Below are 143742 nucleotides of genomic sequence, written 5' to 3'. Positions count from 1 at the left end.
TCTTGAAAAGGTTGGAATATGAATACTAAAAAACTAAGAACTTAATAAAGAAAAAATAAACCTAAAACAATACTTTCTACCAATGAAATTCTGTTTTTCACAACCATGTTGATTTTATTTTATAAGATTACATACTTGGACACTGATCATTCTATTCATCAGATACGAATACTGATCTCTAATAATCCAAGAATCTAAATTCTTTCATTAACATAACAACTTTCTAAATACCAAAGACACACCCAAGTTTAATTCAATTAAGGACAGAGAAGTAATTTTCAAAGGCGATAGGGATAAGAAAGCAGAGAAGAAAAGGGAGTTATCAAAATCAAGGGTAGCAAAACAAACAAACAAACAAACAAAAACCTATCTACTGTTTTAATAAACATATTTGAAAGTTTGACTAAATTATCTTGGCCAGGCAGCATTTGTAAAAGCTGTGATTCTCAACCTGTTTATAAGGGGCTTTCTTGAGTTGGGGGAGGGGTGCAGATGAGATTTTTGTGCTTATCAAGAGAAATTGCGGGATGATTAAGTTATGAGACACTGCAATGGAGAACAGAAAGGAAATATCGCACAAAGCTCCTGTCCTTAGTCTCATGAGGGCTCTTGAGTTACATCCAGAACCATATAAGCCTGTGTACCATTACCTACCAGGAGTAAGTAGGTCAGACAACCCACCCTAACAACTGCAGAGAAGTTCCATGACTGTGGACAAATCACCCTGTGGTAACTTGAATCAATTCCTTCATAAGGATTTCAGAAGCCTGTTGTCATTAAAAGAAATTGGTTTCATTTCTCTAATCTTCTTAGTTCTTTTCATTTACTACACACTTCCTTTAAGGGATTTAAGTTGGGTTGATCTCAACGTGAGGGAGGCAAAAACAAGGTTTCAGCTGTCATAGGGAAAAGGGAAGTCACAAGGGTAGGTCCAACATGTTTATTTTTGAAAGTAAAATGAATCCAAAATGTCTGCTTCACCCCAAAATAATTAAGACTCATTCTTCCCATGAAGCCCCATGACATTATTATCAATAGTAGTCATTTAGAACCAAGTATACTGCTTTTTGGTCTACCATTTTGACCAAATCTTAAGCCTCTTTAAGGAACCAGAATTTCCCTGGAGAACAATGCAAATGATGAAATGTCCCCTTTTTTGCCCACAACACCCAAATGGGAGTAAAGCAACAGAGAGTAATGGGTGATCTAGGTACCCTGGCCTTTCACCAAGCTCTCATCTCTCATAATGAGTCTACCTCATATAAGAGATACTCTGCACACTTCCTTTGAGCAAAGATCTCTACTATGCATGAGCAGGAGTTACACGTAAAATTTCTCAAAAAAGTCATTTAAAGACTTTGTAAGTATTCCATTTGGAAAGCTTCTTACTTTCTATTACTTTTGACTGAAAATAAGAGTCTGATCTATAATGTTTATTTCTATGACTCTCTATTTCTGATAAAATAGTACCAAATGTAGGAAATAACCTATAAGATTTTTTTCCTCCTTAAATATCAACAGTCTCACAATCCAAGGATCTAAATTCTTCAGTTTCTAACAGTCCAAGGATCTCAATTCTTCACCCTTCAGTTCCAGGTTTACTATGTCATCTCCAATGTTTTCAGAAATCTTCATCATAAAGAAATTGGATGAAATTAGCCACTTGATTAAAGCTGTACATTTTAAAAATTGAGTATAGTATGCTAAGCAATGAGAAGGAGAGCCATGGATGTATTACTTGGTTCAAATGGCATCTAGCTAACATCTAACACATAGCTAGATCTAAAACACATTCAGCCCATAGGATAAATATCAAATACAACAATAAGGTACATGGGGAATTCCCGTCATGGCTCAGTGGTTAATGAATCTGACTAGGAACTATGAGGTTGTGGGTTCGATCCCTGGCCTTGCTCAGTGGGTTAAGGATCTGGCATTGCCAGTGAGCTGTGGTGTAGGTTGCAGATGCAGCTCGGATTCCACATTGCTGTGGCTCTGGCGTAGGCTGGCGGGTACAGCTCCGATTTGACCCCTAGCCTGGGAACCTCCATATGCCGGAGGAGCAGCCCAAGAAATGGCAAAAAGACAAAAAAAAAAAAAAAAAAAAAAAAAAGAATACAATACATGGGAGTTCCTGATGTGGCACAGTGGATTAAGAATCCAACTGCAGCAGAAACCGGCACAACAGCGTAAATTAACTATACTTTAATAAAAAATGATTAATTTTAAAAAAGAAAGAATCCAACTGTAGCAGCTCAGGTCCCTGCAGAGGCATGAGTTCAATCCCCAGCCTGGCACAGCGGGTTAAAGGATCCCGTGTTGCCTCAGCGGCAGCATAGGCCACAGCTGTGGCTTGGATTCAATCCCTGGCCTGGGAATTGAACTTCCACATGCTGCGGGTGGAGCCATTAAAATAAATAAATAAGGTACATGTATTCCATATTAGCAACTACATGGTTGGAAATTTGGTAGCAGAGAATTGCAGAATTGCACATTAGGAACAAATTAATGCTCTGTTCTGGATCACCAGTAATATATTACTTCACTTACCATTTGTCTTTTAAAGTCCAAAACTGATTTAGTTTAAGAGTTAAAATAAATAAATAAAATAAAATAAAAGGAGTTCCCATCGTGGCTCAGCGGTAATGAACCTGACTGGTATCCCGACTAGGTTTCGGGTTTGATTCCTGGCTTTGCTCAGTGGGTTAAGGATTAGGTGTTGCTGTGGGCTGTGGTATAGGTCGAAGATGTGTCTCGGATCCCACAGCCTTGCTGTGGCTGTGGCATACGGTGGTGGCTGTAGCTCCAATTAGACCCCTAGCCTGGGAACCTCCATATGCCGTGAGTATGGCTCTGAAAAGCAAAAATAAAAAATAAAAATAAAAATAAAACAAAATACCAATAAAAAGAGTTAAGTAGTTGAAGTCCTAGGGGCCAGATCTCTTTCTGCCACTGGCGTTGAGGGCTGGAAAGACTACTGTAGAAGTAGAGTGGACTGATTCAACCAATCATTGGACAAATAAAACTGAGACTATTGGGGATACCAATGGAGATACTGGGGTTCAGGGAGAATAAAGGCAGGCCAGTGCAGGCTTCAGAGTTAGGGATACCCAAGTATGCCTCCCACTCAGTCACTCACTTTGTGATCTCTAGCAATTAACATCTGTGAACTTCCATTTCCTCATCTGTAAAAAGCAGAGAAAGAACTACCAAAGAGGGACGTTGAAAGGGTTGATTGTGTGGACATACATAAAATGTGTTGGTCAATAGTCAATGCTTAGAAACTATTTATTCCTTTCCCTTCCTCTACAAGAACAGACATTAGGATCTTTACTTCTCACTTTTGAAAGCTACTTAATTCAGCATACAAAGTACTACACCACCACTGAGAAAAATCAGTGCCTATTATGGCACTGCATTTTCAAAATGATAACTATTTTAACTTTGTCATACTCACAAATGTATATCTTGTCATAAGGTGAATAATTATACAAATATTGAGTAGTACATGGAGTAGTGGTTGACTTACTGTAACTTCAAGCCATTCGATAATTTCAGGGAATATCTTTATGGCCAGCTTCAGAGAAACTCTGAAATGATCAAGCCACAATCCCCACCCCATAGAAATGGCCAGTGTCCAGGGAGAGAGATCAGTGTTGGTACCTCTGGTGTGTGCCTGGCATCTTCTCACAGTTATCTATAAGCCAAACTCCCTCCAAACACAAGATGCTATGGTATTGCGTTTGAACGGCATAGACAGTTTTATCACGCCATAAATGACTTTTTAGATATCCAGACACAGTTTGATTCAATCGGATTGATTTTTGTCATAGAACGAACAAATCACCCTCAGTCTCTGTTCTCGAAATGTGAATATGCATCTATTTATTGCAAAAGATGGAAGGAGATAAGATCTATTTTTCTTAGATACACGTAACATTTAAGTCTAGATTTTCCCTTTTATGTTTCTCCACCACTTCCACATTTTGAAGAGGAAAAAAAAATGCACACTTACTGCCTGACCACAAGATCAATCAGTACTGCCTGCTAGACTTAAAAAAAAAAAAAAAAAAAGATGGTACTGAGGGTGCAGCCATCTTCCTGCCACTGGCCCTGAGTGAGCCCAGAAAAGCTAATTAACACCTCTGTCCTCCCTCCTCATCCCCCCTGCTCTCCACGCCTCCACCATCTGGCAGACCTCCCCTTTCCTCGGAACACCAGCTTTTTTCTGTATCCTCTGCCTTGGGGAGGTTGGAGACATTTGCCTGTCCTAAGAGATGAGAATGGGCTTCGGCAGCATCCTGGGCCATGAATTTCTAAAATTTGAAAGGAAATTACGCAAATAACCTCCCCCACCCTCACCAACAATGCTCTCTTTCACAAAGGAAATCTTAAACATCTTTTCTCCTCTGTCCAAGGAAATGGCTAGATCTATAATCCAACCTACTGTGTAGTTGACAGTTGTCTGATAGGCCAGGACCTAATTCCCACAACGAGTCTCTCTCATCAATTTCATTAGAATTTTAGGGGTGGAAATGGGATATAAAATCACTAAGTAAATATAGAATATTTCACCACAAAGCCACAGGAAATGATGAGAGGGTGCATTTAATGTGAAACAGCAGTGACAGCTCAAGTGTTATTACTCATTGAAAAGATGTCGGATAAATAGGACATCAGTGTAGCAGACTAAGATTTTGAGACTTTGAAGAATAAATAGAGTGAATCTTCTGACTAGTGAACAAATACAGACTAGCTATTAATACATAAGAAATATGATTGTGTTTACCTGAGAAAAAAATGCCATCTGGATAAACTGATATTTCATTAACAAAAATCCTTGTTAACCTTGGATTTGATTACAAAAATTATGGTATTTCTTTTCATGTACTTCCCTCTTGTTCTGACTTACTTTTTCTCTTTTTCTACCTTGTGACACAAACTATCTCATTTTTTTTTAAGAAAATCTAAATGAACCAGTTTAAAAGAAGAAAAGCAAGAGAAAACAAATTAGGAAATTATAAAACTATAAATATTGGGTCAGAATAAGGATCTGATTAGACTCTTGCAGATAAGCTATAGTTAAGCTTACTATGAAAAGACTTGCTCCATGGTTGTATTTCAACACAACAATGTAACCTTGAAAAAGGCAAAAAAATACGGGGAGGTTTTAATGTCAGAATTCTTACTCTACTAAAAGAACGTACTGAAAGAAATTGCCCAAGTGTCTCTTTTTATTTTAATAACAGAAGGAAAGGGAGGCCAAGAACCAGTTTAGAGTATTTTTCAAAGTCGGATAAAATTAAGCGGTGACTCAGATCTGTACAGAACACCAGATGCTTCCTACCTGTAGGGGATATCTGTAACTTTTTTAGGTTCTCACTCTGAACTGTTTTCCTATGTTTGGGGAATTCCTCACCATTTGAGTCTTAGCAAGAGACGGGCTCCACTTCCCACTCTAGATGCTAAAAAAGCCAGCCAGCCAGCCAGCCATTTCTTTCGCAGACCCAGGTTTAGCCAATCAGATGCAGCAGGTCCAGCATCTGACCCAAAGCAATGAAAGACTGGCAAATCCGTTCTGGTAGCAGCATCCAATTTCCAAAGGCACTGGAGACAGAGCAACATCCCACATGCAGGGTTTGTGGGGACAGCAGCTGCAGAATCTACCTTTCCTTGGAACAAAAAAGATCTTCTCAGACAAGTTCTGGGCCCACTGATATACAGCCTCCTTTGACCTCGGACCTCTTGCCTTCCTACCATTCCGTAATCTATGCAATATATTTTCAATACTTCGCTTTTCTGCTTAAGTCAGAATTAGCTTCTGTTGCTTACAGCCAAGAACTCTAAGGGACACAGAGCCGCTGGAATAGTAACTTGGAATTTTTTTTTTTTCTGCTATTTCTTTTTTTTTTTTTTTTTTTTGTCTTTTTTGTTGTTGTTGTTGTTGTTGCTATCTCTTGGGCCGCTCCCACGGCATATGGAGGTTCCCAGGCTAGGGGTCGAATCGGAGCTATAGCCACCAGCCTACGCCAGAGCCACAGCAACTCGGGATCCGAGCCGCGTCTGCGACCTACACCACAGCTCACGGCAACGCCGGATCGTTAACCCACTGAGCAAGGGCAGGGATCGAACCCACAACCTCATGGTTCCTAGTCAGATTCGTTAACCACTGCGCCACGACGGGAACTCCCAGTAACTTGGAATTTAAAAGAGAGGAACCAGGGAATGGATTTTCATTTCTCTTGTAAGCTATCTACTGCCCATGAAAGAGTTGAAGATAAGCCCATCAGTGAAGAGATGTGTATAAGTTTTCCCTTATTTTAAGTCAGGGATGTGTGTCCAGGATACATGGGGAAAAGACAGTTTCAGCGGTAGTCTGGAAGCAAGGATGGGAAACCTTACCCCTTTACCTAGGTCCAAGCCCTAGATAACTTAAAAATGCACAAGTACAAAACTGTACACATTTCACAGAAACATCAAACAAAATCCTAAAATAATGTACCTTAAACACATGAAAATGCTTGCCGATGGGAGTTGGAAATAGGAGTGGGAAATGGAGATAAAAGGGAATGGCTGAAGAAACTCACGCAAAATGCAGGGTTTCTATCTGAGGGCTTCTGGCCCACAAGCCTGGTGCCATTTCTGCTGCCCTTGCGATCTCCAGAAGAGAAAGGAACTCCAGCTATGCATCCTTTGGGCTGGGAGAGGAGCAGAGAGGAAGGAGCCTGCAGGTATTGATAGGATTCACCTGGAAGCTATTGCTCTCCGCTCAGGTACAAACAGGCAGCAGTTGTGAGAACACCTGGGGTGGGGAACCACAGCAGAGGATGAAGATATTAAGCACTCTTTTTTTAAACAAAACTCTTTTAGTCTAGAGCCGATTATAGCATTGCAATGTTGTGAGCAGTTTTTTGTTTAAGGTGATGAGAAAAAGACTGAAAATCAGAGTTCCTGTTGTGGCTCAGTGGTTAACGAATCTGACTAGGAACCATGAGGTTGCGGGTTCGGTCCCTGCCCTTGCTCAGTGGGTCAAGGATCCGGCGTTGCCGTGAGCTGTGGTGTAGGTCGCAGACGCAGCTCAGATCCCGAGTTGCTGTGGCTCTGGCATAGGCCGGTGGCTACAGCTCCGATTAGACCCCTAGCCTGGGAACCTCCATATGCCGAAGGAGCGGCTCAAGAAATGGCAAAAAGACAAAAAAAGAAAAAAAAAAAAAAAGACTGGAAAGAGATTATGGTGGTGGTTGCACAGCATCATGAATGTACTTGATGGCACTGACTTGTACACTTAAAATGATGATGACAAATTTTGTTATATCTACTTTAACACAACCTGAAAATATTGATAATGTAGTATACCAAAAACCTTTGAACTATACACTAGAAATGGGTGAATTATTCTAAGTGTTTAGGGATCTTCACTTTTAAACATTTGGCACTTGGTGCTGAACACTGCAACCTTTGGCGAATTGGAAAATTATTTCTCCTGCCTAATGGGTAACTAGTCACTTCCCCTTCACTGCACGATAGATGCCTACTCTCTCAGGGACAAGAGCAACACAAACATCCCCAGGCTTGGAATACATCAGAGGTTTATCCCTGAAAAGAAATAAGTGTAACAAGTGACAAGAATCTAGCAGAGATGGACATGTTCATGGCAGCACTGCCAGAGGGAAGTTGAGAATATTCAAGTGAAAATGAAAACCACACTTGGCGGTATTTCGCGCCTTTTTTTTTTTTTTTTTTTAATCTGTGAGGTTTAAAGGAGAAGCTGCTGGCTCCAGGCCCACGAAATAAAAGATGCCTGAAAGCTTCCAGCACTGGATCAACCACAGCTGGAAGGGCGTGGGCTGTGACAGGAGCCCAGGCCTGCCAAACATTACAGCTGCAGAGTAGTTTCTGCATTTCTAGACCCGTTCCTGGATCTGCCCAGGACATTCCTATGTCTGTGTCATCAGTCGTGTGCTGTTCCCTATACCTAGAATGTCCCTTCCACTTATCAACAGATGTCTTAATCATACTAATCACTCAAGGTTCATTCTCTTCCTTTCCTAGCACCCAGCTGGAGGTTTACCTTTGAGACAAACCAGACTGATTTTATTTACTTTTTTTTTTTTCCTTCTTTTTAAGGCTGCACCTGAAGCATATGGAAGTTCCTGGGCTAGGGGTCAAATTGGAGCTGCGGCTTCAGGCCTATGCCACAGCTCATGGCAATGCTGGATCCTTAACCAACTGAGCAGGGCCAGGGATTGAACCTGGATCCTCATGAATACTAGTCAGGTTTGTTACCGCTGAGCCACAAAGGGAACTCCTGATTTTATTTTTATTTTTTTTTTTAGTATTTTTTGTCATTTTAGGGCCACACCCATGGCATATAGACATTTCCAGGCTAAGGGTCAAGTCAGAGCTGCAGCCGCTGGCCTAAGCTAGAGCCACAGCAATGTGGAATCCTAGCTGCGTCTGTGACCTACATCACAGCTCATGGCAATGCCGGATCCTTAACCCGTGAGCGAGGCCAGGGATCAAACCCACATCCTCTTGGATACCAGTCAGGTTCCTTTCCGCTGAGCCACAGCAGCAACTCCTGATTTTATTTATTTACTGGCCGTGCCTACTGCATGTGGAAGATCTTGGGCCAGGGATCAAAGCCACACCACATCAGGGACTTAAGCCACTGTAGCGACAACACCAGATCCTTAACCTGCTGCACTACAGGAGGACTCCCAGACTGATTTCAAAGGGATGCCTGGAGACACCAGAGAGGGGGTGAGGGATGGAGATCAGAAGTGTGACATGATCCTCATTGCTGGCAGGGGAAAGACCAACAAAATCACATTGATTAAGGAAAAAAATACCATCCCTGCTGCTCCCCACCATTCTGCAAGTTCAGACTTCCTAGATGATCTAATGAGCTTATTTCAATATCGAAGAAGGCATTTTCTTTTTACTATTATTATTATTATTTTTTTTTTTTTTTGCTTTTTCAGGGTCGCACCCTTGGCATATGGAGGTTCCCAGGCTGGGGTCAAATCGGAGCTGTAGCCTCTGGCCACAGCCACAGCCACAGCGACACCAAATCTGAGCTGGGCCTGCAACCTATACCCCAGCTCACGGCAACACCAGATCCTGAGAGCATTTGAATTCCAAAATAACTTATTCCCTTTTTTGGTTTATATATATATTTGTATAGCACGCTGGAGTGAAAAGATGAGGCTGCTCCTTAGAAGAAAACAGGCCCCGGGGCTCCCGCAGCCTCATCCCTGAAGACTTCTTCAGGGCAGAAGCATCTGTCCCTCTGCCCTGGAACTCCTTTCTTTTTTTCTTTTTTCTTTTGCTGTTTTAGGGCCGCACGTGCGGCATTTGGAAGTTCCCAGGCTAGGGGTCTAATCGGAGCTACAGCTGCTGGCTTACGCCACAGCCACAGCAACTGAGGATCCAAGCAGCATCTGTGACCTACACCACAGCTCACGGCAACGCCTGATCCTTAACCCACTGAGTGAGGCCAAGGATCGAACCCTCATCCTCATGGATACTAGTTGGGTTCATTACTGCTGAGCCACGACGGGAACTCCTATGACCCCTTCCAAGGCATTTCTCTGGGCGCCAGCACAGATGAGGAAGGGCCAGCACGGGACACCTCCCCCTCTATCTCCCACCGTCTTCTTAAAAAACTAAGTCTCAGAAATATGTGGAAGAGGAAAAACTGCTACATTTCTCAGGGTGGCATTTACTGTAGCTGCATCCTCAGAGGTGTGAAGGTGCCAACAGGACCCAACACAGGTACCGTGAGCAGCCACCAGCACTTCCAGTGTTCCTTCCCAAGGCCACTGACGCTACTGCCTCATGCCTGGACCAAATTTTATTTCCAGCTCCGGGAAGAAGCAAATACTAAGGACAGTCAGAGCCTTCCAGCAGAGCTTCTGAGGGGCAGTTGCAATCGAGGCCTGCTTGAGTACAAACTGCAATTTCTTTGGAGGCTCTCCTGGAAGATACTGCAAGAACAAAGGGCAGAAATGAGGCCTGCGGGAGAAATTAACCTTGCTTCCTCTGGAAACCTGGGAGTGTTAACATGTAGAGCTAAAGACTTGGCTCTAGGGAGAAAGCAGATATCGATGAGAGCACAGGTCCCTCTCTTTGGCTTTGTTATCCCTGGTTTCTGGGATTTTCGTCTTGCAGTTGACATACAAACATGTAAACTTTGGAAAAATCTGATCATGGAATTTGCTTTGAGAGTTTTTGGTTTTTTTTTTTTTTTTTTTTTTTTCATCTCTATTGGGTGTTTTGTTTTCCTTTGGAGGTGTAAATTGAGTGACTAATGTGTTTTCACAATCTGCGGGTTGAGGTTGTCAGAGGGAGTAAAATAGGCTGTTTCTATTACTAAATAATGGAAAGAATGGGAAAAAAATCCAAAGTTCATTTTTGTAAAGAACGAATAGAAGAAATCCCCACTGATGGGATGATAAGGAGATAAATAGTTCAAGAGATGACATCTTCACTTATTCATATGAAATATAAGTATTTATTCCAGTCTGGGGTGAGGATTCCCAGGACTTCCATATAAATTAAGTTCTGGGAGAAGGAGAAACATTTGCTTATATGGGTTTCTAGAAACACAGGCAATTTATTAACCAGGTGGGAAGATAATCCGTGCATATGGGGCCTGGAGTTCACGGTTTCTCCCACCACCGGGAACTGAGGACAGAGAGAGGCTGACACAATCCCCTTCCTAGTAACGAAGTGTTCAAATCTGGGGTCATTGCAGGCACGCTGAGTCATTCTCTAGATTTCCAGGAAAGCGTTTGGGCCGTCCTTTCCTTTCCTCTCCTCCGGACATGCATTAGATTTATCATGTCCAGTGTATCATACAGCTGTGGGAAATAGATTGAGAACATTTGCATGCAGCAAAAAAATGGGACCTCAAACAAGAACAGGCTACCAAATGAGTGACTCCAACAGCTATATTTATTATGTACATATATAGGCATTGTTAATTATGGCTTTCCACCTGCATATTTAGAAAGACTATAGATAGTATAATTTTCGGATGTGATGAAGGTCAATGATATCGAAATATATGGGCGTGGGTCTATACACATACACACATTCAGGACTAGAAGCCAACTGATGTCCAGGGCATAGAACAGTAATGATTTATTTTTGGATCTTGAAAAAATTTTTTAATTCTATTTTAAAAGCTAATAAATAAGAGACCTGTCTTCATATGTTTAGAGTAATTGCACGTTGTTGCCTCTCACATATCTCCCACTGCATATCAAGATGCCAGACTCATCCTATATTTTCCTTTGGTCTGACTCACATGGCTGCACCAAGCCTTAATTAATTTTTAAAATGTCTTAAAAGTAGAATATTAGGAACAAACACATCATTGAATGTGCTCATCACTCTGGTATGGAAAACAAAGCTTGCCTGTAACTGTAATATGTGGTTATAGTATTACAATAGTCAGTGAGTGCTGGGAAGTGGACTGCCCCCCTTCTCCTTAAGAACACCCCAAACAGGGTTCTCCCAGGTCTTGCTTCCGGTGTGTGGTTCTGTCTTACCAGCATGACTAACCAGTCCAGAGCAGAACCCTGAGCAAAGAAGACAACCAGTTTCTCTCTCCCAGGAAGTGGACATTTTAACCAAGAAGTGTTTGAAGCAGCAAGCCCTGTAAGGAGAGAGTCTGTGTTTGCACCCACGGAGGTGCCCAGAGATGCCCAAGCTCTGTCCCTCTAAGGGCTGGCACCCACTCTCCCCTGCAGTCAAGACCATACTCTAATATCCTCCCACAAGTGCCCCTACCCCTCAGCATTTTGTTTTTGCTTTTAAGTTCTTTTTACTTCTGTTCACTTGTAAGTGGAGGAAACTCAATTTAGCAAAACACACGTTTAATATGACATTATTTCAGTGCTAATATGGAATTTATGGTTATAGTAGAATGAAGATCACAGAGTCATCATCCATCTAACACTGGGGAGCTTTTGAACCTAAGCATTTTTTTTTTTTCTTAGCAAAAAAAATATCTGTTAGACCCCCTTTCAGAATCCCAGTATCACACAGGAAACTATTTGAGAACTATCACTTAAAGCCATTCAATTTCTTATAACCAAAAGAGAGTCTTTGTTTTGGGCTTGAGCACCAGACATCAATGTCCTTGCTGACCCACTCAGCATGCAAAAGTCCTACGTCATTACATGGTAGTGAGGTTTCAAAAAAATTTAGATGGCAGGAAATAGAGCAGAACTCTTAGCAGCGTGTGCAGACTCTAGCAGCAGCCACAGAACATGTAGTATCCTGTTCTGCCACATTCACTGGGCTGGATTATATTTTCTCATAGACCCAGTTAACTCTGGAAGAACTTAATAGGCGCATAATGTTTCGTATGTGGGTGGGCCGTGTAATTAAACCTTTAATTCTTCTCAAGTTCAGAGGAAAGCAACCACTTTGGTTTGTCTAACACTCAGGGTGTGTTTCCAATTAAACTAAAATCAGAGCAAACACCTCTGGTTTCTTCTTAAGAATCTCTTTCATGAAAACTGATTGTGCGGTTCTGCTCCTCCCAGGCCCAGGCCTTTCTTCTGGAAGCAGGAGTCTCTTGCTGTATGTACCTGAGCATCTCTATCCTGGGCACAGGTAGGCATCGTAGAATTTATCTGATCTCTTTTTGGCCCAAAAAGAAATGGCCTAAAACTGGGGGCAGAGTCAGGTGAGTCACATGGTGACTTGGGTTAGAGTTCCAACCTGTCCCTAACTAGAACAACCTTTTATTGACCTCTTTCCCCTCCCAGCAATTAAGAGTCTTCGGGGTATGTTTCTTGGTTTTTTGCTTTTTAGGGCCACACCTGTGGCATATAGAAGTTCCCAGGCTAGGGGTCGAACTGGAACTGTAGCCACCAGGCTACGCCACAGCCATAGCAATGTGGGATCTGAGCCGCGTCTGCAACCTACACCACAACTCACAGAAACATCGGATCCTTAACCCACTGATTGAGGCCAGAGATTGAACCCGCATCCTCATGGATACTGTTGGGGTCCTTACCACTGAGCCATAAGGAGAACACCCCGATTACTTAAGATTCTTTATTTCTCAAATAATTGTTTATAAGAGAAAATATTAAAAGAATTCTCAGGCCTACCTTTGTATGAAGATGTCTTATAAGACTTTACCTTCCCCGGTCTAATTGAGACATTCAAATATGTCCCATAGGTCACTTGCTGAAGTTCAAAAATGAGTCTTGGAGTTCCTGTCATGGCCCAGTGGTTAACGAATCTGACTAGGAACCATGAGGTTGTGGGTTCGGTCCCTGGCCTTGCTCAGTGGGTTGAGGATCTGGCGTTGCCGTGAGCTGTGGTGTAGGTCGCAGACGTGGCTTGGATCCTGCGTTGCTGTGGCTCTGGCATAGGCTGGCGGGTACAGCTCCGATTCAACCCCTAGCCTGGGAACCTCCATACGCCATGGGAGCAGCCCAAGAAATAGCAAAAAGACAAAAAAAAAAAAAAAAAAAAAAGAGTCTTATTGTCAGTCCAAAATGCCACCTCTCACCACTCAGTGAACGAGTCCTTGTGTACCAGAACTTTGTCCAATTTGTCTTTGCTTTCCTAGATTAGGAAGCTCAATAAATATTTGTTAAATAAGCATATCTTATCTTTCCTACTAGAATTTAGTTCTCAAAGGGAGTAAGAACCATGTGGACTTAAACTTTAGATTCCATACAGGTTAGACAAATTTCATGCACAGAGAAAGAACTTAAGACATTTTGTAATACACATTTATCAAATTAAAGAAAAAGTAGTAAGTTTGGCGAAGAGATTTCAAATACAGCATCTTCATTCAATCAATACAGCATCTTCATTCAATCAAACTGTAAATCCGAACACGGTATACAAAGATAGCTCAAAAACTTGGGGTTCTGAACTTGGAACCAGATGAGCAGCCCCCAGAGCAAGCTTCAGAAGGGGAAAACTGTAGGCGACTGGGGATGTGAGGAAAGCCTCAAGGGACCCACTGGGACGGCAATGACTGGAGAAGAGTCAAATGCTCCACGAAGCCGACCACTCGCACCCAACAGAGGTTCCTAAAGAGTCACCACCCCTACAGTTGGAGGAGTCAAACCAAAACTGTCATCAAAGCTGCTAGGCTTTTTCCCTGTTCTTTTTGCACTTAAGGCATAACAGGGAAAATAAAAAGACAACAAAACCTTCACAATGAAATAGTGCGCTTGAAGGAGTGACTTATTTATGGTCTTTGGCAAGTGTCCCCTGAAGGGTTTAACTCAGCACCTCTCCCACCCCGGAGTTTGTGTGGGAGGAGGGGTCGGTCACAGGCAGAAGGATCTCATTCCTTCTCTACACAAGCGTTCACTCAGCTACCTCTGAAAGTAACTCTTTATCTGGAGGTTAAGTGGGACCAGATCCAACGGACTCTCACATGTGAAATTTTTATTTTTTAAATAAGAAAACAAGAAACAAAAATCTAGTACAGCAAATGCGCAATGCATTGCACACTATACAATGGTTAATAGCTAAGTTTGTTATGTGAATTTTACCTCAATATAAAAGAGTAAAAAGGGAGTTCCCTGGTGGCTCAGTGGGTTAAGGATCTGGTATGGTCACTTGTCACTGCTGCCAATTACTGCTGTGGCAAGAGTTGGATCTGAGGCCTGGGAATTTCCATGTGCTGTGGGTGCAGAAAGAAAAAAAAAAAAAAAAAAAAGCAACTTGTATTTGCTATTAAAATCTTTCCAAGGTGGAGTTCCCGTTTTGGCATAGCGGAAACAAATCTGAGGAAACATGAGGTTGCGGGATCAATCTCTGGCCTTCCTCATTGATGTTGCTGTGAGCTGTGGTGTAGGTCGAGGATGAAGCTTGGATCTGGCGATGTGTAGCTCTGGTATAGGCTGGCAGCTGCAGCTCTGATTAGACCCCTAGCAGGGGAACCTCTATATGCAGTGGATGCTGCCCTAAAAAGACCAAAAAAAAAAAAAAAAAATCTTTCCAAGGCCATGAAATCTGTCCATCCTGCTTTGTGTTTGTAAAGGGCTGGACCAGACCAAAAGGAGGTTAGCACCTTGGACTCGGAATCTGAGTTATATTTCATCTTGGGGAATCCTACATCTTTTTTCAAAAAATAAAATTCCAGGAGTTCCTGTTGTGGCTCAGTGGTTCGCAAACCCAACTAGTAACCATGAGGTTGCGGGTTCGATCCCTGGCCATGCTCGGTGGGTTAAGGAGCCAGCGTTGCTGTGAGCTGTGGTGTAGGTCACAGACACAGCTTGGATCTGGCGATGCTGTAACTCTGACAGAGGCTGACAGCTGCAGCTCCGTTTAGACTCCTAGCCTGGGAACCTCCACATGCCACGAGTGCGACCCTAAAAAAAAGACAAAAAATAAAATAAAATAAAATTCCAGAAATGGAGTATCTGGTCACCTAGGTCTCTTCCAAAAGTAAATTGTTTGATTTAAAAGCAAGAAGCATTTACATCTTTATTGTTATCTTTCAAAAGAGCTGCTTTCACATTTCCTCATTCAGTGAGTCTGGAGCCCAGTGACATGACAGAAGCACTGAACCCCAAGCCACTAGATTTTCCTGGATCTCTCCTTACCTGAACACTATTCTTTGAAAAAAACAACAAACTAGAGTTCCCAGTTGTGGCTCAGCAGTAATGAACTGGACTAGTATCCATGAGAATGCAGTTTGATCTCTGGCCTCGCTCAGTGGGTTAAGGATCCAGTGTTGCCCTGAGCTGTGGTGTAGGTTGCAGATGTGGCTCAAATCTGGCATGGCTGTGTCTCTGGCTCTGGCTCTGGCTCTGATTTGACCCCTAGCCTGAGAACTTCAAATGCTTCACGTCAGGCCACCCCCCCAAAAAAAGAAAAACAAAAAAACAAATGGAAAAAGCAACAAATCAACACACTTCAAGACACAGAAATAAATGAAGTGAGCCGTATCCTCATCATTATGTAACCATTTACAAAAGGACAAATCACAGCACTGGCAAGGAAGCAATCAAGGGATCCCCTCGGAGCAGTGAAAGTGGGGGAAGGTGGTGGATCCCGCACGCGTCCAGCAGGAGGGCCGCCCGCTGAGATCTCCTGCGCAGGCTGGGCAGGTGAATTTTCTTCCCACCTGGCCTGAGAGGGGCTCGAGGCTTGGCCGTTGAGACACCTAATTCCTCACAATGTTCTTAATTACACAGAGAAAATTACTTTACAGCGCAGAAAACTGGCAAATAGCTTCTTATCCAGGGATCGTAGTTAAAATCACTGGATAGGGAACAAATGGACATCATGTGTTTCCCCATGCAGTGCCCTGAGAAATCTGTGGAATTTCTGTCAGAAATACCTAATCTCTGGAGTTCCCGTCTCGGAAACGAATCCGACTAGGAACCATGAGGTTGCCAGTTTGATCCCTGGCCTCCCTCAGTGGGTTAAGGATCTGGCGTTACCATGAGCCGTGGTGTGGGTTGCAGACACAGCTCGGATCTGGATCTGGCGTTGCTGTGGTTTTGGCGTAGTCGGCAGTGTAACTCCGATTTGACTCCTAGCCTGGGAACCTCCACAGTCCCTGGGTATGCCCCTAGAAAAGACAAAAAAAAAGAAAAGAAAAAAGAAAAAGAAAACGTCTCAGAATCTTGATGCCATTGGTGCTTTGTAAGACCCTGGTAAATTTTTTAAAAATAAAATAAATTCAGAGATCAAAACAATTTTAAGTTAGGGTTTTTTGTTTGTTTGTTTTCAATGACTTCATCTGCGGCACACAGAGGTTCCCAGGCCAGAGATTAAATCCAGTGTGAATCCTTTAAGCCACTGCTCCCATTCAGGGCTGGAATCGAACCTCTGTAGTGACCAGAGCCGCTGCAGTTGGATTCTTAACCCACTGCACCACAGCAGGAACTCCAAGTTAGTTTTATCTACATATACTAACTATCTTTTGGAATAGCCTTTAGCTCTTTTTGACACAATAAAAGGTATTTTAAAGAAATCTATGTTTGTTATTTTTGTGTTTAGCAGCATGATTTTTTTTTTAGCTTTACTCTTTTAAAAGCTACGGCCTGAGTTATTCACTCACAGAGTCTGAAATCATTCATTAGAAACTGCCAAGCAAAGGTGGACCATCCGAAAGATCTGTGAAGAGCTGGCCCGCTGAAACTACTGGCTAGTCTTCTGGTCCTGCTAGTATTCAGGGTCAATTTGGGGACAAGCACTATTCACCCCTAGCTACCGTGTATGGATCCAATCCACCCGAGAGAGCACTATCCAGGGAGGTGTGTCTAAAATGAATTGTCAGAGTGAGCAGGAGGCCCAAGACAGGTGTTGGGAGAGGTGCAGAGAAGATAAGAACAAGGAATGTGTCCAGTCTGGCAGAGGAAAGAGAGATTTCTAGAGAAATTTCAGAAGATTTAGTAATTGCCTAAAGTGGAGCTTTACATTCTACTAATGGAATGTTGCTTGGTCAGGCTGAGTGCTTTGGAATGTTCCAGAATAGAACACATAGGAAGAAAAGGAAAGTTTAAGAGAAGTTTGAGGTCAATCTTACAAAACATTAGATAGAGAGGAGCAGAGGCATGTGGCTTTGACAAACCCAAAAAGAATTAATTCAACTACTTTAGAGGGCTGATTGAGTAGGTAACATCTAATATATTTTGAGCAATAGTGTTTATGTAGGTTTAAAACTCTAGAACTTGTCTTTTTGCCGTTTCTGGGGCTGTTCCCACAGCATATGGTTCCCAGGCTAGGGGCTGAATTGGAGCTGTAGCCCCCGGCCTATGCCAGAGCCACAGCAATGTGGGATCTGAGCCACATCTGTGACCTACACCACAGCTCATGGCAACACCAGATCCTTAACCCACTGAGCAAGGGCAGGGATCGAACCCGCAACCTCATGGTTCCTAGTCAGAGTCGTTAACCACTGAGCCACGACAGGAACTCCTAAAACTCTAGAACTTGGCTTGACAGCTAGTATACAGGATTAAAGGAGCAAGGGTATGGGATGTTTGTATATAAAGTATAATTTTTTTCCTTAAAAATCTTTTAAGAAGTAGTCTTGTGGCTTAGCAGGTTAAGGATCCAGCATTATCACTGCAGTAGCTTAGGTTGCTGCTGTGGTGCTGGTCCATTCTCTGGCCTGGGAACTTGCTATGTGATTTTCCTAAGGTTTTACAAAATAATTGACTTCTCTTTTGTAATAATACATATCTATAAAAAATGCTCTGTAAGAAGAGGTGTTGTTTTTGTTTTCATGGTTTACATTCCCAAAGCTTTCCATGTCAAAGGCAGTGCCTGCTACGTTGTTCAGAAGACACCCATGATCGGTTAGTAAGTGTACAATGAGAGAAGGCAGAGAGCAATTTTAGGGTATGCCAAAACCTCCCTGGTATGTGTCAGAACCTTTATTTTGGCAAATTAGAACTTGTATATTTCCATAATAAGTAATGTGATTCTTTTTATTACTTAAAGAAAGGCGGTGAAATTGTCTCCTCCCTAAAGTCAAAATGCAGTCTGCAGCAACAGATCTATAGGATTATCTTCTGAGTATTTTAACAAAAGATAAATGTCATCAGAACTGTATCAATCTGGTTGTGTTGGTGTGGCATTTAGAGAAAACCACTCAAACAGAGCCACTTATATAATCTGCTTGAGTTAAGAAACTGGACCAACTATGCAAAAATTGAGGGTCTACTATATGGACAATTACAGTTATGATACCCAGTGAGAGCTCTAGAAGAATATTGGATAGGTTTCATTTCTAAATATTTGGAATCTTTTAGTTACTTAATTCACTTAGAATCAAAACCTTAGAGTACTTATGGAAATTACCCAAAGGAAACAACGAAAACAGACTATTCAAGGTGTTGATTTAGTGGCAGTATCAATTCATCGAAAAAAAATTTTTGTGTGTGCCTTTTTAGGGCTGCACTCGTGGCATATGGAGGTTCCCAGGCTGGGGGTCAAATCAGAGTTGTAGCTGTTGGCCTACACCACAGCCACAGCAATGCTAGATCTGAGCTGTGTATGTGACCTACACCAAAGCTCAAGGCAACGCCAGATCCTTAACCCACCGAGCAAGGCCAGGGACCGAACCTTCGTCCTCATGGATACTAGTCAGATTCATTTCCGCTGAGCCACAATGGGAACTCCCCTCGTTAAAAGTTTTTAAAAACAGATGAGTGATTCAAACATGAAATATATTCTTTTCTATTCTGTGAATGTTCAAAATGCCCAGAAAGGATTAGCAAACTACAGCTGGAATATACAAAAATTGCAGATATGGATTTTTTCAAAGAGTTCATTTTTTTTTTTTTTTGGTCTTTTTGTCCTTTGTTGTTGTTGTTGTTGCTATTTCTTGGGCCGCTCCCGCGGCATATGGAGGTTCCCAGGCTAGGGGTCTAATCAGAGCTGTAGCCACCGGCCTACACCAGAGCCACAGCAACGCGGGATCCGAGCCGCGTCTGCAACATACACCACAGTTCACGGCAACGCCAGATCGTTAACCCACTGAGCAAGGGCAGGGACCGAACCCGCAACCTCATGGTTCCTAGTCGGATTCGTTAACCACTGCGCCACGACGGGAACTCCAAGAGTTCATTTTTTAAAGTAAGTACTTTCTAGACTCAAGTAGCCAAAGGACACTTATATTTGAAAGTTAAATAAATTTGCTTCTAGGAAACAGACCAATGAATCTGCAAGGAGATTTAATTTTTTTTTTTCTCAATAAGGGCAATTTTCAAAAATTCCAGAAACCCAGAGAAAACCACAACTTGTGAAAGGCATCTTTCCAGCACTCCAGTGGGACTGCATAGGTCTCCCTGAGCTTTCTTCTCACTAGAATTTATATCCCATTAGGGATGATATCTCAGCGGAGAGAGTGCTTAGCACCACTCAGGCTTGGAATCTCACCAGCCATAAACATTTCAAAAATACACATCTAAGCCAGCCTCGGCGGGGAGCCAAGACAATACAGTAATCCACTTGGACAGCTGCAAGGGTGAAGCTGGGTCAGAGATAAGCAGCATCGGCTGCATTTTCACAGTTTACCTCCCACCTGATGAGCCCAGACACCCTGCTGTGCAGCACAGATGTCCTGGCTGTGCTTGCCTAAGGCTTCAAGACTTCATGATCCAGAGTTCCGGTTGTGGGTCAGCAGGTTATGAACCTAACTAGTATTCATGAAGATGCCAGTTTGATCCATGGCTTCACACAGTGGGTTAGGGATCCAGCATTGCTGTGAGCTGTGGTTTAGATCACAGATGAGGCTTGGATCTGGCATTGCTGTGGCTGTGGTGTAGGCTGGCAGCTGCAGCTCCGATTCCACCCCTAGCCTAGGGATTTCCATATGCTGCAGGTGCAGCCCTTAAAAAAAGAAAAGAAAAAGGCAAACAGAAAGACTCCATGATCCAACCTCTGTTACTGTAACCACACTCACCCCAGACACTTCACATTTGCCAAAGGGAATACATTTCCCTAATTCATGCACAGATACTGAATTTAGCTGCTGAAATAAAACTCTCAGTGTTTTTCATTTTTAACTGTAACTTTAAGCTTCTCCCAGGTTCTCTTTCATGTATTCAATAAATATCTATTGAATGTTTCCTATGTGTCAGGGTTTTCTTTATGGTTAAGCCAAATAGAAGAAAGAGAGCTGCCAAGGTCTGCCCTGTTCAGTTTTCTTCCAAGTGAACAAACTCCCAAAGGAGTCCACAGTGTAGACTTGATGATTTCTGTGGCAGCTGCCAGCTGTGGAGAAACAAAGTGTCATCGCTGACTGATGACAGATGGAAGTAATGGCTTGGGTTAAAAAAAAATTACACGTTAATGGACCAACAACATACAAAAAGCAAATTATTTTAGCTGCAGAATGCTTACGGTACGAAGTAGTATAAAAGCATAATTTAGATAAGCCCTTTGGTGTTGCCAAAATACTAGAAGATATGAAAATTAAAGTACTCTGATTATGAAATAGGTTAACACCCTCTATACAAACCCTACCTCTAATACACTAAGCAGCATGCTTTCCTTTGCAAGTGGCAGAAACCCAACTCAAAATGGTCTGAGCATAAGAGAGTTTACTGGCTTGTATTATAACTGGTAAATTCAAGGTATGGCTGGTTTCAGGGTGACAGATCCGGGGTCTCAGATGAGCTTGTCAGTTCTCTCAAGTTTGTTTTATCTCTGTTCTGGACCTATTCTCTTCTATGCAGGTGGGCTTTTTCCACATGACAGGGAAATTATCAGATAACACCCCCCAGTTAACATCTGTGCACCCTACCCCACCCCTGATGAAAAAGCAAAGGGATTTTTCCTCCAACCCTAAGTGTAAAATCCCGGGAGGGATTTTCACTGCCCTGATTTGGGTCCCATGCCCTTGCCTGCTAAAGCCAGGTAAATGGGATATTAGGAGTCCCTGGAATGTCCTGTACCCGCTGTGGAATAGGGTCCTGGTTTAGAAGCCCCACCAAAGTCACATGATTGCGCTGCTCTGGGAGAGAACCAGTTCCCCAAAGGAAAAGCCATGCAAACAAAGCCCAAACACACCCCCGAAGTTTCCAACTTCAAATCTGCCCTTACCTTTTGGTTGAGCCGTGTTCCACTGAATGTTTGACTAACCAGGTTATATTTCTGGCTCATGGGTTCTTAAACTTCAATATGCATCAGAAATATTTGGAGGGGTGTTAAAGCACAGATCTCTGGGAATCACTCCAGTGTTTCTGATTCACCGGGTCTCTTTCTCAGTGATGGGGGTGCTCCTGGTCTGAGGACCACACTTTGAGAACCACTGATTTGGAATTTATTTCTTAAATTGTCAAAGAGCATCTTATCCAAATAAATACCATTCCTGGAAAATATCTCGCAGGTAAAATCTTTCTGGTCTTCAAAGAATATGTCACTCGGATGCTGATGACCACTAGGGCCTTGGGCAAGTCACTTCACCACTCTCCCATTTTTATCCTGCATAAATAGAAATAACTTCCTTCATATGTCTGTTGCAGAGATTAAATTAATTAATATATGCAGTATGTAAGTATTTGCAAGTATTGAAACTGCTCAGAGAATAGAGGGAAATCATCCAAAGTGTTTTATAATAGAATCAAAATATCAATATTAAAACCTGAAAAGGATGATGTATTGCAATCTCACCTATGAATTAACTATGAAAACCCTAAACAAAATATTACCAAATAGAACCCAGCTGTATATTAAAAGAATGCAATGTCACAACCAAGCAAGTTTGATTTCAGGATTAGGAAGATTGTTCAACTAAATCTATTAATATAGCTTCAGGAATAGGTCTGAAGCAAAAAAAATCACATGGTCATTTCAATTTCTGGTAAGGAAATCAATATTGACTCCCACAGAAATTTTTTGAAGTCAGAATAGATGAGTAGTAGATATTTGTCATTTTTATTTTTAGCTATCCAGCATCAGCTTCCTATTCTGGGATATGGAATTTGGGTGAATCTTGGTAGAAAATGGGGGCCCCATAGAAAATCCAGGTGCTTGCGTTATGTGACCCTGGGAACAATAGTGAAAGTGCCACCCCAAATCTGGTCAGCCAGAGATTCTCCCCTGGGACTCTGAGTCAGGACTGGATAGAAGACAGAAGTAGAGGTGAATAGAACTGTCTGATGGCAGCAAGAGGGGCAGTCTTCAGGATGTGCAAGGCAGCCAAAGCATCGCAACCTGACTCCTCTTAGGGCATAATTTTGTCTGAAGTCTGGCTTTCCAGCACTTTTTTTCTTTTAGATCATCAAACAAAATTTGATTTTATGTTGAAAAGATCAGTACTATTGTGTGTGTCTCTCTCTCTCTTTTTTTTTTTTTTTTTTGCTTTTTAGGGCTGCACCTGCAGCATATGGAAATTCCTAGGCTAGGGGTTGAATTGGAGCTGTAGCACTAGCCTACTCCACAGCCACAGCATTGCAGGATCCGAGCCAGATCTGCAACCTATGCCATAGCTCATGGCAACACCGGATCCTTAACCCATTGAGCCAGGCCAGGGGTCAAACCCACATCCTCACAGACACAGTGTCAAATCCTTAACCCTCTGAGCCACAACAGGAACTCCAGCATCATGTTTTTGAAGGTAGAAAAAAGCATTCCAGGTAGAGAGACCAGAATGCAATAGGTTTGTTCTGATGACCCAAGGGATTAAACTAGTAAGAATGGGTAAATGCTGCAAGAAGTCAAAGAAAATTGGCAAGACTATTACTGGCATTTAGACAGATGCTGATTGGTGTCCACTTGGTAGGAAAGTTGCAGTGAAAGTTCAAATACCAGGTGGACCAGATGAATTAATACTTGTAAAATGGAGATTTATTACTGGGGGCTTCTCAGTCCAGAAATAAGCAAAACTTCAAAAGAACTCCCAATTTTATGATTCCCAGTCTTTGTTGTTCTTTGGGGCTAGTTTGTATCTTAAGCCTCCAAGATTCTGTTTGGGATTTTGAAAGCAAGAATTTTGACCAGGGTGTTCCCTTTGTGGCTCAGTGGTAAAGAACCCAACTAGTATCCATGGGGATGCAGGTTCAACCCCTGGCCTCACTCAGTAGGTTAAGGATCTGGCATTCCCATGACCTGTGGTGTAGGTTGCAGGTGACACTCTGATCTGGAGTTGCTGTGTCTGTGGTGTAGGCTGGCAGCTTCAGCTCCTATTCAACCCCTAGCCTGGGAACATCCATTTGCCGCAGGTGCAGCCCCAAAAATACAAAAAAAACCCACTTTTTTTGACTAGTACAAAATGAATATCTTCTTGACCTAAGGTTCTTAAAAATGTATATCTCAAACCAAAAGCCAGCATTCTATTTAACAGTGAAACAACGGGAAACATTCTAATGTCAGCAATAAGGCAAGGTGAGCTCTCTGAGCATCACAAGAATCTCTAGATGGTTTTAGGGAGAGGGTGTCAGGGAACAGCCTTGTGAATGGGGTGTGAGCAAGGCAAGCTGAGGGGCCAGGAGAAGGCCTGAAGCAAGTCAAGGAGAGAGTCCACGGACCAGGCCACAGGGGCTGGAGCAGGTGACTTTGATACCATGTCTTAGCAGATCTTATTCTGGCTTAACAAACATTCATATCCTCGCCTCAGCAGTTTAATTCTGGGGATTTGGCCTAAGAAAATATGCAGGGCTAAGAACAAAGGCTTGTGTGTGTAAAGGGAAGAAAATTTGCAGCCAGTCCCAGTGGACAACCAGCAGTCTGCCTTTTAAGCAGGACTCGACTTTCTTTTTCTTCTCCTTCTTCCCCTGCTCCTCTTATCTTCACCTTCCTACCCCTTCACCTCTTATTCTTCCTTTTCCTCTCCCTCTTCTTTTTCCCCATCCCTCCCATCCTCCCTCCCCCTCCCTCCTCTCCTTTCTTTTTCCTTCCTTCCTTCCTCTCTCTCCCTTTCTAAGTTTATCAGACCTTACTAAGACTTGTAGTCCTAAGACTGAAGGTTCTGGGCTAGTCTGAATGTGACAGACTGAAAAAAAGTACGCACAGTGCTTCTGAATGTCAAATGGGAATTTTTAGGTTTGACCTTGAAGCTCCAAGGGGTGATGCTCTTGAACTAAGAACCAGAGGAAAATGTGGAGAAGAACTCCCAGGATGGGGAAATGGACCCCAGCATCCTGGAAGCAACTAGGAGCTTTGAGCAAGAGAGGAAAAGCAGGGAAGTTCTCTGTGGCTAGAATGATTAGTGAACTGGAGGCCCAGCAATGTCTGATAAGCTCAAATTTGATTCTTTTTCTGCAAGTAATTAAACTCTTACTTCCTTAGAATATGAGTTAAAATCTATAGAACATAAAAACCTAAGATGGTTGTGTACTGAGCTTTTGTTCGTGGGGAAGCAAACAGAAGCCCGCAGGGACGATCCAGAAGTGATCTGAGACTATAGGCCATGAGGAGCTGGGACTGAGCTGACAGGACACCTCCAGAGTGATTTAACTTTTTTTTTTTTTTTTTTTTTTTGGTCTTTTTGCCATTTCTTGGGCCGCTCTCGAGGCATGTGGAGGTTCCCAGGCTAGGGGTCGAATCGGAGCTGCAGCCACCGGCCTACGCCACAGCCACAGCAACGCAGGATCCAAGCCGCATCTGTGACCTATACCACAGCTCACGGCAACGCCGGATCCTTAACCCACTGAGCAAGGCCAGGGATCGAACCCTCAACCTCATGGTTCCTGGTCAGATTCATTAACCACTGCGCCACGACGGGAACTCCCAGAATAATTTAAACACCAGCTCCCATCCAGGAGTTCTCACAACTACTAGCAGGCACCAGGCATTCTGAAGTTACGTGGAATCAAGAGACTGTTACTTTGTTTGCATAGTGAAGAAAACCATAATCCAGAGGGCAAGGGAATTTGGAGACATTAAAGTTACATGTGTGCAAGAGTATTAGGGCATCATTATTTACACCCAGACATAGTTACATTCAGAAGGACCTGAAATTCCAGATATCAATTCAGACTCCTCAAATGTGGAGTTCCCGTGGTGGCACAGCAGAAACGAATCCGACTAGGAACCATGAGCTTGCGGGTTCCATCCCTGGCCTTGCTCAGTGGGTTAAGGATCTGGCGTTGCCGTGAGCTGTGGTGTAGGTCAGAGACATGGCTCGGATCCTGTGTTGCTGTGGCTCTGGTGTAGGCCGGCAGCAACAGCTCTGATTAGACCCCTGGCCTGGGAAACTCCATGTGCCGCGGGTGCAACCCTAAAAAGACAAAAAAAAAAAAAAAAAATCTCAAATGTACAGTCTACTCTACCCCAGTTCAGAGAAACAGGAAGACCTGATCCAGCCCCATCTCTGGGCCCCTCATGACCCATGTACTTTCTCTTCCCACTCCTATCCATGTACCAGCCAGAACATCTCATCCTCACGTCCAAGCTCTATCCACATGCTTTTCCACCCCTTGGAGGTAAGAACAAGCATGCTTGCTAGTGGTGTGGCCCGTTCTTGGGAAAATGGAGTAGGGACCAGTCAGCCAGGTTTTACACACACACAAGCCAAGCTTTGAAAATGAGCTTCTCAAGGCGATTTGGGCAGGGAACCCCAGGGTATGCAGGGCACACTCGAAGGGGGAATTGGGACAGGGAGGGACCCAGCAAGAGCGATCTGGTTCAAGTACTGGGTCAAATTCAAACAGGCTTTTTGAAGATGATCTAAAGTTTTGTTTCCCCATGAGTCCAGCAGTCTTGTTGTAGGTACAAGGATATTTGAGCACAGGTAAACAGAAGATAAGCCTAAGGAAAAAGTACATTCCTAAAGATGTTCATAAGAAAAAGAAGATAACTAGGTCATGTAGAAGATGACCCCTCAATTACTAATACAGGTTTTTAGCAGACAGCCTTCTGTTAGGAATTCCCAGGCTGGACCTGGGAATCTCAGGATTCTCAGCAGAGCAAATCTTCTCCAGAGGCATCTGTTTTATAGCTAGAGTTTACTGAATTCTGTTTTCTGTTTTCTTTTTACGACTGCACCTACAGCATATGGAAGTTTCCAGGCTGGGGGTCAAATCGGAGTTGCAGCTGCCAGCCTGTACCACAGCTGCAGCAACAGATCTGAGCCACATCTGCAACCTACATGGTAGCTTGTGGCAACGCTGGATCCTTAACCCACTGGGTGAGGCCAGGGATCAAGGACACTGTGTCAGGTTTTTAACCTGCTAAGCCGTAATAGGAACTCCAAGTTCTATTTTCTAAACCTTTTTTTTTTTTTTAAAAATATGGATCACGGAGTTCCCAACATGGTTCAGTGGTTAACGAACCTGACTAGTATCCATGAGGACTCGGGTTCAATCCCTGACCTTGCTCAGTGGGTTAAGGATCTGGCATTGTCATGAGCTGTGTTGTAGGTCATAGACATGTCTCAGATCCTGCATTTCTGTGGCTGTGACATAGGCCGGAGGCTACAGCTCCGATTCGACCCCTATCGGGGAACCTCCATATCCTCCAGGTGCAGCTCTGAAAAGACAAAAAAAAAGGGAGGGATCATTTCATTTAAATTTCACAACTGCTAATAATTTCACAACTTAGAATCTCTAATACAAGGATGAGGAAGCAGAGGCTTTAAGAAGTAATGCGACTTGAATGTATACCCAGGAAGACCAGCCCCAGAACCCTCCACCCTAACCAGTAAGCAGCAATTTCCCTGTTGGCTAATAAATCCAGGATAACATATCATTTGGGTCAAAGAGGCTTCCATTCTCCAAACTTGGTTCAATAACATGATATATAAATCCTTCCTCTGTTTTTTTTTTTTTGTTTGTTTGTTTTGGTAATTTTGCCATTTCTTGGGCCGCTCCCTCGGCATATGGAGATTCCCAGGCTAGGGGTCAAATCGGAGCTGTAGCCGCCAGCCTACACCAGAGCCATAGCAACTTGGGATCCAAGCTGCGTCTGCAACCTACACCATAGCTCACGGCAACGCCGGATCCTTCACCCACTGAGCAAGGCCAGGGATCAAACCCGCAAACTCACGGTTCCCAGTCGGATTCGTTAACCACTGAGCCACGCCAGGAACTCCTAGAAATCCTTGCTCTTTTTGCCAGCACTCTTTGTGGGAATGCATTTAATCTTTCCACATTTCCTGATTAGGTCTCTCTCCTGACAGCCCAACGCAGTGTAAGGTGATTACTACGCTTAGGGACAAATACACTAGAACTTAGCTTGCACCTGGGCACTGGCTGTGTGATTAGAATCTAAAAGTCTGTTCAGTTGGGAGTTCAGACCCTATGACTGTACACTATCAGTACTGCTCCTCCTTGTTCTTTGAAACATCTTGCAGAGCTGCCGAAAGTGTGAGAAGGATCTGTATTCGTGAGCCGCATTTTCAGCCGTGTTGCTCTGGCTAAGACAAGCAACAGCATGTGACCGCAACAGATGTGAGCAGAGATCGTTTGGATTACCCGAGTTTCAGCTCGGACCCCAAGCCACATCCCTCTGGGCACAGCAATAGCAGCATGGAGCTTCCTTCTGCTCTAGAGCAACTGCCTTCAGCGGTGGATGTCTCCAGGGCACAAGTGACCGAGTGGAGGATGGGCATCTATGTTTGGGCTCCAACCTTGAGAAACGAGCAAGGAGAACTGCCCCTTGAAATGAGGGAGCACTGAAGAGTCCATTTCACCTGCCTTCACTAGTCAAGGTCGTTTTCTTTTTTTTTCTTTTTTTTTCTTTTTTTGATCTTTTTTAGGGCCACGTCCACGGCATATGGAGGTTCCCAGGCTAGGGGTCTAATCAGCTGTAGCTGCCAGCCTACACCAGAGCCACAGCAACTCGGGATCCAAGCTGCGTCTGCAACCTACACCATAGCTCACGGCAACGCCGGATCCTTCACCCACTGAGCAAGGGCAGGGATCGAACCACAACCTCATGGTTCCTAGTTGGATTCCTTAACCACTGAGCCATGGTGGGAACTCCTCAAGGTCATTTTAAGACTTGCAAGTCCTCCAAGCACCATGTAGCCTCAAGAGGTTTGCCTGCGTTGTCTTCCAGGAACTGGAGTCGGGTGTGTCTCGCTTCTGCTGAGCTGATGAAGACTGGATAGGACCACCGGCCCTCCAACTGAGCATGCGCAGCAGGTGTCTGCTTGGTGACCTTTTGACCTCAGAGGGCCAGACACCCCACCTCACAGGTGCTAAGGGCCTCCATTTTTGAATGTGCAGGTGCCTGGAGCTTAGTTACGCCTGCGCAGAACACGATTACCGCACCTTTTCCCAGGCTTTTGGCAGGCTTCTCTCAGCTCAGACCACCCTGCTTCAGTATTTTCTATCACGCAAATATCTGGAGTCCTGCCTGAGGTGGACCTGAGATGTGTTTTCTTGTTTGGCTGCCTTGTGACTAAAAGGTTCGCGATAAAATTTTGGTGCCTCTCCTTGCTTCAAACTTTGCTGTCTCGCCATGTGGCTTGCTGGGCATCAGGCAAAATAAACGTGGTTCCGTAACAACACTTTGAGAGATTCCCAAACATATTGGGGATGGGGGTTTGGGGGCCAAGAGAAATTGAACTTGCTGATAATTTGAGGATATATGCAAGTGAGAAGCATTGCTTGCACCCCCAAATCATCATATGCAAACTCAGTTACATTTTGAAGGGAACTGAGCATTTATACTGCTCCTCCGAAGTCCTGGAATCTACACTTTGGACTTTGGCTAAGTCTTTAAAGATTGTCTGATTAACGACACACCCAATATTTAAATCTTGCCAGGAGTGGTCCAGCCTATTTTAACAGCACTCAAGAAGAGAATTCACTCCTTTCTGAAGCATTTCATTCTACATTTGGAAATGTTAATAAAATAATATCTTGAAAATTAAGCCTGAATTTGTCTCCATGTAATGTTCACTCTTTAGTTCTACACCTGAGGCCATACGGGTTAAGTCTAATCCATCCTCCACAAAATACCACTCAAAAATTTAAAGGCAGCCAGCCACTTGGGGTATCACTTTTCAAAGCAAACTACGTTCTGCTTAGTTTGTTCAACTGTTCCTTGTGTGACTTGTGTCAGGGCCCTTCGTGCTCCTCATTCTCTAAGTACTTTGCAGTTGTCTCTTTTCCTTACAAGACATGACATCTAGAATTGAATGTCATGTTTCTGTAGAGAGCGAGCAATTGCAAGTGTCATCTCTGCTTTTCTTTTAATAGTCGAGTCTTTTTTTTTTTTTTTGGTGGAAACCTCAAAATGGGTGTATACTGATATAACTGCTGCCTGCATTCCTTAAATCATTTTCACATGAGCTCCTGCTAAACTCTGCTTTTGCTTAGCTCAAGGCAGCTGCTGTGCTCTTGCAAGACTCAAATGCCCTTAGGGGTAAATTCTAGCAACAGAGGAAATAGTCCATCCAATATTATTAAATCTGTGTCTCCAGATTCAAAACAATCTAGTGTTTTCAGTCATGAGTTTTGTCTTTTCATAAAAGAGTAATTAAGTACCTTTTAAAATTCCAAATAGGATGGCAGTTTCTCTAATGTCTTAGCAGTTATGCCTTGCTATGCAAATGTAGAAACGCTTTAAGACTTATAGCCATTTTTTGGTTTTCACATAAAATTTTAGTTTAGTTTAGAAATATCTTTACTGGAGTTACTGTTGCGGCACAGCAGAAACAAACCTGAGGATGCAGGTTCAATCCCTGGCCTTGGTCATTGGGTCAGGGATCCGCATTGCTGTGGCTGTGGCGTAGGCCTGCAGCTGTAGCTCAGGCCGGCAGCTGTAGCTCCCATGTGTGAACTTCCATGTGGCAAGTAAGGCCCCCCCAAAAAACAAACAAAAAAACAACAAAAAAAACTTTACTGCTTCAGTTCTGAAAACAGTAGAGTTGTAGGAAAACAAGGTAGAATATTTGTGTTAAGCTTAAAGACTAATTTTTGAGACCCTGTCAGGAAAATAGCTACTTTTATGGTTATCAAGTCTAACTCAAAACATAAAATTATAATTCAGTTTTCAGTAGTTAAGTGTTTGAAAAAGATTAGAACTAAAGTAAGGGTTAGCAATGTTTAGGAAGCCTTATAGAATTTTTCAAAGCACTCAACTGTTGCCACTTTGTCTAAGTTTAGCTTATATTAAGTGTCTAAAACCTCAGAAATCAGTGTTACCCAAGTCAAGGGTCAGTGCTAATGTTACAGAGCTTGCAAGAACCAATGTCTGCATATCTAACACAGGAAGTGGAATTTGTCAAGTCCTTCCAAGTAAATGAGTTTCTATGCGTTTTAAAAACCTATTTGGGTCATTTAAAAAAAAAAAATCTTACAAACAATTCAGCTGAAACTAGTTTATTAGTTCGAAACAAATTACTTCATGCTTCATCATTCTTTGGTATTTGAAATCACATTTGGCCTCAACCTAATCATCACTTTATCCAACATGTAATGCCACAAAGGGAAGATTACAGGATATTTTGGGCCAACTTTGGTGATTATACACTTGATTTTTTTTTTTTTTTTTTTTTGCTTTTTAGGGCCGCACCCCTGGCATATGGAGGGTCCCATGCTAGAGGTCGAATTGGAGCTACAGCTGCCAGCCTATACCACAGGCACAGCAAGGCAGGATCCGAGCCGCATCTGCGACCTACACCACAGCTCATGGCAAAACCGGATCCTTAACCCACTGAGCAAGGCCAGGGATCAAACCCACAACCTCATCATTCCTAGTTGGATTTGTTTCTGCTGTGCCACAATCAGAACTCCCACTTGAAATATTTTATCTCGCTAAAAGTAGAGAAAGGAAAAGGGTTTCATTTGAAAGCTTCTTGAAAAAATACTGAAGAATAGAAGAAAACCATTGATGTTAAATGAGTCTGCAGAAAGACACTGTGTTACTCACTGGTGGGCAGCTGGGCAGGATCCATCCAGGACTGGCCGTTGTGCCCCTCCTTACTCAGAGAGTAGGGTTCTGGGTGGCATTCTAGAAGAGGAGTTAGCAGAGTTAGGTGGTGATCTTTGAAAAGTAACCAGAAGAGAAAATGAAGACATGTCCATTCTTCTCTGTCCTTAAGTTCTGCCCCCTCCTAATGGCCAAACCCCAGTAGAGAACAGGGCTTGGAGAGTGTTTCCCCACCACCCAACTCAGTGAGAGATGGCTCCTTACTTGTGTCTGGTCCAGTCTTGCTCAGATGAGGGCTGTCAGAAATAGCCACCCAAAGGACAGCCGAGCACATGGAGCCATTGGGGTGGGAGGTGGGAAAGAGGCTGGTCATTCCGGACCAGCAAGCAGTGTGTGGTATCCCGACTGCTCTGGGTGGGACCAGCCAGCACAGCAGTGAGAGAGAGGATGCTCACGTGCATAGAGGCTAAGTGGCCTCTGGGAGCTGACCTGCCCCTGACACTGGGTCTCCTGGTTCAGGCTGAACATTCACGCTTTTCTCTGCCCATTTCTTCCTATGTCCATCTCTCCTCTCTTTCTCTCCTTCCCTCCATGCAATCTTTTTTTCCCCCTTCTTTTTAGGGCTGCACCCACAGCATATGGAAGTTCCCAGGCTAGGGGCTGAGTCAGAGCTACAGCCACCAGCCTACGCCACAGTCACAGCATCACCAGATCCTTAACCCACTGAGCGAGGCCAGGGATTGAACACACACACATGGATACTAGTCAGGTTCTTAACCCACTAAGCCACAATGGGAACTCCTCCTCCAGTGCAATCTCAATTTGGTCAGAAGGTCAGAAGGGGTGGGTGGGGAGAAGAGAGCAGAGAATTATAAATGTGTGTCTGAATTTTTCAGTCTTTACGTAGATCAGGCTTTATAATTTTAACATGCCAATAATGGAGCCCATCCCCTAAAGCAAGGATGACTCAAATCCAGCTGCTGGGGAGTCACTGTTACGGCTCAGTGGTAACAAACCTGAATCCACGAGGACACGGGTTTGATCCCCAGCCTCGATCAGGGGGTTAAGGATCTGGCATTGCCATGAGCTCTGGTGTAGGTAGCAGATGTGGCTTGGATCCAGCCTTACTGTGGCTGTGGTGTAGGCAGGCAGCTGTAGCTCTGATTTGACCTCTGGCCTGGAAACTTCCATATGCTGCAGGTGCAGCCCTAAAAAGCAAATAAATAAATAAATAAATAAATATCCTGCTGCTGGGAGAGCCCCTCCAGGAACAGGTGAAGAATATCAGTGCCATTGGGTAGGAAGGAATGGAGATTACACATTATTTGTACTTCAAAGTTTTCTGCAACTGAATGACTTTAGAGAAAATGGCCATGGATAACCTGCAATTCATAAAGAACTAAAAATATTTATAAGACTAATTCCTATAGGTTCTATATATAAGTAAGATAAGATAAAGCACATAAAAAAGAGGTAATTAAAACATATGCAATTCTTGGGAAAATTAATGTTATTAATCACTATCTGTTTTTATTATTATTATTATTATTAATGTTATGGCTGCCCCCACAGCATATGGAAGTTTCCAGGCCAGGGACCAAATCTGAGTTGCAGCTGTAGAAACCTGCCATGACCGGGCCCAGGATAGAACCGGTAACCCAGGCCACCGCAGTTGGATTCTTTTATTTTTTATTTTTTTTGTCTTTTTGCCTTTTCTTGAGCCGCTCCTGCGGCATATGGAGGTTCCCAGGCTAGAGGTCCAAGTGGAACTATAGCCACCGGCCTACGCCAGAGCCACAGCAATGCGGGGATCCAAGCTGCGTCTGCAACCTACACCACAGCTCACAGCAACACCGGATCGTTAACCCACTGAGCAAGGGCAGGGATCGAACTCGCAACCTCATGGCTCCTCGTCGGATTCGTTTCCAATGAGCCAGAACAGGAACTCCAACCACTGCACCACGACGGGAACTCTCTACTTTTTTCTTTATAATCTAATATCATGAATATTATATAAATGACATTTTAGTAGTATTTGGATTTTTTCATGTTTGAAAGGTATGGAACTCTAAAAGCTTTTTTACTGGAGAAAAAACCATTTTTTTCCTATTTGAGTTTGTAACAATTTTAGCAAGGTATAAGTTATATACCATAAAGGTCACCCACTTATACAATTCAATAGTTTTCACAGAGTTGTGTCACCATCACCGCAATGTAATTTTGGAACATTTTTATCACTCCAAAAAGACCATACCCATTGGCAGCATCTATTTTCTTAAGTAACAATTATAAATTATAAAAGTCACTAAAACCACCAACCTCTCCAAATAAAAGAATTATCATAAAAGCAAACAAATTACATCATGAAAGAATTTTAAAATTATAAAAGAAAACGACAGGAAAAAAGAGCAAATATGTTGGTCAAGTGAAAAAGTGATTATTTACCTTTTAGAAATATACAGACGTTCAGATTAAAGCACAAGGCAAGAATCCAAACTACAGCATGTAAAAGAAACCCATCCGGAACAAAGTGATTCACAAAGATTGAAATTAAGAGGCAAAAGTAAACTAGGCAAACACAAATAAAAAGAAAGCAGGGGAGTTCCCGTCGTGGCGCAGTGGTTAATGAATCCGACTAGGAACCAAGAGGTTGCAGGTTCGATCCCTGCCCTTGCTCAGTGGGTTAACGATCCGGCGTTGCCGTGAGCTGTGGTGTAGGTCGCAGACATGGCTCGGATCCCGCGTTGCTGTGGCTCTGGCGTAGGCCAGTGGCTACAGCTCCGATTGGACCCCTAGCCTGGGAACCTCCATATGCCGCGGGAAGCGGCCCAAAGAAATAGCAAAAAGACAAATAAAATAAAAAAAAAATAATAATAAATAAATTAAAAAAAAAAGAAAGCAGGAGTTGCAATCTTAAAAGGCAACAGAAATTCATACCAAAAAAACGATGAAATGATACTAATGATACTTAAAAAATTAAATGAAATAAATTAAATGATAATGTAACAGTTGTGGTGCATATGCACTTAAAGCATTGTCCAATAGTCAAAAAGCAGAAATTATAGGAGACACAAGGGAGAGTGGATACACTTATATCAGAAAACTTTAATTTGCATCTCTGCATCCAAGGCACATCAAAGAAATTTTAAAAAGGATGTGAGAATATAGACAAAATGAGTAACACAATAAGGTAGAGCTTGTCAGTATATCCCATTTCATTGAATGTGAGATGCCATTAATTGTAAAAACATGTCATTTTTTATTACAGCACTGAGAAAATAAATGCTATCAAACTAACACAATGCTTTAATTACAGCCTGCAAAATGCATGAAGTCGTCTTACTCTCCTATGCTTGTTATTAAATTTATTTCATCTTTTTTGAGGGATTTAGCACTTTCTCCTAAATTCAATTATTCCCTTTGGTGAGCAGTAGGTATCCTCGTGCATGTATCTTGAGAACAAAATTCCACACAGATTCATCTCCACATAGTTGTTGTATCCTTTATTGTTTTAAGGTTTTGCATAATCTTTGGTTATTTTTTGCATGAAAAGGTAGAATTGTAGTCATTCCATCAATAATATTTGCTTTACTAATATCAACTTTACATATTTCAAGCCTTTCTATGTACCCAATAACTTTTAGTTTCAATGTCACAATACACTGTAACCTTTTCAACCATATTTAAAATGGTAATTAAACCCAATATGTATAGAGCCAGCAATGTAAACATGACTGGGTTGAAGGGTCAATGATATAAACCTCTGTGACCAAGTCTGTGCCTATGCCAGCAATAACAACTGCATTATGATTGCCATCAGGCCAAGAGTAATTATAAGGTGCCAAAATTAAAAGATGAATCTCCACCAGGGATGTTAAAATGTGAAAGAAAAAATTTGTGGCTGGAGTTAATGAAACACGGTATACTGTGATTCCGTGAAAAAGATAACATAGCTTCATTTTCAAGGGCCCATTGAAAATCGACCATACATTGGCCCATAAAAAACCCGAACAAATTTTGAGCAATAATAATACAGGCCAGGCCATGTTTTTTAATCACAACACAATAAAATAGACTTACTAACACCGTCACAAAATAAAGGCTTTTCTACCCAAATATGTAAAGAAAACAAATTCTTCTATGTAACTCTTGCATCAAGAGGGATATACTAAAATACCGGGCAACCATGAGAGGTAAAGATGCGAATGGTACTCTCAACATTAAAGTACCCTGAGGAAGTTGCTCAGCAGTAACAGGCCTGACTATTACCCATGAGGATGCGGTTCAATCCCTGGTCTCGCTCAGTGGGTTAAGGATCTGGCCTTGGCATGAGCTGTGGTGTAGTTTGCAGATGTGGCTCAGATCTTATGTTGCTGTGGCTGTGGTGCAGACCCCTGGCCTAGGAACTTCCATATGCTGCAGATGCGGCCCTTAAAAAGCAAAAAATAAATAAATAAAGTACACTGAAATTCTTGAACTGTTCAGGAGGAGAACAAAATCCTCAGTTATTTACTTTGTCAAACAATATGTGGAGATTTATTTATTTTTAATTTGTATACTGATTTTTGTTTTTTTTCCATTATAGCTGGTTTACAGTGTTCTGTCAATTATCAACTGTACAGCACGGTGACCCAGTTACCCATACATGTATACATTCTATTTTCTCACATTATCATGCTCCATCATAAGTGACTAGACATAGTTCCCAGGGCTACACAGCAGGATCTCATTGCTAATCCATTCCAAAGGCAATAGTCTGCATCTATCGATACTTGGATATTTAAATTTTAGGGATTACCAGTGAGAAAAATAAAGTGCATAATATTTTTTAAACCAGTAGAAGCGAAAGGAGCAAGTAATAGGGACCAGTGTCAAGGAAATCACCCGTATGCCTTTTTCTAAGAGTTTTATGGTTTTGGGTCTTACGGTGAAGTTTTTAATACACTTTGAGTTCCCGTCGTGGCGCAGTGGTTAATGAATCCGACTAGGAACCATGAGCTTGCGGGTTCGGTCCCTGCCCTTGCTCAGTGGGTTAAGGATCCGGCGTTGCCCTGAGCTGTGGTGTAGGTCGCAGACGCAGCTCAGATCCCGCGTTGCTGTGGCTCTGGCGTAGGCCGGTGGCTACAGCTCTGATTGGACCCCTAGCCTGGGAACCTCCATATGCCGCGGGAGCGGCCCAAGAAATAGCAAAAAGACAAAAAATAAATAAATAAATAAATAATAATACACTTTGAGTTGATTTTTGTGTATGGTGTAAGATAGGGGTCCAGTTTTCCCAAGACCATTTTTATTTATTTATTTTATTTTATTTTATTTATTTATTTGGAATTGCAGAATCTGGAGTTCCCGTCATGGCTCAGCAGTTAACGAACCTAACTAGCATCCATGAGGATGCAGGTTCGATCCCTGTTCTCGCTCAGTGGGTTAAGGAGCCCTGCGTTGCCAGGTGCTGTGGTATAAGTGGCTCCGGCGTAGGCTGGCAAGTATAGCTCTGATTGGACCCCTACCCTGGGAACCTCTATATGTCATGGGTGCAGCCCTAAAAAACAAAAAAAAAAAAAAAGAGAGAAAGGTATTGCAGAATCTCAGCCTCCTCCAGAACCACGCCACGACGGGAACTCCCCAAGACTATTTATTGAAGAGACTATCCTTTCCCTATTGTATACTCCTGGCTCCTTTATCATTAATTAATTTACCGTGTATGTGTGGGTTTACTTCTAGGCCTTCTTTTTGCTCCATTGATCAGTGTGTCTGTTTTTATGCCAATATCTTACAGTTTTGATTCCACTCAGAATTGAATTAAGTCCCATGCTAAGGGCTTCATTTTCATCACCTCTGTAAAGGCTCTGCCTCCAAATACAATCACAAGTTGAGGTCCTGGGGGTCATGGCTTCAGCATACGAATTTTAAGGGGATACAATTCAGCCCATAACACAATTTGTAATAAAATATTAGGTAATTTTTCACTATTTCATTAAGTGAGCCATAGGGCGTGGCTACATTTATCACAGAGCTTCTCAAACTTGACTGCATACGAATGCCCTGGGGATCTTATAAAAATGCTGATCTGGATTTAGTGGTTCTGGAGGAGGCTGAGATTCTGCAATACCTTTCTCTCTTTTTTTTTTTTTTTTGTTTTTTAGGGCTGCACCCATGACATATAGAGGTTCCCAGGGTAGGGGTCCAATCAGAGCTATACTTGCCAGCCTACGCCGGAGCCACTTATACCACAGCACCTGGCAACGCAGGGCTCCTTAACCCACTGAGCGAGAACAGGGATCGAACCTGCATCCTCATGGATGCTAGTTAGGTTCGTTAACTGCTGAGCCATGACGGGAACTCCAGATTCTGCAATTCCAATAAGCTCCCAGGTGAGGCTTATGCTGCTGGACCTAGGGCCACAGTTTTGAGTAGTGGTGAAGCACTGAAAGATATTAAATAGTCGAATCCTTGCAACTACGTGTCATTGATAGGACTGGATTTAAGAGAAGAGGTTCAGAAGATATTCAATAGAAGAAAAACAGAAAAAAGAAATAGAAGGGAAATGTGATCCATATTTGAAGATGATAAGAGAAAGAAATTTAAATGAAGCAAGGATCATGTGCCAAGAGAACACACTGTCTTAACAGAGAAAATGAGGAGTTATGTTATTCCTTCAAATGAATAAGTGGATACTGTTAATATTCACACCCCACTGGGGCTATGAGATTCTCAGAGCTACAGATTTGCAAAACAGTATTTCATGCCATTACCCAATTTCAACACTACTACAAGTGATGCATTGCAATGGATACCAAGTTTTTTATTTTTATTTTATTTTATTTTTTTATTTTTTTTTTTTTTTTTTGGCCTTTTAGGGCCATACCTGAGGCATAGGGAGGTTCCCAGGCTAGGGGTCTAATTGGAGCTACAGCTGCTGTCCTATGCCACAGCCACAGCAATGCCAGATCTGAGCCACATCTGCAGACTACAGCACAGCTCACGGCAATGCCGGATCCTTAACCCGCTGAGCAAGGCCAGGGATCGAACTCATAATTTCATGGTTCCTAGTGGGATTTGTTTCCACTGAGCCATGACAGGAACTCCTTGAAATATTTTTAAAAAGGGAAATTATTTAATGAATGCTAGTAGCTCTCGTTCCAGTTTATTTATTAGCAATTTTTGTTTAGATTTTTTTTTTAAATGGCTGTACCCATGGCATATAGAAGTTCCTGGGCCAGGGATTGAAGCCAAGCCACAGCTGTGGCAATACGGAATTTTGTTGTTGTTGTTGTTGCTATTTCTTGGGCCGCTCCCGTGGCATATGGAGGTTCCCAGGCTAGGGGTTGAATCGGAGCTGTAGCCACTGGCCTACGCCAGAGCCACAGCAACGCGGGATCCGAGCCGCGTCTGCAACCTACACCACAGCTCACGGCAACGCCGGATCGTTAACCCACTGAGCAAGGGCAGGGATCGAACCCGTAACCTCATGGTTCCTAGTCGGATTCGCTAACCACTGAGCCACGACGGGAACTCGCAATACGGAATTTTTTAACACACTGTGCTGGGCTGGGATTGAACCAGCACCTCCACAGCAATTCAATCCACAGCAGTCAGATTCTTAACCCATTGGGCCAAGCCAGGAACTCCCAATTGTTTTAGAATTATAATCATGCATCACATAGGAAGAATGATCAGGGTTGGTAAATTATTCAAAGTCTGTATCTTTCATCCATTTGTGTTTGCTTCTCTATACCACCTTTCCCTAAATTATAGGGTATTTTTGGTAACCTTTTGTAAAAACGACAACAATAATAGCAACAAGCTCTTCATTTTAAAAATCTACCAAATTGCAATTGATTTACATTTGCAGTGGAAAGTCACGCAAAAGGGGCATAATTCTTTGTTGTGTGAGACATGTCAACCCTGCTGGTAGTTTAGCATCCCGGCATCCCACTCATTAAATGCTAGAATTGCATCCTCCCTACGAAAGATCTCTGAGTTTCCAAAACTACACTTTAGGTAGGGGTTTATCTCTGTTGCCCGTCACTGGATAGATCATCCCATAGACTGGACTCGACCTGAAGATTTCATGCAATTTCCCAAAAAAAAAAAAAAAAAGGGAGTTCCCGTCGTGGCGCAGTGGTTGACGAATCCAACTAGGAACCATGAGGTTGCGGGTTCGATCCCTGCCCTTGCTCAGTGGGTTAACCATCCGGTGTTGCCGTGAGCTGTGGTGTGGGTCACAGATGCGGCTCGGATCCCTCGTTGCTGTGGCTCTGGCGTAGGCCGGGGGCTGCAGCTCCAATTCGACCCCTAGCCTGGGAACCTCCATATGTCGTGGGAGCAGCCCAAGAAATAGCAAAAAAAAAAAAGACCAAAAAAAAAAAAAAAAAAAAAAGATTTCATGCAATTTCCAAATGTCTGTCTTAAAACTGGATGTATATTATATGAAGCAGTAAATACTTCACAATTGTCTTATAATTCACAAGTTTCATGCAGAAAGATCAAGCCCTAGAAAAACCTGACGTATTACCACTAAAAACCTCAGCAAGTTGGAGGGCCAGTGAGCTCTGAGAGTTCTTCCCTTACTAACTGGAAATACAGGAACAACAGCTTCTATTCTTCTCGTAACCGTTTTCACCCAAGGATAGGTCTCTTTCTCTCTCCACTCTAAACACAACGAACCTGAAGACGCTGTGTGTTTAAACCCACCCTGAGCAGGATTTAGTAGCCTTTTTTTATGGAAAATAGGACCATATTTCATATCATAATTTTCATGCTTAATTACCCTATTCTGAATGAGGTAACTTCTAGAGACCATCTGTTCAGAGAATAACTGGATGAGCACGTCAGAGAAAATATATAAAAAGGGTAATTAACGTGATAAGCTGAACAACAATGAGACATACGAGAACATATTTGGTTCATTTGGAAGGTCTCATCAGATGCTTCTTTTATCACAGCATCTGTAGAAAGTCATGTGGTATGTGGATCAGGCCCTACAATTTGCAAAGGTACAGTCTTGCCAACAGATTGGTAAACTCCAGCTTATACGTTCATGACAAGGAATTTGACCTTGAGACCCAAATCTAGATGGATTAGTAGCATCAATAAATTAACTCTTCCTAGCCTTAGTAAGTTATGAAAAAAAAATTCTGACAATAAGTTCTTAGGTTCATAAGACGCTCTTTTAATATAAATTAAAGCCATGAGTTTTTGCAATGTCTGTCACCAGTTTACGCCAAACATTTAAAGCAAATGGGTCCCATTTTAACTGTTTGCTACACCTGCTTTGAAGACATCTATCTGTGTACCGTGATGAGAAAGGTATGTCACATATAGAATAAAAAGCTGGAGGTCTAGGCCATAAATATAGTCAGTGGTTGTCTCTGGAAGCTGGGAATATATATAATTTTAATTTTGTTCTTTATATTTCTCTGGATTTTTTCTTTTTCTAAATTTTTTCAGAGATATTTTACTTTCATAGTCAGATATTAATAAATAAATTTTTAAAATACGATTCATTATTAGCAGAATGTTGACTAACACTGCTTGTTTCAACATGTCATACTGAATAGAAATAAATACCACCCCATAATAAAAAGTGCAGAGAAAAATCATGCATTAGAAAGATTAAAACCACAAACTATGTCAAGCATTATCTGGAAAAACAAAAGTTTTAGATAGTGGGGAAACAAAATACCTGGCAATAATATTAAGTCATAATGGAGGCTATAAGCAAAAACTTTACTATTAAATATTAATTTTAAAGCTAATTTCCTCTTTTTCTCAAAATAGTTTGTGTCCTGAGAAACTTTAAATCTTTGTTTAAAAACCTTTTTGAACTTCAGTTAGAATATTTTGGGGGTAAAGTCTATAGATCGAATGTAGCATGGCCTCTCCTTCCAACCCAATTGATACTTTAAATGTGAATTAACCAATGTGGACAGTATTTGGAGGGGAGGGCAGATCTTGGGAGGTGATTAGGTCATGGGGTGGAGCCCTCAGGAATGACATTTGTGCCCTTATAACAGACCCCAGAGAGCCCCTTACTTCTTCCTCAGTGTGAGAACACAGTGAAAGACGTCGGGCAGGAACCGGACACCACATCTGCCTGTGCCTTGACCTTGGACTTCCCATCCTCCATAATTGTAGGAAATGAATTTTTCTTTTTCTTTTTTTTTAGGACCACACCCACGGCATATGGAGATTCTCAGGCTAGGGGTCGAACTGGAGCTGTAGCCGTGGGCCTACACTACAGCCACAGCAAGGCAGAATCCAAGCTGTGTCTGTGACCTACACCACAGCTCACGGCAACACTGGATTCTTAACCCACTGAGCGAGGCCAGGGACCCGACCTGCATTCTCATGGACGCTAGATGGGTTCACTAACTGCTGAGCCACGACGGGACCTCTGAATTTTTTCATATTTCTAAGTTGGCCAATCAGTGTTATTCTGTTATAACAGCCTGAACAGACTATGACAACAAGGGTAGAGTTTAGCCCTTAAGATGTGTTTCTGAGGAATTATTTCTGCAGCTGTTGTCATGTTGTGGGTTGTGGTTGATAGCCAATTACCTCAAATTGCTGGGGTGTCCGTGGTTCTGAATCAGGTGGGTCCACTCTCCTTCTAACTTTCCTCTGAGGGCAAGCTTTCCCAAATACATACTTGACCTGGTAGCAGTTCTCAAAGTGGGATCTTGGGATACCTGGGGGTCCCTAATACCTTTGGGCGAAGGGCTACGAGATCAAGTATATTTGCATAATGATAAGACATTATTTGCCTTTTTCATTCTCACTCTTAAGCTAGTGTACAATGAAATTTTCTGAAAGCTATGAGTTTGATGATAGGGCAACGGAATGATGCAAAAGCAGCTATGAGACTTCAGCAGCCTTCAATTAAACAAGACATTAAAGAAATGCACAAATTTGATCACTCATCTCATTTTTAAGAAAAATAGTTATTTTTCATAAAAACATTAACATGTGAGTTTATCATTCGTTAATTTTTCATTTTGGTTCTCATGTATAACACAGTAAAATATCAATGGATAAAACCCACATAAACAAAAATTCTTCTGAGGTCCTCAATAATTTTTAAGAATATAAAGGGTCCCCAAAACTAAAAACTAAAAGCTTGGAGAAGTACCATTTAAAACTATAATCGCTCTGAAATCAGAAACCACAGAAGACTTAACATATGAACATAATTAATGTTAGAAATAATTTAGATGAAGAAGTATTATAAATCAACTATCATTAAAAAAAGGAAATAATTTAGAAATGAGCTTGAAGCAATGTTTTTTTGTTGTTGTTCATAGAAGAAACAGTCCAGCATAGAACAGGCACACATTCCTGCAGTCCCAACTCACCTAAATTAATTAATAAATTAATTCAGGGGGACAAATTTATATTCCAGTACGTGGGAGTCTGCCGCCGAATTAAAAGTATACAATGTGGCTTCACCCCGACAAGGACTGGGAAACACTAAATGGTCTTTTGTCTTGCTTTTCACAACTACACTCATTAGCCTAGACTGTCATCTCTGTATGAACATTTACGTATGAACATTTTAGTTTCATAATTAAGAAAAGAGGCACAAGAAAAAGACAAAGGTACTGAACATAGACATTTTTTTTTCTTTCCTTTTTTTAGGGCTGTACCCACAGCATATGGAAGTTCCCAGGCTAGGGGTCAAATCAAAACTGCAGCTGCTGGCCTACGCCACAGCCACAGCAACACAGGATCCGAGCCACATCTGTGACCTGAACCATAGCTCACAGCAATGTTGGACCCTTAACCCACTGAGAGAGGCCAGAGATCAAACTGCATCCTCATGGATACTAGCTGGGTTTGTTACTGCTGAGACACGGTGGGAACTCCTGCCAAACCTGCTTTACAATGTAATGGTTTTGGAGTTCCCTGGTGTCTCATTGGGTTAGGGATCTGGTGTTGCCACTCCTGTGGCTCTAGTTTGACCCCTGGTCCCAGAATTTCCACATGCTATGGCATGGCCAAAAGAGGAATAATACAAATTTGGAAAATAAAATAAAATAAAATAAATTGTAATGGCTTCAAATTCAATGTAACTAAGACTCTATAGCTAAAATTAGGCAGGGAAATAAAATATGGCATTTTCATTTAAAATAAACTTGTAAATTACTTTCTCAAATCCTGGTTACTCTGCTTATTTCTCTTTCCTCCTCTGCCACCTGAAGGAGAATGGGTTCATTAAAGCAAACTAAAGACCCTCTTGGATGAGATGGGAGCACCAATAGATCAAACTGATGTCAGAGTTCAAAGTGCTCTATTCAATAACAGCGCTGCTGGCGTTCCTGTCGTGGCTCCGTGGTTAACAACTACCGACTAGGAAGCATGAGGTTACGGGTTCGATCCCTGGCCTCTCTCAGTGGGTCAAGGACCTGGCGTTGCCGTGAGCTGTGGTGTAGGTTGCAGACCCAGCTCGGATCCCGCGTAGCTGTGGCTGTGGTGTAGGCGGGTGGCTACAGCTCCGATTAGACCCCTAGCCTGGGAACCTCCATATGCTGCGGAGTGGCCCTAGAAAAAACAAAAACAAACAAACAATAAAACAGTGCCACTAACCTCCAAAGATAGTTTCAATGGGGAACTTTCAGTGCCAGCCTCCTATACTTTCAGAGTAGAGTACTGGCTTCTTACTTACCCCACCCAAGTTATTCTATCTAATTATTTTGGAACAAATTCAGACACTTTACCTCAGTCCTGTCTTCGGAGCTCAGGAACCCCTAGTCCTGCTGCTAGGAACGTTGCTGGGAGTTGGCACTGGCTGCAGGGAGCTGCTCTCCCAAGATGACGTGGCTCCCAAAGGGCGGACCCAGACTGAAGACTGGCTGAAACAGGGATGCAGAGTCCTAGTTTCTTTGCCTTGATTTGGGACAGTGCATGAGCATCATCCTGGCTCCTGAGTTCACGCAAAACTGCAGGACGTCTGAGTGCGCTTCTGTAATGATGTCACAGGTCCTTTCGCAGGTGTATCTCCTGAGAACATTCCCCAAGAAACTGTTTCTACCTATTGCTGTCTGTTTCCAGCAAACTTGATTTAATACAGCTGGTTAAGGAGTTCCCGTTGTAGCTTAGCAGGTTAAGAACCCAACACAGTGTCTCCGAGGATGTGAGTTGTATCCTTGGCCTCGCTCTGTGGGTTAAGGATCCAGCATTGCCGCACACTGTGGCAGAGGTCGCAGATGTGGCTTGGACCAGCAGTGTTGCTGTGGCTGTGGTGTAGGCTGACAGCTGCAGCTCTGATTCTATTCCTAGATTGGGAACTTTCATTTGCCACAGCTGTGGCCCTAAAAAGAAAAAAAATAATAATAAAATAAAAAATAAAACTGCTGGTTAAAAAGTAACTTTCTTTCTGACTTTACTCTCCAGCCCCCTAGTTGCTTTCCGAAGGCAATCACGTTTTTCAGTTTGCCATATATACATGCAGAGGTAGTCCACGCAGTTATAGACATACATGTGTACATTCTATTCCTCTCATATTTTATTTTTTCATTTTTTTCTCTCATATTTTTAAAAACCTATAGAAGCTTACTACACAAAGCATTCTTCGCTTTGCTTTTTCATTTTTAATAATGTATTTATCTCTTAATAATATTTTTTGCAAAGTCCCCTTATTATTTTTAATGGACATTTACAATGGATGTACCATAATTTACTTAACCATTACTCTATTATTATACATGTTGTGTTGAATCTTTTAAAATTGCATGCCATGTTGTAATACAGAAACTTGTACATATGCCTTTTCAGAAATATGTGACTACATTTCTGATATGCATAGCTAGAAGTCAAATTGCCTACTCAGAGTATATTCATTTAAAATATGGACATATGTTGGGCGTTCCTATCGTGGCGCAGCAGAAACGAATCCGACTAGGAACCATGAGGTTACGGGTTCAACCCCTGGCCTTGTTCAGCGGGTTAAGGATCTGGCATTGCCGTGAGCTGTGGGGTAGGTCGCAAACATGGCTTGGATCTGGCATTGCTATGGCTGTAGCGTAGGCTGGTGGCAATAGCTGCAATTAGACCCCTAGCCTGGGAAGCTCCATATGCTTCAGGTGCGGGCCTAAAAAGACAAAAGACAAAAATAAAAAATAAAATATTGACAGATGTTGCCAAATTTTCCTCCATAGAAGTTTATATATGAAAATGCTTATCTCCTTATGCCCTAATCGATATCCTGAGTTATTAACCTTTTTGATCTTTATCAATCTGATAGGGAAGAAGTTATCTAATTATAGCTTTAAATGAGTGACATTGAATGTCATAGTTTTGTTTTTTGTTTTTGTTTTGTCTTTTTGCCTTTTCTAGGGCCGCTTCCCGCAGCATATGGAGGTTCCCAGGCTAGGGGTCAAATCGGAGCTGTAGCTGCCAGTCTACACCACAGCCACAGCAACTCGGGATCTGAGCTGCATCTGCAACCTACACCACAGCTCACAGCAACGCCGGATCCTTAACCCACTGAGCCAGGCCAGGGATCGAACCCGAAACCTCATGGTTTCTAGTCAGGTTCGTTAACCACTGTGCCACGACGGGAACTCCCATGGTTTTTTTTTATAGTGGATTTTTTTTTTTTCATGAACTGTCTGTTCACATCTGTTGTCTCTTTTTCCACTGGGTTGTTATTGTTGCTTCTTATTTAACTGCAGGAGTTCTTTATATATTAGGAAACCTAGGACTATAACACGAGCTACAAATATGGTTTCACAGTTTGTCATTTGTATTTAGGCTTGACCTTCGGTAGTTTTTCCCATTCTAACTTAAAAATGTAGTTTAATTTGTCAGTCATCTATGGTTTCCAGGATTTGTGCTATAAAAGTACTAGGAGAAAAAGGCTTTGAAATAAAACCCAGAGTGTGCTAGAAAGGAACATTCTTGTTAAATGTAAAGACCAGAATTACTTTCAAGTATCACTGATAACCTAATATGAATTTTGATCTTCCCTCCATCCCCCTCTCTAAAATTTGTTCCTCTCAGTTTATGCCATCTCAGTAATGCCAACATCATCCTTGTACTGACTCAAGGATCCCTGGGAATGATCCTTGGTTCTCTCTCATATTCCATGTTCAAACCATCAGCAGTTCTTAAGAGCTCTATTTTTAAAATGCCTAGAATCTGACCTTCTTTCAAAACCCTCACCCCACCCTAGTCCAAGTCAGCATGTTGGATTATCATAAATGCCACTAAGTGGTTTCCCTGCTTCCACCCTGGCCTACCACTTAACTCTCCAAAAATTGGAGATCTCTCTCTTTCTTTTTTTTTTTTTTTTTTTTTTTTTTTCATCTTGTCTTTTTGCCTTTTCTAGGACTGCTCCCATGGCATATGGAGGTTCCCAGGATAGGGGTCCAATTGGAGCTGAGGCCGCCAGCCTACGCCAGAGCCGCAGTAATGCAGGATCCAAGCCGCGTCTGCGACCTACACCACAGCTCATGGCAACACCTGATCCTTAACCCACTGAGCAAGGTCAGGGATCGAACCCGAAACCGCATGGTTCCTAGTCGGAGTCGTTAACTGCTGAGCCACGACGGGAACGCCAGAGAGATCTTTTTAAAATATAATACATATCACTGAACTTTCCCTGCTCAGTGCCCTGAAAAGTCTGCATTTGACTTTGGGTAAACGCCAAAGTCCTCACAATAGCCAATGGCCCACTAAGACCCTCCCAGCTCATCTACCACTCACTGCCTGGCTCACTCTGCTCTCCTTAGTGATTATTACCGGAACACCAAAAGTTCCTGCCTCAGGGCCTCTGCAGGTCTTGTGCGTTTCTTTAGAATGCCTTTTTCCTCAGTAGCCTCAAGCCTCTTTTAAATATTCTGTTCAAATGTTACTTTCTCAGGAAGACCCTCTGCGGAGTTCCCGTCTTGGCTCAGTGATTAACAAATCCGACTAGGAACCATGAGGTTGTGGGTTTGATCCGTGGCCTTGCTCAGTGGGTTAAGGATCCAGGATCACCGTGAGCTGCGGTGTAGGTCGCAGACGGGGCTCGGATCCCGCGTTGCTGTGGCTCTGGCAGAGGCTGGCGGCTACAGCTCCGATTAGACCCCTACCCTGCAAACCTCCATGTGCTGCAAGTGCAGCCCAGGAAAAGAAAAAAAAAAACCCTCTGTGATCATCATTCTTTAAAATTTCTCCCCCCATCGCAACCACTTCTGGTATTTCCCACCCCCACCCCCAGACGTTGCTCTTCTCTATAGCACACATCTCATGTGACATTCTAAATTATGTTGCACATTTATTCGTTTAATGTCTTCATCTTCAACCCCAGCTGCCCTCATTTGAGCTTCATACATTTATTCCTGCTGTTGTGCTCACTTTTTAATCCCTAACCCTAGAACAGTGCCTGACACATAAATGTGAGAGAATGAATCTTGAGTTTTACCCGAGGGACTGCATTTTCTAATTTGGTTCCCACAAAAGTGTACTGAAAACTAGCTTTGTAAATGGCTCTGCACCTGGGGTAGGAGAGGTTGTGAAAGAAAACAAAACCAGAACCGCTCATGGAAAAACTTTCGAGGGAGAATTAAAGCATAATACAAAACACAGCACATAAGGTAAGAGAGTTTAAACCTTTCCAGGTAGTCATATTAGAGTTGGATATATGACATCAGTACTAGAAAATGCAAATGTGAACTCAGATTTAAAAAATGGCAGGCTTAGGCTACACATAATTATGTATGCAATAGGAAACCAGTGCAAAGGACAGGAGAAATTAACATGATGGAAGAAAATGAATTTTAAATGCTTAGTCTCAGGAGTTCCCGTCGTGGCACACCAGAAATGAATCTGACTAGGAACCATGAGGTTGCACATTCGATCCCTGGCCTTGATCAGTGGGTTAAGGATCTGGCGTTGCCTTGAGCTGCAATGTAGGTCGCAGATGTGGCTCAGATCTGGCATGGCTGTGGCTGTGGCATAGGCTGGCAGATATAGCTCCAATTAGACCCCTAGCCTGGGAACCTCCATATGCCACGGGTGTGGCCCTAAAAAGACAAAAGACAAATAAAATAAAGTAAAATAAATGCTTAGGCTCCTAGCACATCTAAGATGCACTGGGGCTGGATGGGCATTTTAGAGTCTGATACCACAGTGTCTACAGTGACACTGAGAAGGCCTGAAGCAAGTGAAAATAGCCCTAGGAAGGAATGAAAACTCCTGTATTATTAAACATTAACTGGCAAACGACTGGCTATAAAAGGTAAAAGGCAATCGGAGATGGGGGCAGATGGTGCTCAGACTTTAAGTCTGGGTGGTCCTTGCATCATGTTCTGGATGCCTTATGGATTCTTGAAGCATCCTCTCACAGTCTGATATATTTCTATATAAGGAAATATGAGATTTGTCGGCAGATCCTCAGCAGAGAAAGCCAGCAATACCTTAGCTCTTAGTGCTTAAGGAAAGAGCCTTTCATTTCTACTAGTATTATGAGTGCAAAGAATAAACACCCTAACCCCGGGAGCCAGGTTTGTGGGCAGTTGAACAGAGCCAAATACTTGGTTAAGAGACTCAGGGAAGTACCTGCCTTTTCTGTCCCTCGAAGTGCTTTATCAGATGACATTGCTTGAGCTGCATCTTATCCCTGGAATCTGACAAAAATTTGCATGGCCATTCAAGAAGGCATATTCCAACAGCCTAGATTGAATCCAACCTCTGAGACTTGCTCATTAGTTTCACCTGTGGGAAAATCAGCCCAGTGAAAATACGCATATTCTACAATGGTTAAGTCAAAAGGCAGCCCCAAAAAGGTCACAGAAAACCCCAGATACTTCCCAATCCATTCCTTATCTATAGTTGGCTTAAGTTACTTTTCTTTTCTTTTCTTGTCTTTTGTCTTTTTAGGGCCATACCCGAGACATATGGAGGTTCCCAGACTAGACGTTGAATCAGAGCTGTAGCTGCCAGCCACAGCCACAGCCACAGCCACACCAGATCTAAGCCAAATCTGAACTATATACCACAGCTCACGGCAACGTCAGATACTTAACCCACTGAGCAAGACCAAGGATCAAATCTGTATCCTCATGGATACTAGTCAGATTCATTTCCACTGAGCCCCAACGGGAATTCCCATGTTGTGCCTTTTAAAATGACTTTCTTGGAGTTCCCTTGTGGCCTAGTAGTTAAGGATTCAGTGTTGTCACTGCTTGAGTTTTATCCCTGGTCTGGGAATTTCTGCATGCGGTGGTCAAAGCCAAAAGAAAAAAAAAAAAAAAAGGCTAAATGACTTTCTTTAGGTTTGGTAACTTCTCAAAAATAATTACTGGAGTTCCTGCTGTGGCATAGTGGGTTAAAGATCCGGTGTTGTGGCAGCTGTTGTGTAGGTCCAGCTGTGGCTCAGATAAGATCCCTGGCCTGGGAACTTCATATGCAGGGGGAGGAAAAAAATACTAAGACTAGTAAACAGAGTTTTATTGGAACACAGCCTATTCATTTGTAAAGGAAACAAAACTTGAATCCGCCCACAGCTTACTGTTGGATTCATTGTCCGCATGGGCTGTGTCACTGACATGGTCATGGCCTGGTGCCCTGGAGTGTTCCTTGGCAGTGCCAAAAAGTCATTTCCCACTGGACTCACTTGGCCCCACTTCCCACTCTTCTGAAACAAATCATCCCCAATTACTGCCTCAATTGAATGGAGTATTTGAGCTATTTGAGCTAATTTGACTATATCTAGAGCCAAACGCAAAGAACCTAGTGTCTTTGACTCATCTCCAAATTTTGAAGTCCAAGTAATAAAATATCCTATGATTAAAAGATTTAGTATAGGTTAAGTTTGGTACAATATTTAATGCGTAAAGTTCTGTGCTCCCACTTCTCCCAGCCTATAAAGAGCTATTGCTGTATATTCCTTGAAGAGATTGGATTTTAGTACAAGTACAAAGAAGCAATAACAACAAGAGCTGGAAAGGATGTTTGCAGTTATATCAACCTTGTTCACATTGCTTTTATTTGCATTTTACAGTTGTTAAAACTGAGGCTCAGAGAAGTAAAGCTATATTTTACCAGACTCTGTAATAGACTGGTAGAAGATCCAGAGCTGGAATCCAGTTCTTCTGACCAGTGGTTTTCCTTTTTTATTTTTAGGGCCACACCCATGGCTTGCAGAGGTCCCCAGGCTAGGGGTCAAATCAGAGCCGCAGCTGCTGGTCTACATCACAACCACGGCAATGCCAGATCCAAGCTGCATCTGTGACCTACACCGAAACTCACAGCAACTCTGAATCCTTAACCCACTGAGCGTGACCAAGAATTGAACCTGAGTCCTCACAGACACTATGTCAGGTTCTTAACCCACTGAACCAAAATGGAAACTCGAAAATGATACTTTTTAACAACATAACCTTTGAGTACAATAATTCATAAACAATTTGGTCATTTTTCAGAAGAAATGTACCAGAGAATCTGTATCAGAAGGGACTTTCAGGAGTTCCCATCAGTGGTTAACCAATCCGACCAGGAACCATGAGGTTGCGGGTTCGGTCCCTGCCCTTGCTCAGTGGGTTAATGATCCGGCGTTGCCGTGAGCTGTGGTGTAAGTTGCAGACGCGGCTCAGATCCTGCATTGCTGTGGCTCCGACGTAGGCCAGGGGCTACAGCTCGGATTAGACCCCTAGCCTGGGAACCTCCATATGCCGCGGGAGCGGCCCAAAGAAATAGCAAAAAGACCAAAAAAAAAAAAAAAAAAAAAAAAAGAAGGGACTTTCAGAAGCATCCAGTCCAACTTCCCAGGGTGTCAGGAATCCCACTGGGGTTCACAGGTAGAGGATATTAGAGTAATGCTGCTGCTGCAACAAAACAACCCCCATCACTTAACAATACACCTGTTCCTGATTAGTGACAGTCCTCTACAGGGTGACTCAGGAGCCCAGGCTCCTTATATCTTGTGGCCTCCCCCTCCCAGAGTTTCCATGCCCTCTGCTTGCAGGAAGAGGATGGGGAGAAAACAAGTTGAGAAAGCTTTTTTTTTTTTTTTTTTTTTTTTTTGTCTTTTGTCCTTTTAGGGCCTCATCCGCAGCATGTGGAGGTTCCCAGGCTAGGCGTCGAATTGGAGCTGTTGCTGCCAGCCTACACCACAACCACAGCAACACCAGATCCAAGCCACATCTGTGACCTACACCACAGCTCACGGTGATCCTGGATCCTTAACCCACTGAGCAAGGCCAGGAATCGAACCCGCAACCTCATGGTTCCTAGTCGGATTTGTTAACCACTGAGCCACGATGGGAACACCTGAGAAAGCTTTCAATCTTGGTGTTGAGAGAACACACTTCACTTCCTCTCACATTCCATTCCATGGGTGAAAGCTATTCACAGGTCCCCATCTAATTGCAAGAGGGGCTGGGCAATGTAGTCCAGGGCTGAACAGCTGCCTCTGTACACTGTGGAAGGAAGAGTCATCTTTGACTTAGGCAATTCCCTTCAGTCAAATGCAAGCCCGTGGGGAAGAGCACAGGTGTGAGCCTTTAGCAGCCAACACTGGCACATCAGTCCAGAAAGGCGATTTAGGAAGACACCAGTTGCATCTGCTACAGTCTAGCCTTTGTACAACACTAAGAGTCAATTGTTTCTCGTATAAATGTCACCCCATCTGGTTGCAGGTCCTCCAGCATTCTGGCTGGCAAGGTTTCTGGCTACTTAAAAGAGGAGGGTTGGAGTTCCTGTTCTGGCTCATCGGAAACGAATCCGACTAGGAACCATGAGGTTGTGGGTTCGATCCCTGGCCTTGCTCAGTGGGTTAAGGATCCCGTGTTGCCGTGAGGTGTGGTGTAGCTCGCAGATGCAGCTTGGATCTGGCGTTGCTGTGGCTCTGGCGCAGGCTGGTGGCTACAGCTCCCATTCAACCCCTAGCTTGGAAACCTCCATATGCCACAGGTACAGCCCGAAAAAGCAAAAAAAATGGGGGGGGGGGAGATTACTGGAATAAACTACAACCAGGACTATTGCAGGTGGTCCTTACGTTACAATAAATGTAATCATGAGTTGTTGCTCTTTTCCATCATGAAGGCTGTCTGGTAGAGCTGGTTGGTTTTCTCAAGGGATGTGATATCTGGGGGAATCAGCATTGCTGTTCTTTACTGGTGGTTGGACATGCAGCCCTGGTAGCTAGATCTGCTTAGAGGGGAAGGAGCCCATGCTGGGGAACTCATGCTTAACCCCGTTGCTGGCATTATAGCTACTCTGTTCGTAATTCAACTGTGCAAGGGCTGGTGTGGCTGTGGGTAGAAGCTAGCTAGCATCTGCTGGTGATGTTTCCTAGCCTTGATTGGCTAGTGCCTCATCCGCTGCAAATGTTCTCTGGTGGGCATTAACCAGCACTTCTCGTCCACTAATTCACTCGGGGCCTTTCTCCAGATCTGCCTCATGATTTTCTTTTTTAAAAAAAAATTTTGTTATAGTTGATTTACAATATCCCTTTGATTTCTGCTGTACAGCAAAGTGACCCAGGCATACATACACATATACACATTCTTTTTTTCAAATGCTATCTTCCAGAGTTCCCATCATGGCGCAGTGGTTAACGAATCCGACTAGGAACCATGAGGTTGCGGGTTCGATCCCTGCCTTTGCTCAGTGGGTTTAAGGACCCGGCGTTGCTGTGAACTGTGGTGTAGGTTGCAGACGCAGCTCGGATCCCACATTGCTGTGGCTCTGGCGTAGGCCAGCGGCTACAGCTCGGATTTGACCCCTAGCCTGGGAACCTCCATATGCCGCGGGAGTGGCTCGAGAAAAGGCAAAAAGACCAAAAAAATAAGTAAATAAATAAAAATAAAAAATAAAATGCTATCTTCCATCATGTTCTAACCCAAGTGATTGGACACAGTTCCCTGGGCTGTACAGTAAGACCCCATGACTTATCCACTACCAAATGCATCTACCAACCCCAAACTCCCCATCCATCCCACTCCCTCCTGGCAAACACAAGTCTACTCTCCATGTCCATGATCTGTTTCTGTTTTGCAGATAGGATCATTTGTGCCATATTTTAGATTCCACATATAAGTGATATCATATGCTTCATGATGTTCCAGCCTTGTTCCCTCCCAGCCACTGACGGACCAGCCAGGCCATTTGAGTTGCCCATGAATATGTGAATAACACTTGGGGGCAGGGGGAGTCATTTTTCTCTCTTCACAGAGTAAATGACCAGGAGCACCATCTGCTGCTCTACCCACTAAAATAATTTTCCCCCACTGCCATCTTTTCAGCCCAGTGGGCTGTAGCATGGGAGCAGTCTATTTTCCACCTATGTTCATATACCAAGATGAAGATTTTCCTTTCTCCATCAGCTGGTCTTAAGGAAACTTGAAGAAGCTGTAACTAAGAGCTGAAGGAAAAGTGTTTATGTAAGAGTAGTGAGCATAAGAGTCGCCCTAATCTATTTGTTTGCACAGATTCATTGTGCTTGGGGGACCTGCTTGAACCCAGTTTCAGATACACTGTTTTCATCTTACGATGGATGTGGCTGGTGTACCCAGTCTCATGACTTACTCGGTCTGTCCAAACCCGGCTTGTGGTGGGCAGCTGAAGTTTCATAGTCATTTGAAGTCTCATAATCAATTAGTTTCTTCCAGGTCCCAGTAGTGTGTTGGGAGCTATTTTTTGAATGGTGTATAAATGGTTCTCTGCTAGAGGCGACATGGCCTTGTCCAAGAATCCCAGAGCTCTGCCCTGCAATTCTTATATTGGGGCTTCCCAAATATTTCACACAGCACCTTTACAGATACATTGAGTTCCTTAAAATCTTTTGGGTCATATGGCCCAAGTGGCAGTGTTTCTTATGCCATAATCTAGATCTACTACAGAGCCCTTTTCTTCTCTGTGTCCCACTTACCCTGAGAAACTTCCTCATCACCCAATAAATAGCTCAGAGTAGTGGTCCCCAAATGTGATAAATACTGCCTCCAAAATGCCTACCATGCTGTGTGCTTTTTTCTTGGTGGTAGGAAGCACAAGGGGTAATAATTAGTCCTTTCCCAGAGAAATGTCTTACTATGCACAGAACACTGTGCCCTGAAAAACTTTGCCAATGTAAGAGGTTCCTTCATTTTTTTGGGATTTTTCTTCTACCTTCCCAAGCGTATGCCTCTTACCACATCCCAGGGCACTTGCCATTTCCTTCCTGTCAGGTTCACTCAGTGTTAAGGTATCAATATAGCTGCCCAATGTGAAATTCTGCAGAATAGCCACATGATCCAGGCCCCTTTGGACCACGTCATGACAGAGAGGAAGAGAGTTAACGTAGCCCTAAGGCAAAGTTGTGAATCTGTACTATTATCCATCCCCGTGAATGCAAGCTGATTCTCATTCACCTTTCTGATGGGCATAGAAAAGAAAATAGGAGTTCCCATTGTAGCTCAGTGGTAATGAACACAACTAGTATCCATGAAGATGCAGGTATGATCCCTGGCCCCTGGCCCCGCTCAGTGGGTTAAGGATCCAGCCGTTGCCTTGAGCTGTGGTGTAGGTTGCAGACACTGCTTGGATCTGGCGTTGCCGTCACTGTGGCGTAGGCCAGCAGCTGCAACTCTGATTCGAACCCCTGGCCTGGGAACTTCCATATGCCCCAGGTGCAGCTGTTAAAAAAACAAAAACAAAAACATCCCAGTTATGTCTGCACACAACCTGCCAAATCTATGTTAATCTGTTCTAATAAAGACACCACAGTTGATAAAACAGCTTCAATTGGGGCTGCTATTTGGTTGAGTTCCATGTCATCTGCCAACATTCATTTGGTATTTGAAGAGGTCAAGCTCTTGAATCCGATGGAGGGTATGTGGGAACCACTGTTTCTCTATCCCTTAAGTCCTTAAAGATGGAACCAATGTCTACCATCCCACCGAGGACACAGTATTGTTTTCACATTATTGCTGTTTATTTGTCGGTTTTCATTTTTAACGTTTCATTTTGAAATAACTACAGACTCAAGGAGTGGCAAAAAATGGCATAAGCATTCCTTAGTGCCAAGCTGTCCCCTGTTTTCCTCATACATGTGAAATACCACAGCCATGGCACAATTGAATGCAGCCTCTTCTACCTGTATTTTGTCCCAGTTCACTGCAGGTGAAAATCTTAGCCTGCACGGCTACAGCCAGTCAAGCGCTAACAATAGTTCACTCCGCCAGTGACAGGGTTCTCATTGCCATCTAGTGGAGGAGTGATCCAGCGCCACAGCTAGATCTAGTCAGCTTCCCAGGAGCACTTCTCTCAGCACTTCCTTGTGAGCAGAGCCTGAGGCGGGAATCCCTGCTTAAAGGATCTTAAGGAGAAATTTTTAGGGAGTGAAAAGCGTAGGAGACAGAAGAGGATGTAGTTCGGCCAAGATAGGACTTTAGGAGAAGTCTTCTCTCAGCCTGATCCCATGGGATGCCTGGAATCCTAAACTGCATGCACAGAAATTGTCCCACCTACAGGCGAGTAGGCAGCTACATGCTTTCATCACTTAGCCTTTGTCTGCCACCCTCCCCTGGAGATAATGCCATTATCTCTAACACCAGGGCCAGGTGAGAAGGCTCCTATCAGCCAATGGCCATTCCGCATAATAGAACTAAGCCTGGAGTCACGAGCAGCCCACACCCCCAGCATCTGCGGGATGAATGCACAGCCTTTGAAGGGGCCTACGGCAGGACACCCAACAGCATCTGCTGTGCCTCCCTGAGGAGAAGACACAGTTTAAAAACTGAATGATGCAAAGGAGGCAGCCGCGGGAAAATCTTCCTCGTAGTTCTGAGATGAGGACTAACCTAGCCTGTTTCAAGTGCAGAAAGAAGACCTATGAGAGTGGATTGGAGGGAAGGGAGGGAAGGGAGAGTCTGAGCTTGAGAATCTGACAGAGCAGCCTGCCACAGGCCACAGCTGGCTTACATTCTTTTATTTTTATTTTTATTTTTTTTTGTCTTTTTGCCCTTTATTGGGCCGCTCCCGTGGCATATGTAGTTTCCAGGCTAGGGGTCGAATCGGAGCTGTAGCCACCGGCCTACGCCAGAGCCACAGCAACATGGAATCCAAGCCGCATCTGCAACCTATACCACAGCTCACGGCAATGCTGGATCCTTAACCCACTGAGCAAGACCAGGGATTGAACCTACAACCCATGGTTCCTAGTTGGATTCGTCAACCACTGTGCCACAATGGGAACTCCCATGGCTTGTATTCTGACACCCGCTGTCTTAAGGCACTTTACATCTTCAAAGCATATTAATAATGCTCTTTGTTTTGCACTGAGAAAATGTGAGGTAGTGGCATGATTAGAAATGTTATTGCTGTCATTAAAAATACACACCTGCCTGTCAGTTCATATCTCATTCCCACTGTGTCGTATCTTTTAGATATGAGTGTGTCAGATTTTAGATATCACTGCTCTCATGCATTTTTATAAGGTAACAAAGCAGGTCCAGTCTCGACCTTGGGTGCCTTATTTATTCTTTCCTAATTAGGCTACACTTAAATGAACCATCTTTGAAAGGGAAAACAGATTAGTCACACCAAATGGTTTTCTTAAAATACTTCACCATTAAAAAAAAACAAAACAAAGAAACAACACTGCACCTTTTGCTACTTCCTACACCACACACTGATTTTTTTTTCACCCTCTGCATTCTAGTAGAAAGTGTTTTATAACTTTTCTTGGAGGTTAAAATGGCTCTAATAGTGCCTTACTGGGCTCATTTATGAAAGTAACTTACCAAAGTCCAACTCAAAGCCTTTCCAGGATAGGCTGTCCTTATCTGTATGTGCTCATTCACCACATACAACCTATGTATACAAAGGAGTCCCCTATTCGCCATCCATATAACTTTGATCCTAATTGGGGCTTCTCACTTGGATTTATTTCCTTTCTTTTTTTTTTTTTTTTTTTTTTTTTGTCTTTTGTCTTTAGGGCCGCACCTGTGGCATATGGAGGTTTCCAGGCTAGAGGTCTAATCAGAGCTGTATCTGCCAGCCTACGCCAGAGCCACAGCAACGCCAGATCCAAGCTGCGTCTGTGACCTACACCACAACTCACGGCAACACCAGATCCTTAACCCACTGATCGAGGCCAGGGATCAAACCTGCAACCTCATGGCTCCTAGTCGGATTCGTTTCCTCTTCGCCACGACGGGAACACTGGGATTTATTTTCAAACAAATTTATCTCTGAATCTCCAATCCACCCTTTGAACTATTGCCAGATTAATTTTTCTCAAATGCTCATGATCATTAATGTAATTCTATTAATCTATTTCAGTTACTGATTTGGGGGTCCTCAATAAGCTGGCTCCCTTTTCCTAAGATTACCTTTTATTTCCCACCAGGAAGCTTTTCTCCGCCCAGGATAGTCTCACCATCCCATAAACACAATGGCTTTTCCCTTCTTCATGGCCTCTATTTATGATTTTCTGCATGTAGAATGTCCTTTCTAGTTTTCATCAGCTCATATCTTACCTGTCACTCAAATCCTGCATCCTCCTGGAACCCGCCTGATTTCTTTGACTCTAAAGCTTTGCTCTGCTCCGGAAGGTAGCACCACTTGAGCACTGATCAACTAGTAATCACTTAAGATAAAAGGCACCTGTTATTACCTGAGACCACTCTAATGCAATCATGACCTTTTTCTTCCAATCCCAAGAATGCAATGAATCTTGCTATACTTGCAAAGTATAATCATAACTCCCTAAGAAAAGGGAACCCTCCTACACTGCTGGTGGGAATGTAAACTGGTACAGCCACTATGGAGAACAGTTTGGAGATACCTTAGAAATCTATACATAGAACTTCCATATGACCCTGCAATCCCACTCTTGGGCATCTATCCAGACAAAACTCTACTTAAAAGAGACACATGCACCCGCATGTTCATTGCGGCACTATTCACAATAGCCAGGACATGGAAACGACCCAAATGTCCATCGACAGAGGATTGGATTCAGAAGAGGTGGTATATATACACAATGGAATACTACTCAGCCATAAAAAAGAATGACATAATGCCATTTGCAGCAACATGGATGGAACTAGAGAATCTCATACTGAGTGAAATGAGCCAGAAAGACAAAGACAAATACCATATGATATCACTTATAACTGGAATCTAATATCCAGCACAAATGAACATCTCCTCAGAAAAGAAAATCATGGACTTGGAGAAGAGACTTGTGGTTGCCTGATGGGAGGGGGAGGGAGTGGGAGGGATCGGGAGCTTGGGCTTATCAGACACAACTTAGAATAGATTTACAAGGAGATCCTGCTGAGTAGCATTGAGAACTATGTCTAGATACTCATGTTGCAACAGAAGAAAGGGTGGGGGAAAAACTGTAATTGTAATGTATACATGTAAGGATAACCTGACCCCCTTGCTGTACAGTGGGAAAATTAAAAAAAAAAAAAAAAAAGAAAGAAAAAAGAAAAAAAAAACTCCCCAGAAAGACCAAAGGATGAATAAATGTATTTTCCTGGTCAAAGAGAGAACAGAGTTGTCACAGCTCATTGCTTGGAGAATTAAACATATCCTGTGTGACTCCACTGAAAGAGGACTCGGAAATCAGTGCTTGCTCTTCCTTGGACTTCATTCCATGTACTTTTTTCCTTGGCTGATTTTTCTCTGGATCCATTTGTTGTATCTCTCTATATATAAACCTGCTTTCACTTTTCAATGGCTCACTCTTGAATTCTCTCCTGCTCAAAGCCAGGGACCCTATTGGTGACTCATCCCCAGGACTCACTCGAAACCTGGGACATGACCATCCTTTTGAGCCCCATTTGTCCTGAGACAATTCTTACCCACAATAGAGGAGTAACCTAGGCTCTTTGGATCTTTGCATCACCTAGAAAATTCTATGAGATGCTTTTCTTAACGAAATAATACAAAAAAAGCCATTTATACCTAGTTCTCCCCATCAGCAGCATGAAGAACTGGCAGAGGGTTTGAAGTCACAGGGTTTTTTTCCCTGAAAATCACCAGAAAGAGAAAAGTGTACTGTCTTCTGTCCGGCAATTTAAAATTTAATGCTCTATTTCTATGTATAAAATTAATATGTTATGGTTTGCACAATGAGAATGGAATTAAACTTTTTTCTTTTTCTTTTTGGTCTTTTTAGGGCCGCACCTATGGCATATGGAGGTTCCCAGGCCAGGGGTCGAATCAGAGCTGTAGCCACTGGCCTACATCACAGCCACAGCAACTCGGGATCTGAGCTGCATCTGCAACCTACACCACAGCCCATGGCAACACCAGATCCTTAACCCACTGAGTTAAGCCAGGGATCGAACATGTGTCCTCATGGATATTAGATTCATTTCTGCTGAGCCACAATGGGAACTTCTGAACTTTCAAATTGATATGAACTTAACTTGAAATAATTTTGTCTTTTAACATGGTTTAGAAAACAGGTGTGAAGGAATCGTCGTTGTGGCTCAGCAGAAACGAACACAACTAGTGTTCATGAGGATTCATGTTTGATCCCTGGCCTCTCTCAGTGGGTTAAGGATCTGGCATTGCTGTGGCTGTGGAGTACGCCAGCAGCTGCAGCTCTGATTAGACCCCCTAGCCCGGGAACTTCCATATACCACAGGCGAGGCCCTAAAAAAAAGGAGATAGATGTTAAGAAGAGACCAACCAGAGTTTCCGCTGTGGCACAGTGGGTTAAGAATCTGACCGGAGGAGTTCCTGCTGTGGCACAATGGCATCTCTGGAGTGCCAGGTTCAAAGGTTCACGGTCTGGCACAGTGAGTTAAAAGATTTGGCCTTGCCACAACTGCAGCATCGGTCACAGATGCAGCCTGTATTCAATCCCTGGACCGGGAATATCCATATGCCACAGAGGTGGCCATTTAAAAAAATCAAACACACACACAAACAAAAGAGAAACAGACCAACTAATACTGTACACAAATTTTTAGTTTTACCTAATTACCATGTTATTTATTTTTTACTTTTTAAATTTTATTGGAGTATAGTTGACTTACGTTGTATTAGTTTCAACTGTACCAGAGTGACTCAGTTATAAATCTATCCATTCTTTTTTCCCATATAGGTTGTTACACAAAATCCCAATTTTAAATCTTTTCTCTGTAACTAGGGCTTTTGCCTCTTGTTAAGCGATCTTTGCCGACTTCACGTGCTTTGTATCAATGCTGTGTCTGTTTGCCCCTAGAACATACTCTCCGTGACCAGCCTCTGATGCAGCACTGCAGACTTAGCATTCTGTATTTGGTGGTGATGAATGGTTCCTCTCTCGCAGGTTCCAGCCCGTTCTGTTTTCAAAGGATAGGTCTGAAAACTTTGAGGGAGGGACAGTGATCACAATAATTAACACGTTGTTTAGCACTAACACCTGTCACTCGGAATGGAAATGGAAAGTAAAAGGCTGAACTGATGAAATAGCAGCAGCACCGGTACTGCAGACAGGTAGTGGATACCATTTACCTGGGATCCACCTCCTCTAAATCTGAATCCACTAGGTGGGCTGTGGCTTTGATTACCATTGCACAAACCACAAGATTTAAGGCAGCTCTATATGGGCTTCTTGTACAGCAGCACTTCCTCTGTATGTGCAGTGTACTTAGAGTGTAAACCACACATAAGCCTCACCTAGAAGTTTGTGAAAAATGCAGATTTGGGAGTTTCCTGGTGGCCTGGCGGTTAAGGATCCCACATTGCTGTGGCTCAGGTTGCTGCTGTGGAACAGTTTGAGCCCTGGCCCAAGAACTTCTGCATGCTGTGAGCATGAAAGAAAAAAAAAAAAAGCAGATTTGGCAGCCCCATATCAGACCTACTGAATCAGAATCTCTGAAGGTTGGATTTATAAATCTGTGTTTGAATAAAATTTCCAGGCAGTTCTGATGTACACGAAATTTTGAAAACCACTGCAGAACAAAATTTCTAGTAGAAATAGACAGGAAACCTATCATTCATCCTCCAAATTAAGCAAATGTCACTAATATATGCTCTATAAATTTTTAATAAACAAGAATATGAGAGCAAGAATGAATGTGGGAACACGAATAGAAGACCCCAGCCAACTTAGTCTCATGGCTATTCATAGATATTCAGTTGCCACATATGTTTCATATTCTCCAGTCATGAAAACTTAAAGTTCTGTGAAAAAAACCAAGTTCACTTATTTTTTTCTTGGTCTTTTTAGGGCTGCACCCGCAGCATGAGGAGGGTCCCAGGCTAGGGGTCTAATCGGAGCTGTAGCTGCTGGCCACAGCAACGTGGGATCCGAGCTGCATCTGCGACTTACACCACAGCTCAAGTCAACGCCAGATCCTTAAGCCATTGATGGAGGCCAGGGATTGAACCTGCATCATCAAGGATACTAGTCGGGTTGTTTCCACTGAGCCACGATGAGAACTCCCACTTCACTTGTAATTGAAATTTTTTTTCTCCCTAATGAACCACAGATTCTAACTATGATAATTGGTTGGAATATTTTAAGGTCTTTGTGAGAAGAATGCTTTTCCTGAAATAAGGAATTTATATTTTTATTTGATAAGAGGCCCCAGTCATCAGGTCAAAACTCTTTGTTTTGTGGTTCTGTTTTTTCATTATATGAGTTAAATTTCTCTCCAATGTAAAAGTGATCTTCTTTTCCTCTCTGGCTAAGAAGGCCAGAGAATTTACTGTTAACCCAGACAAATCATTTACAGCGAAGCTGCTTCTTTATAATGAAGGTGGTTACATAATATTAACTTCTAGGAATGCTAGAGACAAAACTCTATCATGGGTGACCACACATTTTTCCAAGGTTACTTTCTCGAAGGTAAAATATTGCTCAGCAACAGTTCTTTCAGAAGATAATGTCGCATAAACATGTACAATTGTATCAAGATTAGTTCATTATCTTTGAAATTATGTGATTACACCACCCAATAGCCAAAAACTGCCAGGGGACCCAATAAATAAGTGGAATTAGAAATACATGAGAGGAGTTCCCGTCTTAGCTCAGTGGTTAACGAATCCGACTAGGAACCATGAGGTTTCGGGTTCAATCCCTGGCCTTGCTCAGTGGGTTAAGGATCCAGCATTGCCGTGAGCTGTGGTGTAGGTTGCATTTGTGGCTTGGATCTCACGTTGCTGTGGCTCTGGTGTAGGCTGGTGGCTACAGCTCCGATTCAACCCGTAGCCTGGGAACTTCCTATGCCTCGGAAGCGGCCCCAGATAAGGCAAAAAGAAAAAAAAAAAACAAAAAAACAAAACAGAAATACACAGGAGTTCCTGTTGTGGCACAGTGGAAATGAATCTGACTTGGTATCCATGAGGATGAGTGTTTGACCCCGTCTTGCTCAGCGGGTTAAGGATCCGGCGTTGCCATGGACTGTGGTGTAGGTCGCAAACACTGCTCAGGTCTGGCATTGTTGTGGCTGTGGTGTAGGCTGGCAACTGAAGCTCTAATTCAAGCCGTAGCCTGGGAACCTCCATATGCCATGGGTGTAGCCCTAAAAACAAAACAAACAAAAATACACAATACTCCTTTCCTAGAGGTTGCTGAGTGAATCTAAGGAAGATGGACTGAGTCCACTACATTTTGGTCCTACAGTGAACATAAAACTTCATCATTTGGAGTTTAGTGGAAATGAAATAAGTCAGGAAACCCAGTATCTCCACAAAACCCCAGCAAAGTAAAATGTGTTACACTAGAGCACGAAACGCCCTTTGAACACTTGTGTGGGCAGATTGGGGGTGGGGGTTGGGTGTGTAGAGTCAGGTGTGGTGCAAAGCCCTCCAGGCATCTCCGTTGTGCCTTCCTGCTCCTCTTTATGTCTTCCACTTCAGCCGCTCAGTAAACATCCATGGCAGGTCTGCTCTGCACAACGCTTAGTGGTAGAAGGTGAGGAAATACCAGGAGAATTATGGAGTGGTCTCAGTCCTTCAAAAGATTGGTACAGGCAGAGTAGTGATGGAAAGTACCATCAAAGCTTGGAGAAAGAGGGGGTTATTTCCAATCTGAAAGATGGACAAAACACAGTTGAGCTCGGCTTTGAATGGAGAGGTCACTGGATGGTTATGTCAGACAGGCTTGGGAAAACAGAAGGTGGCATCTGGGTGAAACACCAGCTATGCCTGTTGATGTCAGAAGGAAACAACTTCAGAGAAAGAAGCATGAGTGCATGTGTGTGGGATTGTGGTACCCATGTCATGGGCAGCAAGACTACCAACGTCCATCCTTTCACTGTTCGGTACTCTGGAGTTATCATCAGATATGCTACTGATGAATATTGAGTGGGCTTAGATGGCGACCGTCCTTATATAACATTATGCTCTGGGTGTGTGGATCATGAATGGGTTTTTGTGGGTGAGATCATGGCATAAAATTGACCTTTTTAACCCTTTCAAAGTGTTAGTTCTGGAGTTCCCGTCGTGGCACAGTGGTTAACGAATCCAACTAGGAACCATGAGGTTGGGGGTTCGATCCCTGGCTTTGCTCAGTGGGTTAAGGATCCGGTGTTGCCATGAGCTGTGGTGTAGGTCGCAGATGTGGCTCGGATCCCGCATGGCTGTGGCTCTGGCGGAGGCCAGCGGCTACAGCTCCAATTCGACCCCTAGCCTGGGAACCTCCGTATGCCGAGGGAGTGGCCCTATAAAAGGCAAAAAAAAAAAAAAAAAAAAAAAAAAAAGTGTTAATTCCGTGGCATTAAGTTCATTCAAACTGTTGTGCAGCCATCACCACCATCCAACTTCAGAACTTTTCATGAATGATTTTTGAGCAGGAAGAGGAAAGGATTACAGGAGACTTTAGCCAGGTGGCTCTAGTAACAACATGAAGGATTAACTGAACTGTCTCCATATATTTATGGGAAAGGTGAGAGAAGGGGCAACAAATTGGAACATTATCATAAGACACATGGTACAAGGAGGAGAGTACTCCTCATGGGAATGAAAGAGGCAAGAGCTGTTAAAGACACCACAACCCACCTACAAGGAACACATACGATTGCATGGTTTTGGGGGAGCGGAGGGTGATTTCCGGGACACAGAGAACGAGAACACGGAGACGTTTTTAGTTGATGGTAATTTCTGATGTTAGATAACTGTTGGGAGTAAAGTCAGGAGAAAAGAGTAGGTCTGAAAAGATAAGAGTCGGGTAGATGAAGAGCTCGTCTGATTCATGTAAGACTCCTGGTGAGACAATTATTTGAATGATGTAGTTCAGAATAGAAATTCTAGCCTAGTCCCTAAAAGAAATTAGAAATGCGATTTTTTTTTTTTTGCTTTTTTCTTAGCAAAGGTACCTAAAACCAAGATGGTGGGTGAAGAAACTTCCTCCTCGCATTTGAGGGGATTTTCTATTTCCTGCTCCTCCTTTATTCTTCCTCTTGGAGAAAGCTACGTTGCAAATAAGTTAGCCATGATATGGCCAAAATTTAACTCAAAATCCAATCCATATGTCTACCCACAGGCCTAATAAAAATCCAAACTTTGTTCTTTAGTGTCATGCTAAGCACTTTATATGACAACTAACAGACTATTTTTTCCAGATGAGAACTGAGGGACAGGGATATGGTACATGGGGCTTCCTTGAAGCCACAGTTAGTAGTAGAGTCAGAATTCAAACCCGGGTCAGCCTAACTCCAAAGTCTATGCTCTCTAAGGTGCTTTAATGATGGCTTTTAATTTTTCCCTGGCAAAGATAGTTTTTTCCTCTTTAAATATGTTCTCCCTTGTTTTTTTTCTTTCAATTTCCCAAATTTTATGTATCAGATGAAATTCCTCTGAGGCTCAGTAAAGTGCAAGGTACTGATGAGGATACACAAAGGGTTTAAGCTCCCCTTTGCTGATAAAGTACTCTATTTGAAATTTGTTAATTACAGAGGCCTTGAAGAATTTTTACCTCACATTTCTATAATATCACAATATCTCTAACAGGTAAAGCTCAGGAGTTCCCTTATTAAAAGTCTATTTCCTTTCTAAGCTATTATAATGTAAAAAGTACGCGTTGACTTATAGCCCTTGAACAAACTGAATAAACTGTAGGCAAAATACAAATGTACAAGGACTTAAACATTTATGGGAGAGAGAGAGGGAGAGACTGAAATACTCTTATCGTTTTATTCTTTCATCAGACCAGTCGCCTCCTGAAGCCGAGGGAAATCACAGTGCTTTGGTATCTGGAAAGAGGTGAATGCAAAGGCATATCTGCGATTTTTATTTCTGGTGGGCCTTTCTTCAAGACGACTTTACGGTCCTCCCCATGGCAAAGCCTTTCGCTGTGATTCAAAAACAGAGTATCTTCTAAAGGGCCGGCATGGATCCTACATGCTTCCGCATGCTAAGAGAAAAAAAAAAAAATCTGCTATATATCACACCAAACATCATTTAATTAGATTAAGATGGATGTTGCCCAATAGTTTTTCTAACTGTTCCTGTCGAGAAAGCAGGTCTAGTGGGCAAAGCACTACCCTTTTTTGAAAGCAATGATCTCTGGTGTCTTCTGACCACCAGTAAGAGTGAGCGCTATGAACTGGGGCCCAAAAAGATAGATTAAGGAACTTTAGCATCCTGCTTAGGTAGGACAAGTCATTTACCCATCAGGAGACTCTGTTTTCTCAATATAAAATGGGATATTAAGGGAGTCTTTGAGTGTTGAATAAAACATTATATGGGAATGAAAAAGCTTTTGCCAACTACCAAGTTAAATATCTCTATAGTATGCAGCTGTTACTGAAACTGCTCTGGATAAATAACAGCGACTTGAGGTTATTGTCTTAACTGTATATCTATTTCTTATTCTTGCATGCTACTGAACAGCAGTCTGGCCTGGTCTTCGGGTGTAGCCCCATCTCTCCTATGCTGTGATTTCATTGTTAAAAACTTTTAAAATTATAGTTGACTTACAAAGTTCTGTCAATTTCTGCTGTATAGCAAAGTGACACGGTTATATATACATTTTCTCATATTATCTTCTATCATATTCCATTACAAGTGATTGGATATAGTTTCCTGCACTATACAGCGAGACCTCACTGCTTGCCCACTCTGAATGTAATAGTTCGCATCTACCAACCCCTAATATCATTTGTTATATCATCTCAAGATGCTAGAGATGATATTAGAAGGAAAACGTACCTAGAATTTAGTGTACCTTCACTTCATTTTTTTAATTTCTTTTTTCAGTTTATTTTATTTATTTTGTTTTATTTTAAATTATTTCCCCAATATAATTTTTTTCTACTGTACATTATGGTGACCCAGTTACACAAACATGTACACATTCTGTTTTCGCACATTATCATGCTCCATCATAAGTGACTAAACATAGTTCCCAGTGCTACACAGCAGGATCTCATTGCTAATCTATTCCAAAGGCAATAGTTTGTATCCATTAAATCCAAGCTCCTAATCTACCCCACTCCTTTCCCCTTCCCCTTTGCAACCATAAGTCTATTCTCCAAGTCCATGATTTTCTTTTCTGAGAAAGGTTCATTTGTGCCTTATATTCAATTCCAGATATGTGATATCATATGGTATTTGTCTTTCTCTTTCTGACTTACTTCACTCAGTATGAGAGTTTCTATCCATGTTGCTGCAAATGGCATTATTTCATTCTTTTTTATGGCTAAATAGTATTCCATTGTGTATATAGACCACATCTTCCTAATCCAGTCATCTGTCGATCCTTCACTTCATTTTAATTCTCACTTTCACTTTTACTCTGTAAGGTAGACTGCTCCATATGCCAGTCCCTAATTATATTTTAAAAACTGTTAGGCCGTGTCAATTAAGTTGCAGAAGGGAAAAAATTAGGAAAACATCATACTGAATTTACAGCTCTAAAGAGTAAGGTCAAGAATAATACAATGTTTTAATGCATTCAAAACGGTTCTTCGGAATTCCCATCGTGGCTCAGTGGTTAACAAACCTGACTAGTACCCATGAGGACGCGGGTTCAATCCCTGGCCTCCCTGAGTGGGTTAAGGATCTGGTATTGCCGTGTGCTGTGGTTTAGGCTGGAAGCTGCAGCTCTGATTTGACCCCTAGGCTGGGAACTTCCATATGCCGCAGGTACGGCCCTAAAAAAAAATAAAAGACAAAAAGAAATTTGCAAATTAGTTATATAAACACATTTCTAGGAATCTCAACCTAAAATATCCTCTTAAAATCTAATTATTACAAAATATTCTATTCTCCTTTAAAGAAACAAGTGAATGGTCAATCTGAATTTGGAAAATGTTTTGAAACTATTAACTACTGAATAGGAGTGTTGAATGGCTAAGAAGTCTTATCTGTGAATCTAGCCAAACTGCTGCCCTAGCTCTCAACTTGACTGTGCGGTACAACTCTAAAAATATACGCTTTGACTGTAGCTTTAATATTAGTGGTGTCTACTTCTTCCTTTTTTATTTTTGCTTCTCAGGGCCACACCCTCAGCACATAGACGTTCTCAGGCTAGGGGTCAAATCAGAGTTGCAGCTTCCGGCCTACACCACAGCCACTCGGGATCCAAGCCTCTGCTACAAACTACACCACAGCTCACGGCAACACCAGATCCTTGACCCATTGAGCGGGGCCAGGGATTGAAACGGTGTTCTCATGGATACTAGTTGGGTTTGTTTCCACTGAGCCACAATGAGAACTCCAAGTGTAATTCTTTTTTTTTTTTTTTTTTTCTTTAAATGGCCCCACTTGTGGCATATGGAAGTTCCCAGGCTAGGCCAGAGACTGAATCTGAGCCACAGCTGCAACAACACCAGCCCCTTTAACCACTGTGCTGGGCTGGGGATGGAACCTGTGCCTCTGCAGTGACCTGATATGCTGCAGTTGGATTCTTAACCCTCTGTGCCACAGTGGAGACTTAGTGGTGCCAACTTCTGATGAGCTTCCTAACAACTGTGAATTGGCATTAGGTAGAGGAAAAGGTAGACGCATAGTTCTAAAATTGTTCAATTTATCTATTTTAACTTTGTGATTGGGTTCCTTGACTATATACTATTTAACTTTTTCTTACAAGTTTATGAGAAGGCACATCAAATAGTTGCTGTCAGAATAGGAAGGTGGTTGCCAGGGCCTGGGGGAAAGAAAAATAAGACAAGGGCACAAACTTCCAGTTTAAAGAATAAGTTCTAGGCTAGGAGTTCCCTTGTGGCATAGTGGATTAAGGATCCAGTGCTGCCCACTGCCGTGACTCGGGTTGATCCCTGTTGGATCCCTGGCCTGTGACCTTCCACATGCCTCGAGTGTGGCCAAAACAAACAAACAAAACAAAACGAAAAATTCTAAGGGTCTAATGTTCAGCACAGTGACTATAGTTAATAATACAGTATTGCATACTTGAAAGATGTTCAGAGTAGATCTGAAGCAGTCTCACTACAAGCAAAAAGACAACTATCTGAGGGGATGAATGTGTTAATTCTCTTGATCTTGATAATCTGAAGCAGTTTCAATACAAGCAAAAAGACTTAACTATGTGAGGGGATGAATGTGTTAATTATCATGAATTGATAATCATTCCACAATGTATATCAAATCATCACATTGTAACTTTAAATACACACAGTCATATTTGTCTATTATTCCTCAATAAAGCTGGGAAAAATGAAAAATAAATTTCCAAATAGCTTTTGCAGTTATATGTCTAGTCACAGAAAATATTAAATAGTATAGATCTTAATTTTTAAATTATAAATCCTTATATAGGAAAATACCTTCAGATTCACCTTCCTGAATTTCATATTTTCTTTCCAAGGCATTACATAATGTCTTGGGATGAGCTCTTGCTTTAATGAAAATCGTGGCAAATGAATTGCCTCAAACCTGAAAATTAGGAAAGCAAGAAAAAAGACATCTTGTGAGCTAAAGATAATCATTTTAGCGTCCTTTTAGGGAATGAAGGCAGTTTTGTTGTGCCCATTGACATTCAGACCCCAGCACAGAGCTGCGTCACTTTGAGGGTTGCCTAGTAGATAACCAACCCATTAAATCCCCGAGTTATCACTAAGATCAAACATGTGGGCTAGATATCTGTACCTCTAACTGCATTCTGTCCTTTACAATTTGCTATGATGTGCATTTTGGCCTGATTTGAAGTGGCAAGGCAGCCCACCATCATGTGTCTCAGGCCTACTCATAGCCTAAAGGAATTTCTGGCTGGTCACCAAAAACAGTAACGAGTTTAACTTCTGAATTTAGTACAGGCCCTCCACTCAGGTCAGACGTGCTTTCCCTGCACTCATATTGTTTGTCTCTGGAACATAAAACTTTTTATACCGATGCCAAGTGTCCTCATCTGTGTGGCTCCAAGATGATAAAAAACAAACAAAACCTCCCAAAACTCCACCCCAAGCCCCAGAACCATTAAGTCCTCACTTATGAGCAGACTTATATAAATTCTCCTCAGAAGAGTTGCTGTTAAGTTTAGGTAAGACAGGCCAAGTGTCTTTGCCTGAAGCCATGACTGCCAGTGGGACAGGAATTCTCATCTAGAACTTCACTAACCTACTGGTCTAATTATGATGCTATTGCTGCCTCAGATGTAACAATGTTTTGCTAACTTCATAGCAACCCACAGCAGTTCCTCTAGCAGTTAAGCGTGGCACTTAGAGCTATTTTCAGGTTTGTTTTTTTTTTTTTAATGTATTCAGCCATTTCTTTCTTTTTTTTTTTTTAATTTTAGCTATTTTATTTTTGTCTTTTTGCCTTTTCTAGGGCCGCTCCTGTGGCATATGGAGTTCCCAGGCTAGGGGTCGAATCGGAGCTGTAGCCACCAGCCTACACCAGAGCCACAGCGAATGCGGGATCCGAGCCACGTCTGTGACCTACACCACAGCTCACGGCAACACCAGATCCTTAACCCACTGAGCAAGGCCAGGGATCGAACCTGCAACCTCATGGTTCCTAGTTGGATTCGTTAACCACTACGCCATGACGGGAACCCCTATTTTCAGTTTTTAAAATAACCTTTGAGTACACCACCATTCTTATCATGAACAATTAGAAAAATGAGAATGCTTGTAGACATACTACAAATTTGACAAAGATCCTAGAAAACTATATTGGGCTAAATAATTATTATTCACAAATAATCACTTTGTATTAACACTATTTACCCTTAGCTGATTTCCCTCTAAATACAACACATGGTTGTTATGTGTCCCATTTGTTTCATTCAATACCTGGATACACTTGAAGAGAATAAATCAAACTTGCCTAAACCTAAACCAATTTAATACATTTTATCCTCTAAGATTTGAGTTATATTGCTGAGTATTTTAGATTACAAAACTCATTTTTTTTTCTTTTTAGGTCCACACCCGGGGCACATGGAGGTTCCTAGCCTGGGGGTCTAATCGGAGCTACAGCTGCTGGCCTACACCACAGCTCATACCAGATCCAAGCTGTGTCTGTGGCCTACACCACAGATGTCAGCAAAGCCGTATCCTTAACCCACTGAGCGAGGCCAGAGATCGAACGCTCAACCCATGGTTCCTAGTTGGATTCGGCTCCACTGTGCCACAATAGGAACTCCCAAAACTCATTGTAATAAAGGTTAATGAGTGAGGCTGAGCCCTTGATTTTCTAGACCAGACATGGAGGGTTATAGCAGTTAGTCCAAGAGCCTAACTAGGAAACATTTTCTTAAATAGGGAAATGTTAGGCTGAGCAGGAAGGATGACTGCAATATACTGCAGTTTGGTGAGAGGATTAACTGAATATATATATATATCTGGCAATAGTTTGTGAGAGACATTCCTAGATCTGGATAGTCAAAAGAACCTTAAAAATCAAAGGCTTGGAGTTCCCGTCCTGGCGCAGTGGTTAACGAATCCGACTAGGAACCATGAGGTTGCGGGTTCGGTCCCTGCCCTTGCTCAGTGGGTTAACGATCCGGCGTTGCCGTGAGCTGTGGTGTAGGTTGCAGACGCGGCTCGGATCCTGCGTTGCTGTGGCTCTGGCGTAGGCCGGCAGCTAAAGCTCCGATTAGACCCCTAGCCTGGGAACCTCCATATGCCGCGGGAGCGGCCCAAGAAATAGCAACAACAACAACAAAAGACAAAAAGACAAAAGACAAAAAAAAAAAAAAACAAAGGCTTGGTTTCTATATATAAGTTTGAAATCTGTGCAGGTGAAGAGGAGGGGCAATCCATTGAATATGAAGTAGCCTCAGGTATTCACGACCTTTAAAAACTGTCATTTTGGCGTTCTTCTTATGGCTCAGTGGGTTAAAAATCTGAATGCAGGAATTCTCGTCATGGTGCAGTGGAAATGAATCTGACTGGGAACCATGAAGTTGCAGGTTCGATCCCTGGTCTTGCTCAGTGGATTAAGGATCTGGCGTTTCGGTGAGCTGTGGCGTAGGTCACAGACAAGGCTCGGATCCTGCGTTGCTGTGGTGAAGGCCAGCAGCTATAGCTCTGATTCAACCCCTAGCCTGGAAACCTCCATACGCCGAGGATGCAGCTCTAAAAAGCAACAACAAAAATCTGAATGCAGGTTCAATCCCTGGGTCTTGCTTAGTGGGTTACGAATCCAGTGTTGCCACGAGCTGTGTAGGGCAGCTGCAGCTCTGATTCAACTCCTGGCCGGGAACTTCCATGTGCCAGCACAAAAAAATCCCCAACAAACAAAAAAACCCAAAACACACACACACACAAAACCTTGTAACTTTCAGTGGAAAAATTTGCAGTATTTACATGGGTATGTGGCATTTCTATTTCTGAATGTTAATTATCTTTCCTAATATGCTATATCTTTAAAATCACCTCACACAGTCTCAAGGACCATGGTGATCATTTTGCAATGTACAAAAACACTGAATCACTACATTGTAAACCTGAAACTAATGTAATGTTGTGAGTTAATGTACTTCAATTTTTAAAAATTCTTCAAATAAATAAAAGGTTAAATATCAGGGACAATATTTAAATAGTTACCTACTTAAAATATTTCTTTCCTTGGCTATAACAATTCTACGACTTTTTTTTTTTTTTTTGGTCTTTTTAGGGCCACAGGTGCAGCATATGGCCAGGGGTCAAACTGGAGCTGTAGCCACCAGCCTACACCACAGACACAGCAACATGGGATCCTAGCTGGGTCTGCAACCTTCATCACAGTTCACAGCAACTTTGGATCCTTAACCCACTGAGCAGGCGGGGGATACTAGCTGGGTTTGCTACTGCTAAGCCACAACGGGAACTCTGAACATGTGATTAAAAAAGTCGCTTGAAACCCATTAAAGACTGCCAAAACTCCAATTTTATTTTTGCATTCTTACGACAAAAAGCAACCAAAAACCACTTTCCTCTTCCTTCCTTGCTTACTTAGATCCAACTTCAATGATCATGTATTTCAGAAACTACTGAAAAGACTTCAAGTACATTGCTGCAAAGAAAAGTTAATAACTGCTTCCTACATATTTTTGCTTAACCTATTTCGAAAACTATAGTCAATTCTTAGAGTTATCTTAAGTAAACTATCTTTATTTCCTTAAATTAAAATGAATAATTTTAAAACATCATGCAGACAAAACATTTTTAATACCTAACTTCCTTAACATAAGGTAAAACAATCTTAGGCAGGCCACCACTGGGAATTTTTTAAATGGCATTGTAACTATGTAGGTATGGATCATTTTCAGAATTTAGTATATGACCCAGGTAACTAATAAGAAGTCAAAAATAACGTTAAGAACCAATACTTATTTGAAATGCTTCTGATGTTTATTTACTTCTGGACAAACAAGTAAGTGGGAAGAGCCACTAGTATAAACTTAATTTTAGTCTCTATCATTAAAACTGCCTAAGAGTTCCCAGAACACAGAAAAACTAAATGTGAATATATTTATAATAGCTTAACAATTTACATCATATTAGGATCTTTTAATGGAATGTTTTGAAATCAATCATAATTCACTGCAAAGATAAATCAGAAAAACTTCTGGATGGCATGTTATAATGACTTGGACAAAACTGATCAACTAGTAATAATTAGTACATGCAACACATTGAGAAATTAAATCCTCTGCTATACACTTTTCAGTATTTTGTCAGACATCAGGAAGTTTTAAATGTTCTTATCAATCACATCCATCTCCCTATATACTCATTTATTTTAAAAAAAAAAAGTTTTCTCTCCAGATTTTCATGTTCATCAGTGCAAAGTAAAATAAAGCAATCTCAGTAGAAATGGTTTATTACAACACTAGTTGAGAAGTACACAAAATGTACTAAAAGATGTCTAAATCGTGAGAATGATCAACCTCAATGGCTTCCTCTGCATCCAGCTTTGTTTCTCCGTGTCCTTCCTGTGATTCATCAAGAGAGGCCAGGGCCTCATTTGTGTCACTTGCAAAAGTCTCTCGAGATGTATCATCGTCTTCTTGAAAATTCAGACTTTTAATAGCTTGCTTCATCTTTTTTCCCAACACTTGTGTTCTCCTCTTCCTAGCAGCTTTTTTATTTTCATATTCCTTTTGATTTTCAAGGTAGAAAATGTCCTACAATAAAGGAACAGCTTAGGTAAAAAAGAACTACCGTTTATTAAAAGTTTAATACAAGGCAGACTCTTTACATTCATTACCTCCATTTCTCACCAACAGCAAACAAGTATTAGACTCATAATTAGACAGAGTCCAAGGTATTAAGTAAATCCTCACTGCAAGTTGAGGATGAAGCTATGATTCAAACTCAGCCTGGCGTTAGGTTTAGGGCCCATGTTTATTCCACCACAATACATCATCTATAGGGAAAGGTTTTCTAAATGAAAATACACAGTAGGAAAATTATACTTAGGACTTGAATAAAATATATCACATCAAAACAGAAGTCATTGGTATAATACTTTACTAATTCTGAGATGCCATCATAACTTCATGTGACTGCACATGTTAAGAAACCGGCCAGGGAGTTCCCATCGTGGCGCAGTGGTTGACGAATCCAACTAGGAACCATGAGGTTGCAGGTTCGATCCCTGCCCTTGCTCAGTGGGTTAAGGATCTGGCATTGCCGTGAGCTGTGGTGTAGGTCGCAGATACAGCTCAGATCCCAAGTTGCTGTGGCTCTAGTGTAGGCTGGCAGCTACAGCTTCGATTAGACCCCTAGCCTGGGAACCTCCATATACCGTGGGAGCGGCCCAAGAAATGGCAAAAAGACAAAGACAAAAAAAAAAAAAAAGAAAAAAAAGAAAAGAAACCGGCCAGGCCTGAATTGTTTGACCAAGTATGATCATGTAACCTATACAATGCAAGAAAAATTTCACCCCTTAAACACTGCTGTAATTAACATGTGAGAATGTAAATCTTTGTCAAAAATTTTTACCACAAGGCATAAAAATAATATAGTCAGCAACTGGGACACATTTCACGGTTCCAGAAAAGGTTTTTTTTTTTCTTTTCCTTTGCAGCTGCACTTGCAGCATGTGGAAGTTCCCAGGCCAGAGGTCAAAAATGAGCTTCCTCTGCGACTTACGCAACAGCAGCGGCAACACCTGATCCTTAACCAACCGCACTGGGCCAGGGGTCGAACCAGCAACACCAGACACAAGCAGGATCATGAACTCACTGCACCGCAGCAGGAACTCCCAGAAAAAGGATTTTACAGCATGAAAATATGAGAATCTTTAGTACAGGGTTTCACAAGTATGGCACTACTGAAATTTCAAGCCAAGGAATTCTTTGTGGGGCCATCTGCTGGGTGCACTGTAGGATGTTTAGCAGCATACTGACCTCTCCCCACTCACACACACCTACCCCATCCCCAAACTGTGACAACAAAAGAAGCAGAAGAGAGGGACATTTTGCCAGCAAACAAAAACCCAAGAACGTTCCTTCTAAGTACACACTTTGGTCAGGGATTATATTGGGGAAGAGGGAAAACATTAAGGTATAAGCTTTGTGCTACCACTCAGAAGTTGTGTTCCCCAGAAAATTTACATCATTACAAATTTATGTTGTCAAAATAATTGTTCCGCTAAGGGAAAAAAGCAGTTATGGAGGAGCGATTTCAATTACAACAGTAACACATCCTATAGGAATTTCAATAGCAGAGTTTAAAAAAATGACTGAGAATGAACGGCCAGGAAAAAACAAACAAAAACCTTGAGCAGAGGCAAAAAACGTTCACATGGAGCATCAGCTCAAGAGAAATGACTTTTATTTTTGTTTTCATTAGCATTATATTAATACAGCTAAAACACTTCCCAATTGCCTCTATCACCCACTGTTAAAATACAAAGAATACAAAATTTCTCAAATATTGTCAATGTGTTGTGTATGTACCACCTCCTAAGAAGTTCTCAATTATGGTCACATGTGCTAAATGCAAGTCATGTTCCTTAATTAACGAATTAAAAGACACAAAATTTTTAAGCTATGAAAAAACCACACTGCGTTTGATTTCCCGTATGACATTCTAGTAATACAAAATGATTAAGAATACTAAAGTGGGGAGTTCCCGTCGTGGCGCAGTGGTTAACGAATCCGACTAGGAACCATGAGGCTGCAGGTTCGGTCCCTGCCCTTGCTCAGTGGGTTAACGATCCGGCGTTGCCGTGAGCTGTGGTGTAGGTTGCAGATGCGGCTCGGATCCCGCGTTGCTGTGGCTCTGGCGTAGGTCAGTGGCTACAGCTCCGATTCAACCCCTAGCCTGGGAACCTCCATATGCCGCGGGAGCGGCCCAAGAAATAGCAACAACAACAACAACAACAACAACAACAAAAAGACAAAAGACAAAAAAAAAAAAAGAATACTAAAGTGCCCAACTTCCAGTTTGTAAGAAATACCAGAGAGAGAGAGAATGAACAAATGCATGCAGAGATAATCACTAGAATGCAGCACCTTCTATAAGATGGCCATCTTGGACTTTTCGAAGGGTCTAATCATGGAGGAAAATGTAGGATTAAACGGATCAAAAGAGATATAACAAAAAAAAAAAAAAAGAGAGATATAACAAATAGGATGTGGAAATCTAAAGAGGACCCTAGTTTGGGGAGTGAAAAAGCTGGAAAATACATTCTTGGGACAATTCAGGAAATTGGGCTAAGGTCTAGATAGATACTAGATGATGCTAAGAAACTTTTTATTTCTCTAAGGTGTGGGTATATATGATATCGTCCTTATTATTGGGAGATGCTTGGTGAAACAATTAGGGCTGAGTGTCATGACATTTGTTCCTTATTTCCAAATGGTACAGAAAAAAAAAAATTGTACAGGTAAAATAAAAAAAATTGTACAGGTAAAATAAAAATGTCTCTCTCTCTCTCTCTATATATATATATTTGCTTTTTTAGGGCCATACCTGTGGCATATGGAGGTTCCCAGGCTAGGGGTTGAATCAGAGCTACAGCTGCTGGCCTGCAGCACAGCCATAACGACACCAAATTCAAGCCTCATCTGCGACCTACACCACAGTTCATGGCAATTCCAGATCCTTAACCCACTGAGCAGGGCCAGGGATTGAACATGTAACCTCATGGTTACTCAGATTCGCTTCCACTGCGCCACAAGGGGAATTCCAAGAACAACAAAATATTAACATACCTGAATCTAAGTGATAGGTACATGGGTATTCAACCTATTATTTTTTCAACTATTCAGCATGCTTAAATTTTTTCATTAATAAAAAGTTGTAGGGAAAGAAAAAAGTTGTAGGAAGGGTAGAAAAAAAGTATTATGTGCTGAGAGACAAGGAAAAGTTGCCATAATAGAAATCTTGATCTTGGCTCTAAAAGTAAAGAGAAAGAGGAGTCAGTGCTTTACAAAAAGCACAAGTTTTACTTGAAAAGAGACAATGGGGGGAGTTCCCGTTGTGGCGCAGTGGTTAACGAATCTGACTAGGAACCATGAGGTTGCGGGTTCGGTCCCTGCGTTTGCTTAGTGGGTTAACAATCGGCATTGCTGTGAGCTGTGGTGTAGGTTGCAGACGCGGCTCGGATCCCGCGTTGCTGTGGCTCTGGCATAGGCTGGTGGCTACAGCTCGGATTAGACCCCTAGCCTGGGAACCTCCATATGCCGCGGGAGCGGCCCAAAGAAAAAAAAAAAAAAAAAAAAGAAAAGGGACAATGAAAAAATTGGTCAGTGTAAGGCAGAACAGGTAATGGAGATTAGTAGAAAATGAAGCTAGAGGCTGAGGGGAAGTCCACTTATGATTAAGGACATTATCATTTTTACCTTAATTTGTTCCTCACTGATACTAGGAGTGTTTTTCAGGAGATTCAGGAAAACTCCACCAGGTGTTCTTCTTCGGCTACCATTCTACAAAGAGGAAGAGAAGAATTACCTGTGTAGACTCTTCCGATTAACGGCCAAGACAACTTTTAACAATTTATTTTTATTTTTTGGTCACATCCACAGCATGTGGAGGTTCCCTGGGCCAGGGATGGAAACTGAGCTTCATTTGTAACCAGAACCACAGCAGTGACGATGACAGGTCCTTAACCCACTGAGCCACAAGGGAACTGCCAAAGCAACTTTTAGAGTCTTCCCCAAGGAGCTATTAGGATCTACTGTGACCACCCCCAGTTTAACTGCAGTGTCCTCCTCTACTCGCTATACTTTCATTTGCTCGCTTTCTTTCCTCCCAGCATCTGTCACTTTTTAGCACTCCTGAAGATACAACATTTATTCTTTATGGACTATTCCCCTCTCACACCCAACTACAACGTAAGCTTCCTGTGTCTAGAACACTGCATCGTACATAGCAATAAATAACTGTATAAGGAAAAACTGCACCAAAAGAAAGTAAAATCAGACTTGTATCTTCCCAACATTCAGTAGATTTCCATTATCTCACTGGTCTTATTATACTTTATATCTGTCTGCACATAGAGCTCCCTTCCTGGCTCTGCGGTTAACGAACCCGACTAGGACCTATGAGGATACGGGTTTGATCCCTGGCCTTGCTCAGTGGGTTAAGGATCTGGTGTTGCCATGAGATGTGGTGCAGGTTGCAGACATGGCTTGCACCCTGTGTTGCTGTGGCTGTGGTGTATGTAGGCTGACAGCTGTAGCTCTGATTCAACCCCTAGCCTGGGAACCTCCATGTGCTGCAGGTGCTGCCCTAAAAAGCAAACAAAACAAAACAAAACAAAAAACTATCTGTGCTTTTTACATAGCAAGATTTTTTTTCTGCCCCCAAGAACCAGTTTTCAAGAATTCATGAATTAAATGAACCAAAAATAACGTTTTTATTCATCACTGCTAATTAACTTCTGGGCACTGTGATACGTACTTTATATACATTATCTCATTAAATCCTTACAATAGAAGAACAATCCCATTTTGTAGCTGAGACTGAGTTCTGAGAAGTCAACTAATTTAGCCAAATGTCACATCTAGTAATCTGCACATCCAAAATTCAAAACAAGACACCCCAAACTCCAAACGCCATATTCTCAAAATTTGAGCTTCCAGGTCTCACCCCCCACCCACCACTTTTTTCTTAAAATTTCAACCCCTACCCTTAATGAATCCTGTGAGAGATTTGTTGCTGACTGCACACTAACAGGCTACAATATATGCATGTTTTTGTAAGGAAAGCATTAACTGCAAAAACTGACTACTGAATTTTTAAACTCAAATTTTTCATTATTAATGAAGTTTTTAAAAAACCCGAAAAAAACTGCAATAATTTATAAATAAGAGACCCAATAGAGACAAGTGCATTTTATTAAAAAAAGATACGAAATAATACAAAATCAGAAACAACGAAGCAATTAGTCTTACCATTATAAAAAGGCCACCATTTTGTTCAACTTCAGCAGTCTCCATCAGAAGTTCAATCGCCTTTTTGTTCCCAATTATCCTCACTACTCGGGCGATCAAATCTTTCTTTGGTTCCTGCAACCTGTTAAGGAGCAAATGAAGTAATAATATTAACTATGTTACTTGTTGTATAAAGTTGAGGACATCTACTTTAGTCTCCTATTTAGTTCCCAGCTAGAATTAACATTCCAATCTCGTAATGGCTGCTTTTCAAAATCTTCACTATTTAACCCTGGAATTACTGATACAGAAACATTCCTGTCTTGGGTCACCCAAGAAAAGAGGAGCCTCAAGGTTCCATCTCAGGTCCGATAACTGGCCTCTTCACTTTGCCTTATTGGGTTATGGCAGATTTCAAAAGAAACATGCACACACAGCAAGGGGAATGCGAGACGAAAAGCAAGATATAAGCAGTCCACTCGCATCACAACAAATAACAAACGCTTTCGATCATATCACGCTTTTGATTATTATGCCTAGAAGTTAGCTCTCCTAACTGCAGAGATGACCTGGATCTTTAAAATGGATTGGATTTGTCTCTCACAGCCTCCCTACCTTAAAACAAATGATATAGTTAACATTTACCAAAGGCTTATTATGGGATAAGCACAATCCTAGGAACTATATATATGCATTACATCTCAGCTAATTCTCTCAAGAACCTTACAAAGCAGATATTATTTTCATTTTAGCAATGAGAGGTAAAAAACACAAGGACCCTAAGTAAGCACTAGAGCCCATATTCCATAGAGATGAGGGAGGATTAAAATTACTGAAGTCTTAACGGTTCCCTAATCAGTCCTAACCAGCCATGGCTTCTTTTGTTTCTTTGCTATTGTGGAAAGAGCACTAGACTAGGAACAAAGGGACTAGAGTTTAGTTCCAGGTCTGACACTTACTAAATTTGTGACTTTGAGCAACCACACAACTACTGGGCCTCAGTTTTGTATTTGTAAAGTGAAGGCTTTTGGAGTTCCCGTCGTGGTGCAGCACAAACGAATCCGACTAGGAACTATGAGGTTTCCGGTTTGATCCCTGGCCTTGATCAGTGGGTTAACCAACCGGCGTTGCCGTGAGCCGTGGTGTAGGCCGGCAGCTGTAGCACCGATTAGATCGCTAGCCTGGGAACCTCCTATGCCACAGGTGTGGCCCTAAATAAAGCCAAAAAAAAAAAAAAAAAGGTGAAGGCTTTGGTTTACAAAATCTCTAAGTTCCTTTCCAGCATTCAAATTCCAAACTCTCTCAGTACTATAAAAAGCCAGCACTAGGAGTTCTCCTAGCAGCGCAGTGGATTACGGATCTGGCGTTGTCACTGCAGTAGTTCGGGTAGCTGCTGTGGCAAGGGTTCAATCCCTGGCCTGGGAACTTCCACATGATGTGGGGAGTGCCCCCCCAAAAGTAAACAAAATTTCAACTTTTAAAAATACATGAAATGTAAATTTACCACACATCAAACAACTATACTCCTATTTAGCCAAAAGAAATGAACATATATATCCATACATGAGTACATGAAAGTTCCTAACAACATTATTTATAATTACCAAAAAGTTCAATAGCCAATATGGATGTGTGGGTGTATGCGCACACAAATAAACTGTTGATTCCTGCTATAACATGGACGAATTTCAAAAACACTGCACTAAGTGAAATCAGGTAGGCACAAGAGATGACACTGTGATTCCATTAACATGAAATTTCTGAAAAATGCAAACTGATAGACAGCAACAGAAAGTAGATTAGCAGATATGTGGGAATGGGAACAGGAACTAATTTTAAATGGGCTCATAAGTATAAGGGATCTTAGCAGGTAATGGAGATGTTTTCAAATGCTTTATGGTAATGGTTGTACAACTGGTAAAATTACTGAAAAATCAACACTTGAAATAGGTGAATTTTATCAGAAGTACCGTAATATGCCTCAGATGGGGAGACAGGATTAAGACGGCAGAACAGAAGGACTGGAACACAACTTCTCTTCTAAAAACAACAAAATTTACAACCAAATACTGAGCAATCTTCAACCAAACGGACTGGAAACTTTCAAAAAGATATCCTACTCCAGGAGACAAAGAGGAGGCCACATCAAGAGGCAGGAGGGGCGATTACACGATATAAGCAACCCCATACCTCCCGGGTGGGAAGCCCCACAGACTGGAAAGTAACTGTTTCACAGAGACTCACCTACAGGAGTGAGAGTTCTGAGCCCCACATCAAACCCTCACGTGTGGGGATCTGGCACAGGGAGAAACAGCCCCTGGAGCATCTGGCATTGAAGGCCAGTGGGGCTTGTGCACAGGAGCTCCACGGGACTGGGGGAAACAGAGACCCCACTCTTAAAAGGCGCACACAGACTTCCACGTGCACTGGGTCCCAGGGCAGAGCAAAGTCTCCACGGGAATCTGGGTCTAACCTGACTGCAGTTCTTGGAGGACCTTCTGGGAAAACAGGGGTGAATGTAGTTTGTTGTGGGGGAAGGTCACTGGAAGCAAAGCTCTCGGGAATATTCAGCAACTTGCCTTTCTCTGGAGGTGGCCATTTTGGGAAAATCTGGCCCCACCCATCAGCACTGAGAAGCCCCAGGGCAAACAACAATCCCGGAGGGATCAAAGCCCCGCCCATCAGTAAACGGGCTGCCTAAAGACCCCCCCCCCCCAGCACACAGCCGCCTCTAATCCACCCAGAGACAAAGCCCCACCCACCGGAGGGATAGGAATCAGCTCCACCTACCAGTGGGCAGGCATCAGTCCCTCCCATCAGGAAGCCTACAGCAAGCCCTGCCCCCCACCAACTTCAGCCACAAGGGGAGCAGACACCAGAAGGAAGAGAGGCTACAACTCAATTATCTATAATATTCCTCAATGAAGTTGTTTTTTTTTTTAAAAAGTCATGAATGCTTGATAACACTCCAACATCCTCACTGATTTAAAATCAGTGATGCATTTTTGGGCGTTCCCCTGGTGGAGGAGGCATTAAAGTTCCCTGCCCTGGGAACTTGCATAGGACAAAGGCAGGGCAAAAAAAAAAAAAAAAAAAAAAAAGAGACGTGTCTTACTCAAAGAGTTCTATTGCACTAAGTGGAAAGAGTTGCCAAAAGGTTTATAAAAACCTGCAAAATTATTCTATCAGTTCTGTCCAAATTTAAAAACACCCAAATATATGCATATAACCATGTAAGCTCAGTGTTCACGCCTCGAATTTTAAAATCTCAAAAAGGAACACCCATCATCAAGATACTTGGAATCCATGTAATTCCCTACAAATGGAAGACAGTTGGTCAAGTGCTCACTTGCAGCCAAATGTAAATGCTCACCTGAAAGAAATTTCATCAGCCACTTTCTCTTGAGAATCATCCTCTGTGATCTCATATCGGCCTTTATAGTTCATTTCTAGTCTGTCTCCTAGTCTGTCTTTGACAGGTCGCTTCCTTTTGAGATGACTTTGCCCGTTTTCCTCCTCCTTTGATCCCGTTTTTTGGCCACCGTGCATATATTCATCCAGCTCTTTGTCTAATTCTTTTGTATGTTCTTGAGCTTCCCTCTTAAGTTTCTTAGCAAGCAAGTAATTGTAGGTCTCGGATTGTCGGCTTCTGTCAATAGTGCCCTCCATTCCCAAGATACCAAGTTCAGTGGCCACTGCATCTTGATTCTGTTCCTGCAGCACTGCACCCCATATGTTGTTAACCCTCTTCCCTCCAGCAACAGGTGGTTTCTGGCTGCTCTGGCCAAACTGAAAAGGCTCTGGTTTGGGAGGAATATTGAAGCATTTCTGTCGCTTGCGTTTCCAGAGAGAGCTATCATCATCTGAATCCGAAAAACTCTCTTCACTTGAATCCACACTTTTCACAGTCCGATAATGTGATACCGGCGCACACACTGCTGCAGTACCCGGGAAGGGCCTCACTGCGCAGTCCCCACCTAGTGCTTTCTGCAAGTCAAAGAAAATACAATCAACTCCACAAAACACATTAACTCCACTCACTGTGTGCTACTAAAAAAATTAGAGAGGTGGCTGGACCATTTTGAAGTAGAAATCATCCTCGAAGAGCTCTGAACCAATCTAGTCCTTGCATTTCTAAAGGTCTACAAGTAATTTTCATTTTTAAAGCCACAAATTCTTATTTCTCCATAGCTAATGCAGCACTTAGTTCTAAGGCCTCTTTCTAAAAAATTACCAAAGCTCAATTCTCACCTTTAGAAGATTTTTAATCTTCTCAGTTATTGTCAGTATGTCATTTGAAATTGTCTTACACAGTAATCATAACAGCGGTTAAAACAGAATTTGTTTTCTTTCTTTCCAAAGATGCCTGCCATGCACCTGGACACAGCAATAACTTTATACGGTTTTGTAATTATGCTTCTTTCAGACTAGACAATAAACTCCTCTATGGGTAGAAATTTCTGACAAAATACTTTTAAAACCGCAGAGTTCATGGCATTAGGTTCACTAAGTCATGGGTTAATCTATGCAATATAAACTAAAAGATTGAAAAATAAAAATATCTTGGTACCGATTTTCCTAAGACATTTCTATGCAAAAGCAATCACCTTTACGTTAAACAATTTGTTGAGTTCCTATTATATGCTAGAAGTGGGAGTGGGGAGATTCAGGTCAAGAAAATAAGTCTTTTAATCTTGAAATAATAATGACACTAACCCCGGTCGGCCATTACTCAGGCTCCTCTGAAACCTTACAGCCTATCAGTGCCATACTATTATCATTCCTATTCTAAAGATGGGGCCACCGGCTAAAATACCCATCACCCGGTGGCGGCGCTAGAATTTGAAAGCGGGCAGCCAGGCATTTAGAACCACAAGAGCTTGCTACTTAGTAGGGCGGCAAAGACAAACACCTACGTAGAAAACTAGGAAGCTAACACAAAACCTCATGCCACATTATGGCAAGACGGAGCTTCCATAGTCTTCCATGGGAATATGAAAGACCAGGCCCCTGAGCAGGTGATAAACTTCACCCCAGGTCTTCACTCCCTATCTGCTCAGGGCGAAAAGGAGCGCCAAAAGCTGTTTGCGGACCGATGTCCTCCAGTTCTATACCTTGGGCAAATCTGCCCTTCTGGGAGGACCTAGTGGCGCCGATGTGGGGAAGCCTGTAGGTTTAGAAAACGCGGAGCGGATCACGCGAGGCGGGGAAGAGATGGTCGCACGCCCGCCTCTCAAGAGGCCGCACACCTCGTGGGCCCCGCCTTGCAAAGAGATGCCGGCGGGGCTCAGAAGGCCCGCTGCCGCCGCCACCCCCGCCGCCGCCGCCCGGGTTCTGCGCGCCGCCGACTCCTCAGCTCCGCGCGCCGGGCCGGAGGACGCCCGCCGGGCCCTCACCCTCCCCGCCAGGCCGGCTCGCGCCGAGGGCCGCCTGCGGCTCCTCGCAGCCAGGGCTCCGCCCTCCCAGCCCAGAGTCACCCGGCCGTCCTCCGCACTCACCGGCACCGGCAGCGGCCTCTCGCTGGGTGCCACCGTCATGTCGGAATCCGAGTCGGAAAGCTGCCCATCTTCCATGTCGCCGGCCTCCTGCGCCATCTTCCCGCGGCGCCGCGCAGCGGGCCGGAGAGCACTTCCGGCGGGGCGGCGGGCGGGTCCGGCGGGCGGCGGCTGCTCGGGCGCCCCCGCGAGGGGGCTGTGGCAGCCCCGGCGGCCGGTGGGGGCTTGGCCCAGACGCCTGGGTCGGGATTCGCAGATGTCGCCTCGTCATTGCACAGCGTTCCCTGGCGCTACTCTGGGAAAATGGAGTGCCCTGCAGCGCCAGCATTCTGGCGCCTTTTCTTCTGACCTGTTTCCTTCTAACCTAAACCTGCGGGCGGATGGCAGCCTTGGGGGATTCCTTCCTCGGCCTCACAACCCTCACCTGGATGCTCCGGGCATGCCTTCCTGCTTCTACTTTCGCTCCTCTGAGACCCGCTCTGCATGGAGCTTCCTGGAGAGCCTTCCAAACGGGAGGTGAGGTCGCCGCCCTGCTCAGACTTTCCAGGGCTTTCCCCCACACGCTGAGTTCACTGCACAGCCAGCAGGGCTGCAGGTGTGTCCCTCAGTCTGGTGTCCCTCCCCAGCGGCTCTTTAGCCACACTGTCGCTGCTCACGCTGTTGTTCCTCAGGCACCCTTTGTCCCTTCGCCGCCCCAAGGCCTTTGCTGTTGCTGTTCCCTCTGCCTGGCAGAGGCTCAAACATCCCGACACCCTATTCTTACCTAGGTTATGCTCTCAGATGATTCAGAATTCTGATTAAATAACACCGGTTTTTCTTTTCTTTTTTTCTTTTTTAAATGAGAGTGCAACATTTCAGGTTCTCTCTTAGTTTTTTTGTTCGTTTGTTTTTCTTTTTTGCCACCCAGGCAGTTGTGGGAATTCCAGGGCCAGGGATAGAACCTACAATCACACAGCCGCAATCAGAGCCACAGTGGTGAGAACACAAGAGCCTCAACCCGCTAGACAACTCCCTGCTATCTTTGTTCTTTGTAATTTTATTGTAGTTGACTTACAATGTTGTATTAGTTTCAGGTGCACAGCAAATAAATGCCACCTTTTAATAAAAGGTCTTCTTTGACCACCCTCGCTAAAATAGAGTCCTCTACTGTCATTCTCAGCCTCTTTTTTTTTTCCTTCATGGCATCAATTGCCATGTGTATTTTTCTTTCTCGTCTGAGTTCCACTAAAATGTCTGCTTTATTCACTATTTTTTCCACCTATGTCCAGTCAGGTGACTTCCTGTATATAAAGATGGTCAAGAAATATTTATTGAATTTTTTTTTTTTTTTTTGCATGAAGAGGATCTTATTTGTACCCTTTACTATTCTTTATTTTTTTTATTTTTATGGTCAGGCCTGCAGCATATGGAAGCCCCTCCCCAACCCCGCAACCAAAAAAAAAAAAAAAATATATATATATATATATATAGCAGCTTATTCTGGACTTATTCTATATCAAAATATAAAGATCTACCCCCCTCCCCTTTTGCCTGTGCTGGAGGCATATGAGTCCCATGGTTAGAGATTGAATCTGAGCCTGCTCGGCAGCCTACACCACAGCTGTGGTAACACTGGATCCTTAACCTGCTGCACCACAACAGGCACTCATTTAGCTCCCTAGATGACTCCCTAGTTTTCCATTGCATGCAGGTAGCATCATTTATTTAGTCTCTGATGGAGTATGTAGGTTTAAGGTGTAGCCAGTTTTGCAATTAACATGTCTTTTTACAGACTTATTTTATTATTTCCTTAGGATATGTCTCTAGATTCTATGGAAAAGATTTAATTCGATTTTTGAAATGTGAATTTAAAAGCTGTGAAGGAATTTTGAAATTACCCGGTCCAATTTATTTTGACAGAGAGGTTACACAGCTAAAGTGTTGAAGATTTGAGTCTTGACACCAGGTCTTCTAATTCTTAGGTAACTTTATTGTTTTATCTTTTTGCATAGAATTACAATCCCTCTGGAATTGATTTTTGTGTATGATGTGAAGTAAAAGTACATTTTCATGCTGTTTTTTACATTTGACAGTGTGGTATGGGATGCAGCTAAATATCGTGTAATACGTAGAACAGTCCCTCACACTGAAGACTTTCTCCAATATTTTCTGCTAGAAATTTTAGAGTTTTAGTTCTTACCTTTAGGTCTGTGGTCCATTTCGAATTAATTCTTGTATATAGCATGAAGTAAAAGTCAAGGTTTATTTATTTATTTATTTCTTGCACTTGACTATCCATGTAATATAGCATTATTTGTTGAAAAGACCATTCTTTCTCCCTTCAATTTCTCTAACACCTTCATTGAAAATTGACTTTCTTTCCCTCTTTCTTTATATATATGATGGTCTATTTCTGAGTTCCCTATTCTGTTCCATTGATCCTGATGTCCATCTTTATACCAATGTGACACTTTCTTGATTACTGTAGCTTTTTTTGTAGCTTTAAAATAATGGTAAAATTTTTGTAGTAATTGTTAAAATTAGGTAATATAAATTTGCTGGGTTTTTTTTTCCCCCTGAAATTGTTTTGCCTATTCTAGAACCTTTGCATTTCCATTTAAACTTTAGAATCTGCTTGGCAATTCTAGTATTTTGATGGGGATTGTATTGAATCTATAGATTAATTTGGATGTTGGGGAGACTATCTTAGTCTGATGCCACTGAATGCTGGAATCATATATCGTTAATCAATAACTCTTCTTCTGATTCTGGGCTCATTAAACCACTGGATAGGCAGTATGTCCTCTGGGAGAAAATGCAGTGATTGGAGGATGTGAATGGTTGGTCCTTTTGAAAATAATTTTCCCTGTGAAGTAATCTAGCATTTTAGTTGTGGCATCATTTTTTGGTGAACTTAATTTATGTGGGTCTGCCTAGAGCAATAGTTAGTGTCCCTCACTCATGCTCTGACAAATCAGATTCTGAATTTGGAACAATGAATTTGTATCTTGGGTGGTGGTGAGTTCTCCAGTTTACTGCTGCCTTGGGGCAAGCATCCATGTTTATGTTACATCCCTCTGCCTTCTGACCAGCTGTCTTTGAAAAATGAAGACAGCTAGCATTCACAGAGGACTTCCCAAGCACAGGCCATTTGTACTTAGGCTTACACCAGTCTTTAATCATCTGCCTATAATGCCTTTGATAAGTCATTTGAAAAGCAGAATCAGCCATTTGCGGACTCTTCCACTTTTAATACACAACTGGTTCAAGGTGTCCCAAGTTCAGCCACTTCATTTGAATTTCTATAGGGCTTTGCAGTTTTTATATATGCTTTCATATTGGATCCATTTGCTTCTCTTTCATGTGTGAAATGTGCTTTCATATGATTCATTTAATTCTATCTCTCTCTGCTCTGCACCATCAAAATTCATTGTTGGTGATTTTTTCTGACCTCCCATCTGGCAGGCTAAGTGAGTTTGGAAAAAAGAAAGTGGAAGGGTGATACAATCCCTTTTTTCCATATAGGCAGTTGCTGGGGTCTGTCATCCCAGAATTGGTTTAGAGAGATCCTGAACCTCTCTCCTTGACTAAGTGAAGCGAAGGAAACGAACATCCTTGAGAGCATTATGTGCTGCTCCTAAAATTTAGTGCATCTGTAAATGTCTTTTCATTTTTTGAGTCAAATGGAGGAGAAGAGAATGGAAGGATATATTTGGGGGATACATGTACAAAGAATCTTACTGGCAGCTGGAATGTGAGAATTAAGTACTCTGTTAAAATGTCTAAGAATTAGGAGAAAACTCTGATTTATAATTTAACAAAGCAATAAAAACCAATCCTTTCTCTGCCACAAAAAAAAAAAAAAAAAACCTCCTTTGACTACTCCGGGGAACAGCAGTGTCATAATCAAGGACTCTCAGGTTCCGGTCCATACCCCCAAATCAAAATGTGCATTTAACATGATGGCCAGGTGATGACTTACGTACTACAATCTGAGAAGCCCCTTTCCAACCGATTGTATTTTAGAGTCGCTATTTTGCTTAAAAAAATTTCTAGCTGATGCCGCTGTTCCCGGCGTCTGTCACCAGATGGCAGTAGCCCTCTCACTTCCTCTGGGTTTCACCATTGTTCCAGGCCGGGGTTAAGCCCGCGGCTCCCGCGAGGACCCATAGACGGGGCGACGGCGGGGGGCGTGTCCCAGGGGCGGGTCCGGGCCTGTCCAATGGGTTCCGTCGGATGGGGGGCGGAGCCCTATTTCTGCAGCTCCTCCGGGCCGCAGGCGTGGTGCTTTTCCCTGTGTCAGTATGTGGCGCGCTTCTGGTCAGCTGTTTGTGCACGTTGCAAGGAAGCGCATTCTTTCAGGACCCTGGGACCGGCCTGCCGCCTTCATGTCTACGCTGCTCATCAATCAGCCCCAGTATGCTTGGCTCAAGGAGCTGGGGCTCCGCGAGGAAAATGAGGGCGTGTATAACGGAAGCTGGGGAGGCCGGGGAGAGGTATGCGGGCGTCCCGGGAAATCTCTGCTGCCTCCCTTGGCTCCAGGAGGCCCACCCGGCGCCGCCCAGCCGGAGTCCTTGTGGACGCTGCCGGCGGTTGTATGGGGTGGGAAGTTTTCCTGAAGCTCCACATTTAAAGCTTTCTCACGTAGATTGTCTTAAAAACACTCTTAGACTTTATTTGAGGTCCTGTGTTCTCTGCAGGATCGAGTTCATTTTGGATCTGGTTAGGGTTGAACTTCTGCATACTTGAAACAACATGGCAGAGTTCTGCGCTCGATTGTGAGAAATGCCACATGCTTAGCGGTGGAAATTAGCTGAATTACATGCTTGACTGTGGCTCCTCACATGGTACGTGAGCCACAGGTAATGTGCTACAGTGTAGTTTTACATAGTCTTTCCTGAAATCCTTTGGGGTGCAGGCTCGGATCTGCTAAAATCCCGTCATGTTTGCGTTGGGCTCTGAGTTTCCTTGAAGTCCGCGTTTTCAGCATTTCTTTATTTTCAGATCCAAACACCATGCCTGACACCCAGTTAATGTTCAATAAAAAGTTTTGGAGAATATGATGTAAGGGTAAGGTTATTATCGCCCACATTTTGGGGGGAGCTGAATACAGAAAATTTTTTTTAAATGTTGTATAACATCCAACAGTTCAATGAAACTGCTTTGTTAGAGGAAACATGACTTGGTTATCTGTGACTATAGGTGATACAGGTGCTTTTAATTGTCCCCCAAATCCTCCCAGCCCCATTGTTGGTTCGTCCTGTTTTTCCTGTGGCATCCCGTTGTTAGGCTGTCGACTTTAAAAATAGGCACAACTTAAAAGCTGAGAATTAAGTTCTATTTGGGACGAAATGAGGACTCTAGCCCAGGAGGCAGCATTTCTGGTAGTTTTGAAATACGGCTCCAAATAGATGATGGGCGGGGGGCCGTGTGAGTATTTACGTGATTTTTGGTGACGGGGGAGGTCCATGCAACCAAGCACACATTTTACAGAAAGTAGGTGTAGTCTCTCGTTCAGGCTACCACTGGTCATGAGGAGCAGACGTCATCACGAAGGATTTTAGTACTTTTCTAGGTATGAGGAGATGCTAGAATTGGGTTCATAAAATGCTCCCCTGAAAATACCTGTCTGAAGATCTCTTCTGCCAGTTTTCCCCAGAGCCCACCCTGTCTTTTCTCCACTCTGTGCCCTGAGCTCCTTTCATGGATGTTGAGGGTCAGCAGCTGCAGTGGCTCCTGACTGAATCCTTGTAGAGGCAGATGGCACGTGCCAATCTCCAGTTCACAAGGTTAACGGATAAAATAGCCTTTCCAATGGCTGTCTAACCTTGGCCATTTCACTTGTGACCAGAGAGAGGGTGGGCAGAGAAAGGGAGAGGGAATCAGTTAAACTTTTAACTTTGGCCCATTGTTAATGGAAAAAGAGGCAAAATAATGGATTACCTTTTAGGCTCTTGTTTATATACCTACTATTGTGGCAAAGGTGGGTTTTGCAAAAAAGGTGGTTCTGAATGTTCAGGTCAAAAATGAAAGAGCTGTAGGAGTTCCTGTCGTGGCTCAGCAGTTAAGGAATCTGACTAGCATTCATGAGGACGAAGGTTCGATCCTGGCCTTGCTCAGTGGGTTAAGGATCCAGTGTTGCCATGAGGTGTGGTGTAGGTCGCAGACGAGGCTTGGATCCTGCATTGCTGTGGCTGTGGTGTAGGCTGGCAGCTGGAGCTCTGATTTGACCCCTAGCCTGGGAACTTCCATGTGCTGCAGGTGCAGCCCTAAAAAGCAAAAGCAAAAAGAAAGAAAGTGCTCTGTAGAGTCTCAGTTTCAGTAACAAGTTAATGAAAAGGTTCTGAGTTCAAATAGAGACTTGGATAATTTGGATAATCTTTGTTTTTCTTCCTCTCGGCTCCCTCCCTCCCCCAATTTGGTCTGCCCCCTCTGTTTGGGATTAGGTCTTCTGTTTATGGTGGTCATTTTTTTGTTTCTAGGTTATCACCACCTATTGTCCTGCTAACAATGAGCCCATAGCCAGAGTCAGACAGGTAAGTGGGTTTTTTTGTTTATGGTTAATGCAGACTGCCCATGGGGAGCGTGTGCCATTAATCTTGAGCAATGCAGATTTACAAAGTCAAAGAATAATGTTTCTTTCTTTTTTTTTTTTTGTCTTTGCTATTTCTTTGGCCCGCTCCTGCAGCATATGGAGGTTCCCAGGCTAGGGGTCGAATCGGAGCTGTAGCCACTGGCCTACGTCAGAGCCACAGCAATGCGGGATCCGAGCCGAGTCTGCAGCCTACACCACAGCTCATGGCAACGCTGGATCGTCAACCCACTGAGCAAGGGCAGGGACCGAACCCGCTATCTCATGGTTCCTAGTCAGATTCGTTAACCACTGCGCCACGACGGGAACTCCAGAATAATGTTTCTTTTTAACATGTGTCTGGGAGGGACCATCCACTTAGTAGGGGTGTATGTGCCCCAGAAAAGGTGAATCCCAGAGAGGACCAGGGAGGAGGCCCTTCGAAGGCTGTGCTTCTGGATCACCTGGGGACTTCCCTTGGATTGAGTGTTCTGACCTCTTAAATCTGGGTTGGAGCTCGAGGTTCTGAATTTCTAACACACCTCAGGTGTGGCTCACAGACGAGGGTCTTCGACTTTGCTTTGAGAGGGCATCAAAAAAGCGTGGATACTGATTTCGTCAGTTCCAGCAAGTTTTTGGAAGTATAGGTTGTGAAAATCATTTTAAAGTGCAGATCTTAGAGACATCTGGAGATAATCGCATTCATTTCCGTAAATAATCTCTGTCGTCTTAGAAGATCTTCACTGTCCTTTCCTTTTCCCTCTATCTCCCTCTAAATCTTTATTTATTTAGGCCAGCCTGGCTGACTATGAAGAAACTGTAAAGAAAGCAAGAGAAGCTTGGAGGATCTGGGCAGATGTAAGTATGGAGGCCATGCCATGATTTTCTCCTGTAATTACAGTGAGGTAAACAGACCTCTGATGGGCCGGCCTCTTGCTGAAACAACGGGAGCTTCTTGGGGGCTGTGACTGTTTCCTCTGCTGTTGTCCTAGAGAAGTCCCTTTTCCATATTTGGCATCCAGTAATTGGGTAATTTTAAATGGACTAGATTTCTGTACTAATGAGGCATTAACTTGATCAATGAACATTCTCCAGCTGAAGTTGCTTGAATTTATAATTTTTTTTTTTTTTTTTGTCTTTTTGCTATTTCTTGGGCCGCTCCCGCGGCATATGGAGATTCCCAGGCTAGGGGTCGAATTGGAGCTGTAGCCGCTGGCCTACTCCAGAGCCACAGCAACGCGGGATCCGAGCCCCGTCTGCAACCCACACCACAGCTCATGGCAACACCGGATCGCCAACCCACTGAGCAGGGGCAGGGATCGAACCCGCAACCCCACGGTTCCCAGTCAGATTCGTTAACCACTGCGCCACGAGGGGAACTCCTGAATTTATAATTGAGCAAAGAGAATGGAATATCTGTGCTAAAACTACCCATTTGCCCCTTTTCCTCCCTCCCTCCCTCCCCCTGCCAACATCATCATAGGGAATGGTGGTGTTGCGGAAACCGCAAAAACCGTGGCAATGGAAGGAGACAAACAGCACTCAGAGATATGGAAAAGCAAGGTTTATTCAGCACCGGTGCGGGCTCAGAGGAGTCACCTCCAGAGTCTGAGTACCAGGTCTTTGTTCTCAGTAACTTTTATACACTACAAGGTCTTGATTTTTCCATGTAAGCATCCCGGACCTCCCCCATCTCCAAGCAGACAGTGTTCCTCCCTAAGAAACTGAGCAAGCAAGGTTACAGAAGCGGAACTGATAAGCAATGCTGGGTACCTGATTAGCAGGGCTGCTGGCTTGGACAGAGAGCACACAGTTGTTACATTATTACAAGAAGGGTGGCATAGTGATAAGCACAGCTGGAAAGGCTAGCAGTTGCCTTCTTAGCCAAGGGGGGTTGTTCTTTAGTTAAAACTCCAATTCAGTGGTATCTTAGCAGGTATCTTGACATTCCTGGCTCAAAGGGCAGCAGTGGCCTGGCTGCAGCAGGTCCAGCTCCTCAGTAGTCTGATGAAGCTTTGAAACAGGTAGTTCTCTGAGCAAGTGGAGAAATTGTGGATGGAGCCTGCCTGGACCACACTGAGCTGTCACTACATAAGGGCCAGGCTCTGGCGGAGGGCAGAGTAAAAAACTGGCTTAGTCTGGATGTCCCAGCACCCCCCACCCACCCACTTCCCCCATCCCCTGAATATCCCTTTTGGTCTGTGAGGTCCTCAAGCTGTAGGAATATCTCACATGGTTACCCCAGCTCTACCCCTGGGTAAATTACTTCCCCTTCCTGTGCTTTGTCTTGCAAAAGGGGGCGATCAGGTGTGCTAACTCGAGGGTTATTGTGAGGGTTAAAGGAGTTAATCATTTAAAGTGCTTACAGGCCGGGCAAACCTGAGTGCCTGTGAGTTTGATTTATAAAACCAAGTGCTGCTGGGTTTGGGAGTGCGGAGCCAGTGGTTGCCCCCCCCCCCCATCAATGATTGCGATGGGGGTGTGTGGAGGGGCAGACTCTCCAGGAGTGCCCAGGGCTGGGTTGCAAGGTTGTTTTCAGCCAAGAGACTGCCTCTGCAAAGCAGAAAGAACCTTTTTTTCTTTAATTCTGGCTCTAAGTTAGGCTCAGGGCTCCAGCATACACAAAAATATCCTTGAACAAAGGAAATACCACTTCAGAGGTAAATGGTATGCTAAGTCAAGTTCACCTTGGTAAAATAGAATAGTGGCCAAAGCAGTGTCATTTTATTTTATATTGGCCAGTTCCACATGTGCGGATAAGGAGTGCGGACTATCCTACTAAGCCATTCTTATAAAGGACTTGAGCGTCCACAGACTTTGGAATCTGTGGGTGTCTTGGAACCAGTCCCCCTTGGATACTGAGGGACAACTGAGTGCTTTTTTTTTTTTTTTTTTTTTTAAATGAATTGAGTTTATATATTAGAGCAGTTTTAGGGGTTAAACTGTAGGGAAGGAATTTTTTTTTTTTTTTTGCTTTTTAGGGCTGTACCTGCGGCATATGGAAGTTCCCAGGCTAGGGGTTAAATTGGATTTGTAGCGACAGCAACGCCAGAACCGAGCTACACCTGCAACTTATACCGCAGCTCACAGCAACGCAGGATTCTTAACCCATTGAATGAGGCTAGGGATCGAACTCTCATCCTTATTGATACTGGTTGACTTCATTACTGCAAAGCCATAATGGGATCTCTGGGAGGAAAATTTTTTTATTCTTAGGGGTTTTATGGCTTGTCTTGTCATTAAATTGACATACAACCAATTAATAGAAAAATTATCTTTCAGTTGCTTAAATTTATTTATTTTTTGACCTTGCTTGAGGCATGTGGAAGTTCCCAGGGACTAAACCCATGCTACAGCAGTGAACCGAGCTATTGCAGTGACAGTGGAGGTCCTTAACCCACTGAACCACTTGGGAACTCCTGTCACGTCTTTCTTTAGTATTCTGCTGTACTTTGTTGTTGTTGCTATTTTCAAATTCAAGTTACTTGACATCTGCTTTTACTTATCGATGCCAGCCTCTGCACCTAACATTCTTTCTCCTTCTCCTCTTACTTTTTAGTCCTCCGAGTAGAGTGGGGGTGCCAAATGGGAGCAGGTAGCTCTCCTGGGCAATGGTGGAGTCAGTTGGCCATCCCACTTGTTAGAACTGGAGTTAAGCAATTGAGTCCAAAGTTTGGGAAGAAGCAGAGCCTTTCCTAACCGTGCCCCCGGGGTCTCTGCCAATGGGGCTGCTGGTCCTCAAACAAAAACAGACCAAGGCTTGATCCCTTGTACACACTTTTCCTCTTGGAGTCTCACTCCTGTGGGGCTGCTTCTGCTTGGCCCTGATCCTTCTGGCTGGCCTTGCCTGTTGAGTGAGGACAAACTGTTGTTTTGTTTAGTTCATTTGCATTAAGCCTTTTCTCTCTTTTTTTCTCTCTTTTTTTTTTCTTTTTTTCTTTTCTCTCTTTTTTTTTTGTGTGTGTGTGTGTCTTTTTTGCCTTTTCCAGGGCCGCTCCCACGGCATATGGAGGTTCCCAGGCTAGGGGTCCAATCAGAGCTGCAGCCACTGGCCTACGTCAGAGCCACAACAACTCGGGATCCTTAACCCACTGAGCAAGGCCAGGGATCAAACCTGCAACCTCATGGTTCTTAGTTGGATTCGTTAATCACTGTGCCACGACTGGAACTCCAAGCCTGGAGTTTTTGAAAGGGAACTTTTTTCTTTCAGGAAAAAAGTATGAAAATGTAATTTTTATTTATTTACTTTTTAGGGCCGCACCTGCAGCATATGGAAGTTTCCAGGCTAGGGGCTGAATGGGAGCTGCAGCCGCCAGCTTATGCCACAGTCAGAGCAACTTGGGATCTGAGCCATGTCTGTGACCTACACTACAGCTTATGTCATTGCTGGATCCTTAACCCACTGAGCAGAGCCAGAGATGGAACCTGCATCCTCACGGATGCTAGTCAGGTTCAGCCTGCTGAGCCATAATGGGAACTCCGTGAAAAGATAGTTTTTATTTTTATTTTATTTTTTTTCTTTTTAAAGCTGCACCCGTGCATATGGAGGTTCCCAGTCTAGGGGTCAAATCAGAGCTGTAGCTGTTGGCCTACACCACAGCCACAGCAATGCCAGGTCCTTAACCCACTGATCAAGGCTAGGAATCGAACCTGAGTCCTCATGCTAGTCAGATTCACCTTGGCTGAGCCACAACGGGAACTCCAAAAGATAGTTTTTAAAGACTGATTTTGTCCCGTTAAATAAAACTAACTACAGAGAACCTAGTTGGGAATACTGGTTCTGCTGCTTTCTTTTGTGAACTTGTTTCAATCCAGATGCCACGTGTTCCTGTCTCTCTTTATCCCGTTTGTGTCATTTTCCTTTCTATTCCTAGTGAGGAAGAGCCAGACTCTGTTCTCTCTTGATGACAGGGGACTGTTAATGGGGCTTCTGTAGCTGAATATAGGGACCACAGACACTTGGTAGTGCTTTGCCATGGCTCTCTTAGTAGTATGTCCCCAAGGTCTCGGCTGATCGTTCCCGCCTCATGGCTGTGTTTGTTGCTTGTTCTAAACCTCCCTTCAGAGTGAATCGTGCAGGGATGAGGGCAAGCCCATCTCAGGGGGGCCTGAGGTTACTGATGCCCTGTCAGGCTGGGACTGTTCAAGCACACACAGGAATGTGGCTGTCTTCCTGCTTTCCTGTTCTCCCCTCGTAGTAGCCCTCACCTCATTCCTAATCCTGGCTTTCTTCTCTTCTCTTGCTGTTCCTATTAATCATCCTGGAAGCTGGAGGGAAAAAGAAAAAGAAAAAAACCAGGTTTCTGTGGTCTGGCTTGGAACGTAGTTTAAACTTTGGGTGGTGATTCTAATGAATACACAGCCAGGGTTGAGAGTCAGTCAGATACCACGTCCTAAACAGTTTGAATTATATTTATCTCTATTGCTATTTTTGTGGGCCAGACAGCCACCATCTCTTCTCCGGCCTAATCATTTTCCTGCCTGAGTCTTATCTCCCTCTGACCCATTTTTCTCCACTCCATCTACAGTGTATTTTAAAATGCTCTGTGATTTCTTGCCCACCCTGTGAAACCCTCTAGTAATTTCCCCCCTATTCTTTGGATCCTTTCCCTGGTCCTTTGCAGTTTAGCCCCTCCTTTCCTCGCCTGCCTCTTTGAAGTCCTTGTGGCTTTCCGAAACCACCATACTCACCTTGTAGCCTTCGCATTTGCTGTGCTCACTGTCCTCCTTTCTCTCCTTGTCAGTTGGCAAACACCAGTCAGGCTTTGGGTCTTAGATCTTAACCCTAAACTTTAAAAAGCCGCCTCCCTCCCCTCCTCCTTGCCCCCACGTAACTCTAGATTAATGCTTATAGATGGTCCAGTTGGTGGAATGAATCAGGAAGAGCTGGAAGGGTGAGAAGGGGTGAAGTCATAGCTGGAGAGAGTATGTCTCCTCCATTCATGCATCTCAAACTTGTTATGGCCCAACAGACAAACATCCTGACAGTTCTTCCAAGTTGTCTTCGTCTCAGTAATTCTACTTACCTCTACCTAGCTAGTCAAGCCAGAGACCTGGAGTCATCTTAGTTCTTTCATTCCCTGATTTCCCACCTGTTCCATCAGTGTGTTCTGTTCATTCTACTTCCAAAATAGAACCTGAATATACTTTTTTGTCTCCCTTGCTTCAGTCTTAAGGCTAAGTTGCTTTTTTTTTTTTTTTTTTGCCTTGGAGACTAGAATATGTTTTCTTGTTGTTGTTGTTTTGCCTTTTCTGTGGCTGCTCCTGCGGCATATGGAGGTTCCCAGGCTGGAGCTGTAGCCGCCAGCCTAGCACCAGAGCCATAGCAGCTCAGGATCTGAGCCAGGTCTGCGACTTACACCACAGCTCATGGCAACGCCGGATCCTTAACCCACTGAGCAAGGCCAGGGATCAAACCCGCAACCTCGTGGTTCCTAGTCGGATTCATTAACCACTGAGCCACAACGGAAACTCCTAGCATATGTTCTTAATCCCTTCTTCTCTTCCCTCCAATTTTATTCTCCACGAATTAGGCAGTGATATTTTTTTTGTCTTTTGTCTTTTTTTTTTTTTTTTTTAAGGGACATACCCTCAGCATATGGAGGTTCCCGGGCTAGGTGTCGAATCTGAGCTGTAGCTGCTGGCCTACGCCAGAGCCACAGCAATGCAAGATCTGAGCTGTGTCTGCTACCTACACCACAGCTCACGACAGCACTGGATCCTTAACCCACTGAGTGAGGCCAGGGATAGAACCCGAGTCCTCGTGGACACCACTGGGCTTTTTTTTTTTTTGGCTTCTTAAAACCATTAAAGACTTCCCATTGCATCTGGAGTAAGAGTCAGACTACCTTTTTTTTTTTTTTTTTTGTCTTTTTGGGGCCGCATCTACAGCATATGAAAGTGTCCAGGCTTGAGGTTGAATTGGAGCTGCAGCTGCTGGCCTACACCACAGCCACAACCACGCCAGGTCTGAACCGAGTCTGAAACCTACATGACATCTCACAGCAACACTGATCCTTAACCCACTGAGCAGGGCCAGGAATCGGACCTGAGTCCTCATGGATACTAGTAGGATTTGTTACTGCTGAGGCACAACAGGAACTCTTAAGATTCAGACTTCTTAAAGCTCCAGCTAGCTGTAGGCATGGTGTACTTCCCAATCAGCCCAAGATCCGTTCCACAAAATTTTCTTTTCTTTTTCATTTTTTGGCAGCCTGGCAGCACATGGAGCTCCCAGGCCAAGGATCTGATCTGAGCCACAGTCTTGACCCAAGCGGCAACGCTGGATCTAGGGATTGAACTTGTGTCCCAGCACTACCAAGACGCCGCCAATCCCATTGTGACACAGTGGGAACTCTATCAAGCTTTTATTTTCCATGGATCTCTTACATGGTTTTCTTTTCCTTGAAAAAAAAAAATTCCCCTGGTTGACTTGTCCTAACCTCTGGTTTTAGCTTCAGTCTCATTTTGGAGATTTTGCCTGACAACTATTTTTTTTTTTTTTTTTTTTTTTTTTGCTGCAGTGCTAGGAAGTTCCTGGACCAGGGATCAGACCTATGCCATAGCAGTGACAATGCAGATCCTTAACCACTAGGCCACCAGGGAACTCCCCAAAAACCTTTTAGATAAAGTAATGTATACATTTATCCTCCAAACCTTTTGTTTCCTCTGTTTCAGAACCCTGTTTATTTCCTTGGTCGGTCTAGCCCTTGCGGCAATTTGTAATTATTTGTTGCCTTTTTCCCCCTCTGTTATAAGCTCCATGAATATTTCACTTGCTGTAGCCTCAGTTTCTAGCATTACTCTTGTCACATAGAAAGAAGGTGCTCAGAAAATACTTGGAGAGTGAATGGTGTGATTTGAATGGCTTATGGAATGCTAGTTTTCTCAGTAAGCTAAGTGTAGCGTTTGGGCATGCATTTACTTTGACCTATATGAAAATGTCACTGGGAATCATAAAGGCATTTTGAGTTTTCTCGAGTCATCTCAAAAGGGTGTGTTCAATCTGAATTTCTCTGTACTTGGCACAGAACCTTGTTTGCCAGGAACATATCTGGATATTTTCTTGGTCTCTGGTATGGATTTTAGGGCCTACCATGTTGCAGTCTTGATAGGATCAAAGCAGTTGTCTTGATGTCTTTGATGTGCAGTTATCTTATTTAAAGCACTTTTTTCTTTTTCTTTTTTTTTTTTTTTTTAGGGCTGTACACAAGGCATGTAAAGTTCCCAGGCTAGGGGTCAAATAGGCACTACAGCTGCTGGCCACAGCCATAGCAACAAGGGATCTGAGCTGCATCTGCGACCTACACCACAGCTCATGGCAATGCCAGATCCCTGACCCACTGAGAGAGGCCAGGGATTGAACCTGCGTTCTTGTGGATACTAGTTGGATTCGTTTCTGCTGCGTCACAACGGGGAACTCCCACTTAAAGCACATTTATGAATGCTGTGCTGTAGACACGAGTTTATTCTTCAAGTCAGATGCTAAGATTCTGTTTTTTCCTTAGATTCCTGCTCCAAAGCGAGGAGAAATAGTGAGACAGATCGGTGATGCCTTGCGGGAGAAGATCCAAGTACTAGGAAGCCTGGTAAAGTATTTTTGTAGTAAATGTGCAATCTTTTGTGTGGAGAATAAGGCTGCCCACTAGTTCTCAACCTTAATCTCAAAATTAAGATTGTGATTTTTAAGAAAAGCAATTTAAATATTTTAAAAATCTTTTTTTTTTTAGAGGAAAGATTAACAAGATAGGAAAAAGTGACGGTATTTCTTAGATTTTAAAATTCTTCAGCAAAATGAGGACAGACTTTCTGACGTTTATAACTTTTACAAAACAGAAACAAAATGTTTTACTTTTCCTTCCCCATAAATTGAATGTTTGAAACCTGAATTCTTATGAAAAAAATGCTGCTTGGCTTCGTGTGTTTTTAGGTGTCTTTGGAGATGGGGAAAATCTTGGTGGAAGGTGTGGGAGAAGTTCAAGAGTACGTGGATATTTGTGACTATGCTGTTGGCTTGTCTCGGATGATCGGGGGACCCATCCTGCCTTCTGAAAGTAAGCACTCAAGTCACTTCAGCTGAGAGTTTTGTGCCTGACAGATGTTCTAAAGTGTTCTCTGGCTCTCAACAGTCCGCAAAAGAGGAACTTCAAGTAGTTCACATGTATAGGAAAACATCTTTTATCTTCTTACTAAGAAATGGAAATCAAAACTGGTGAAAACATGAGATCAAGACACTTAAAAAATTTCAAAAAATTATTTTTAAAGACAGAGGTTCTCTAGTGGCCCAGCAGGTTGGGGTTCCAGCGTTGTCACTGCTGTGGCACCATGTTTGACTCCTGCCCAGGAAACTTTGGAATGATGTGCATGTAGCCAAGAAAATAGAAATAAATAAAACTCAGCATTGGCAACTCCGTGGGTGAGACTGACACTCTTCCGGGGACGTTGGGCAATGTGATCCAGCAGTCTGTCTGGAAAACAACTTTGACAAATATCCAGAGAGCCTTAAATACGTAATACCAGTTTCAAGACTCTAAGTAAATAATGTGGAATGTGACGGAGGTTTATGTGTAAAGGTGTTCATTGTCCTCTCAGTAGGAAGCATTAGAAAGGACCGAAATGCCAAGTCATATGACAAAGGTTGAGGGAATAATTTTGGCTGTTAACATGTGTTAAAATTAAAAAATCATGACGATTGCCTTCCCCAACCTCACACTGTATTGCAGATTTGTATTCACTTGTTTTTGAAGTACTTTAGATTTTTTGAAGAGGTAGTGTAGTCATATCACACAGTTAAAAAGGAACAAAAGGGTAAAAGATGAAATGTTTCCTTCCTCCCCACAGGGTACTCTGTAGAATCCCTGTGGAAGTATTGAAGCATAGAGGTTTTATTCACATGCAGGCAAATGGGTCTTTTTTAGAAACACAGAAATTAGGAAACTGTATGTTCTCTAGTCTATACATTTTTCCTACTTTATGTGTCTTAGAAATTCTTTCATACGGTAAGACATCTTATTTTTCTTTTTTTTATTATTATTATGGCTATCTATTTGTTGTGAGAATGGCCAGTTCCCTATGGATATTTAGGGGGTTTTGCGTCTTTTAGCATAACTGTGCTGCAAGGACCAACCTGTCCTGAATGATGAGGACAAGAGCTTATGTGATTTGTAGTGTTTGCTGTATTAGTGGAGCAAAACAGGTGATTGCTGTGCCTGCATTGCAGGTACAGGTGGTCTCCCAAAGTAGTAGCCGTGATTGTTGTTCCCATCTTCTTTGTTTTTCTTCCTTTCTGAAGTTTCCATGATGGGAATTATGTTACATTTAGAATCAGGGAAATAAGGTTTCTTTCTCTTTTTCTTTTTTTGGCTGCCCCCACGGCATGTGGAAGTTCCCAGGCCAGGAATCAAACCCATTCCATAGCACTGACAATACCAGCTGCTCCACCAGGGAATGCCAAGAAACTCTTTAAAAATCATATTTTCCAGTTGTTTTTTTTTTTTAATTGCAATATTGGGCAAATTCCCCACTGTAGAAAGAGGGGATTCTTTTCAAATGTACAGTTATTATCCTTAATTAGATATATAATGGTGATTTCCAGTAACCAAGACAAGCTTAATTTTATGTCATTGAATACTTATATTTACTTTTTGTCTTTTCAGGGCCACACCCAGGGCATATGGAAGTTCCCAGGCTAGGGGTTGAATTGGAGCTGTAGCCACTGGCCTGCCTACACCACAGCCACAGCAATGCCAGATCCAAGCTCTGTCTGCAAGCGACACCACAGTTCACGGCAACGCTGGATCCTTAACCCACTGAGTGAGGCCAGGAATAGAACCTGTGTCCTCATGGTTGCTAGTCAGATGCATTTCCGCTGAGCCATGATGGGCATTCCCTGAACACTTTTAATAGATATTTTCCGGTTAGAAAGGTTGCATACTGCCAATTTAGGGAGGTTCTTCACCGCTTCACCTGCCTTTGATTAAAATAAAGCCCTATAGGAGTTCCTGTCATGGATCTTCGGTAACGAGCCCGACTAGTGTCCATGAGATTGTGGTTCAATAACTGGCCTCACCCAGTGGCTTAAGGACCGCACATTGCTGTGAGCTGTGGTGTAGGTCACAGACGCGGCTTGGATCTGGTGTGGCAGGCTGGCAGCCGCAGCTCTGATTCAGTCCCTAGCCTGGGACCCTGCATATGCCTCGGGTATGGCCCTTAAAAAGACAAAAATAAGTAAATAAATAAATAAGGCCCTTCTAGGATTATGGTGACTTGAGAGTTTGACTATAAAATACACATATTTGTAGCTTTGGTTTTTCTGTAAGTATGTAAAGATGAGTGCAGTTCATTCATGCAATGTTTATGTAATTACTAGAACTTTTTTTTTGCCCTGTGCATGAGCCATCTTGTCCTGAATTTAGCTGAGGGCCGTGTCAGGAACAGGGAGGGCCCTGAGAGTCCTGACTCCTGTGTTCTGGTCATGCTCTGCCCTTGTCGCTGCCGTCACCGTGGGCACATCTCTCATCTGCTCTGTGAAGTGTCCCTGTCTCCCAGAGGGGACTGACACTTGCCCTGATCCAGAGCTCCTGTGAGGAACAGAGGCATCACGGACACCCTCACAGGTTATGGGATAGTGTGGTAGTAACAGCTTCTGTTGTTTGCTAATTAACGAATCAGTGGCCCCACAGATATGTAAAGATCCCAAGGCATCTGGAACCCTCCCTTGGTCTGCTGCACCTTTGTTCTGAAAATGAAAGACTGCAGACTTTGTTCTGATGAATGCACAGGCATTCAATTAACATGCTTCAGCATGTCGCACGCCTTCCCTGTCCTCAGGACCTGGCCACGCGCTCATCGAGCAGTGGAATCCCGTAGGCCTGGTTGGAATCATCACTGCGTTCAACTTCCCCGTGGCAGTGTACGGCTGGAACAACGCCATCGCCATGATCTGCGGGAATGCCTGCCTTTGGTAAGAACGGCCCACTTTGTTAGCCAGTAGTTGGATGGTAAAAGTAGCATTTTCAGGTATTATGGAAAGTATTGTAAAATGTTTTGAAATGTTTTCTACTACTTTTTCAATTACCGTGGTAAATCACACCTGCTATTGTGAGATGCTGATTTTCAGGAGTAAGTATTCTCTGATTGGTACGATTTGTATTTTTCGACACAGCCCTTTCCTCTGTGCCTCCCAGTTATTTCCACCCCAAGCAGGAGCTCTATAGTTCACTTCTGACACTGACTACCTGGACTTAGTGTCAGGCTCCATCTACTGTCCCTACTTGAGATGCAAGCTGCACGTTTTTCCAGTCCCCAGGACAGCTGCAGTTTTGACCAACTGTCTATAAATCTGGAGGTTCCCAGGAACGCTTAGTTTTAGCAATGCAGTAGAATGGCTCACAGAACTCAGGAAAGCACAGTATTTAATGATTGCAGCTTTCTTAGGATGCTCCACTGAGCTCGATGTGCAGGGTTCTTAGGGGGGTTTCATGACATAGCTGTGTATTAAATCACTGTACATCTGATTGAACTCAATCTCTGTCCTTTGCCCCCCCTCCATAATCGATTTTTTGGTTTTTATTGTTCAACAGCAACCAGCTCCCATGCTGAAGCTGTCTTGGGGGCCCCAATAGTCCCCCCATTTCTACCACTCATGAAATTTGAAGGAATGTCCCTGCTCTGCCAAAAGCTGCGAGCAGAACATCTTTATCATCTACACTGACAGACACTTAATAAGTGAACAAGTAGGAGGGAAAAAAAAGAACTTGGGATGAGTCATAATATTCTTTTGAAATTTGATTTTTTTTTTTTCCCTTTGTTCGACCACACTCATGGCATACTGTGGCCAGGGATTGAATCTAAGCTGTAGCTTCACCCTGTGCCACAGCTGGGGCAACGCTGGTTCCTTTACCTACTGTGTCGGGTCAGGGATTGAACTCTCACTGCCACAGAGACAACGTGGGATCCTTAACCCAGTGCTCCCCAGCAGGAACTCGCGATTCTTTTTTCTAAACTCAATAAAAATTTAATAGCTATTTCCCAAGTGATTCTGAGGCACTTGGTCAATGTTACATCTGTCTAAAATATGTGATAGTAAACGTTAGCTGGGAAATGTCAGTATTTTATAGATGACAAAACAGTTGCTTGTTTTTAACTCTCAGGTTCAGTGGAGGAACTTAGATCAGGCAACCCAGGAGAATTGCCTTTGCCCATTTTGTATCTATCATTCCAATATGTACTGATTTAATGAAGTAATCAGTTGAAGGCACTCAAAAGATTGTAAAAGAGAAAGGCCCGGTTGGGATGATTAATGGTTTGGCCCCCTGTTGCCAAAGGCTAGTTCAGTGTAGCTCTCCTCAGCTCTCTGGGCCTTCTAAGCGAAAGTTTCTGTTGATCAATTTCTGTTTTACTCAGTTTCCATAATTGGCAGACGGAACAGTTACTGTAACAGTTCCTGTAACAGTTCCTGTGATCAGTGCAAGTAGGTTCAAAATTGCTTGGTGTGATTTTTCTATTTATAAAAGTTCTGCATTTTTACAGTGCTTAAGATCCCAGAGACATGAAACAGAAGGTAGATTTCTCTTTCAGTTACTAGGCTCAGTTTTTCATTGGAGAGAACTTTTTGTCATATAAAGAGTCTTGCGTCTGCTTGAAAAAAAAGGTATTTATGATTTCCACAAATTAAGCTGTCTTTTTTTTTTTTTTTTTTTTTTTTAATCCCTCACAAGGAAAGGCGCTCCAACAACTTCACTCATTAGTGTAGCCGTCACAAAGTGAGTATGTGGGGTTTTTGTTTTTTTCTCAGTATGGGAGGATCTTAGAAGGGTGACTGATAGGCAATGAATTTTTAATCTGACATGAAAGTATTTATTTCAGCATCGAGTTTGGATAAACTTTTTTTTTCGGTTATTATATATATATACTTTTTTTTTTTTTTTTTTTTTTGGTCTTTTTGCCTTTGCTAGGGCTGCTCCTGTGGCATATGGAGGTTCCTAGGCTAGGGGTCCAATCAGAGCTGTAGCCGCCGGCGTACGCCAGAGCCACAGCAACGCGGGATCCGAGTCTCGTCTGCAACCTACACCACAGCTCATGGCAACACCAAATCTTTAACCCACTGAGCAAGGCCAGGGATCAAACCTGAAACCCCATGGTTCCTAGTCGGATTCGTTAACCACTGGGCCATGACAGAAACTCCTATTTTATATATATATATAATTATTATTTTTTTTAATCATTAGGCAGTTCACAGAGCTTTTTGAGGGGCACATCATTCAGTTAAGTCATTTATGCCAGATACAGATAGAAATGTTGAGCTTGAACTTGTAAAACATTTTTTGTCATTTGCAAAATAAAAACAAATCCAGTGAAGAGGAGACAGTCTTGGATTTAGGGGCTCTGTGCTATAACTATTCAGTATGGTAATGGTTCGGATTTTTATTCACCTGATACTTTTACTGCTTTTGTTTAATAAACTGTTAGCAAAGCAGGAAGAAATAGTTATTAAACCATTCCAGTGGGAGTACCCGTTCTGGCTCAGTGGTTAATGAATCCATCTAGGAACCATGAGGTTGCAGGTTCTATCCCTGGCCTTGCTCAGTGGGTTAAGGATCCGGCGTTGCCGTGAGCTGTGATGTGGGTGGCAGACATGGCTCAGATCCCGAGTGGCTGTGGCTTTGGCGTAGGCCGACAGCTGTAGCTCCAATGAGACCCCTGGCCTGGGAACCTCCATATGCCACAGATGCGGCCCTAAAAAGACAAATAAATAAATAAATAAATAAACGATTCCAGTGATTCTTCTAACACTATCCAAAATATATTTTACCTTTTGGTTAAAATATTACTATTTTGTTTATTCCTATTTGGGAACTTGACAACTGATTAGGTCCTAACATGAGTGTTACTCATTTATCATTCTAGAATATAGACAATGTATAAAAGACAGTGTCTTCTCAGGTAGGGTGGTAACGCGCCCTTGGTGTTCCATTGTTTGCATGGTCTGTGTTCTCTGATTTTAGGATTGTGGGTGGAGAGCTTGTGATGGAGTCTGTACGTAAGAGGGCCTTTGATGTTGGAAGATCATTTAGGAACACCGGCTTAGGAAATGAAAAGTTGGCTAGAAGAGCGTTAGTGTGTGTTAGTTATTTACTTGAAAGTCATATGTGATATTCAGGAAACAATATCCTTTGAGGCAAGGGTGTTCAGATTAAATACTACAGAGAATTCTAATATACAAAACACGTAAAAATTGTGAGATTCCCCAAGCAATTTTATTTATTTCTTTCTTTTGGTTTATACGGCTGCACTCGAGGCATATGGAGGTTCCCAGGCTAGGTGTCAAACGGGAGCTACAGCTGCCAGACTACATGCCACAGCCACTCAGGATCTGAGGAGCATCTGCAACCTATACCACAGCCCACAGCAATGCCAGATCCTTAATCCACTGAGCGAGGCTGGGGATTGAACCCACGACCTCATGGTTACTATTTGGATTCGTTTCTACTGAGCCACAATGGGAACTCCCCCTAAGCAATTTTAAAAAATAAACCTTAGGGCGTTCCTTGGTCTGGTGCTTAAGACTTGATGCTTTCACTGCTGTGGCCTGAGTTCAATCTCTGGTCTGGAAACTGAGAGCCCACATCAAGCCATTGCATGCTGTGGCCACAACAACAAACAAAAAACCCAAACCTTAAAACCAGTTAATGTGGATGTAACTGATGACTTGCCAGTTGTTGCAGCTGATTAAATTATTATTAATTTTGATATTGGTTTCATATGTTCTAGGTTACTGTAGCTTTGTAGTTTTAAATATTTTATTCATGTATTTGCTTTAAACCGTTAAAGGGTTTGAGGTGTTTATGTAGGAACCTGACTCTTTTTTTTTTTTTTTTTTTTAAGATAATTGAGAATAATACCTGATTTTTTATAGAAGACAATAAGTAAAACGATGCTAAATTGTGCCTGAAATAACCCAGGGTGTTGTAACATCCTCTCTGGGAGTTCTTAGATTCATCTAACATTTAGACTCATAAAATGACCACTTGTCTTACCTCTGTCTATTAAGAATGATATAGGTCAGGAACATAGCTTGTCAGCAGGATAGCATCAGGTATTCTCTTCATTCAATGTTGTTTTAAATTTTTTTTGGCTACAACATGCAGAAGTTTCTGGGCCAGGGTTTGAACCCCAGCCTCAGCAGTGACAACCCCAGTCCCCAGTGTTCCCTAGGTGTGGCCGATCCCATTGTGCCCACAGCAGGAACTCCTGGACCTTTTTTTCTTTTTTTTGGTCTTTTTCTAGGGCCGCACCTGCGGCTCTGGAGATTCCCAGGCTGGGGGTCCAGTCAGAGCTGTAGCTTCTGGCCTATGCCAGGGCCACAGCAATGCGGGATCCAAGCTGCATCCGCATCCCACACCACAGCCCCCAGCAACGCCAGATCCTTAACCAACTGAGCAAGGCCAGGGATCGAACACGCAACCTCATAGTTCCTAGTCGGACCCGCTAACCACTGAGTCATGACAGGAACTCCGATCTTTTTGAAATTTAAACACATTAGAAAGTAGCCAGCCGGTTGGAATTATTGATGAAAAGAAACTGCTCTCCTGAGGCCTGTGCTCCTTAGGAAGCTCAAAATGAATGGAAGAACCATGTTTCCAGAGATGTCAGAATTACTGGAGCCAGTTTTTACAGTTCAAAATCAGATTTAAGTAGCATTGAACTTTATTTCTCATTTTGACAGGCTGAGTTGTAAGGAGACTAGGAGAAAGTTGTGCTTGTCCTTCAGCTTTAGCTTGGAGGGTGCTGGTGTTGCCTGCCTAGGAGGTTGGTGTGAAGCGGGTGGACACCAGTCCTGACCGTCTTTGGGGTGGTGCAGGCAAGCCCAGCACCCTCTGCTCTGTCTCCTCAGCATCCTCTCTAGGTTTGGACGGTCTTTTCCCTTTTTTATCCTTGACCACTTCCCTGGCTGGCTCTGCTTTGCAGAGATGGTTAAAACATCTCATTTGCTAGTGGTAACTACTTTGCATTTTCTTCATCTTTCTGAGCTTTCTTCCATATTTCCCTTTTTATTTCTCTACCATCATTTCAATGGATTTGGTGGCAAGAGGCCAAAACAAATGCTCTGTGATCAATTGACCATCTTGAACCAGATATGTCTTCACAATTGGGCAGAAAATACTTGAGAATACAATAATCACTTCTCTAACCAATGCTTTAGAGTCTTTTATTAATTTTGCATGTCTTCTTCTTCTTAAGTTTCTTTTAGGGGGGAAAAAAATCTGCTTTTAGGTGTTAGTATGTGAAGAGAAATCCAGGCCTGGATGTTTAAGGGATTGGAAAGTTGCAAAGTCACATGGTTGGAATTACTGCTCTTTTTCAAAAAATGGTAAGAAATCAAATCATTCTTTTCCTTAGTGATTGCTTTTTCTTTTCTAGGATAATAGCCAAGGTTCTGGAAGACAACAAGCTGCCTGGTGCTATTTGTTCCTTGACTTGCGGTGGAGCGGATATTGGGTATGTCACCTGGCCAAGGGTATCTTTCTGTTGAAGGACCCTGGTTGGTCAACTAGAATCATCTTTTATTAGAATTTCAAAACCCAGTATAGCTAGGGAGATGAGAATGGGTTTTTGGAGTCATTATTATTAGGGATCTCATTGGGCTTTACCTTATGAATGAGTAGCCTGTGCTGGAGGATGAGTGAGAATTGTCTTGGTCATTGCCCAGACCTAGCATTATAAGCTGTTAATATCCTAAAATAGCAAATTGTTCTGCTGACGTGCAGTCCATGGCTTCCTGAGGCCAGATTTATAAATGAGCTCGCTTACAAAGCAAGACTGTGGAATTGTGCTGCGGTGCCTTACTCCCCACTAAGAACTGACCCTGTTCTCTGGGTTCGCCAGCTGACCAAAAGAGGGAACCCCTGAAACAAAGCTTCTAATTTATTGTTCTTTAAAAATGGCCATGTAGATCACATACCATAAGGTTCTGTCTTGAAAATGTACAATTGAGTGGTTCTTAGTATAGTCACAGTGTTGTGCCACCATCCCCATTACCTTACTCCAGAACGTTTTTTGTTCCCCCCCAAAAGGAGCCTTGCACCTGTTAGTAGGCACTAACTCCTCCCCCTCTTTCCCTGGCAACTGCTCATCTACCTTCTGTCTCTGGATTTGCCTATTGGGGATATTTCATGTAAATGAAATCATACAACATTTGGCCTTTATGTTTGGCTTCTTTCTTTCTTTTCCTTCTTTCCTTCTTTCTTTCCTTCCTTCCTTCTTTCCACACCCATGGCATAGGGAAGTACCCAGGCTAGATGTCTAATTAGAGCTACAGTTGCTGGTCTAGGCCACAGTCACATAAATGCAGGATCCAAGCTGGCTTCACAGGTAGTTTTTTTTTTTTGCTTCTTTGCTTTTTAGTGCTGCCCCTGTGGCATATGGAGGTTCCCAGGCCGGGGTTGAATTGGAGCTATAGCTGCCGGTCTACACCACAGCCACAGCAACGTGGGATCCGAGCCAAGTCTGTGACCTACACCATCGCACATGGCCACACCAGATCATCAACCCCCTGAGTGAGGCCAGGGATCAAACCCACATTCTCATGAATCCTAGTCAGGTTTGTTAATTGCTGAGCCACGAAGGGAACTCCATGTTTGGCTTCTTCCACTTGGCAGAATGTCACAACCTCTTTTTAATCTGGAACGGACTATAATTTCTGTGAACCATGGTGAAAACTGGTTCTTCCAGCCTTGACTTTGTTTAGGTGATGTTTCACAGGAGTCAGGTCTGAGAACCCTTACTGGATCTAAGTGGTCAGAGTGTTAGTCTTTCAGCACTTGGACCACACTGTTAACACTTAACAGTGTCGAAAAGGAGTAATAAGTTACTCCTTTTTTCAGATAAATGAGAAAATATTAGAAAATACAACTTCCACATAAAGAGTGCATAAGAAGTATTTTCTTTTTTCTTTTTTCTTTTTTTTTTGTCTTTTTGCTATTTCTTGGGCCGCTCCCACAGCATATGGAGGTTCCCAGGCTAGGGGTCAAATTGGAGCTGCAGCTGCCGGCCTAGGCCAGAGCCACAGCAACGCAGGATCTGAGCCGAGTCTGCAACCTATACCACAGCTCACGGCAACACCAGATCGTTAACCCACTGAGCAAGGGCAGGGACCGAACCCGCAACCTCATGGTTCCTAGTCGGATTCATTAACCACTGCGCCACGACGGGAACTCCTGAAGTATTTTCTAAATGTCATTTAAGACAGGGTCTTCTGGCCTTTGACCCACTCTGTCCTTGTACTTGGGCATCCAGTCCTTTTTATTGGCCTTGAAACAGCTCAGATAATAACAGCAGTGTGTAAAGAAAGGCTTTCGGCAGCAGCCACCTTACCCGTCAGTGCTCGTGTGCCAGGCTGGTCTCGGGAAGCCTTTGTGCATAGCTCATCAAGCAGATCCAGCCGTAGCTTGGTCTGGCACTGTGCCTGCCTTGCTTGGCCACATCAAGCCCTTTGAAGCACTGAACTGTGAACCAGGAGGTTCAGATCAGTAGTGTCTGGTCTATATGCCTTAGAAACTGGAAAGCCTAGCACAGCATTTGTAAGTCAGCTTCCAGGAAGGAAATTCAGGGTATTTCCCTACAGTCTTTAACCTTTTAATTCTCAAGGAATCAGTTTTAAGAGCCTGCAGAATAACTGGCATGCTGATGGAGGAATTGCTAAGTTCGTATTTTCTGGTCATCGATCAGTAGTACAAGGAGGATCATCTTCCTTGACAGCATCACCTCGAGGTGATGCTGTTTCCAGAGAGCTCCCAGAACGGGTTACCATGTCCTACTGCATGGTTCTCTGTGTGAAAATCGAGTTTGTTTTCCTGAAGAGTTTGCCTTGCTTCCTTGGGATGGATCCTTGTGTCTTTTGACTGCCTTTCCAGGGCAAGGGCTTTGTCTTTCCATGACAAGGGCTTGTGTCTTGACTGACGGTCTTTCCATGACAAGGGCTTGTGTCTTGACTGACGGTCTTTCCATGGGGTTTTCTGCTTGGTACCATCGAGTTTCCTCATTGCTGGGTTTCTCTGCTTGGGTGACGATGCCTCTTCCCCTGCAGCACAGCAATGGCCAAAGATGAGCAGGTGAACCTGCTGTCCTTCACCGGAAGCACTCAGGTGGGAAAACAAGTGGCCCTTATGGTACAGGAGAGGTTTGGTAAGTGTTGGCTTTAAAATGATCGTTTTAATTGCCTCAGGTATGGATGTGAAATCTAAAGCTTTCGTTTTTTTCCTTGGAGACGTTAGCCATGTTTATTCGAATGTCCAAGTAAAAGGAAGGGTTCAATTAATAGTGGGTTAATAGTTGAGAGATAGGACATTTAATAGTGTAATTTGGAAGAGGATGTCATTTCCCCCCAAATGACCATAGTAGAATCACATCAAATATATTTAGCAGTTTCTCTCAGACTTGTTTGGCAAATAGAGAAAAAGAAAACTCGCAATTCAAGAGTTCCTGCTGTGGCACAACAGGATTGGCGGCGCCTCTGCAGTGCCACGATGCAGGTTTGATCCCTAACCTGACCTCCAGCTTTGCTGTAGCTGCAGCGGAGGTCGAAACTGCAACTTGGATCTGCTCCCTGGCCCAAGAACTCCGTATGCCATGGTGGGGGCCAAAAAACAAAACAAAACACAAAAACCCCCATGATTTAAAACAGAATCAGTGAGTACAGGGCCCAGCGTGAATGTGTCAAAAAACACTCAGGTCTGTTCTCTCATTTATATTTCATGCATGTAAGAGTGAAGAGGGTTGTAAGCTTTGTATTTCCCACTGTATGGCTCATTAAGAGGTTTTCCAATTTTTTTTAAAAAAAGAGGTATTTTTTGGATAATAGTGATGGTCAGTTTTTGGCAATTTTGCTGAATTTAGACTCTAACCCTAGTGGGACTTGAATAGTTACTGTTAGCTATTTTTCTACATGGGCATTGCTTTTAAAAGAAAGTTTACGTAGTGTTAGAGCTAATAAACAAGGTCAGCAAGGTTACAGGATACAAAAATTAATGTACGGAAATCAATTGTTATTTCTATATATTAACAGTGAGCAGTCCGAAGATGAAATTCATAAAACCGTTTCGTTTACAATAGCATCAAAAATAATAAAATTCTTAATAATAAATTCAACAAAAGAAGTGTAAGTCTGCCACACATAGTACCACAAAGCATCATAGAAAGAAATTTTGAAAGACCTAAATAAATGTAAGACCTCCCATTATCACTTATTGAAACAATATTATTACTGCCCAAGTGATCTGCAGATTGAATGCAGTCCCTTTCAGAGTGTCATTTAGTTTCTTGGTAGAGATGACAACTGGATCCAAAAATTCATATGATATGTGTAGGACCCCAAATAGCCAAAACAGTCGGGCCGGGGGTTGGGGGGGCAGGGAAGAGTCAGAGGACTGAACATGTCCTTATTTCAGAGTTTATTAACAAAAATAAAGTAATCTAGACTGTGTATATTGGCATAAAGATAGGAAAATCAATGGAATAGACTTGAGAATCCAGAATTTCACTCTTAAATTTAGGGTCCAGGATGCCAAGGCATTTCTTTCTTTCTTTCTTTTAAACAAGAAGTTTATTTAAACAACAAGACACTTGACTTAAAGGGAAAACTATTTAGGATTCATTTCTTTTAGAGTAATATATCCTTGCTTAAAGACAAATTGACCTACAGGTAATAGCTATGTGCAAAAAAGTTATAAAATTATCTTTGGTTTTACAATGATGAATGCAAAACATTAAGATTCTCCAGTAGAATAATGGATGCAAGGATCTTTATGGGTTTTATTGCTGTTGTCGTTAAATAGAGCAAAATAACCCACTGGAATATAAAGAACGGAATGAGCATGCCACTCCTAGAGATAAGGGGGTATTTTCACTGAACCAATATTTTTCCCTATCTCATCTCCATTTGATGTTGAACAAACCATAGCATTGGCCGTTTAGTTTTTTTAAAAATGCAATATGAAAGAACAGAGAAAGCTATGCAGTAGTTGTTAGGATGTGGTGGAACCAAATTGCAGTTTTCTGATTGAGACTGTCTCTTGGCCTGGAGGAACCCTTTTTCGTAGACACTTCCTGTCTGCTTCTTGAACACATCAATTGTCTCTTCATCCTCCATTTCCACCTGTGCAGGAGTGGGTTTCACTGATTGGCTGCCATCTCATTGGAGTCTGATCTGCCTCATTGCCAAACCCTGTTGTTTACAAAGGCTTTCTTTCATTGGTTTACTAAGTGGTGGATGCCTCTTAATCTCAAACTGCATGACAGAACCATCCTGCCCCACCACTTTCCAATTAATATGGTCGCTGTTCTCAGTTGACGCTTCCTTGGGCTCTCCTTTGACCATGGTGAGTGCCAGAGTCTCAGCTGCCACTTCACAGAAGAGGTGCCAGGTCTGCACAGAACGAGCCCCAAGACATTTCAGTGGGGAAAAATGGTCTTGACCCAATAGTGCTGGGACGGTTAGATACCCAGATACTTAGGTATGAAGTCAGACCCCTACCTACCTCTGTACTTAAATATTAACTTAAAATATATCAAAGGCCTAAATGTGAGAACTAGAACTACAAAACCAGTAGAAGTAAATGCTTTTGTAACCTTGGATTAGTCCTTGGTGTCTTATATATGACACTTAAGGCAGAAGCAGCAGAAGAAAGAATAGATAAATTAGACTTCATCAAAACTAAAAAACTTAGCTATTTCAAAGGGCGTGCCATCAAAAAAGTGAAAAGAACAACCTACCGAATGGGAGCAAATATTGGCAAGTCCTTTTTTCGATAAGGGATTTAAGCCTAGAATGTATAGAGGATTCTCAGAATTCAGTGCTATAAAGATAACCCAATTAAAAAATGGGCAAGTGTTTAAATAGGTCTTTCTTCAGACATAAACAGATGGCCAGTAGTGTGTGCAGTGGTGCTCAGGATGGTTAATCCTGCCTCGCTCCCTAGCAGGTACTGTCCTCCTCCCTTCCCCTTCTTACTCAAAGCAGTAGTTGGTTGTTCTCCAGTAAGTAGAACCATTAGGCGGATTACAGTTGTTAAGTAATTCATCTGTCTTAAGTTGTCGATGCTTTTCCTGGAGGGGATTGGTGGTTCTGAACATGGTTAGGGAGCATCTAGAGAACTGAAAGGATGTGGAGGTTATGGTTCCGTCTCTTCCGCTACTTATTGCTTGAAGCCAGGCAGGAGGAGCTGATGTTACGAGTAGCATGTGTTTCCTCGTTTTTCTTAGCCCTTGGCACAGTGCTCTGCTGTGCCCAACAAGCGGCCATTAAATCAACTGTGGGAGCAGAGACTACACGGGTTATGTAGCCTTCAGTGACTTGCTCCTCTTTAATATTCACTTGGTGAATATTCACGTGGTGCTTAACTTAATTTTGGCAGTCTGTTAGCATGTATTAAAAATCACGAAGGTTGCCTTCCCCAACCTCCCATTCTCTTGGAAAGTTGTATTTACTTACTTTTCAACTGCTTTAATTTTTTTGAAGATATGATATATAACTGAGATATATATTGATATATAACTGATTCACTTTGCTCTTAACCCGAAACTAACACAACATTGTAAGTCAACTATACTCCAATAAAATTTTTTAAAAAGTTACTTAGGTAGAAGTTGAATTTAAAGTGCAGTTAAGGGAAAATAAGTTTATATTTAAGAGGTCAGTAGTAAATATAGCTCTAAATTCAGGCAAACAAATCACCAATTTTTTTTTTTTTTTTTTTTTTGTCTTTTTGCCATTTCTTGGGCATATGTAGGTTCCCAGGCTAGGGGTCCAATCGGAGCTGTAGCCACCCGCCTATACCAGAGCCACAACAACTTGGGATCCGAGCTGAGTCTGCGACCTACACCACAGCTCACAGCAACACCGGATCCTTAACCCACTGAGCAAGGCCAGGGATCAAACCTGCAACGCCATGGTTCCTAGTCGGATTCTTTAACCACTGCGCCACGGTGGGAACTCCTCACATCGCCAGTCTTTATGCTCAAGAGTGTAAGATGAGAATGGCATTCATAGGCTCCTGTGTACCTTTCCTAGAAAGTATGTTGGTACTTTGTATCAGCAGATCTGATATATCCATACCTTTTGGCCCTGACTTATGTAGGTAATCAAGAGGTAGGTAATCAATAACCAATATATCCAATACGAGGGCAGTGGCTAAATAAAAATTGGCACATCATTGTGATGAAATGCTATGCAGTGATTTAAAAAAAAAGCTTTTGCAAACTATTGCCTTTGGAACAGATAAGCAGAGATCCTCCTGTAGAGCACTGGGAACTATATCTAGTCACTTAAGATGGAGCATGATAATATGAGAAAAAGAATGTATGTATGTATGTGTGACTGGGTCACCTTGCTGTACAATAGAAAACTCACAGAACACTAAACCAGCTATGATGGAAAAAATAAAAATCATTTACAAAAATAAATAAAAATAGCTCTAAATAACTTTGGGAAAAGGCGAAAATTATTAATCAGAAAATAAAGCAAAATTAATTAGTATGATCTCAACTAAATAAAAATTTATAGGAAGGAGATTAGAAAGCACTGTACCATATTGGGAGTGATTTCATGGTGCCCTATGGACCATAGCTTTTGCCTGATGGAGTCTTTTTTTTTTTTTTTTTTTTTGTCTTTTCTGGGACCACACCTGCAGCATATGGGGTTCCCAAGCTAGGGGGTCTAATTGGAGCTGTAGCTGCCGGCCTACACCAGAGCCACAGCACCTCGGGATCCGAGCCCCTTCTGCGACCTACACCACAACTCACAGCAATGCCCGATCCTTAACCCACTGAGCAAGGCCAGGGATCGAACCTGCAACCTCAGGTCAGATTCGGTAACCACTGAGCTATGACGGGAACTCCTGATTGTTTTTTTTAGCCTTTTTCTAGGGCCGCACCCACAACATATGGAGGTTCCCAGGCTAGGGGTCCAATCAGAGCTGTAGCCGCTGGCCTACACATCAGCCACAGCATCGTGGGGTCCGAGCTATGACCTACACCATAGCTCATGGCAACACCGCATCCTTAACCCATTGATCGAGGCTGGGGATCGAACCTGCAACCTCATGGTTCCTAGTTGGATTCTTTTCCACTGCGCCACTATGGGAACTCTCCTGCTTGATTCTTTATGCTGTTTTTTGTTTTTCTGTTTTTAGTGCCACACCCGCAGCATATGAAGGTTCCCAGGCTAGGGGTCGAATCAGAGCTATAGCCGCCGGCCTGAGCTACAGCCGCCGGCCTACACCACAGCCACAGGAATGTGGGATCTGGGCTGTGTCTGCCACCTACACCATAGCTCACGTTAACATCTGATTCTTAACCCACTGAGTGAGGCTTGGGATCGAACCTGTGTCCTCAAGGATGTCAGATTCGTTTATGCTGAGCCATAGGAACTCTCCTTTATGTCTTTTTTTTTTTTTTTTTTTTAAATAATTTTCTACAATGAACACATAATTTTTAAACTTTGGTTGTTTTGGCTGCACCAATACCATCTAGGAGTTCCCGGGCTGGAATTAGGGATCAAACCTGTGCCACAACATTGACGTAAGCCACCGCAGGGACAACACTGGATCCTTAACCTCCTGTGCCACAAAGAACGTCCTTTTTTTTTTTTTTATTGTGATGAGAGAAATATATAACATAAAACATAGCATTTGTTTTGAAATATCTATCATAAACTTCTCGTTTTATAAGAAGTGGCATTAGGTACAGTTCTATTTGCATTCGCATTGTTGTGAAACCATCACCACCATCCATTTCCAGAACTTCATTGTCTTCCCAGCTCTACTCATTAAGACCCCCTTTCTTCCTTCTCTTAGCTCTTGGCAGCCAGCATTCTGCTTTCTGCGTCTTACGGATTTGGCTATTCTAAGAACCACTTAGAAGTAGAATCATATAGTAGTTATTTTTTGTGACTAGGTTATTTCACTTTTGTTATAGCATGTGTCACAACTTCCTTTTTAAGACTGAATAATACTCCAGTGCATGGCAGTTCTACTATTTGTTAGCCGTGCGTTTCTCAATATACACTTTGGTTTCTTCTGCCTTTTAGCTACTGTGAATAATGCTGCCACAAGTACTGTGCAGTCCCCCTTTGACTTCTTTGGGTTAAGTACCCACAGATAGAATTGTTAGATCATGTGGTGGTGTTTAATTTCTTAGGAAATTTTCATACAATTTTGCACTGTAACTGCACCGTTTCATACTAACTTGAGTTTGGGGGGATGTAATTTCGAACTTAGAGAAATTCCAAGGCTAACGCAAGGACTTCTTGTGTATCCTTCAAAGAGATTTACCAATTGCTTACATTTTGCCCCATTTTAAAAATCATTTTCTGGAGTTCCTGTTGTGGCGCAGCCCAAACGAATCTGACTAGGATCCATGAGGATGCAGGTTTGATACCTGGCCTTGCTCAGTGGGTTAAGGATCTGGTGTTGCTGTGGCTGTGGTGTAGGCCAGCGGCTGGAGCTCTGATTGGACCCCTAGCCTGGGAACCTCCATGTGCCGTGGGTGCGGCCCTTAAAAAAATAATAATTTTCTCTCTAGCAACATAAACATAAATACATAAATGTATACATATATGCTGTGAGGGCATATTATTTTTGAACCTTTTGAGAAAATTGAAGACATGGTATTCCTTTACCACTAAGTATTTTGGTATATTTCCCAAGAACAAGGACAGTCGTATAACCATGATAGAGTTATTAAAATCAGGAAACTTGATGCAGTGTTCATGCTAAATATTTTTCCTTGAGAAGCTTTCTTTCATCATTTTGGCCACCCTGCAGCATCTGGAAGTTCCTGGCTCAGGGACTGAACCCACACCACAGCAGCAACCCGAGCTGCTGCAGTGACAATGTAGGATCCTTAACCCTCCACCACAAGAGAACTCGGAGAAGTGTTTTTTTTTTGTTTTTTTTTTTTTACTGAGGTACAGTTGATTTATTCTCATGCTGTGTTTTAAATCAAGAAATAAAACAATTGGGATAGGTTATGGTTTGAGGCCATCTAGTTGTGCTCATTAACCACTGAAATAGGCACTCATTGGTGTTTCTGTATCTTTAAAGGGAGAAGTTTATTAGAACTTGGAGGAAACAATGCCATTATAGGTAAGGCTGCCCTTTCTTTTTTGTTTTCTGTTTAAAATCATTCTGAATACACAGAACTTGTGTAAGACCCTCCTTCTTTCTGCGTTATGTTTGTCTAATTCCCATGTTGAGGAATTTTCCTTGTGAAATAGGACACGATGGTTTGAAGGCAGAGGAACTAGGAGGACAAGGTGTTCATGTTTGGAAAATGTTACCTCAGGCTTAGAACTTGTGTGTGAGACTTGCAAGTATGGCATTGTTTCGTGTTTTTGCTGCTATTTTTGAAAACTTGCCAAGTTTCTCTAGAATAAGTAATTCCTATGTGACCTGCTGTTTCCAATATTCGTTTGTCTTTAGTGGAAAATTAAGTACTTCTGTACTGGGAAGGTAATTTATCATTTCCCTATAGCTTTGGAGGTTGTCTTTTTCCATTATTTGTCACAAAAGGAAATAGTCTACAGCATAACTTTTGGATAATGCAATGAACACCACTGGGTTGAGACGTCATGGAATCATGGATGTTGTGATTAAAAAAAAGGAGATCTTGCTAATGGTATATTGTCATCATTATCATCATGTTTAAATGTTTATGTTTTTGTGGTGTACACCAGAAACATACAAAGTTTATGGTGAAAGGTTCTGAATAAATTTCTAATCTTATAAAAATAGTTGATCAAAAAATAAACATTAGAAATTAGAAGTTCCTGTCGTGACTCAGTGGTTAACGAATCCAACTAGGAACCGTGAGGTTGTGGGTTCGATCCCTGGCCTTGCTCAGTGGGTTAAGGATCAGGCGTTGCTGTGAGCTGTGGTGTAGGTCGCAGTTGCGGCTCAGATCCCACATTGCTGTGGCTCTGGTGTAGGTTGGTGGCTACAGCTTCCATTAGACTCCTAGCCTGGGAACCTCCATATGCTGTGGGAGCGGCCCTAGAAAAGGCAAACACACACACACACACCTTAGCATTAATTTATCATTGGATATTTGCCAGCTGTGTTCTGCTGTTTCATATGCAGTATGTCATTTAATCCCCACAATAATCCCATGTGGCAGATACCTTTATTAATCTCATTTGAAGGTTATCCTCTGAGACTTAAAATGGTTATGTCCCTGAAAGTGACAGGCTAGCAAGTGACAGAGCCAGCATTTATATCTCGGCAATCAGACCCCGCACACAGCTCTTTGCCTAACTCCTTACTGTTATCCCTTAGTGCCCCAGATATTATTATCCCATTTTATGGATGAGAAAACTGATGCTTTATTAGAAAGGTCGCATCACGTATCTAAAAAGTGGTGGAGATGGATAAAAACCCTGGCCTTATCATGGGTTCAGTTCTATAAACCGCCTTTGTAACCGTCATAATAATCTGAGAATGATATTAGATTGGATGGGGGAAAATTGAATATGTAAGAGGGAATCGGGGCTGTGAGTTTCTGGACGGGATAAAAGAAGGAGGGAATTATAAATGATACCATGGATCCGTGGAAGGGTTAACCTTGTAAAGACTATGTTAGTTATTTCTTCAGGAGACGGAAGAGAAGGAGGAAGGAATAGACAAAAGTACAGAGGAATCTGAAAGTGATTTTGCATTGATCTCTTCAGAGCTGCAGAGGAAGCAGGAAAGAACCTTGTCTTTGATCCCTTTTGAGGTTTTTCCACCAAGTAGAGGGTGAGGTCATCTGGTGCAGGAGTAAAGAGCTTGAGGGGCTTGGAAAAGCTCCTCTAGAGGGGACAGTGAGAGGCATTTAACGGAACAGACTGAGGGCAGGTGAGGGCGTAGATGTTGGAGAGCTTGGTTTGACGGTGATAATACGTCGGAAGGGCCCCGTTGCTCCCTGTGGACCCAGGGAAGCTGCCATCTAAGTGGGCTGTGAGGTAAGTCTGGAGGCAGGTAAAACTGACAAAGATGATGGTGGTCTTTGAAGAGAGACCACGGGAGGGTGCAGAGGAGGCTTCGTCAGTATCAGAAGCTTGGAGAGATGAAGAGGTCACAGCAGGGAGAGAGCTCCTTGCTCTCTTCTCATAGCATGTTCCCTGGGAGAAGAGTTGCCTCTGCAGTGTGAACCTGCTTACTTTAATTTTTTATTTTTATTTTTGTCTTCTTAGGGCTGCACCCACAGCATATGGAGGTTCCCAGGCCAGGGGTGGAATTAGAGCTATAGCCACCAGCCTGCACCACAGCTCACGACAATGCCGGATCGTTAACCCATTGACCAAGGCCAGGGATCTAACCCGCATCCTCGTGGGTACTAGTTGAGTTTGTAACCCACTGAGCCGCAAGGGGAACTCCCTGTTCATTGGATCAAACCTGCGTCCTCAGGCTTCTTAGATTGATTTCTGCTGAGCCACGACGGGAATTCCCCGGCACCTGCTTATTGTACAGGTAGTTCTAATGTTCTCTTAGTGCGCTTTCTAAAGGCATCATCTTAGACCAGGGAATAGAGTCCCTCGTCTGCCCACTTCCTTACACTGATGGGTGTGTTTCTGTTCCCTAAGCTTTCGAGGATGCGGACCTCAGCTTAGTCGTTCCCTCAGCTCTCTTTGCGGCCGTGGGGACAGCCGGCCAGAGGTGTACCACCGCGAGGCGCCTGGTGAGTGTGTCTTTGTGGGCACGTGAGAGTATCCCGCTCTTCCAACACTGATTTTTTTTTTTTTAAACCTATTATACCAGTAAGGAGGTGCGGTGGAAGCACGGCTGGAAACCTGTGTCCCTGGGCCTGGTTGGCCGTTCTGGCCCTATGGCTCTATTGTGTGCTCACAGCAGATGTTCTGTCCAGCCAGGGACTCTGCCTTACCTCTGCCGTAAATAAAGTGGTCTGGCCCTCACTGGGGGCAGTGGACTTGAGAGCCAAGACATGGTTTTAGTCCTATACCTGGAACAATGTGGACAAAGTTCCATTTCACTTAGAGAATTAAAATAAGCTTAAAACTTGAAAAAAAGTCAGAAGTATTAGCTAAAAGGTATAGACAGTCTTGGCTTTTTGGTAAAAACATTTTAGGTGGTAAAGTATTTTAACAATTTTAATTGGGGGCCTATAAGTATAGTCTTGGATTTGACTTGATGGGGCCATGGTTTTTTGCAAAGTAAATGTGTGTGTGTTCTCTCTATGTAACTGTAGTCTGCTTGCATATAATAGGATACGTTAAGTGCATAAAAGATGATACTGGCTTCACTTCAGTGTTAAGTCTTGGGAAGTTTAATCTCCACACTTAGATTTGAGCTAGATTTTAGGTTTTTTTTTGGACAGATCTTTCTTTCTTTCTTTCTTTCTTTCTTTTTATTTTTTGTCTTTTTGCTATTTCTTGGGCCACTCCCGCGGCATATGGAGGTTCCCAGGCTAGGGGTGGAATCGGAGCTGCAGCCACCAGCCTACGCCAGAGCCACAGCAACGTGGGATCCGAGCCGCGTCTGCAACCTACACCACACCTCACGGCAACGCCGGATCCTTAACCCACTGAGCAAGGGCAGGGACCGAACCCGCAACCTCATGGTTCCTAGTCGGATTCGTTAACCACTGCGCCACGATGGGAACTCCTAGATTTTAGTTTTTGTATGAGATAAAACTTGGATTTTTATGACTCATGCCACTGAAAAACTGCCACATGAGTTTCAGTTGTATATAAAGTTTAGCTACATTTGTCTTTTTAAAAATTATTCTGCTTTTCTCATATAATTAAAAGAAACAATTTATAGTTGAATTATGGAGGCAGCTGGCTGTGGGTTTTTCCTCTTGCCCGCAATGAATATGAACAAATTCTTTACAACTTTGGCATCAACTAAATTAATTAAAATAAGAGGGAAATAAAATCTTTACTTTTCCTATACCTTTTCATACTCAGTTTTTCTTGTATTTTATAATGAATGAATACCAGTCTTTCAGAAATTTTTATCTTTTATTGCTATACTTGTGGCATATGGAACTTTGCAGGCCAGGGATTGAATCTGACCCTTTAACCATTGCATCTGGATCCTTTGAATCTGGATCCTTTAACCCACTGCATTGGGCTGGGGATTGAACTTGTGCCTCTGCAACAACCCAAGCTTCTGCAGTTGGATTCTTAAATCACTGTGCCATGGTGAGATCTCCTCAGTGTTTAGTTAGTTCGGCATGCCGAAGTTCCCGGGCCAGAGATTGAACCTGTTTGCTTTTATATTACTCAGTTGCAGTTACCACAAAAAAAAGAAAGAAAAATCTAAGCTCTGGTGGTCATAAAGCATTTACAGTTTCTTAAATTTGTTCATTTTAAACATTTATCTCATTAAGGCTAAGAAGGAAGCAGCGGTACTCGAAAAGATTATAATCTTAACTACATGGTAAACCATGAAATGACATAAAAGTCAAGCAGTTCTTTATTCAGTTCACTTTTATTTTTCCTTTGTGTCCTGGAGCCAATATACATAGCCCTGATTTATTTTTAGTGTTAAATATTGGCAGATACTATGAGTCATAACCCAAGTCGATTTCCGTAACGACAGTAGTGGTATATAGAAAAATCCATTTCAATACCACGGACCTCTGTGATTTATTGTTGACCCTCTATAACTATGGTTCTTCCATCCCCGTAGATAAAACCAACTGGGAATCCTGTCGTCCTGTAGCGTTTTCTCTCAAAAAATATTTTTATACAGGTGGAACTGTGAAGTTCAAACCCATGCTGTTCAGCGGTCAACTGAGAAAAACTATACAGTGTTAACAATTTTGTGCATTTATTTGTGCTATTTATGTGTACGATTTAATAGAATATTTATATGTACAATCCCTGGAATGTTCCTTTTTTCATTTAGTTTTTACATGAAAGCATCCACGATGAAGTCGTTAATAGACTTACAAAGGCCTATGCTCAGATCCGTGTTGGGAACCCATGGGATGGTGAGTATCTGGTTGATTTCAAAGATGTTCTTTTTTTCACAGCTGGTGGTACAAGTGTTTCTTATTTTCTACTTCTCTTTTTTTCCCTCTTTCCTGAGAGGCCCAAGAGAATGCAAAGCAGGTTATTGGGCATTTGGGGTGACATGTCTGCTCCTAAGTGAGACTCTAAGTGCTTGCTGTGGGCTGGTGATTGTTGAGCCTGGGAGATGGTGTTGAGATGGGCTGAGTCTGGTGAGCTTTTCCGTCTTCGCTTCTGTCCAAGCCACTACCATTCACTTTCATGCAAGGCTGTAAAAATCACCTACCTGACACTTGCTTCCACTTGTGCCTGCCACAGTAACAAAACAATGCTATTCAATAATTCACTGTCTTGCTCAAAACACTCGTTGCTGTTGGACTAAAATTTCCATTTCTTTTAAGATCCTTTTGTGCAAGCTCACAGTCTTTAGTGATCTGTCCTTGGCTGCCTCCCCAGGGACTTTCTACCCCCTGTGCACCACTTGTCCCCTTGCTCCCAGAGCTCCAGCTTCTACCTTCTCTCAGTGCCCTGGCGTTCCAGGCTCTGCCCTGCTAGAAATGCTCTTTGCTCAGCCCATTCCCCCTCCTCACTGAGGCCTGCCCGAACCTTTCTTCTTCCTCTGTCCCGGGGTCACCTTTAATGCTCTGGTTTCTGGCAACCAGACAAAAGGCAGCAGCAGCATCCTCTCCCGCCTAAATTATACGCCAGGCTGAGCCTGTAAAACTCTTAGAGAGGGATCACCCTATAAGGAATATCTCTCATGAACTGACAGCTCTTTCCCTAGGTTTGGCCCTCTGGGTTTCTGTATAGAAAACTTACCAGGACACAGCCGCACTTGCTTCTTTGCATGTCTTCTGTGGCTCCTGTTGCACTGCATTGGCAGAGCAGCGTCGTCACGACAGAGACCGCAGATGCCATGCAAAGCTTTAAATACTCTCTAGCTCTTTGCAGAGAAAGGTTGCTGACTCCTGGTCTAAACTGAGAGGGTGGATGAAGGGATTGGTCTGTTCATTGGGAAAGCTGATGTAATAATAAAAGGATGCCATTGAGAGTGAAATGAAGAGTATTCCTTTTTCTCTCCAGCTAATGTTCTCTATGGGCCACTCCACACCAAACAGGCAGTGAGCATGTTTCTTGGAGCAGTGGAGGAAGCAAAGAAGGAAGGTGGCACAGTGGTCTATGGTGGCAAGGTAATGACAACTGGACCTCAGCAGTGACAGGTTTTTACTTTCCCTTTTGCACAAGCAGGGCTCTGGGTAAGCTGGTAAAGGGTCCTCCACTGCCAGTTTTCTTTTTTCCATCCCTTTTGTGATGGGGAAGTACATGCTTTAAAGAATGGCAATGTAGGGAGTTTCCATTGTGGCTCAGTGGAAACAAATCTGACTAGTATACATGAGGATGCAGGTTTGATCCCTGGCCTCACTCAGCAGGCCGGGAATCTCGCATTGCCATGAGCTGTGGTGTAGGTTGCAGATGCGGCTCGGATCCCATGTTGCTGTGGCTATGGTGTTAGGCCAGCAGCTATGCCTCTGCTGATTTGACTCCTAGCCTGGGAACTTCCATATGCTGTGAGTGTGTCCCTCAAAAGAAAAGAAAAAAGAATGACAATGTAAAAATGCGTGGAACATTTCTGAAGGATATGTACTGAGTCATGGTTGCCTTTGAAATTGAGTCCCTGGGGATTTGAAGAACAGAGAAACCTCCTTTTCATGGTATAGTAGCAGACTCTATATTCAGAGCAATTTAAAATCCATATTTAGGAGTTTCCTGGTGGCCTAGCAAGTTTAGGATCTGGTGTTGTCGCTGTTGTTGCTCAGGTTGCTGCTGTGGTGTGGGTTTGATCCCCGGCCCTGGAACTGCCGAGTGCCCTGGGTGCAGCCAAAAAAAAAAAAAAAAAGAAACCAAACAAAAACCTGTATTTAACAGTGACTTTAAAAGTCATTTAAAGCAAGGAGTCAAAAAAGACATTACAGCTGCCCCCCACCTCCTCTGCCCCCCAAATACATACACAAACTTTTTTTTTTTTTTTTTTTGTCTTTTTGCCATTTCTTGGGCCGCTCCCATGGCACATGGAGTTTCCCAGGCTAGGGGTCTAACTGGAGCTACAGCTGCCAGCCTATGCCAGAGCCACAGCAACTCGGGATCCGAACCGCATCTGCAACCTACACCACAGCTCACGGCAACGCCGGATCGTTAACCCACTGAGCAAGGCCAGGGATCGAACCCGCAACCTCATGGTTCCTAGTCGGATTCGTTAACCACTGCGCCACGACGGGAACTCCCATTTTTAACACATATTACTATTGACAAAACATTAATCAGTCGATCTAAGAAAGAAAGGGAAAATTTTATTTGAGCCAAATGGAGGATTATAACCTGGGATAGCATCTCAGAAAGCTTCAAAAACTGTTCTGCTTATTAGAAGTCAAGACACAGTAATGTAAGTTTTTTGAGACTGAAGGCGGTACATGAAATGACGTACTACTGACACTATACAAAATGTAGGTCTAAGTGTCATTGCGGCCCCTTACGAGATCAAGAAGGAATGTTATCTTTTAAGACGTTGTCTTATAGATGCTGGAAGAATTTGCTCTTTATGGTTTAGCAGATGTTTCTGCCGATGGGGGAGGCTTGATTGAAGCACAGTACAGATGCACAATGCACAGTACAGGGGAAGAGGAGGCCAAATGGCAGAGAAAATTTTTGATGTTTATGTTTTTCTTGTCTTGCTGTAAAATGTGAATTTCATTCACTCTATTTATTGGACTTCAGATATAGATCCGAGGTGTTTTCTTCATGTTTGGTAGGAATTTTTCCTTGTCCTTGAATAAGCTATACCTGTAGTTTATTATCTACAAGTCATTTTCTCTTTGTTTAAAAATCACTGAGATCTGAGTCTCTTGCAAAGCTCTCTGAGGGCAGAATCCTTGTCCCTAGTCTCTTAACCCTGACATACCCGCATCTCATTGGATGGAGGGGGTGCATGCATATATGTGTTTTTTTGTTACTTATTTACGTTGTGGTTTTTTAGGCATTTAATCTTTAAAAGTAATTCACTTTTCCCCTTTGTGTAATATTTACTTAAGTTACATGATGCAATACGATATTGGAAGAACAAAAACAGCTGCCATGCACAGGGTTGGAAGTAGATACAGATGACTCTTGGTAAACAGACAGGTCAGAGGATGAGAGCACAATTAAACAGGCACACTGGAGAGCTGATCATTAGCCAAGCAGCTTGCCGCAGGTGTCAGAATATTTCATAGATGCGAAGTAGAAACCAACTAGTGATGTGGTTATGTGGAGGTTAGTTAGGAAATTGTCTGCAGTACGCCCTTTGGAGCTTTGGATTTCTGTATTAATATGTGTTACTCCGCTAGGGCCGCCGTAACAAGATATCACAGACGAGGTGGCTTAAACAACAAATTTATTGTCATACAGTTCTGGAGGCTGATTCCAAAATCCAGGTGCTGGCAGGGTTAGTTCCTGGGGAGGCCTTTGTCCCTGGCTTGCAGGCCTGGCCACCTTCTCTCCATGTCTTCACGTGGTCTTTGCTTCCTGTGTAGAGAGACGAGGTCCTTTCTGTCTCTTCTTCCTCCTCTTAGGAGAATGTTGGTTCTGTCTGACTGGCCCTCACCCACATGACCTCATTTAACCTGACCTCAGTAACCGTCCTTTCTCCAATTATTATTATTTTTTGTCTTTTGTCTTTTTAGGGCTGCACCCAAGGTATATGGAGGTTCCCAGGCTAGGGGTCTAATCCGAGCTGTTGCTGCTGGCCTACACCCACAGCCACAGCAATGCCAGATCTGAGCCGCATCTGCGACCTACACCACAGCTCATAGCAGTGTAGGATCCTTAACCTGCTGAGCAAGGCCACAGATCAAATCTGAAACCTCATGGTTCTAGTCAGATTCCTTTCCACTGCACCATGACGGTAACTCCACCTTTCTCCAAATTTAGTTACACTAGAGGCGTTAGGACTTTAAAATAAGAATTTGGGGGAATGGAGAGTGAGAATACAGTACAGTTTATAACATAGTGGGTATTTATTTATTTTTGTCTTTTTTTTTTTTTTTTTGAGGGCCACACCTGGGACATAAGGAAGTTCCCAGGCTAGGAGTCAAGTTGGAGCTGCGGTTGCCAGCTTACACCACAGCCACAGCAACTCAGGATCTGAGCCATGTCTGCAACCTGGACCACAGCTCACAGCAGCGCCAGATCCTTAACCCTCTGAGTGAGGCCAGGAATCAAACCTGTATCCTCATGGATGCTAGTTGGGTTCGTTACTGCTGCGCTGTAATGGGAGCTCCAGATGAACGCTTTTTTAGATTATATAAATTCAAAAATATCTACCTGTAACTGTTTTTTTCAGTGTGACTTGATCATGATACCTGGTCCAGTTCTCTATCCTTAACTCTCTCTTTTTTTGGTTCTGACCAAGTTAGAACCAGTAGGAAACAGAAAATTTTCTTTCATGATGGGAATTTACTTTGGAGAAATAATTCACTTATAAATGGCATTTATTTTTTTTCTCCTAAGTACAGGCAAATAATGGTATCCTCTGACCCCCAAGTACCAGAAAACAAAATGCTCTCTTTGGATTTATTTCGTTTCTCTACTGCAGGTTATGGATCGCCCTGGAAATTATGTAGAACCGACAATTGTAACAGGTCTTGACCACAGTGCATCCATTGTACACACAGAGACATTTGCCCCAATTCTCTATGTCTTTAAATTCAAGGTAAGATTTTGTCTCTCTTTTCTCTAGTTGAGTGTTGAAAAAATTGAGACGACTTAGAGAAAATGAAGTCACATTAAATTTTAATTGATTAACCTTTAGGGAGGTTTTTGTTTTTTGTTTCTTTTTTTTTTTTTTTTTGCTTTTTAGGGCTGTACCCGTGGCATATGCAAGTTCTTGGGCTAAGAGTCAAGTTGGAGCTGTAGCTGCCAGGGGCCTACTCCACAGCCACAGCAACGAGTGATCCAAGCCGCATCTGCAACCTACACTGCAGCTTGAGGCAGTGCCCAGACCTTTAATCCACTGATCGATGTCAGGGATCAAACCCGCATCCTCATGGATCTTACCCTGCTGAGCCACAGCAGGAACTACCTAAGGAGGTTTTAGAAAGTCACTCTGAATAGTGGAGGTTTGAAAGTTAAGGACAAACTGATGGAATGAACGCTTATGTATAGTAGAGCATATCAAGCTAGCTGCCAGGTAATTGGACAAGCAGAGGGTCAGTGTTGGAATTTATGGAGAATGTAGCCCCCATTGTCTGTATCACCTGATTCTGAGCTGTGTGGGCTTTGAAGTCAGCTTCTACACAAAAGGGACCAGGTAATTTGATAATCTGAGTGCTAAGGGTCGGTGGACAAAATGAGAAGATACAAGGCAGCCTACAGATCTACACTTAGAACCGTCTCAGAGGACAGCCTGTGACGGTTTTAACAGATGAAGGTAATTAGAGGGTTTTCTTGCCAGTACGGGACAGACCCTACTGTGCCAGATGTTTAGAAAGTGAATCAAGGCTTGACTCTGCCATGATTAACAGTTAGAAGAGAATGACACTTATACCTTGTTGCAATTATATGATAGCATTAATTAAAATCTGGCTTTAAATTGTCTATCATTGTTGCACATAGAGTGACTAGCGAGTATCATTTCATGTTTTGTGGTGTGTCTGTGTGTTTGACAATGAGTTTCTAAGGAAACCATGTAGTAGCCTGTCTTGCCTAATCTGTAAATTAGGAATAATATTGAACCTGTGTCATTGGGTGAGAATTAAATAACTGTGTGCATGCTAAGTGCCTCAGTTAGTGTATTATTGCACATGGTAAGAGCTCAGTAAATACTGGCTCTTACATGTAGTGGCTTGCTTGGAAGAAGGTACTCAAGGGTTTTTCTCTAAGTAAAATTAAGGGGGAAATCCCATAAAGCACTGTGCAAAAGAAACAAGAGTTACGGAGATGTTGACTCTTTAGTTTCCTTCTGTGCACCAAAGTTATACTGGTAAATCTCATAAAATGAGTTCACCACCAGTGAACTTGAACCTGAAGGCTGTGACTCTTCTAACAACTTGCAATGTCTGTCCTTTTAGAATGAAGACGAGGTCTTTGCATGGAATAATGAAGTAAAACAGGGACTTTCAAGTAGCATCTTTACCAAGGATTTGGGCAGAATCTTCCGCTGGCTTGGGTAATAACTTTGACTACTTTGAAAACTTTTTAAAGTCTGATTTGTATAGTGAGTGGACTTTTAAAAAAGAAAACCATCATGGGTGAAAATCTTTTTTTTTTTTTTTTCTTTTTTTCTTTTTTCTTTTGTACTGAGTCTTTATAGGTTTTGTTTGGATTATTTATCAATTTTTCTATATTTGTTTTTTGTGTTTGTCACTTCCCTATACTGTGCTCTCACTGTGCCCCCCGTTTTACACACAGACCAAAAGGATCCGACTGTGGCATCGTAAACGTCAACATTCCAACGAGTGGGGCTGAGATTGGAGGTGCCTTTGGTATGTAGGGGGTCATTCCCCTTTTCCATGATGGGCAGGGTTTTAGCCTGCTGGGGCTGCCGTAACAAAATACCAGCTCGGGGGATTCAGGCCACAGAAAGGTATTGTCTCAGAGTTCTGGAGCCTGGAAGTCCAAGATCAAGGTGTAGGTGGGTTTGGATTCTCCTGCTGCCTTCCTCTTGTGTCCTCACAGGGCCTTCCCCTCTGTGCTTGTATACCCGTGGTGTCTCTTTCTCTTCTTAGGCATGAGTCCTGTTGTCTTAAAACCCCACCCTCATGACTTCCTTTAACCTTCATTACCTCCTTAAGGATGCTGTTGCCAAATACAGCCTCATTCTAAGGAACCTTCTCTCCCAGATGTAACTACTTAGAGATTCTTACTGAAGGAAAAGGAAATTGACCTTTGAAGTTACCTCAGTTTTTCTTTCTTTTCCTTTTTTTTTTTGAGGGCCTCAGCTGCCAACATTGTAAATTTTTCTCAGACTTCTGAAGCTATTACTTACTTGTCTTCTGGTTTCCATTACTGTGGTCGAAAAGTCCAGTCCACTTTGATATCTGATCTTTTTTCTCCCATGTCAAAAATGCTAGGTTTATTGGTTTTTTTTTTTTTTTTTGTCTTCTTGTTGTTGTTATCTCTTGGGCCGCTTCCGCGGCATATGGAGGTTCCCAGGTTAGGGGTTGAATCGGAGCTGGAGCCACCGGCCTACGCCAGAGCCACAGCAACGTGGGATCCGAGCCGCGTCTGCAACCTACACCACAGCTCACGGCAACGCCGGATCGTTACCCCACTGAGCAAGGGCAGGGACCGAACCCGTGACCTCATGGTACCTAGTCGGATTCGTTAACCACTGCGCCACGACGGGAACTCCCCTAGGTTTATTGTTTATGTCTGATGTTCTGGAATTTTTCAGTAATACACCTCTATGGATATCTTTGTGAAAATGCTTTTTTTGACTGTCAGGGAGCCAGCAATTGGCCTTAGCATCTTGGGACTCACAGTTTTCAGTTCTGGAAAGTTTCATATTTTATTTTATTTTAGTAGATTTTTCTTTGACAGTTTTTTCCCTTGATTTTTCTGTTTTAATATCTAGAACTCTTATTACTTGAACGTTATCTTGTGAAGGATTTTCCAATGTTATTAATTTTTTCCTCTTTTTTTATCACTTTAGCCTTTTTTTTTTTCTTTTTTCCTTTTTTCCTTTTTTTTCTCTCTCTCTTTTTTTTTTTAGCCATACCCATGGCTTGCAGAAGTTCTGGGGCCAGGAATCAGACCCACGCCAGAGCAGCAGTCTGAGCCGTAGCAGTGACAATGCTGGGTCCTTAGCTTGCTGTGCCACGAGGACCTCCTAGGCTTTTTTTTTAAACAGTAGGTTTCATTAAACTTCTAGTCCTTCTATTACATTTTCCTCTTCTCTGCTGTTCTTCAAAATAATACCAAGTGTGCGTTTATTTTCTAAATTAAAAAAAAATTTTTTTTTTTTTTGGTTGCACCATGACATATGGAAGTTCCTGGGCCAGGGATTGAATCCTAGGCTTGGCTGCAACCTAACCACAACTGTGGCAATGCCAGATCCTCAACCCACTGTGCTGGGGGTGGGGCTCAAACCTGTGCTGCTGCAGACACAACGTATCACACACTTTTAAACAGTATCCTCTTTTTTTGTTTTATGGAATCATTCTTGTCACCTCTCTAAAGATACTACTATAACATTAAAAATATTATAGAATCAATTTCTCTATATTGTCGAAAATTACATACAGATGAGCATAAATGAAAAAAATAAAATTTTATTTTCCCTGTCCAGAGGTTTCCACTCTGAGCACCTTTGTCTAATGGTAAGAATTTTTTAAAGGTTTTCTTCTGCTTCCTGACATTTCTCTTTCTTCTTAATTCCTTCTGTTTTCTTTTCCCTTTTGGTTCCCTTTTCCCTGTTTGTTTTGGCCTCTGCCTTTTATGTCTTTGTTGTCAGAGGAGATACTCTGGCTCTGGTCTCCTGGTGTCCTCATTCTGGTGCTACTGAGCAGGCGCCCCCACAGAGGCCCTGCTCAGGACGCGTGAGCTGCTCCTGTCTTTCTCTAGGAGGAGAAAAGCACACTGGCGGCGGCAGGGAGTCTGGCAGTGATGCCTGGAAACAGTACATGAGAAGATCTACTTGGTAAGAGAAGGCTTTGGGAAAAGCCTCTGGAACAGGCTCTCCACTCTTGTGCTTTCTGCTCTGTCTTTGGAATGCGGGACACATACACGCACATAGCTCTCCCCTCCCAAAGCCCTTGTGCTGTGCTAACAGTTTCCTTCGTTCTTGTCCAGCTTGTGCCAGTGCCCAGCGCCAGGCTGTGAAACCATCTCATGGTGGATTTTGTCTACAAGTAGTGTAGGAGGAGGAGACTGGGGGTCAGCCGGCAGGAGCGAGTGGAAGAGTCTGTCTGTTGAGTTTTCTCTTGGGGTGTGGTTACCATGCGTGCCGACTGCAGGGGCGTCAAGACGTGGAGGTGGGCCTGGCTAACACGCTGGGTCCTACAGCTCTGGGAAGAGTGAGCAGGAGCCTCGAGAGTGGATTAGCGCGTTCACCCAGAACCAGGGTACCCAGTGAGGGAGGCTGCTGCTGCGGGGTTTTGACCAGGAGTTGATTTCTGCTTGTTTTCTGTTTGCCCACCCCTTGCACAGAAATAGCTTTATCCTAGTGCAGTAAAGTGGTGTGTGGGGTCAGGCCTGCGTGGTGTTAGGTTGAAGAAAGAGCATGGAGTGGGGAGCCGTGGATACCGTCCTAGTCCCGTTTACTGCTTCTCACTGGCTCTGGAACCTTGGGGGGTTTATCCTCCTTGACTGCTCACCTCTTAGCAACTTCATGTCTGTTGGGAATTTTCTTATTACTCCAGCTTTACTGAGGTATAATTGACCAAAAAAAATCCCCCCAAAACAAAAAACCAATGGTGTATTTAAAGGGTATAACATGATGTAGGCACACATTGTGAAGATTCCCGCCGTCAGGTTAGCCCATCCTTCACCTCACAGCATCGTGTGTGTGTGTGTGTGTGTGTGAGAGACAGACAGACAGACAGACAGACAGACAATCCTCCTCCTGGCAGATTTCATGTATATGTCAGGAGTTTCTGAGGTCCTTTGACTGTGGCTTCAGCCTCAAACATGCACACTCTGCCTGATTCCCATTCATTGAAGTCAGTTTTGTTCCTTTTACTTTGCTTGTGTACTTGAGATGGGGGGAGTGGGAGCGGGCAAGCCTGTAGCTGCAGCTTTTTTGGAACACTTTTAATGGGGACATTTTTTCCTCCAATGAGAGAAACCAGGTGGGTAAGAGGGAAACCTCTGTTATCTATCAAAATGGCAATGTTTGTGTTCTTCCTGCTAATTCACTACAAATTAAGCAGACACATAAAGAAGATGAAGTTACAGTCCCAAATTCTTGTGCCCTGAAAACCGTGACTAACACGTGTGCTGTGTGTTTTTCTAGCTTTTCGCTCTCAAAACTGTATCTATACTAACATTTGTATGCTCATTTTTTTTTTCTTCCCCAGCTTACCATCTGGATATTTCACTTTGTTAATATATACAGATCTACATTGTTTAATGGCATAAGATAGGTGTACACTGTTCTTTATTGAATTTTGTTCCTTTTTCCCTTCTTAGTACCATCAACTACAGTAAGGACCTTCCTCTGGCCCAAGGAATCAAGTTTCAGTAAAAGTGCTTTATGCCGACCTTTCAAGTCTTTCAGGCATTGTTGCAACTCTTCTGAAGAAGAAGGCAATGAAAGTTAAGAAGTGCCTTGAATAAATGCATCATTTTGAATGTGACAGTGCCTCCAAGGCCCTAATCAAGAGACTTTTTTTTTTTTAATAAAAATTAGCATGACAGCCTTATTTAGTGAAAGAGTAGATGAATTTTTATGTTACTAGTAGTTACCAATTTTTTTTTAAGTTTAGGATTATTTTATAATTTAGAAGAAATAATACTTGCCATGGTAGGAATTTGGAAAAATACAGACCTTAATAAGGAAGAAAATAGAAGTCTTGTCAGTGGATGCAGGAACATCTCCTGAGCGGGTAAAGAAATCTGCATGTATTGATTCAGGTCGCCCTCAGCAGGTGTCAAGAAGGTGTGATTGCAGAGGGGTGTGCCCCCTGCTGGTGGAGGAGCACAGCACAGCAGCCCTGTGCAGTGACACCAAGGGCATTCAGCACCATCACCGCTTCTTGCTCAGGATAGCTGGTCACCACAGAAGAAATACGTAGTGTGGACAGACATTTCACTCCTGCCCTAGAACCTGGAACTGCTGACGACATGGAATTCCATGCAAAGTGCATCTGGATTTCTTATGCAACCTCTGACCGTTTTCTGTAGCTGTCAGACTTCTGGGATTGCCCTTAGGTTTGTTCTAGGAGAATAACTACGTGTGGCAGCACGTGTTGGCGCTGAACTCAGCACAGCTCACTTTCTCTGTGCTCAGAGTCAGCTTCCTTCTCTTGAGAAGCTGCTCAGGAGCCCCTGGAGTCGTTCAGCCTGGGGCCCTTTTGAGCCCACGCTGGCTCCTGTAGTTCTATCTTCCTAGCAGTCTCTGCTTCCCTAATGGGTAGCAGCCAGCACCTCCTTGATTTCTGCCAGATTGGATTGGGCAGAAGCCTTCAAAGACAATGACATTTGTCCAGGACCTAATGTGTCAGGATGTATGGAGAGAGTTAGACAACTGGCAGAGAGTTTGGAGTTGAGTTATGGCGGAGAAGCAAGCAGATGAAAAAAACAAAGCCATTATAAATTTATCAGGAAAGCAAGGGTATTGATTACATGTTCCATGGCCCCATGGGGACTAGCATTCACCGAGGTGTGCCTTGTCAGCCTGGAATATTAAGCCAGACGTGGACAATAGGTGTTTGGAAAGCATGTTGGCAGGAAAAATTCAGGGTTTGAGGGTAGGTTAGAAAGGCAGGCAGTTTATATTTGGTAGTGGAAAATCAGTAATGCCTAAAATTACAAAAGCAGGAAATCACAATATAGGCTTAAAAAGAGAGGTATATCCTATCGTTGTTTCTATCAATGAAAAATCATTGTTTCAGGAGAGCAAAAGAGAAAAGATTGCTTTTTTTCCATAACAAGTCTTGTAGAGCTTTTGACTTTATATCAAGAAATTGTGTAACTTTTGATTAAAAATTAAAACCAACAACAACAAAAAAAGTCAGAATCAGATGCTTGTTATCCATTTCATGGTCCTCGCCCACCCTGCCCCAGGTGCATGATGCCACCTCCCTGTTACTGAACAAGGAACCCTTTTTAAATGTCTCATGAAATGATTATGCTGAAACCAACTTCCTTATCTTGAAGTTCAAAGTGGATTACCTCATACTGATACATAATATATGTTTTCTTTTTTGGCCTGTGGCATACAGAATTTCTCAGGTCAGTAATTGAACTCATGCCAAAGCAGTGACCTAAGCCACTGGATCCTTAACCTACTGTGCTGCAAGAGAACTCGTGATACGTAGATACTTTTCTCTTTTAGCTGCCCTGTGGCGCATGGAGTTAAGATCTGAGCTGTAGTAGTGACCTATGCTGTAGCTTCAGCGTGCTGGATCCTTTAACCTGTTGTGTTGGGCCAGGGATGGAACCTGCATCCCAGCACTGCAGAGACGCTGCTGACCCCATTGTACCACAGTGGGAACTTCTTAATAATTTTTTTTCTTTTTTTTTTTTTGCTTTTTAGGGCCGCACCCATGACATTTGGAAGTCACCAGGGGTCAACTCAGCTGCAGCTGCTGGCCTATGCCACAGCCACAGCAACACCAGATCCAAGCTGAGTCTGCAACCTATACCACAGCTCTTGGCAACGCCGAATCCAAAACCTACTGAGCAAGACCAGGGATTGAACCCACATCCTCATGGATACTAGTTGGGTTCATTACCCCTGAGCTACAACGGAAACTCCCCAAACATTTGAACATAAGCAGTTGCTCAAGAAAATCATGCAGTTTGGGCATTTGCTTAAAAAACCTTACTATGGTTTTTCTTTATAAGTCGCAATGTTAGGTATTGTAGCCCAGTCTTTAGAGTGTGTAATGTGGTCTCAAGAAAATAAAGCCCTATTTAAAATATTTTTGGGAACCATTTACAATTGGCTGTTTTCATTTTGTGAAATAATTGTGTATGATTTTGATGGAAATACTTTTATATCCTGTTTTTTTCCAAGGATACTATTTTTAAACCAGTATTCAGTGTTAAACAGAAGCAGTGTTAATGTTTTAGCTTTAAAATTTTTATGTTTGTGATTTTTCTCCAATTAGGGATATTTAGAGGGGCTCTCCATTCCTGTATACATACTAAAGCCGTGCCATGGTAGCCAATTTGGAATAATAATCTCCAGTATACTGTTGAGAGGGGTACTGCCAGCTCTGACCTTAGGTATAGAAATCAAGTTAAACTGACGCTGAAAGCTTTCCTGTAAACTAATTCACAAATTTTCTGCAATAAGGACATTTTTTTGTCAAAACATTTATTTAAAAATTTTGCCTTTGGCCCTCTGTTCTTTTTTCCTGACTTTTTTTTTGGCCACACCTGCTGCACGTGGAAGTTCCCAGGCCAGGGACTGAATCTGTGCCACAGCTGTGACCTAGGCTGCTGCAGAGACAAGGCTGGATCCTTAACTCAGTGCCACAAGAGAACTCCCTTTTTTTTACTGACTTAATAAAAGTTACTTATTGGTATTAATTATAGGAGCTAAAATGTACATTGGTATGTGTTATTACTGGCCGGCCATGTGTTTTAAGGTGCTGGGAGTCCTGAACTGCTTCCTGGTGAAACTGAACCCCTGTGACTGTCTGCCCCTCCCTGCCTGCATCCAGCGTTGTAGCCATACTGCCAGTTCTCAGCCCCCCACAGTGAACATGAGCTGTGGTTAGCGCTTCTGATCTGTGGGGTGGTAATAATGCCCACTCTTAACTGTAAAGATTGAAGAAGAAAAGTTACAAGAGTAATAGTGCCTGGCAATCGTAAGAGCTGTTGGTTCATTTTATTGGGGTGTTTGCCATGTTTTGCACTTACAGATATCTTTCTTTTTTGGCGACCCTGAGGCACATGGAAGTTTCCTACCCAGGAATTGGATCTGAGCCGCAGTTTCGACCTATACTGTAACAGTGCCAATGCAGGATCCTTTAACCCTTTGTGCTGTGCCGGGGATTGAACCTACGTCCTGGTGCTGTGGAGACACTGCCTAACCCATTGTGCCATGGTGGGAGCTCCTTAAATATTTTATTTTTAAATGTATTTTCTTTAATGAAATGTAGACACATTTTTCTGAGTTTTGAAAAGTGAAGTTCTTTTGAGATTTTTGGGATCATAAATTAGGAAAGAACCAATTTATAATACTCGTGACTTAATAAAATCTGGGTGTGTGATATGTGTGTTGAATTCAGGTGCTTAGGATTCTTTCAAAATTCTTTAAAGTTTATTACTTACATATTTTATGATTTTGTCAATTGGATTCCTCTGTCATGTGAATTATTGCAGAGGGCATTTACTTTTCAAGGTAGGTTATGTCTGAAAATAGGAGCACAGATCCAATAACTCCTTAACGTTTGCTCTTTGCTGGTTGAAGGTCTTTTCACTCTGGGAATTCCAGGATTCTAAAAATCTGGCCAGGAACGATGCTATTAAGTTGTCTTCACGGTGTTGACCTGTAGGTGGCACTGTTGTCCAGAGCAAGCGCCTCAGTTCGGCAGGGGAGTGAGTTGTGTCTACTCTTTGGTATCCAGGAAGACACCATGGAAAAGGTTTTGTGTTCCTCAAGCATGTGCTGAACTCAGTGCCCCACTTGTATGCGCTGTTTCCATTCCTACGCTGCTGGTAACCCGCCTCCCTCCCTCCCATCAGATAACCACACAGATCACCTCAGCTGCAGGTGATTACTGTCCTTAGGTAAAACATAAGCCCCCCAAACAAGAGAGAAAACAAGTGCTATAATTGCAGAGTAGCGTCTTTAAAAAAACAATTTTTATTTCTATCCACTCTCCCTGCCTGCAGTGAGCATGTGTATGAAGTTACTCCACTTTTAAGAACTCCAGGGGCCGTTTTGATTTACTTACACCTATAATCTGGGCACTTACATAGAAGCCATTTAATTCTCATAACGATCTGCAAAGTAGGTATTATGATCCTCAGTTTACTAAGGGGATAAGCAACTTCCCCGTCTCACAGCCGATAAACGTGGGGACTGCATTTTGCACCCAGACTTCGTGCTCTGGTGATATAAAGTGCGCCCCTGAAACAGGACTTCTCCCAACGCCCTCCTTCCCTGCCTGCCTATTTCTCAATGACTGATCTCTCCTTTTTTCTTTTGTAATGCTTTTTATTTTTTAAATAATCATGAACCTACAAACTTTATCTTTCTAAATCGTTTGAGAATATGTTGTTGGCCTGGTGCCACACCAACTCCAGACATTTTAGCATATTTCCCACAAATGACATTTTCCTACATGATCATATACAAGCATAAGAATCAGGAAATTGATATGTTACCTTCTGATTCCAGGATCCATTCAACTTGTGTGACTTGAGCCACTAAAGTCCTTTATAGCAAAAGGAGTCGTGTTGTCATGTCTCCTTAGTTTCCTGTAGTCTCCTGACTTCTCATACCTTGATGCTTTGGAAATGACCACCCACGTGTTTTGGTAGGATGTCTCTCAGCTTGGTGTTTCCTTATGATTGGGTTCAGGTTGTGCATCTCGGGCAGTACAGTTGCAGAAGTGACGCCATGTCCCCCTCACTGCATTGGGTCAGGTGGTGCATGATTGCCATTTGTCTATTACTCATGTTCCCATTGGTGTTTTGACTAGAGTGATGTCTACCAGCTGTTTCCATCATAAAAATGTAAATTAACATCTTAGGAGGAGGCCCTTGAAACTGTTCAGTTCTCCATCAGACTTTCCATTGATTCACTTAATTGTGTCCCGGTAAGTTATAATCCACTTACTTCATTACTTATTTTGATGTTTCAAATACATTTCGATGTTCCTGATTTGACCAGCAGGATTCCCTTCAAGCTGCCTTCTGTGTTGTTTGGATGTGTCCCTGTTCTTTTAGCACTTCCTTTCTATTTGAAACAAGATGTCCCATGTGGGTCTTGGGCTTGTCCTGTCCCAGCCCTGGAATCAGCCAGTTCTTCCAAGAGCCTGATTGTTTTTAGTCAAGAATTGAGTTTAGAAGCCAGGATCTGGCCTATTGACCTGAAGATGTCCCTGCTTCTAGGTCCTCACGGAGGACAGAGCTGGGAAATACATGCGCAGTTGACTCTTGAACAACACAGGCATGAACTAGGGTGGCCCAGGTCTGGGAGGAGGCACACCTGTGTTCTAGACACAGCTGTGCTTTCCAGGGGCTGGAGTCTCTTAGAGGAGTGATTTGACCTTGGTGCCCTCGCTCTCATCTGTAAAATGAAGAGGCTGGACCAAATCTGAAGTAAAAAACTGGAGTCCCAGGGCCGAGATTGGCCTATGTGCTTGGTTTATATTTAGGAGTGGGCTTTCAAAAAAAAAAAAATCAAATGGACGTTTCTTTAGGTGGGGGCTGTGCTCTCGAATGAGCCACAGGTAGGCCACAGCGCGGGTAATCCTTCCCAGCTTCACACATTTCCTTCCAGCCCAAGGATTCCATTTTATTCTTTAGTCTCTGATGAATTAGGCTTAGCCTCACTCTAACCCTACTTGGCTGTAGACATTTTTTTTCTACCAAGAAGAGTGAAACAGCATATAGATGTCTAGGCAGGGCCCTGGTATTTATTTTGAATATGATTTTAGCAGCTCTAACAGAGACTCTAAGAATGAAGGCTCAGCAGGGTAGTTTCTCTCTCTTTAGTAGGCCAGGGTGGACTGGTGACCTGGTGGTGTCTGGGCCTCAGGCAAATTCTGGTTGTTATTCTGCTTTGTGTAAGATGGCTCATCGCCACGGGGAGGGCACTCTTCCATTTAAGGGTGTGACCCAGAAGTCGCATACTCAGTTCCACTCACATGGGCAAAACTTAGTCACATAGCACATACAGCCGAATGAGCGGTGGAGACACCTTTCTTTTGGGGAACCATATACTCCAGCAAAACTCGGGTGCTCTATTATGTTGAGAGGGGGCAGAATGGATATTGGGGGGTGGTAACTAGCAACCCCCGTCACTGTTTTTTAAAAATACCCCTCTCCGCCCCCTGTTTGGAACACCTGTCATGTGTCCTTTTACTTCCTTCTGCTATCATGTCCTAGGACAGTTGTCGTTCATCCCTTCATAACAAAAATAGCAGCAATCAGATTCCAAAAGCAGCCCATTGGGGAAATTTCAAAGTTGGGTAGGACAGAGTGGGAGATGGAAGAGAGGAGTTGGGACAAATGGGACAGTTGGAGGCAGGGCTGGCGAAGATAGGAAATCCTGTGGGGAGCCAACAGGCCAAATGGAATGAGAAGGTACCTGGAAAAGTCAGTGCTGGAAAAGAAAAGTGGGAAACAGGAGGGGTGGGGAGCCAGACATGTGCTTCCCAGTCCTTATCTCTTTGTTCTTTTTTTTTTTTTTTTTGTCTTTTTGCTATTTCTTTGGGCCGCTCCCACGGCATATGGAGGTTCCCAGGCTAGGGGTCGAATTGGACCTGTAGCCACTGGCCTACGCCAGAGCCACAGCAATGTGGGATCCGAGCCGTGTCTGCAACCTACACCACAGCTCATGGCAACGCCGGATCCTTAACCCACTGAGCAAGGGCAGGGACCAAACCCGCAACCTCATGGTTCCTAGTCGGATTCGTTAACCACTGCGCCACGACAGGAACTCCTCTTTGCTCCATTCTCTAGTCTGGCTCAGTCAATTCTTAATCTTTCGCATCAGGGCTTCAGAAGAGCTGGATTGATTCCCAGCTCTGGGCCACAGAACCCTGGGAAAACCACCTTTCTCCTAAGGCCCCTCTTCCTCTATAAAATGGGCATAATCTTCCTCCCCTACCCCTCTCCCTAGCGCTACTCTGAAGTACATATGTGATATCAGACACGAGAACTTCCTGTGTAAAGTGTAACAGACACGTGGGGTTACTGATAGAAGTGGGGGAGCTCCCTGTGTTCTGTGTGGAGCTGATCTAGGCCTGGACCTACCCAGGGGTGCCGAGTGAATTAAGAGAGGCTCAGGAGTCATGAACCAGACTAGTATCCATGAGGACACAGGTTTGATACCTGGCCTCATTCAGCAGGTTGGGGATCTGGCGTTGCCATCAGCTGTGGTGTAGGTTATAGACTTGGCTCAGATCCATCATTGCTGGCAGCTGTACCTCCGATTCTACCCCTAGCCTGGGAACTTCCATATGCCTTGGGTGCAACCCCCCCAAAAAAAGGCCCAGAGTTCTGGACTGATAGGGGTTGTTGCTGATTCAAAGTCCATTCCTTCAGCAAACAGACTCTGGGGGAGACCACGTAGTCTAGGGGACCAGCCCCTATCGGGCAGGTCCAGGACCTGCACTCTCAGGGTAGACACCTGGAAAGGAGGAGGCGGAGGAGGGATGGGCGTGTCTCAGGTGTACAGGTGCGTTGGACTGGGCTACTGCAGGTGTGTGGGGATCTCCAGTGCTTTCCGAGATGACCTCTGAGTCCCTTTAAGGAAGTCTTAGCCCAGGACTTTAGACAGGAACTCAAGCACCATGACTGGAACTGGTTGGATCTTGGATTGCAGAGAGCAAAATAGCCATCCCACTGAATTTCTCTCCTTTTGACCTGACTTAAGCTGGTGAACTCATCCTCAAATTGTTTGGCTTTCAGCTATGAAAGTCTTCGGAGTGGAAAGAGGAGACATTTTTTCCAGTTTAGGCGTCATTTGAGTATGCTACAAACATGAGGACATTTAGCTGTGAGCCGGGAAGTAAGCTTTGCTCACGAATTCAAAAAGAGCCTGTGAGAGGCTTTGCCTGTTTCCTTTTTGGGGAGGAGACAACATATTACCTTATTTTTCCCTGGGATAATGTGAGGGACTGTGTCTCAGGCATGCATCTCACGTTATTTTGCCATGCAAGTTGGAGAGTCAGATGTTAGTTTTATACTTCCCTCAGAATTAATGGCTTTCATTTAAAAAATATAACAAACTGTTCTAAGAATAACCAAGATGATTCATGGAAGATTTTTCTTTCTTGCCTTGAAGGAGAGATCTGTCCCAACTTAGAAAAATTAGGAGTTTCTGCTGTACCACAGCAGGTTAAGCATTGGGCAGTGCAGGTTTGATCTCTGGCTGGGTGTGCTGGATCAAAGGATCCAGTGTTGGTTGATAAAGGATTCGGTAAAGCTGTGGTGTAGGTCGAAGATAAAGCTTGGATTCCATCCCTGGCCCAGGAACTTCCATAATGCCCCTGGAGCAGCCAAAAAAAAAAAAAAAAAAATTGTACACAATCATCACAATATTTCCTTGTTTTTGTTTTGTATTTTTAGGTCTTCGCTGAAAGTTCCCAGGCTAGGGGTTGAACAGAGCAATAGCCACTGGCCTACACTACAGCCACAGCAATGCCAGATCCTTAACCCACTGAGCCAGGCCAGGGATCGAACCTGCATCCTCATCGATATTAGATTCGTTGCTGCTGAGCCACGATGGGAACTCCTCCCTGGTGTTTTAAATCCAGACTCTGGCGACCCCCAAATAGAGTGAAATAATTTTAACTTCTTCAAGTGGAAAAGAACCTCTAAGAAGACAGTACCAGGAAGCTCTCTACAGCTTCTGGACTGTAGACTCTGTAGGAACGATGATAAATTTTTTTTTCTCGCAGTTTGCCCCGTGCAAGGAGTCAGACAGAGAAGACGTCTCCCTCTGTCTTCCTCTGCCCTCCGCTTTCCCTGCCAGGTAAGTGGCAGATCATTACACTATCTCCTGAGAATGCAGGTAAGCTGAGCACCTCCTGGCCTCGTTCCCTATTTTATTTTTTGACCTCTACACATTTAATGAGCGCTTTCTCGAGAGCACCCTGCCTCCTTTCCTCCTTGAGGGATTTCATTTTATTCTTGCTCACAAAAGCACAGAGCCACGCTGCCTGTGGCTGGCTTGGCCTTCCCAGAACTTTCATTCCTCAGAGAGAGTGGGCCCCACTGTCAAGCCAACACAGCCCACATGCCTCTCAGGCATCCCCTCGGTCCTGGACGTTTGCAAATAGCCTAGTCAGTGTGCTGGTCAGGTCTTGGGTATCTACAAATAACCTAGTTAATGAGCTGGTCAGGTCCTGGGCATCTACAAGTAACCTAGTCCATTGGCTGGTCAGGTCCTGGGCATTTACAAATAACCTAGTCCCCCCAGCAGAATTGAGCTCTGTGAAGTGTGTTCACTGAAGTAGTGGAAAGCCTAATTGTTCCCTCAGAGTTGCCTAAATGACTTGAAGGGCTTGGATTTTTCGTAGCTTCCAGAAATAAAAGGGGCTTTTTAACTGGACAAACGATTTCCTCCAGCAAAGTCTCCCTGGCTGACCTTTGTTTACCATTGAGCAGCTCTGAACCAGCTGCACTGTGGCTCAGAGTCAAATAATCATTACAGGAACTTCGCTTCAGGCTTATTATTGGACACTCAACGGTCTTCTTCTAGTTTCTTTTTCTTCCTTGTTCCTTAACAAGGAAGGTAACAGAAAGCTTTGTTTGATCATCTGCAACCCAGTGTGAAATTGACGTCTCCCTCTCTGCGCCCTGGGGTTACAAGGCAGCTGTAATTTTCATGTGTTTCCTTCCCTAAAGGAAAGCTCTGTGAGGGCAGGACCTTGTCTAGCTTGTTCAAGCTCTCTGTCTCTCCTGCTTGGAACAGGCTACCTGGCAGATAGTATGGAATCAGTACATGTTTGTTAGGTAAGCAAATAAATCAATGCTTTGTGGAAGTTTTGGCTTCTAAATATATGTGAAGGGAAGGAAAAAAAATTCCTCCACTTTTTTATGTTCATTTACTGGGAGCTGGGAATGAAACGAAAAAAAAGATTAGTAAGAGAAAAAAGGAGTTCCCATCGTTGCTGTGAATGGGGTGTAGTCACAGATGTCGTTCAGATGTGGCACTGTGGCTGTGGCATATAGGCCAGGAGGTGCAGCTATGATTCGAGCCCTAGTCTGGCAACCTCCATGTGCTACAGGTGCAGCCCTAAAAACACAGGGGAAAAAACAAACAAGAAAAAAGAAATACAAATTTTATTTGATATTCCTTTTTTTTTTCTTTTCTTTTTTGGTCTTTTTAGGTCCACCACAGCTATGCCGCCGCTCACAGCAGTGCCAAATCCTTAACTCACAGAGCAAG

General features: G+C 43.0%; 3 protein-coding genes, 1 long non-coding RNA gene and 1 pseudogene across 18 annotated transcripts; 1 reads left to right on the top strand and 4 right to left on the bottom strand.

The window, feature by feature from the left end:
• Positions 1-21573: 21573 nt before the first annotated feature.
• On the bottom strand, positions 21574-44221 carry LOC146405726 (uncharacterized). The gene is made up of 3 exons (XR_014839210.1): positions 43998-44221; positions 31282-31362; positions 21574-21942 (listed from the first exon to the last, which is right to left on the bottom strand). It is a non-coding gene; the product is annotated as an uncharacterized LOC146405726 (long non-coding RNA).
• Positions 44222-65317: 21096 nt separating this feature from the next.
• Positions 65318-69830, bottom strand: SPMIP10 (sperm microtubule inner protein 10). Its single transcript, XM_021084703.2, has 3 exons — positions 69586-69830; positions 68925-69033; positions 65318-65551 (listed from the first exon to the last, which is right to left on the bottom strand). The coding sequence occupies exons 1-3, from the start codon at positions 69696-69698 to the stop codon at positions 65342-65344; spliced, it is 432 nt and encodes a 143-aa protein (XP_020940362.1). The 5' UTR covers positions 69699-69830; the 3' UTR covers positions 65318-65341.
• A 2618-nt stretch (positions 69831-72448) lies between these two features.
• Positions 72449-84523, bottom strand: PHAX (phosphorylated adaptor for RNA export). Of its 5 annotated transcripts, none has more exons than XR_014838717.1 (5): positions 84412-84523; positions 82287-82900; positions 78935-79055; positions 76785-77464; positions 72449-75852 (listed from the first exon to the last, which is right to left on the bottom strand). XR_014838717.1 is itself a non-coding variant. In XM_005661605.4 (5 exons), the coding sequence occupies exons 1-5, from the start codon at positions 84505-84507 to the stop codon at positions 73442-73444; spliced, it is 1185 nt and encodes a 394-aa protein (XP_005661662.1). In that variant the 5' UTR covers positions 84508-84523; the 3' UTR covers positions 72449-73441. The 5 variants fall into 5 exon arrangements, 1 of the variants encoding a protein (XP_005661662.1); XR_014838716.1 differs by having other exon boundaries at positions 72449-75695; positions 77045-77464; XR_014838718.1 differs by having other exon boundaries at positions 72449-75767; positions 77116-77464.
• Positions 84524-84597: 74 nt separating this feature from the next.
• Positions 84598-134669, top strand: ALDH7A1 (aldehyde dehydrogenase 7 family member A1). 11 transcript variants are annotated; one of them, XR_014838711.1, is made up of 19 exons: positions 84598-84924; positions 86312-86369; positions 90870-90923; positions 91751-91816; positions 99466-99546; positions 99888-100011; positions 102788-102920; positions 104677-104721; positions 108380-108457; positions 111045-111142; positions 118057-118098; positions 120573-120667; positions 122863-122947; positions 124050-124156; positions 127594-127710; positions 129068-129165; positions 129408-129994; positions 130144-131637; positions 133128-134669. XR_014838711.1 is itself a non-coding variant. In XM_085014438.1 (19 exons), exons 6-19 carry the CDS (start codon positions 99900-99902, stop codon positions 133180-133182), a joined length of 1215 nt encoding a protein of 404 aa, XP_084870564.1. In that variant the 5' UTR covers positions 84598-84924; positions 86312-86369; positions 90870-90923; positions 91751-91816; positions 99466-99546; positions 99888-99899; the 3' UTR covers positions 133183-134669. The 11 variants fall into 11 exon arrangements, 4 of the variants coding, with proteins under 4 accessions (XP_084870564.1, XP_084870565.1, XP_084870563.1 ...); XM_085014438.1 differs by having other exon boundaries at positions 129408-129481; positions 131562-131637; XM_085014439.1 differs by having other exon boundaries at positions 84598-85003; positions 129408-129481; positions 131562-131637.
• Positions 112881-113333, bottom strand: LOC110259133 (small ubiquitin-related modifier 2 pseudogene; annotated as a pseudogene).
• Positions 134670-143742: the final 9073 nt, after the last annotated feature.

Source organism: Sus scrofa, chromosome 2 (genome assembly GCF_054392235.1).
Source record: "Sus scrofa isolate SSC_HxYL_T2T_F1_AM1 chromosome 2, Sscrofa_HxYL_maternal_Yorkshire_Landrace_v2.0, whole genome shotgun sequence".
In the NCBI taxonomy this organism is placed as follows: domain Eukaryota; kingdom Metazoa; phylum Chordata; class Mammalia; order Artiodactyla; family Suidae; genus Sus; species Sus scrofa.
This window is presented reverse-complemented; position numbering and strand designations above follow the sequence as displayed.

Coding starts and splice junctions, on each gene's coding strand:
- SPMIP10 (XM_021084703.2), bottom strand. CDS start 69,698: ATGAGAATTCCTGTCCCACTGGCAGTCATGGCTTCAGGCAAAGACACT. Junction 69,034..69,585: donor TTATATAAGTCTGCTCATAA/GTGAGGACTTAA, acceptor CCTAATTTTCAG/GTTTGAGGCAATTCATTTGC. Junction 65,552..68,924: donor TCAGGAAGGTGAATCTGAAG/GTATTTTCCTAT, acceptor TTTTTCTCTTAG/CATGCGGAAGCATGTAGGAT.
- PHAX (XM_005661605.4), bottom strand. CDS start 84,507: ATGGCGCAGGAGGCCGGCGACATGGAAGATGGGCAGCTTTCCGACTCG. Junction 79,056..82,286: donor GCTGATGAAATTTCTTTCAG/GTGAGCATTTAC, acceptor GCTCCTTAACAG/GTTGCAGGAACCAAAGAAAG. Junction 77,465..78,934: donor ATGGTGGCCTTTTTATAATG/GTAAGACTAATT, acceptor TCCTCTTTGTAG/AATGGTAGCCGAAGAAGAAC.
- ALDH7A1 (XM_013995069.3), top strand. CDS start 88,692: ATGTGGCGCGCTTCTGGTCAGCTGTTTGTGCACGTTGCAAGGAAGCGC. Junction 124,157..127,593: donor CAGTGGTCTATGGTGGCAAG/GTAATGACAACT, acceptor TCTCTACTGCAG/GTTATGGATCGCCCTGGAAA. Junction 129,482..131,561: donor TGAGATTGGAGGTGCCTTTG/GTATGTAGGGGG, acceptor GTCTTTCTCTAG/GAGGAGAAAAGCACACTGGC.